The sequence below is a fragment of the Acomys russatus genome, chromosome 13 (genome assembly GCF_903995435.1).
Source record: "Acomys russatus chromosome 13, mAcoRus1.1, whole genome shotgun sequence".
Classification (NCBI taxonomy): domain Eukaryota; kingdom Metazoa; phylum Chordata; class Mammalia; order Rodentia; family Muridae; genus Acomys; species Acomys russatus.
This window is the reverse complement of record NC_067149.1, coordinates 55655064-55799242: the sequence shown is the minus strand read 5'-3', so window position 1 is coordinate 55799242 and position 144179 is coordinate 55655064. Positions and strand designations below refer to the sequence as shown.

The 144179-nt window shown below is 42.3% G+C and overlaps 4 protein-coding genes, 1 non-coding gene and 1 pseudogene across 6 annotated transcripts; all 6 read left to right on the top strand.

Annotated features, from left to right (window-relative positions):
• Positions 1-11888: 11888 nt before the first annotated feature.
• On the top strand, positions 11889-35578 carry Ybx3 (Y-box binding protein 3). 2 transcript variants are annotated; one of them, XM_051155460.1, is made up of 10 exons: positions 11889-12257; positions 15547-15610; positions 16532-16565; positions 19000-19089; positions 20483-20605; positions 23745-23951; positions 29838-29929; positions 31863-32034; positions 32521-32619; positions 35019-35578. In XM_051155460.1, the coding sequence occupies exons 1-9, from the start codon at positions 12020-12022 to the stop codon at positions 32584-32586; spliced, it is 1086 nt and encodes a 361-aa protein (XP_051011417.1). In that variant the 5' UTR covers positions 11889-12019; the 3' UTR covers positions 32587-32619; positions 35019-35578. The 2 variants fall into 2 exon arrangements, with proteins under 2 accessions (XP_051011417.1, XP_051011418.1); XM_051155461.1 differs by lacking the exon at positions 23745-23951 and having other exon boundaries at positions 11893-12257.
• On the top strand, positions 19549-19682 carry LOC127197838 (small nucleolar RNA SNORA70). The gene has a single exon (XR_007831789.1). It is a non-coding gene; the product is annotated as a small nucleolar RNA SNORA70 (small nucleolar RNA).
• Positions 35579-74796: 39218 nt separating the features above from the next.
• Positions 74797-89705, top strand: Styk1 (serine/threonine/tyrosine kinase 1). The gene is made up of 9 exons (XM_051154611.1): positions 74797-74942; positions 75285-75419; positions 77701-77967; positions 78852-79033; positions 82064-82147; positions 84106-84320; positions 87544-87584; positions 88165-88261; positions 89198-89705. Exons 1-9 carry the CDS (start codon positions 74879-74881, stop codon positions 89400-89402), a joined length of 1290 nt encoding a protein of 429 aa, XP_051010568.1. The 5' UTR covers positions 74797-74878; the 3' UTR covers positions 89403-89705.
• A 7591-nt stretch (positions 89706-97296) lies between these two features.
• Positions 97297-106229, top strand: Magohb (mago homolog B, exon junction complex subunit). Its single transcript, XM_051155459.1, has 5 exons — positions 97297-97455; positions 100905-100963; positions 102211-102321; positions 104845-104927; positions 105883-106229. The coding sequence occupies exons 1-5, from the start codon at positions 97362-97364 to the stop codon at positions 105980-105982; spliced, it is 447 nt and encodes a 148-aa protein (XP_051011416.1). The 5' UTR covers positions 97297-97361; the 3' UTR covers positions 105983-106229.
• A 3344-nt stretch (positions 106230-109573) lies between these two features.
• LOC127197709 (alpha-enolase-like) lies at positions 109574-111660 on the top strand (annotated as a pseudogene).
• Positions 111661-111770: 110 nt separating this feature from the next.
• Positions 111771-139127, top strand: LOC127197708 (killer cell lectin-like receptor 3). Its single transcript, XM_051155676.1, has 5 exons — positions 111771-111810; positions 113759-113876; positions 116073-116199; positions 130400-130503; positions 137955-139127. The coding sequence occupies exons 1-5, from the start codon at positions 111771-111773 to the stop codon at positions 138133-138135; spliced, it is 570 nt and encodes a 189-aa protein (XP_051011633.1). The 3' UTR covers positions 138136-139127.
• The last annotated feature ends 5052 nt before the right edge of the window (positions 139128-144179 follow it).

Here is a 144179-nt window from a genome sequence, read left to right as displayed (position 1 = left end):
TTGGGGCCTGCCTCTGACACGTTTCTTGTTCTTACTGAGCACTAGGCTGGCAAGTTCAATTCAGCTGTTCCGGTCAAACTCTTCTCTCAGCTGATTTATTTAATCTGCTCTCCCTCTCCCTCTCTCTCCCCCCCCCCCCCCCAGCCGCCACCCACCTACCTGGTCTGGAATTGTTCTGCTTGGCCTCAAACTAAACTACTCAGGAATCTACTATAATCTTCTCACTTCTTCTCATTTTTCAGCTTACTCCATCTTCAACTGAGTTCTCTCTCTCAGCATCCCATGTCTACATTACTGTCCTGGCAAAACTGCCTCCTCTCTCTGAAAAACTGCCTAAGTAGCTTCCCTTTCCTCTCTCTCCTCATGAGAGTTGGGAATATGCTATTCTGTCAAACCCTCTCTGTTTCATCACCTTTTCTGCCACTCAATCAGACATCACTTTCAAATGTGGTGCTTCCTTCTACAAACTAACTTTACCTTTGTTTGGGATTAAAGGCATGTACCACCACATCTGGAGCTAAGCTTTTCTTTACCTGATACTTGCTCTATACCAGGCTGTATTCTAGCAAGATCACACGGACCTAGAAGGTCTTGCCAGCTGAATCACATAGACCGACAAGGTCTTTGGATGTGATCTCTTGCCAGAACAGCCATGTTCTGAATTAACATTTTAATATACAATCACTCAATATGTCATCCCCCCAAGACAAAGCAGTGCATCCACTTGATTCTTTCAACTTTTTTTTTAATGGACTAATTTACTTAACTGATGTCTTCTTGCTTGGTATTTCTAATTTCTGTCTTTTGAAACAGGTTTCAAATTAATTTACTTCATTTTTTGTTTTATTGTTTTGGTTTTGGTTTGGTTTGGTTTTGCAGATGTATGCGTGAATTGCATGTTGGGACAGTTAGATGATAAAGGACTCAAGGAAGTTGGCTCTTTTCTTCTACTGTGTCGATCCTAGGATTGAACACAGGTCACCAGGCTTGGTAGCAAGTTCTTTTACCAACTGAGACATCTTGCCAGATCTTTTTTTTTTATAAAAATGTAATGACTTTTATGGTGTGTGTGTGTGTGTGTGTGTGTGTGTGTGTGTGTGTGTGTGTGTGTGTACATTGCAGGCTAGAGGTTGGTATTGGACGTCCTTAATCTCCACTTGATTTTAAGAGATGCTATTGCTAATCTTCTGACTCTAATGAGCTCCAGGGATCTATCTGCCTCTGTCTCCCTCAGCACTGGAGTCACAGATGCATTCCATGCTCAGCTTTTGCGTGGGTTCCAGACTCAGGTCCTCATGATAATGAGATTGGCAATTTACTGACTGAACCAATGCCTCCCTCCCTCGACCCCCACCATTTTATTTTTACGTAGGCCCTATGGATCTGATCTTACCTGAGCTACTTCACTGTTTCTCATCTATCTTGTAAAGGACCAGTAGTGATGGCTGCAAGAAAGCCCAGCAGAGGTAGAGGAAAAGAAAGAGGGCACGCAAGACTCTGCTAATGATATGGCGAGATTTCTGGAGATCTATACATTTGAAAAGGGTCCATATTACTCCATTTTTTTTTTTTTTAATTTGACACAAGGTATTGCTATGCTATGTGGATCTGGAGGGCCCATACTTCTTCTGTATACAAGACTATCCTTGTCGGGCGGTGGTGGTGTACACCTTTACTCCCAGCACTTGGGAGGCAGAGGCAGACAGATCACTGTGAGTTCGAGGCCAGCTTGGTCGACAAAGCAAGTCCAGGATAGTCAAGGCTACAAAGGGAAACCCTGACCTAAAAAAAAAAAAAAAAAAAAAAAAAGATTAGGCTCAAACCTGTGACCATTCTCCTGCCTCTCTGCCTGCCAATTGCTTTACTACCAAACTGAATACATATTGAGCCCCAAGTTGGCCAATACTGATAGTTTCGTGGTACAATTTTATGTGTATATTTACTTTAGTTTCAATGTTATATCTATCTTATGGACACTAGATGGTGTTTGAAGTAATTATTTCCCCTGACAATTTTATGAGAAATCAATATGCTTCAATTTCCTCTCCAAAATTTTACAGCTATTCAATTGGAGTTAACCTACATAGGATGATAATGCTTCTTCCAGAAGCCATAGGTTATCAAATAAAAACTGCCAGGTGTGGGATACCTCCCTTCAAATTGTTGGTCAAGAATAATCCAGAGACACTCCCCCTCAAAGAATACTACAGCATAGCACCGTTGCCTTTGATTGACTGCCTTCCAGAACGTGACTGTATGCTCCTATTGCAGAAGACGCCACAAACTTTGGTCACAGACATGGTAAGCAAAGCTGGTACTGACCTGGAAGTTGTCTTCCTGCTGGCTAGTTTTCACAGTGCTACAAGATGTTATGCCCACATCTGGGAAGGAAATACATCAAGGGTTTTAGTCCCTCACCTCATCGTGAACTCTACAAGCTATAGTCATAGCCAGTCTGGTAAAATATACCTTTTGGTGCAGTAGAGTAGCTAGTGGCATACCTGTTATGTGGGTTTCTGACTGGATTTAAAACCCACTTCACAGGAGAAAGCTCATGCTTGCCACGATAAACTTGCCCCAAGCGCTTGGCTAAGTAGATCATATGCCCTAGAAAGAAAGTGTTATTGTGCTAAATGGATATAGTAACAAGCTGCCTTCTATATACTTTATACCTTTAGATTGGTGCATCCCATCAGAGAAGTTTCTTATTACAGTAGATGGAAGTTGACAGAGACACACAGTAAGTCAGGGTGCAAGAAATTAGTTAATATGGAATACTTGAGCCCAAATCGTTTATCCTCAAGGTTCAGAGAGAATTAAAGAAGAAAGTGGTGGTGGTGGTGGTGTGGATTGTAAGAGGCAGAAGTCAAGGAGTATTGCATGAAACAGTGCCTTCTGGACAGGTCAGGACCATCACGTCCATGAACTCACATCAGCAACTGTGGCTGTTCGATATCAAGCCGGTCAGACAACATTCCAGCATGGATGGGGGACAGGCTCACTCACAGGAGGCCTCACCCTTAGCTGATAGCTATTGGCAGTTGGTGGCTGCTGGGGAGGGAGAGTCAGTTTTGTTCATGGGTGTGGCTCCTTGTAGGTTGGCCATGGGCCAGTGGATGGCCCTACACACCCATGTGCAAACCAGCAGCTCTGGTTGGACTTAGCAGGATATAAAGAAAAAGGAGGAGGAGGAGGAAGAGAAAGACAAGGAGGAGAAAGAAGAGGAAGAGGAGAATATAAAGTGAAAAGATGGGGGTGGCATCTATGTTAGAAGAGGGAGAGGGAAGGGAGTATGATCTAAGTGCATTGTGTACATGTATGAAATTCTCAATAAATAAATCAATCTACATTTCACAAAATAGGGATGGGGAGATGGCTCAGTGAGTGAAGTACCTGATGTGCAAGCCAGACAGGACAGCGATGTGGTGAAAGTCGGCCACCTCAGAGCCAGGAGTGGTGGCAAAGTTTAATTGGCTGAAGTCCCACAGGCCAGCCAATTTAGCCAAAATGGTAAGCCCTGGGTTTCTGTTCCAAAGTACAAAGTGGATAATGATGGAGGAAGACACTGTATGACATTTCTGTCCTTCACAGGGGACATTGGTCCTCCACATGCACTTGCAGGGGTAAAAGGAGCTGTACACACACACACACACACACACACACACACACACACACACACACACTCATGCACACACTAAAAAGAGAAGAATTACAATTAAAGGCTGGACATAGCTCAGTGTTTGAGTGATTACCTGTACCCACCAAGTCCTGGGTTCACTCCTCAGAACCATAAAAAAGCAGAAGAGCAAGGATGGGGTCTCATCAGTTCCAGCTCTTGGGAAACTGGGGATTGCAGAATGTTGATTTGTCAACCTGGGAGACACAGGCTAGCCTAAGCTATAGTATTAGACTTTCTAAGGAGATGAGGAAGAGGAACAGGAGGAGGAGGAAGAACAAACATCCAACTAAAACAGTTGTCTTCAAGAATAAGCTCTAAGAGACTGCTGCAGTAAGTAGTTAAGCATGCTAAAGAGAATCAGGGCAGAGGAACATTCAATTAGACATTCTTTTTCTCTTTTTTTTCTTTCTTTCTTTCTTTCTTTCTTTTTTTTTTTCCATTGTCTTTTTTTGAGACAGGGTCTCATGTCCTTGAATTGGCTGTGGAATTGAGTATCAACTTTAACTTATCATCTGTTGCCCTCCATTCCTAAACACTGGATTTACAGTCACGCACCACTAGGCCTGTTCCTCAAAAGGAACACTGTAAGGAGAAAAATAAAGAGGAGGAGGAAGAGGTGTAGTAGGAAGAAGAGGAGGAGGGAAGGAAGGAAGAAAAAGGGAATAAAAACAAGAAGAAAAGGATGAGAAAGAAACTATTAGTCTTCTGAAAGTGAGATTGTGTTTCCCAGAATTATCATGTGTAACAAAAATTGTAAGACATTACATCCTTCTAGACAGAAGTTGATGTTAGGTATACCGTAAAGCTTTCATGAAATTTAATTCCCAAAGAAATAGGGACACGAAGGTATGAAGTATGAATCCATGAAGTAACAAAGACAATTAAACAATAAGCAAAGCAGATTTAAGTAGGTTTTGTTTTTTTTTTTTAAAGGAAGAATGAAATATATATGAAAAGACAGAAGAGAGCTTTTTCAGGAAAGGGATATATTTTATTCCTTGTTTTGGAGTGTTCCAAGATGCTCTAAGGGAAAATCACACGCAGCTGTTTAGTTTCCTCTCCAGAGGTTCTAATTGGAACAATCTGTCCTTCAGTAGCCAGCAGGCTTTAGGCCTCTGCAAAGATGGTGCTTGCAGGTTCTCTGCATTTGGAGGAAAGGGCACCAGCCTGAGAGGAAGGAAACTCTCTCCCACAAAAGCTTAGGGGCAGATGCCTTCGCCTGCTGAACCATCTTCCAAACCTCCTATGTTTACTTTTATTCTTCCTTAATGCAGATTTGGGGGTCATTAAATATATTTTATAGGCTTAATCACAAGGGATAAGGCAAAGGAAAGTATTCAAAATAAAGCAACTACCAAGAGCATAGGCGCGGGTTTCTCAGAAGAGTCCCAGAAACTAATACACATCCAACAGTAGGCCCAGGATCCTCCAGGAAGATTTACTCTTTTTTTTTTTTTTTTTTTTTTTTTTGTGACCTACAAAAATTTAAAGCAGGGTGTGGTGGCTCACGGCTGTAAATTTAGCACTTTGGAGGTTGAGGCAAAGGATCATTATTAATCTAAGTTTGAGGCCAGACTGGCTACATAGTGAGCTCTATACCAGCTTAGGTTATAGAACAAAACTCTGTCACCCCAAACCAAACAAACTGTGGGATTTAGATACACACTGTGGTGGTTTATGTATGAATGGCCCCCATAGGCTTATATTTTTAAATGCTTAGTCACCAAGGAGTGAAACTGTTGGAAAAAATTAGAACGATTGGGAGAGGTGTGGCCTTGTTGGAGGAAGTGTGTCACTGGAGGTGAGCTTCGAGGTTTCAAAAGCCATGCCAGACCCTGTCTTTCTCCCTTTGCCTGTGGATTAGGATGTAGCTGCCTGCTGACAAATGCTTTCTCTTATAACAGTTGCCTTGTTCATAGTGTCTCTTCACAGCAATTGAAGAGTGACTAAGACCCACATACATACACACATATATACATAATATATATGTATGTGTTGTATACAAATATTGTTTTGTACATAATATACTTATATACATATGTATGAGCTGGGAGCTCATATGTCAAATAGCAAGCAAAAGCAGAGGGCACATTGGGAATGGCCAGAGTCTTTTTCAACCTCAAAGCTCACCTTGAATGACACACTTCTTCCATCAAAGTCACCCCTAAGATACCTCAAACAGCACTACCAACTGGGGATCAAGTTAAATGCCAGAACAGGGCGGGGGACAGTCTCACCATAGAACCATAATTAAAATAGAATTATTTATTGATGGTACATGCTCAAGTGTGGAGGTCAGAGAATAATTGATGAGGGTAGGTTCTCTCATTCCACCATGTCTTCCTCAGAATTAAACTTAAGTCAACAGTGTGTACAGAGGAAATTTTATTCAGAACATGGCTGTTCTGGCAAGATATCATATCCAAAAATCTTCTAGGTCTGTGTTATCTGGCTGGAATACAGACACACCTTTAATCCCAGGACACAGAGGCTAGCAGATCTCAGAGTTCAAGGCCACCCTGATACAGAGCAAGTTTCAGGTAAAGAAAAGCTTAGATCCAGGTGTGGTGGCACACGCCTTTCATCCCAGCATTAAGGAGACAGAGGCATGAAGATCTCTGAGATCCAGTCAGCTCTGTTTAGTCAGTTCAGTTGGGTCAATGAGTTGAGAGGCAGTTTAGTGGAGTTTAGTTCTTGGCAGTTCATTATGTGGAATTCAGAGGCAGATTGAAGAAAGAACAAGCCAGACATTGGTGAAGACAGAATGAGCCTGTTGTAACTTGCTTGAAATTGTAGCTCCTCTGTTAACACCTGCTTTCATGTTTGGCATAACAGGAACCATTTTGCTTAAAGCCTCCATTTTGATCATAAGGTGAAATTACGTTTGGATTCTCAGGCTCTATGTACCTGGGAGCTTGAATAGCCTTTTACTTACAATTCAATACTTATTAAATGTTCTGCTTGAATTAATGATATATGTTCTACTTAAACAAAACCAAAATACCCTGCTATGTTCCTTTCTCATTGGATGATGGGGAACTGGAAAGTCCCCAAACCTATCTTAGCCAAATAGCTTAAAATGATTTGTCTAGCTACCTGGATACAATGTATTTGAAACAAAATTGATTCTTCTTGTGTTTAGCTAGTAAAAATGATATAATGCTGCCCTCTTCTTGCTTCCCACTTGGTTACCTGGTTGTTACCTGGTTATGGTTTTTCTTATAAAAGGCTACCTTAGGGCTGGAGAGATGGCTCAGAGGTTAACAGCACTGATTGCTCTTCCAGAGGTCCTGAGTTCAATTCCCAGCAACCACATGGTGGCTCACAACCATCTGTAATGTAATCTGATGCCCTCTTCTGGCCTGCGGGTGTACATGCAGGTACAACACTGTATACATAATAAATAAATAAATTTAAAAAATAAATAAAAGGCTGCCTTAGAAACAGACTGATGTCACAGTTAGGATCCTGAATCCTTTTTGTGGATTGCAACCAGCCTTGCCCTGAGATGTTTCGTTCAATAAACCATCAATATCTCACTGAGATTGGTAGTTCCTGGGGCAATTCTTGTACTATAACAAGTCAGAGAATGAGAAGGAGCCAGATGATTAGGACAGATTGCTAGAGTTAGTTTGAGGCCAAGCAGAGCCATTCAGTCAGAAGCTGAGAGAAGCCAGATGGAATCAGTCAGCTTTGGAGAGGAGTTTGAGCCACAACAGCTGAGTTGAACCAACCACCCAGAATTCAGAAAAAACTATAAAGACTGTGTTTATTTGGCAGTAGGTCTCAGAGGCTGAAAACATTCTAGGACTAGACAAGGTGTATGGAAGCTAGAAGCTTCCAGGACTAGGCCTAGGTTTGCAGGCACAGGCAGTAAGCCTCTGAGACAATTACTTCAGGCAAATAACAGTTACTTTTACAAGTGTGCTACAAACACCTTTACCAGCTGAGCCATCTTTCCGGCACTTTACTTAATTTTAAGAAAGATCTCTAAATGTATTGGCTTTAAGTATCATCAAACCTGGGTATATCTGTGAAGGGCTAAGAGCTTTCCAGAGACAGCATGACCCCAGAGGGACTTGAAAGGCTGACACCTTTGGGAGTACGGCTCTGACTTGACTCTCTCCCTCAGCTTTTGCAACCCTCATGGATGTTCTGACTTCCTTCTTCCTGGGAATAGAGCAGAGTGGCATTTGTTCTCAGGACCAAGATAAGATGGACATCCAGAGCTTCCAAATGACTGCTGCCTCCATTTAGATTTTTGTATCCACTTTATCTCAGATTTAAGAAATAACAATCATGTGCTTATAAGAGAAATAACAAATGAGAGGCGTGATGACTCATCGCACAGTCTCAGCACTTGTGAGCCTGAGACAGCAGGACTGTCATGAGTTCCAGGCCAGCCTGTACCACACGGGGAGACTCTGTCTCAAAAAACGAACCTAGAAACGTCCGGAAAAGATAAGGAAAACCACTTAAATGTCACATAAAGAACTCAGAGGAAGCAGTCTCAAGCAACATCTGTTCTTTATGGTGCCACATTTTGTAGAAGACTGCTTAGCAAATGTGTGAGTGCAGGAGTGAACGAGGGCATAGGGGAGTGGGTGTCCATAAGCATTTGTATCTAAGATGGCTCCAAGTGAATATTATTAAAACGGCATAGGTCATATTTGTTCTCACTCACTCTCTGTAGACTTATCTAGCTCAGGATTAAGAACTCTCAGCTTTTGTTTTGTTTTGATGAAAATGATGAGCAGTGGAGGTGTATTCCAGCACACTTTCCAGAAAGTTCCAGTAAGAACATCTACAATTCCTTTGGGGCCCTCCAGAGATTAGGAGTTATTCTCCAACAGTGCATTTGTTTTTCTTTTTGCTAGATGTGGCACGTCTGCTATTACCAACCTCAAGAGGTGGAAGAGGAAGTTGAAGGAGGGGGCTGGGGTGGGTAATGGTGATAATATATTGTATACATATATGACCTTGCCAAAAAATAAATAAAAGATATTCTAAAAAATAAAAGAGAAGTAGAGACAGGAGTTCAAGGTCAGCCTCAGGCTCAAAAGACAAACTCACAAAACATCTTGATGGGGCTGGAGAGAAGGCTTATTCACTAAGGGTACTTGCTTCTCTTGCAGATGACTGAGATTTGAGTCCCAGAATCCACATGGCAGCTCACTAACTGCCTCTTTGTCTCCAGTTATAGGCGATCTTGTGCTTTTCTTCTGGCTTCTGTGGGCACCAGACACATATGTTGTACATATGAAGGCAAATACTTGTGCACATAAAGTAACATACACTTTTGAAGCCTTGATATTGAATCAGTTTGAAAAGTTCAACTCTTCTCTTTTTTTTTTTTTTTTTTTTTTTTTGGTAACACAATTCTGACTGATAAACAGCAATGGTAATCATCCTGTTAGGGTAAGAAAAGTAATGGACGGGGCTGGAGAGATGGCTCGGAGGTTAAGAGCACTGCCTACTTTTCCAAAGGTCCTGAATTCAATTCCCAGCAACCACATGGTGGCTCACAACCATCTGTAATGAGATCTGGTAACCTCTTCTGGCATGTAGGCATACATGCAGGCAAAATGTTGTATACAAATTAACAAATAAATCTTAATAAAAAAAGAAAGAAAGAAAAGAAAAGCAATGGCCAACCTTCACCATTATAAAGCACAACTTACCATTTAACTATAAAACCATAAATAATCCATTCTGAGAAAAAAGTAACAACAGGTGGAACAAAATGCGAGGCTTTCCAATGCAACACCAATATTTTAAAAACAGTAAATTCTTAAATGTTATTCATATTTTCATTTCCTTTCAACACAGAGCATTGAGTGATACTATTTAAAAACTGAGGATTTAATTCTAAGATAATTAATCTTTTTAATTTTAAGGATTCTTTGTTTATTTTGAGCTATATTTTTTTGTTTGGTTTCCTTATGTAGCTCAGGCTAGCCTTGAATTTATGATCTCCCTTCCTCCTCCCAAATATTGGGATTATAACCCTGTCCAGAATTTGTATTTATTTACTTTTTAACATTTTCCGTGTGTGTGTGTGTGTGTGTGTGTGTGTGTGTGTGAGAGAGAGAGAGAGAGAGAGAGAGAGAGAGAGAGAGAGAGAGAGAGAGAGAGAGAGATGCTGCCCCAGCACAGGTGTGGAAAGTCACACAGCTTTCTGTAGTCAGTTCTTCCCTTCCCCTTGTGGCGTCTGGGAACTGAACTTAGGCCACGAGGTGGGGCAAGAAGGACCTTTACCTGCTGAGCTATCTCACTTGCCCAACAATTACTTTTTAAGAAAATTTTTGTCATGGTGTATATCGACAGTGACTACATGGATAAGCACATGAGTTTGGAATAATCTAGTTTTGGCTGTTTTCATTTTGCAAACATTTATTGTGTGCAAGCAGTAGGATCTGACTTGTTATAACCAGTGGAAAAGCAAAAACTTGCACTTGAGAGCTACTATATTGATGGCAGATGTTGACTTGACCAACAAATTCCAGGGTGGGAAAGGAGGGTAAATACTTGGGGAAAGCGGGCATTTTAAAAGAAAACTTTCACTGGACTAGACACTGAAAACATGTGTAATAACTTATTCATGTGTCACAGCACCTTTGGGAAACTCTCATAAAGGACTTTGAAACAGTGAGTACCTGCCCAGTAGGAATTTGGTTGCTAAAGAGAGGCACTATTTTGTGCTATAGCGACCAAATGGCCATGTATTTTATTCCAGAGAGTCCTTGGTACAGATCTAAACCCTTTCTTTGGTCAAGTGTTCTGGTCAACTATCCAGGATCATTCTGTAAAGGATAATATGGGCTCCTCGGCTAGGAGTATTTGTGAATAATCTGCTTCTTGTATTTCTCATCCTAGAGACCAGGAGGACTCATGTTTTCTTTTCCTTAAAAATTGTTTTTTTAAGCTGGGCACTAGAGGTGGGAAGCAGAGGTAGAAGGTTCTCTCAGAGGTTAGGCTAGCCTACAGAGGGCTAACACAAAGACACCCAGGGTTAGCACAAAGAAACTTGGTTTCAAACAATTATTGTTATTATTGTTGTTGTTTTACATTTATGGGCCTGGATGGGGCATACGGTTGCCACGGCACATGTATGGAAATCAGGACAACTTGAGGGAGTTGGTTTTCTCCATCCACCAGCTAGGTCCTGGGACATGAAACTCAGGTGGTCAGGCTTGGAAGCAAGCCTTTACCTGCTGAGCCATCTTGCAGGACCTACTCTCAGTTGCTCAAGCTCTCAACAGTTTAGACCTAATTACAGCCAGTTGGAGCAAAAGTCATGTTGTGGATTTATTCCACTCTTTCAAAGTAGGTTATTAAACATGTATTAACAGCATATTATCGGTTGCTTCTAACTGGTGCAAATCCTGCATTTGCAGTAATTCTGTAAAGTCTAGATTTTATGGGATCTTAAGATTTTACAATAGTGCCTCCCCCCCCCCCCGCCCAACACACACACACACACACACACACACACACACCTTGTTTGTTTGCTTTGTTTTATTTTTGGGAATTGCTCTCGTGTGCACAGGCTCGCGCAGCTGTTTGGAGAGGGCTTCTTGCAGCCCTCAAAACTTCTTTTGCCGGTCATGACCATGCCTAGACCCAGGGTTCTGTGTCTACTTAGGTAAGCACTGGATCTCCTGAGCTACATCTCCAATTCTTTGCTTGTTTCTGTGTTACTACTTAGGAGGAGGGGTAGTAGAGGCACAGTCTCATTAGCCCAGGCTAGGCTCGAATTCACAGAGACATTCCCGCCTCTGGTATTACCAGAACCAGTCAGCCACTGCTCCGGGATTATCTAGCAGCACCTGGAATAGTTTCTGGCGTCTGCTGGGTACGCAAAAGCGAAGGGTTTTTTGAAGGCGGTGGGTGGGTGCTCCACTTCTAGGTCCAAGAAGCAGGCTCAGGTAAAAGACTTTTTGAGAGGGGGTTCGGGGTGGTGGTGACCCGCCTCTGCTTTACCGCAACCCCTACCGGCGCCCGCATCCCCGGACCTACCAGCTCTGGGAGCCCTGTGGCTTTCCGTGGGCGCCTTTAAATGCTAATGAGCAGCCGAGGCAGCTTTCCCCACCCTCTCTTTCCCCGCCCCGCGCCCGCCTGCCCGCCCGCCGCCCGCGAGCACTTGCGCGGGGCCATCTTCGGGGCCGGGAGACCCAGCGAGACCGCGAGCGCGCGCGTCCCCCGCCCTCGAGCCGCCGCCCGCCGCCGCGCCGCGCGATCCGCACCGGCCTCCCCGAGAGCGAGCCGGCCTCCGCGACAGCCACCGCGTTAACCGCCGCCAACCGCCATCGAGGTGCCCGGAGAGAGCGGAGAGGCGGCATGAGCGAGGCGGGCGAGGCCACCACCGGCGGCACCACGCTCCCGCAGGCCGCGGCCGACGCGCCCGCCGCGGCGCCCCCGGACCCCGCGCCCAAGAGCCCGGCGGCCGGCGGCGCGCCCCAGGCCTCGGCGCCCGCCGCGCTGCTCGCGGGGAGCCCCGGCGGAGACGCGGCCCCCGGGCCCGCTCCGGCCTCGTCAGCCCCCACGGGCAGCGAGGACGCGGAGAAGAAAGTTCTCGGTGAGTCCCCGGGTGCAACCCCGGATAGGCGACGGGCGAGGATGGACGTGGATGCGGGGCGGACCGGGACACGTGGGCCAGGACTTGGAGTCTGTGCTGTGGGTCTGGATAGCAGCGGGTTTCCTGGGGAGGGACGCTCCGGGGAGGCACGGGAAGGGTGAGTTGGGAAGACTATTTATTTTTTTAATTTTTTTCCTGGTCTGGGAGGGTCAGGTGTCTGTCCCTGACGCCCTTCCCTCGTGGGCTTGGGACAGCCGCCATGCTCCTGCGGGCCACATGCCGGCACAGGGATGTTGCAACGCCCCGGGAAACTTGGGGCGGGCGCCCTTCTCCACAGATGCAAAGAGCCTTCCAGTGCCCACCAATTGCTGCAAATTTCCCTCTGCCTGCACTGTGGGAACGCACGTGGTGTGGCAGCTGGCGGCGGGAGGGGGGCGGGGGGGAATTGGTCGGAAGTGGAGTAGAACATGTGTCCAAAACATGGTTGGTTACCTTGGGACTTGTAACTGGAAGGAGAACGTGAAGGTGGGGACTGGAGATTTTAGGGCTCAGAAGGTTTGCAACTGTGGCCGATGGTTTTTGTAGCAGATTTCTCTGTCCTCATCTTCCTTAAGGAACGCCCGGTGTGAGGCCTTCCACAGGCTTGCCTAGCAGGTGGGTGGTGGATAAGCTCTCCCGAAGGGTGTGTGTGTGTGCGTGCATGTGGTTCGCTCTCCGAAACAGGAAAGTTAACAGATGGTGTAGGATGCTTCCGAAATGTTCAGTGTTTCTGGGTGGGGCCGGTTGGACTCGCCTGCTCTGCAAGCTTCTTTCTCATTTAGCAAGAAAGCTGAAAGAATAAGTTGAAAGAAATATAACACCATTTGGTGTTTCCTTCCCTGCCCCCCCCCCCAGACAATCCTCCCGTTCTTGTTTTCCCAAGGCTTTAAAAACGCGGTGCCTGCCAAATTAAGCCCTTCTCTGCCGTGACTCCTATCCCTACCCGCACTAAGAAGTTCTTTAAAGGTCTTGTGAGTGTGATGCATTGTGGCACTTTGCACCAGATGTTGCTTGGACCACTTCCACACAAAATGAAAGATAGAGCCCCGTGTTGCTAGCCAAAGCAGGTTCTTAATGATAGCTTACTGAGGGCAGATGGAATCCTACAGGTTTTTACTTGAACCATGTACCTCTGAGATAAGAAAAGTAGATAATATCTTTGGAGATGGGGGGATGCGGAAAAATGAAGGTTAATTTCTGCAGTCTCCAACGGTTAGTTGTGTTTCTGCCAGATAGATGCCCGGTGATGAATCTGATGTCTTCCATCCTGCCACTCAAAAGTCTAGCCTCTCAAAATGAAGGGCAAGCCTTCCCACCTGACATTTCAGCACAGTTTGTCTTTGTCCCATGTGGTCTGCCATCTCCGGTTGCCAGGCAGACACATGGACACCCAGAATGTTCTGGATCCAGTGCTGACTGAAATGGATATCTTTGGATGCTCTCGTTCTGGTTTTTGCAGAGGGGCCTTTACTTTGGTTTATGCCGCGTAGTCCTTGAGGGAAACCAGTTTTCCTGAGTAAAAACAACTGGATAGGTGTACTCTACCAACTCCTTGTGTCCTTGAATATGTTTATCGTATTAAAATTGTGAACAAATTTGTCTGGCTATATGAAGTTGTTGGAAATATTTGTACAAAAAGCACATTTAAACAACTTTAGGAAGAAACGTCTTTAGCATTGAAACCAGACTTGAATCCTTCTTGTCTTTCCCCTTGTGTTGTTACCGTTGCCTTTTCCCCTCCTTTGTGTATTTGTTTTGGTCTTGGGCTTTTATTTCTCAAGGCTGGCTTCATGGAGTAGCAGTAGCCCAGCCTGGCTGGCCTCACGGTGTAGTTAAAGGGGGATTTTTAACTGCTTTTATCCTGCCTCAGCTTCCCAAGGGCTGGGGTCACAGGTGCACAGCAGGGCACTCAGCTTGCTCCATCAGTTTCCTTCAGAACTGCCCTGTGTGTGTCTGCAGGTACACAATTTCTGAAAGAAACAAAGTTCTCATGTGGAATCCTGACACAGAGGCCACATTGTTTATCCGCATCTGGCCTCTTCCCTATGTTGACATTTGAAACATAATTTTTTTTTCTCATTTGCTCCACAGCGCAAATTAGATTGGTTTTATGCTAAAGACTGAATAGCTTTTCAAAGAAAGCTCAGTGGCGCCTGCAAACCTGTCCTTGGGCCACACTCAGAACTGCAGCATCTCCTCACTGAGAGGCAGCTTGGTTCTAGTCTCAGTCCCTCCAGAGCTTTTAGTGTGGCCTTGCCAGGCTTTCTATTTTCACTGAGGCTTGAGGACTATTTTGTGCATTCCCTGGGCTTAGAGCTACCCATTTAGTTTAAGATTAATGTGTATCTACAAAATGTAGATTCTTAATGAATTTGCAAGTCAGGCATTGTAGAGCGCTAATCCCGCACGGCAGAGAGCATAGACGGTATCAGTTGACTCTAGAGTGTCAGGGTCCCCACACTTGGGCCTGCTGTGTCATGTCTCAGTGGTAAGTACAGAACTGGGGTGAGACCGATTCAGTTCTGTTACTGCTCTGGACTTGTGACCAGCCTTCATTTTGCCACCAGACAAGCTTCTTTGTATCTTTGTAGGTTGATTACTAAGAAGGAGCTATGCGTTGCTTATTAAAGTTTGCCAAACAATACTTGTATGAAGATGATGAGATGGGCCAGCTGTCTGTACTTTTTGTGGCTTTTTTTTTTTTGCACATAGGAAATGTCTGGGTGAATAGCTGAAATGTGCTGTATGTTTCTTTTCATCTTTTTTCCTAGTTTTTGGTTTGGTTCTGAGGCTCACACCTGTTGCCCCTTGAATGAATGCTGAATGCTGTACCACTGAGCCAAGTCCCCAGGCCTGGGCTCACGTTGGCTTCATACTCCTGATCTTACTGTTTTCGCCTCCTAGGTTTGAGTGCTCAGTTTATAGCCATACCCAGCTGCCTCTCCCTTGGAACTGAGTCTTTTCCAGCAGTTTTTTTCAACCACCTTCTTCAGTTCTAATTACTACAAGAATTGTTCAGGCTCGTGGCCACCCCTTGGCCCTTGGTAAAAAGTCTGCATGAACGAAAAATTCAGGCTGGAAAAAGCACCTTTATCACAGCTCCCCGTTCTTCCACAACTTTTTGGAATTAAGCCTTTAATGGTTTACTCAAGGGTATTTAGGCTTTGTGTAATGGTATCAGGACTCTAGTGATAGGAGTTTTATCTCTTTGTAGGTCAAGTGCTAACGTATCTGCTTAATCCCGTTTTAGCCACCAAAGTCCTTGGCACTGTCAAATGGTTCAACGTCAGAAATGGATATGGATTTATAAACCGGTATGTGTCTGCTTGTCTTGTACCTACTTTGTAGCAGTGGCAGTTACAAACAAACCCATTGTCCCACTTTGGTAATTGGCTGTATACAGTTTGAGATTTCTAAGCTATTGGCCATGGACACATTTCTAGAACATTCATATACTCTCGTGTTTAGAACAGAGAGATTAAAACTACAATCAGGAATGGGACGAACCTCGTATCGTTCATATCCATAATTTCACAGATAGAGAAAAGAGAGCCTGGTTAAGCAACTTTCCTTAAGGTCACACACACTAGTGAGTAACTGAGCTGGGGCTGTAAGCCCAGCCCTGGTCTGGTCCAAGTCCTGTGAGGAAACCAATGTTTAAACCATGGTGACTTGTGACCACATGGGAATGGAGGTAACCACAGGCTGCTTGGAGATACGGGGATATATTTTACAGAGCGTTGTCAGTTTTCCTTTTTCCTTCCTTTTTAAAACCAATTCCTCCAGTTTCCTTCTTATCTGTCTGGGTGGGGTAAAGTTAGGGTGGGGTGGTGGGAGGGCTGTTTTAAGTTTCAGTGTAAGGAGAGCCCAGTTCACAGCTGTGCCCTGTCCTTTTGACTGTCTTGCTTTTGCTGGGAGGAAAATTTAGAGCTCTGATTACATAGCATGTGATTGAGAAAGACATGAGAGCAAAGGGGTGTTTCTGTGTGTGTGGAATCCAATGCTTGGATCTCTGCATTGCAATGTGGAGCAGTGGAGGGGCATCTGGGAGAGATGAGGGCTATGGGAATTGATTCTAGGCATGTTTTGAAAAGACAAACTATTTAAAAAGGTTGTGTTTTTTAGATCTTGCTCTGCTTATAATACGTTTGTTCTTTGAAGCTTCTCTGAATGTTCAGACCCTTTAATTGGAGGTTTGTCTTTTTTTTTTTTTTTTTTTTCCTGCCTCCCAACAGAAATGACACCAAAGAAGATGTGTTTGTACACCAGGTAAGAGGGAGTCTAGCAGTGCTAGTTAACATTGAATGCCTGTGTCCTGCCAGTGATTGTAGTATCCTGAACTCCTTTGGTGTATTTTGGAATGAGAGCTCAGTTCAGTATTAAGAGTGAGTGGCAGATAAACTTTCCTGTCCCGTCATATAAACTTTTCAAGCATTCAGTTGTATCTTTCAAGTTTGAATGAATTCATATTCAGTTAAACCACTTTCTGGTTTTTACAGCCCGAGAGTCCTTAGCAAAAAAACAAAAACAAAAACTACTTCCATGCCAACTTCTTACTGGCCTGGGGGTGTGGGTCTCCTTGGTGCTTTACAAAAGCCAGCCTGGCTTTTGCCTGGCCTCTTGTTGGGTAAAACTTTGATTTGTGAATAGCACCCAGAAGAGGAGTATTAGATGTGTATCTCAGACATGAGAAATCTTCCCTTCCTTAGACGACAGTCCTCCCATTCACAGAGACATGTCTAGCACGTAAATGCAACCCCTGCCAGCTCCCTTCTGTTTAAAAAAAATAGAGCAAACGGGTGTCGTGGAATTCTCTGTCACATGTCTAAGTCCTCAGATGCTCTTTATTATTACCCTAGCTTGTTTGCTTTATAAAGTAGGTTAAGAGAAGCCACACCCATTTTTGCTGTTCCTTTGCTATATTCAATCTGAAAGAGACATGCCATTTTCAGTGTCTGGATGACAAGAAAGCATGGCAGTGGCACACTGACCTGCACTTGCTATACTTGTTCCCTTGTGTTTGGGTTTCTTTGTGTTGGGCTGGAGGTTGGCAATTGGAGATAGCCACATCTAAAACCCTCTAGCTGTATTTTCCATCCTTGACATGTCTGCCCTGTGGAATACATTTTTGTTGTCCTTTGGAAACTGGAGTAGATTTGTTGAGATACAATGACTTGTAAAGTCCTAGAAGATTGAAAAGGAATCTCATAACATGTGGAAGTTACTGGCCTTTGGGAGAAGCACTCACTGAGCTCAGTAACTGCCGGGAGGGAGAGAGGGGTTTCCCTGCCGCTGGTGGCCAGCCTCCTAGCCTGTGTGTGAGCTCATGACCCGATTCCAGCCCTATGAGTTGTGTGGTGAGTCACTTCAGTGTGTTGAGGCCTGCCCAGTTTAACAGGAAAAAGGGACGGAGCCAGCAGGGAGGGGCTGGTTTTTGTAATGGCTAAGCATTCGTGCTGTGTGCACATACATCCTGCCCTGAGCTGCCGCCTCCTCCTGGAGTGGGTGAGGTCTCTGCCCTATTGGCTCACTTTTTCCCCCTCTTCTCTCCCTCCTACTCAGAGTAGAGGAAGGCTGGATTACACTGTCTAATCGCTTTATAAAATAAGGCTGACCTAGTTCTGTAGACATTCCCAGCCCTTTAACTGTTTAGAGATGCCAGGCAGGGAAGTGGGAAGTTGTATAGGATTCTTCTCCCTGGATTTGAAAGAGAAAGGGCCTTTTCTTAAGCAGATAATGTAGGTACAGATGCCAGATGTCCGAGTGGTGCCTGCCGCCGCAGCTCCCTAAGGATTGCTAGTGTACTGGTGCGCAAGGCGGGGATGCTGTGAACTCATAAATACAGTGTAGGACTAGAAGTCCTCTACCTCCTCCATTTGAGACTCTTAGCTTTGTTACCTCAGGTAAGTCACTACCTCATGTCTCCTCATCCATAAAGTGTGATAGCTGAGGAGATTTGTATGTCATCTTCCCTGAAGTTATCTTGTTTATTATATTATCATAGTATTTTTAGTCATAAACATTTACCTCATTGATACTTTATCCCTTTTTTATTACTCTTACTTGTTCATTTATCTGTGTGAGGCAAGTTTTCACTCTGCCTACACTGGTCTTGACCTTCCTGTTGCCCAGGTTGGTCTCTAGATCCTAATGCCCCTCCTGCCTCATCTTCCCAAGTGTTGGTAATTTCAAGCATGAGGTACCCAGCCCATCTTTCTGTATTTATTTCTGAGAAAGACTCGAGTGCTGACCTTGTGATCCTCCTGCTTCTGCCTCCCAGGCAAGCACCACTATACCCAGGCTCACATACATTTTTTAAAAATTCTTTTTTATTTATGTGGGGGTGGAGGTGGTTGTGTGCACCTGAGTATAGTACCTGTGGACACCAGAATGGGGCATCAGATCCTCTGCAGTTGCAGGCAGTTATCCTCCACATAATGTGGGTGTCGGAGCCCAACTCAAGTCTTTGCAAGAGCAGTGTGTGCTCACAACTGCTGAGCCATCACTTCAGCCTGCCCAGCTCCTTGTAAAACAAGAAAGCTTTTGAGGTCAGAAGTTTCTCTTGCATACAAAACCTCTGTACCCAAACTGCTTGTATGTCTATAAAGTAAAAACATATATAAAATTTGATCTAAGGTGAAATGGATGAACATATTTCAGTATTGGAATACATCTCCAATAGAGTTTTCTGTTTCCTCGACAGACTGCCATCAAGAAGAATAATCCACGCAAGTATCTGCGCAGTGTGGGGGATGGAGAGACTGTAGAGTTTGACGTGGTTGAAGGAGAAAAGGTGAGAAGCTGATTGTCTAAGAGTGTGCCAGCACATAGCTTTCTGTAATATTTAAAATTTTTATGATAGGAAGTGGAAGCAGAAATATTTTTACCGGACGCCATTATAAATATTCAGTATGCTATATATTTTGGTTTCTTGTTTAATGAAGGAAATCTAGAATGAAGGTGAGTTTTTCAAAGTCTAAGAGATATTTTATTTTGGACGCCAATTGTCCTGGCCCAGGCATGGAGCCCAGTTAGTTGAGTGCTTGCTTACTATGTGTGAAACCCATGGTGCGCTTTAATCCCCAGCACCACAGAAACCAGGCATAGCGCACCTGCCTTCTATCCCAGCACTAGGAAGAAGCCTAAGGGAGGAGGAGTATTCCAAGTTTGAGCCCAGCCTAGACTGCATAGTAAAGCTCTGTCTCAAAAGTACATCCCTCCTGTGGCCCTGCTTTAAAAAAAAAAAAAATGACTGCAGCTAATTAAGCCGACCAGGTTCCTCTCTTGGTGGATCCTGGTGTGCAGTGTCTGCAGACAGCAGCTTCCTGGGTAGTGTATGCAGCCTGTTCCTTGTATAGGCTGCTCTAAGGGACCTAGGAGACAGTGCTTTCCAGTAGGTGTTCTGGTCTCTGATCTCACACTGGCCAGGAGTTAGGCTCCAGACAGGTAGTCAGGGTGACTTGGGGACACACGGGGCCTTGATGGCCAGATTCACACTGGCCACATCACGAGTAAGTCTACATCTAGCTGCACAGTAACAAAAAAGTGATTGATGTCCCAGCAGACCAGGCTCGACTTGCCTGGCCCCTAGAATGTCCTGTATCTCAAAGAAGTGGGGCTTTTCCGTCCAGGTTTGTTGCAGGTGAATTTGGTGGTGGCTGGGGATGTAGTCAGAGTTAGAAGGCTTGCTGCCTAGCACACTTGAGGCCTTAGCTTCAGCCCCTAGCACTTAGGGGTAGAAAAAAGAACTCTTAAGATGGTGTCAAAACATAACAGGAAAAAGGATTCTATGGAGACAATTCCTAAGTCTTTTCCTCCCTGTTTGTGCTAAGCTCACTAAGCAGTAACTCAGAGCTGGTCAGAGCAGATGGAGCTGACCAGGGTCAGGATTCCAGTGGTACCTTGGCGTACCACAAGTTTTAGCATGTGCCAAGAGATTTCATAGTATTTTGAACCTCTTCCGTTGAAATGTTTTGTATTCGCTCATTCCTGTTGTTTGGGGTATACACTGCTCCTAAACTTGGCTGGCCAGTTAAGGGGGTGGTGCTTTTCAAGTCAGGTTTGTAGTTCTAGAGGTCAGGCAACCTAATTAGGATGGTGAACACTGTTTTTGAGATCACAGTAACTGACTGTTACTGGAGGAGGATAGTTTCTTTTAAATTTGGAGACTCTGTTTTCTTCCTTAGGGTGCTGAAGCAGCAAATGTGACTGGTCCAGATGGAGTTCCTGTAGAAGGGAGTCGCTATGCTGCTGATCGGCGCCGGTACAGACGCGGCTACTATGGCAGACGCCGTGGACCTCCCCGCAATGTATGTTGTCTCTGTCCCTAACCATTGCCTGCAAATGTTCTCATATTTAAAACAGAATGAATGTAGGAGCAGAGAAATACCATATTTGAAGGTGCCGTGTCTTGGAGATATGTGGCACATATCATTTTTTTGAAGGGGAATTTTTTTATGCCCAGAATTTATTCACTGGTCCCATTGGAAAGTTGCCAGTCAGAAGTTGTATCATTTAGGGTTGAATTGGCAGCAAGTAACAGACATTCGCTGAGCTCATAACCAGGTGACTAAGATGTCAACTTGTCCAAAGGCTTTCTCTTCCTTTGGCCAGATACTCATGGTATTCACCAAGATTGGAGTTCCCATCACAGCTGTGCAGTCTGTTTCTTGTAAGTCTGCAATTGGTAGGCAAGAAAGTGGGGATATCTTTGGAGTCCTGGTCACATGGCCTCAGAAGTGTTGAGAGACTTGCCTTGGCTAAGGGCCTACTTTGCTCTTATTTCAAAGTAAAGAAGTGGTGAGGAGTTACAGATTATTTGCTCTTTGGATAATCTCAGTCCAGGTGAAAGCATTTTCAGGTAAATCTGACTAGACTACTCATAGACTTAGTTTAAAGGAATATTTTCAAGGTAAACATTATGAAGTGAGTTGTGTCATGAGGATCTTGCTAGATTTGAATTAAGAAGGTATGATAATAAAAGAGTCTATATCGTTGATGTTTGTGGAAGTAGAACTTGGTGCCAACATCGCAGACTTAACAGTCAGGGAACCCTGAACACAGTAGGGAAGTTACCTGTGTCATACAAAGAGAAACAAAATATCTTCAGGTTAGCTAGTAATGGTGGCTCATGTCTTTAATCCCAGTACTTGGGAGGCTGAGGAAGACAGATAGATCTCTGAGTTCCAGGCCAGCCAGAGCTACAAAGAAGAAGCAGAAACAAAACAAAGCAAAACAAAAAACCAAAAAAGTATTTTCCTAAGTGTTCCTGCCTTTCAAACTGTCATTTACTTCTGTTCCATGTTGATTTTATTGCATTCCTTACATCTCATCTGTTTATATTTTTCTTATTCATTTAATTACTATATTTGATTTTTTAAAAAATAACTTATGAGGGCTGGGGAAAAGGCTCAGTCAGTCAGTAAAGTGCCTGCCATACAAGCATGAATCTAGCACCCACTGGGTGCTGTGGCAGGAGCCACAGAGACAAGTGGATCGGTGTAGCTCAGCCAGCCAGCCTAGCCGAGTTGATGAGCTCCATGTTCAGTGTGAGACCCTGTTTCAAGAAAATCCAATGGAGAGTGAGTGAGAAAGACACCAAGGTCACCTTCCAGCCTGCACACGCATGCGCACACAAATGGGAACACATACACGAACCACTTCGTCTTCTGAGAGGCAGGACTGAGCAGCTTGCTTCGAGGTGGTTATCTCAAGGTCGTTCATGTCCGAGTAGGTCAGTTCAGAAGTAAAAAGTGGTTGACCTCTTCAGTAGAAAGTTTTCTTGGAGATTTTTTTTCCTCCAAGAGCTGGAAAAGATGCCTAGTTTATCACTGTGGAGGTCTTCCTTCCATTGTCCTGCCATTGTGATTGTTTCATAAAGGTCTTTATGAAAGATTTAGCTGCATGATCTTAAGAGATAATGCCTTCAGAAATTTATGTGGTGAATATTTCCTATGTAAAATATATCTTTACATAACTGTGAATCATTTATTCATACAGGTTTTATAAAGAGTAGAATGAGCCAGGCCTGGTGGCGCAGGCCTGTAATCCCAGCTACTCGGGAGGCTGAGGCAGGAGGATCGCAAGTGCAAGCCCTGTTTGGGCTACAGAGTGAGTTCAAGGCCAGCTTGAGTAACTTAGTGAGACGCAGTCTCAAAATGGAAATTAAAAAAGAGGTCTGGGATAAGGCTCAGTGGCAGAGTGCTTACATATCATGGATGGGGCCCTTGGATTAAGCTTCAGTTCCTCAGAGAACAGTGTGTTGTTGACTTAGGAAGTTAGACAAACCAGCTCTGTGGGGAGCTTAGTTGAGCATGTGGGTTTGGTGTGGAGGCTTTGAAGCTTAAGTAACCCATCCTCTAAGAGAGACTGGTCACTAGCTAATTAATTAGTTTTCAATTCATGTTTTAAAAAATTACAGGTATTTCTTGTAAGACTGGCTTTGTGATTTCATACTCTTTAAAGTGAAATTTGGGTTAATAAATTCTTCGGGGATGTTTGTTGGTTTAAAATAAAAAAGATAGGAAAAACGAGTCAGTAAGAAATCCTCTTTTAAGTTCTATATTTAGAAATTGTTAGTGGGATTTACTGCTATTGAAATATAATTAATATTTCTAGTTGTTAAAAAGGAAGGATGCCATAGCTCTTATCCCTCACATGTTTTGATTTTTGAACTACTTTTAGGCCTAGATGGTGTTAAGGATCTCAGTCACTGATGGTATGATACTGCTGTTATATTAAAAATTAAAATTAATTTAAAATAAGTCATTGCATACTGACTAAATGTTTCAATTAAAAATCTTGTGCAAATTGAGAGGGAAGACTGGCATTGTACTATGCCATTGTATGTCTCTGATGTATAGTTTAATAGAAGATAAGCTGATTCTTCGGTTTGTTTTGTGTTTGGTCCTCTGAGGGCCAGCATGTGGTTGTGTCATAGAAGATCCACCATATGCTGGTGAGAGAGGAGCATCTTAGTGGAATTGTGGGAATGCTTTGCCTTTGTTGCCTCAGGAGAGCCAAGTACTGCCTAGGTCAAATCTACTGATGACATCAGAAAGGTTTTTTTTGTTTGTTTTGTTTCATTTTTCTTTTCTTGACAGTTCTTGACTCCCCCCCCCCGCCCCCCCCCCTGGGTAAATTTGGGAGACACATTGAAAGGAGCCAAACAGTGTAACACTGCTGTTGTAATTCAGCGCTGTTAGAGTTGGTAATAGATTGATTGCTTTTGCTTTTCTGCTGCTCGGAATGATATCTGCATAGATCCATGTAGTTTGTCCCAGGCCATCACTTGACCACCTGGGCTGTGTGCGTTGTATCTGCACAGCAAATGAAGGGCCACTGCTCTGGGAGTTGGGGTGTTTCCTGGTGATAGCCATCCTAAGTGGTATTCTTTGGATCTTGCCTCGCTGTAACTTCTTCTGAAACTCTGTTTCTTTGCTTCGCTAGTACGCTGGGGAGGAGGAGGAGGAAGGGAGCGGCAGCAGTGAAGGATTTGAGCCCCCTGCCACAGATGGGCAGTTCTCTGGGGCCAGGAATCAGCTGCGCCGCCCCCAGTATCGCCCTCCATACCGGCAGCGGCGTTTCCCGCCTTACCACGTGGGACAGACCTTTGACCGTCGCTCACGGGTCTTTCCCCATCCCAACAGAATGCAGGTAAAATGCACCTGAGACTCCTCCTCAGCAGTCCTCACCCTTCATCCTTCTCTGCCTCCTCCTTCTCCTCCTCCTCCTCCAACTCCAGCTACCGGAAGTAACACATTGCTTGCAGCTTCCCATGCTACCAAAGCTGAGGCAAGGCCCACTGGCTATTGAGAGCACTCCTAAACACATTTTTGGGAGTACATCATGAGCTATGTATGCATCATATGGGACAGTGGGTAGGGTGTCTGGTTTGTAGATGTGTAACGCAAAGAAATCAGGCATGGTGATGCGTGCTGAGGCAGGAGGAGTCTGAGTTCAGGGCTAGCCTGAGCTATGTACTGAGACAGAGAAGTGAGAACTTGGACTCTGACCATAAAAAGGCCTAAATTTTCATCCTGCTTCTGCTACTGGTTATTTCACAATTTGAGGAAATCAAGTTTTAGATGAAGTTGTTCATCTGTGAAATGGAGGCATTGAATACAATGTACAGTGGAAAATATAAAATACCAAATTAAATGAGAGTGTTTTTCTTGGAAGCTAACAATAGAGATTGTTGAGTGTTGAAAAATGGATGGAGCTTTGTTGAGTCCATTAATAAGTATTACCCCAGTGTTTTAATTCCTAGGGAGCTTGGGAAGCTGGGATGGGCCCTTATTTATCACTAGCCACAGCTCTTCCCTCCTCGGTGTCCTTGGGCTTCACCAGCCCTCACCCCCCTCCACCCCTGCCCCCCCGCCTCCCGAAATGTTTTGACTGAACATTGTGTTCAGTATCTTTGCTGCCCTCCTCCATTGCCATCATGCATGACTGGTGTTTCTACAAGGCTTCTTGTTTCCCCTTCCAACAGCTGCCCCTGACACATGTGCTAAAAATAACAAGTCGTATCAGATATACGGAGATGCTGGGTACATGAGGCATAGTAAGGCATCTTGGGGGCAACACTGAGGCTTCTAGGAAATGAAAGCAAGAGCAGTCAGCTGGCTTGCGTGGCTTCCTGGGGTCATCCTACATTGGCATATATAAGGCATACTTCTGAAACCATTGTGGGGTTTTTGTTTTGTTTTTGCTTTGTTTGTTTTGTTTTTTTTAGCATGTCTGTAGACGATGTAGTTCACACTAAAGATGGGAGTAAAATGATTCCTTAGTGTCATAGAAAGAATACCACGTGACCTGACACTGACTGGCCAGCAGCTTGCTTACTCTTGGCACCACATAACTGCATGTGGCTGGAATGCACGCTGACATAGCTGTTCCGTCTTAGAAAGAAGCCATGTTAAAGATCCGCGGCCACTCCTGCGTTAGAATCGTTCACGCGTACTGCTGCATAGTGTTGGTGCACAGTGACTAAGTCTCCTCAGCAGCTCAAATAGAATACTTGGTAACATTTTTTACATGTAACTAGGCATCTTCCAGATCATCATTGTAAATTATTTTTAAAAGTGAAGGTCAATCTCTAAGATAGTAAAAAACTATTAAGTTTAGACAGAAAAGCCTTTGGCACCTACTGCAGAGCGAAATCTCCTGGAGCGGGGGGGGGGGGGGGGGGGGGGGGGGGGCAGCGTGGGAATGACACGGAGCACGCAGGCCAGTGGTGTTTGCATGACACTTAAGGGCGTTATCAATAGCCAAAAGGCCTCCGTTTCCAAGTATGGTCATGTGAATTTAAAAGTTAGAGCCCCTGAAGTTTCTTTTTTTTTTTTTTTTTTTTGAGATAGGGTTTCTCTGTGTAACAAAGCCCTGGCTGTCCTGGACTTGCTTTGTTGAGCCTTGAACCCACAGAGATCCGCCTGCCCCTACCTCCCAAGTGCAGGAATTAAAGACGTGTGCCAGCAAGCACACCCAACCCTCTGAAGCTTCTTAAGGGAGTAATTGGTGAGCGGAGGAAGCAGCACTGTGCCACCATACCAGGTGGCAAATGTTTGAAATCAGTCCTAATGTTGTCTTGTCTTTGGACTCTGAAAAATTAGCAGTGTGGCTTTCGTAGTTTTGTTGGTTTTCTTATAGATAAAGAGATTTGGTTGTTTTAAAAATGAGTAACTTGGGTGGCTGGGGCAATGGTTCTCAAAGCACTCGCCTTGCAAGCCGGAGGACCTGAGCTCAGATCCCCAGGAAGTGTGTAAAGCTGTGCAGAGCGCTGTGCATTCGCAGTTCCAGCTCCTACAGCTAGGTTGGAGACAGACACAGGAGAATCTCCAAGAGCTTAGGGGCCAGCTAGCCCGACCACCATAGTAGCCAGCAACAAAAGCCCCTGGTTCAAACTTGATGGAATGCAAGGACCCATGCCCCCGACCGTCCTCTATCCTTCATAGGGCTGCTGTTGTATTTATATGCCCAGACTACCACACCGACACATACAAGCCAGGCTCGGTGTTCCACACCTTTAATCCCAGCTTCTGAATTTGAGGCCAGCCTGGTTTTCAGAGTGAGTTCCAAGACAGCCAAGGTTACACAAATAATCTTGTGGTATAAAAAATAAAGAGGAAAGAAGGAAACCAAACACAAAGATAACGAATCAGTGACTTTTCTGCCTGTCTTATTTGGTGGTGGTGTGCTCAGGGCAGTAAACACAGGTTCATATAGTTGGCATGGAGAGTGCAGGGGAGGGAGGGATGGAGTGAGAGCTTGGAGAAACAGGGCACTGCTGCTGAAGTGCAGTGAGGACCTTTGTCTTGCTGTAAATGCCATGTAGTTAGGAAGCATTATGAAGTTACCTACGTTGGATGAGCAGACTGTAGGGCACAATCGACGAGGACAGTGACGGTGAAGAGATGTTTAAATGTGGTAGCAGGGGGAAGAGACTGTCTCTTAGTTGATGGTCCTGGTGGTTGATCGTGAGTGGGTTAGATTTTCTGAGGCCAGTGCATCTATAAAGGAGTTCAAAGAAATGTGAGATCATAGCAGGGTATTTATTTGACTCAGTTTTTACGATGCTGAGCTGCTCCTGGCTTTCCCTGCCTCATATTTAACCTATGAACAGGGCTGGAGAGATGGCTCGGAGGTTAAGAGCACTGTCTGCTCTTCCAAAGGTCGTGAATTCAATTCCCAGCAACCACATGGTGGCTCCCAACCGTCTATAATGTGATCCAGTGCTCTCTTCTGGCATGCAGGTGTACATGCAGGCAGAATATTGTATATGTAATAAAGAAATCTTTAAAAAAAAATGTGAAGAACTTACTACTGAGCTGTGTGGTGAGGCACATCAAGATAGGCAGGCACCTGGAACGTGCCTGTCTGCTTGTTTGTGTTCTGTGCGTGTGCCACTTAAAGGCCCCAGCAGTGCTGCACACTAGTCCCTAGTTGTTGGCTTCTGAGTGCAGTTCTTTGACAGAAGCCCTTTTCTAGAAACGTGCTTTCGGAGCCGAGTCAGAGAAAATACTGGTACAAGCTTTCAACATCTTGTGCCAAAAAGGCAGGAAGTACTCTAAAGAGTGTTGGAGACTTGTCAAGAAGCTGTGAGCCAGCATGCAGACTTCCTACTGGCCAAAGATGAATGGAATAGATGAGTAAAATCAAAACCTGTGAGTTATAGGGTTGTAAGTAAATACATTAACATAGGAAACATTTGAGGAATAGGACATTTATAGGACTTCCTTGCAGAGCAGTAACTGGAGACCTCAAAGGTGCAAGTCCTAGTGTTACCACCTAAGAGGGTGAGAAAATTAGACTATTCTGCTGCTTTGTGGCTTTCCTAACAGAGGTGCATGAATTAAATGTAATGAAACCCAAATTTAGGTCTCCAGAGCCAGGAATGATGGAACATCTTAGTCTAACAGAAATAGAAATAAACTTGATTTCTACGTAGATCTTGATGTAAGGGACAGTGACGTGTGGTGAACCTGTGACGCCATCTGAGGTGCACTCGGTCCATTTGTCATTGTTTTAGAAGGAGAGATGTAGCTGTGGTTTCAGGAGGCTTACATGCCTTAGTCATTGATAGAGTGGCAGTGAATAGGGTTGGTTGAGAACAGGCACGTGCTCAGGTGTGAACATGAAGCCCTCCCTCATGCAAGGTGAAATAGAGGTGACTTATAAGGCGGCAGCTGGTGGGCACACTGGCGAGTGATGGAAATGCTCATGTTCCTGTCTTCCTAAGGAAGTGAGAGGCAGTACGTGGCGCTGAGGAGAAGCGAGGAGAAGCAGGGTCTCATTATGTAGCCTAGATTGAGCTTGGACTCATGGTGATCCTCCTGCTTCAGTCCTGTCTGTGCTGAGGTTCAGGCTTGCACCACCATGCCAGGCTGGGGTGGGTTGTTGTTTGTGAATGTGAGTGTGAATATATGTGTGTGGGTGTAGAGATCAAGGACATGCGTCTTCCTCTATCTATACACCATTGTCGTCGTCGTCGTCACCATCATCATTTCTACTGATATTATAGCGGGGAATGTGCTTTTGCCTGAGTGTATGGTCTATATTATTATTGTCATATTAATTATTGTATTACTATTACTGTTAGCATCATTCCTACTGCTGTTGTTGGTGTGGGGCAGTGGGAGGGTCTGTTGCCTGAGTGTATGTCTGTTCTCTCTTATCATCATCATCATTATTTCTACTGCTGTTGTCGGGGGCGGGGATGTTCTTTTGCCTGAATGTATGACTGTTCTATATTATTATTACTATTATCCTCATCATTATTTCTACGGCTATTGTGTGTGAGGGGGTCTTTCACTTGAGTGTATGACTGTCTTATATGCATGTCTGGTGCCCTTGGAAGCCAGAACAGGACATTAACTTCCTCTAGAACTACAGTTAGAAATGGTTGTGGTCTACAGATTTGAACCCAGGTACTCTGGAGGAGTAGCCAGTGCTCTTAACCTCTAAGCCATCTCTCTGGCCCTCTCTACCTTATTTTTGAGATAGGATCTCTCCCTGAAACTGGTTAACCAGTGAGATCTAGGGATCTGCCTGTCTCTGCTTCCCAATTATGGGATTGCAGGTACATACCTGGCTTTTTACTTTAGTACTAGAGATCCAGATTCAAGGCAAGCACTTTGCTGACTGAGTGGTCTCTTTGTCATGTGGCCCTGGGTGCAAACCCAGGTCAGCATCTTAGAGGCAGGTAGGTAGGAACCTTTATCTACTCAGCTCTGTGTCCAGCCTAGGAAGTTTTAAACTGAGGGTGGCAGCTACATGTCTGTAATTCTCGCACTTGGTAAACTGAGGCAGCAGGCGCATGCATTTAAGGCTAGCCAGGGCTGCATGCATACCTTGTGTTAACCTCCCCCGAGCCCCCCCAAAAATCCAACCCATATTATACTTTAAAATTTTATACTTGACAGAGCAGATGAAAAAAGCTACAAGGAAGAGCTATAGGTAAAAGTATGCTTACGATTTGTCAGTACTGTGAACCCAGTCCTTAACTCCTCCCAGGCAAGCAATGCTCCCAGTTACCTCTGGCTATGTACCCACGGACATAACCTTGTGACAACAATGGTATGGATGAGAAATAACTGTATGTTAATTAGTTAGTATACCTGAGTTGAATTCAGCAGTTGAATATGGCCCATTGCTCAGAAATACAATGTTTCCTTTTCGTATAAATAAGTTGTTTGTTTTAGGTGCTGGGAACCATTTCTTTGCACATACATAAGTGAACTGTACTGAGCTCCTAAAATATTCTCTTTTCAGTACTGAAAGAGTCAGATTTTGTTGTGGGGAAAGCTACATGTTCTATGCTAAGGAAAGAGAAAGGCTATTACAGTAAGAATGTTTTCCTTCCTTTTTCTGTCATTCATAAAAATAACCGGTGAGTAACAGGCTGCTGTTACTGGAGCCTCAGGCTGGGTAACAAAGCCCTTGACTCAGATTTGGTTTTTAAAGCTAGTTTTCTGCACAGGTCTGTGTGCTTTGACCCTCCTTGCCTGTGCCCTGGCTCATTTCCAGCTGTTGTTGCCTTTCTAGGCTGGTGAGATTGGAGAGATGAAGGATGGCGTCCCCGAGGGAGCACAGCTCCAGGTTCATCGGAATCCGACTTACCGCCCGAGGTTCCGCAGGTAGGGCTGCTTGCCACTGATTTCTGTGAGGGACGGTGGAGTGGGTAAGGGCACTGTGGGTCTGCTTCATGCTCGTGTTATTGTTGGAAGATATGGTAGCATTGACGAGGAGCCTGAAAGTTAGTTTGTTTGTGGTGGGGATGGAGCCCAGGGCTTCACACGTGTTAAGATACTCTTTCTTGCCGGGCGTGGTGGCGCACGCCTTTAATCCCAGCACTCGGGAGGCAGAGGCAGGTGGATCGCTGTGAGTTCGAGGCCAGCCCTGGTCTGCAAAGTGAGTCCAGGATGGCCAAGGCTACACAGAGAGACCCTGTCTCGAAACCCCCCCCCCCCCCCAAAAAAAAAAAAAAAGATACTCTTTCTCCCTCTAACTGGGGCGGCTGCTCACGGCCTGCAACTTGAAGTCACATAAATTACATTGTACTTCTTTTGTTTTGACACCAGGTCTTATTGTAAAGCCAAGTCTTGCTTCATATTTATTATGTCTCTAATTTGACCTCCTCATTGCCTCACCTCTTGGCCTCCCAAGTCTGGAATTAAGGGTATTTCACACTATGTCTAGCTTAAGCCTAATTTTCAATAAAATAAACAAAATAAGCATTAACTGATGGGCAGCCTAATGTGCCAGAAATGGAGGGAAATTGAGATATTAAACATTGTAGTTACTGAGGTAGTCTACTAGGGCTGTTGAAATCTGGCTGTGGGGCATACAGCCCATGAGGAATTGAAGACTTAATAGCTCTATGTCCTTTGACGTGTTTCTAGACTCTGTTATGGTAACCAGATCTGTACATTAGACATTGTTAAAGGTTATTCAAAGCTGAATGCAGGGGCAGGTGGGTCTCTGAGTTCCAGGCTAGCCAGGGCCAAACAGGAAGACTTGTCTCAAAAAACAAAAATAGGTGGATTGTTTGAGTGGTAAGAGTTTAAATGAACAGATAACCCTTGATGGTTACCATGATGCCCTCGGTACATCCTGGCTGTCAGAATCACTGGCATTCTTGTCAGGGAAGGGTGGGCCATTTTAATGTGCTATGCCTCATTTCGATTAGACTCTCTGAACCTTAGGTCCTTTGGGTGGGGGTTGGTTTAGTTTCGTCCTTAAGCATTACTTGTGTGTGTGCCTCAGCATGTATGGGGTGGTCAGAGGATGCGTCTCTCCACGGGTTCCAGCGATGGAAACTATGCCTCTGGTAATGCATTCGGAGCACAGGTGCTCTTAGCCACAGAGCCATCTCTCTGTGGAAGCTTCATAAGAGAGGCTTGTCTCAGTTCCCTCTCACCCTTGAAGTGAAGGGAACAAATGGGACCTCCTAGTCATATGTGTTGCCCCTCCCTCATCTAAAAATGTTGGTACCAGAGAACTGGTCCCACTCAGACTTTGGAACATTTGAATGTGTTTTACTGGTTGACTATGTTAGCCAATTTAGCAATAAGAATTTATTAAAACAGAAATAAAATATATTGGGAAGGGATTTGTACCACGACCTCTATGTAGTTGGTTCCAGTTTTGGCGGTAATTGTTAAAAGACTTCTTGCTAAGCAGTTTCACAGTGTTGGTCTCTTCTGGGTCATCTTTTGTGGAGGTTACGTCCTGGGCTATGCTTATTTCTCCATTTTCCTTGGGGCCTGTCAAAGTGCCTGGTAGGACCCTATGAATTTACCCTGTTGACTACAACTACATAAACAAGTGAAGGAGGAAAATAATGGAGAAATAAGGTTTTTCACCAAAGCTTCAGCTCATCTGCATCTCCTGGTCCGTGGGTGATTCGACAAGATCTCCATCACTTGACTCAACAGGAAGCCAACCCTGTGCCCCCCAATCCAGCCCACTCCATCCCACCTCCCTGCACCTCCCACCCCCCACCCACCCGCTGGCACATTGCCTTCTGCCACACTGTGTGTTCTCACGGACCTTCTGTTCCCTCTGTAGGGGACCTGCCCGCCCACGTCCTGCCCCTGCTATTGGAGAGGCTGAAGATAAAGAGAACCAGCAAGCGGCCAATGGTCCAAACCAGCCGACTGCCCGCCGTGGATTCCGACGCCCCTACAACTATAGGCGCCGTCCCCGTCCCCTGAATGCTGTTTCACAAGATGGCAAAGAGGTAAAACCTGGGATACGGCCAAATCATCCTTAGCTGTGCCACTCTTCCTGATAGCCCTAAGGATGGTCGCGCTGGGTGTGAAGCCGGACACACTCACCAAGCACAGCATTTTGCTTAGGATCCACCTGCAGAGAGTACTCTCTGCCTGTAACATGAGCTGGGCGTGTGACTTGGGCTTGTTAAACATTCTCTGGAGGAATTCCAAGAGCAGGGGTTGGGAGCTCAGGGTGAAGGACAACAGTTAATAGAGGATCCCTGGTGAGTGAGCATAGCTTGACAGCAGTTATGTGCTGTGAACTCCAGGGGAAAAGGTATTTATTGGCCAACTAGAAGCCACTTAGTTTCTGACTTAGGCATAAAAAAAAAAATGAAAAGCTGCATTGTCATTTTTCTTTCTAGGTGAGGAAATTCACTTTTGAGACATTTTACCATTAAATGCTGCTCATTCTTCTGAAGGAGTTTACTTGTGGTTTTGCTTTGTTTCAGACCAAGGCAGGTGAAGCACCAGCTGAGAACCCCACTCCAGCCACCGAGCAGAGCAGTGCCGAGTGACCCTGGCTCCCAGGCACCTTCACCACCAGCAGGGTGAGGCTCGTCTCCTCAGTAGCACACTGTGATTCCACTGTGCCCACTCCTGGTCTCCATTACACTGGGGTGGTTATAGGGTGGGATGGAGGGCTGCTCAGCACATAGTACTCTCTAGTTGAGTGAGTTGAGGTAATACGGAGGCAGGTTAAATGGTTGCCACTATTGGTAAGATACCCTTTATTCTGATTCTTATTTGTGTGGTTGTGGGTGCGTGTACCACGTGTGGGGGTCAGAGCACAACTTTGAGAACATGCTTCTTTGGGCCATAGAATCTGGGGGTGTAACTCAGAAGGTTTGCGCAGCAAGCACACTTATCTACTGAGCCAGCTCGCCTGCGCAGTTTTTGTTTTGTTTATTTTGGCAATGCTTTTATTTTTTAAGTTAGCGTATATGTGTTTTGTCAGTATGGGGATACGTGCATGGGAGTGCCAGTGCCCACTGAGTCAGAAGAGGTTATCAGACCCTCTGGAGCTGGAATAGGCACTTAGGAACCACCCAGTGTTGGTAATGGAAACTAAAGTCCTCTGGGCGAACAGCAAACACTCTTAACCACTGAGCCTTCTCTCCCACCCTACAACCTGGTTTTTATGCATGTGTTTGCTAGTGGTGGTTTGTGGCATCGGCTTGCTTTGTAAACATGGCTAGCCTGGCTGATACTTGCCCCCTTTGAACCTGAGGCTGTCCTGTTCGGTTGCAGACAGCTTTTGTGTGTTTGTGTGGTGAGCAGAGCTTGCTTTCCATGTTATTGTGGAGACAGGGTCTCACTGAGCCCATTGGCTAGACTGGCTAGCCAGCAAGCTCCAGAGAGCCTCACTATCTCCCATGGGGCACTGCGGTTGCAAACAGGCCACTGCTACTCACTTCCTGTGAGTGCTGAGCATCTCACTTGTCCTCATCCTTGTGTGGCAGGCACTTTAACAAGCCATTTCCCTAGCAAGGACATCTGGGGAATACTAAGGCTGTTCTGGCACCTACTAGCCAATGTCAATTGTAGTTTGTTTGTTTGTTTGTTTGTTAGTTAGTTAGTAGCCAGGTGTGATGGCGTGTACTTTTATTCCCAGGAATTGGAGGACAGAGGCAGATGGATGTCTGTGAGCTCAAGACCAGCCAGGTTTAACTAGCAAGTTTCAAGAGCTATGACATAGAGAGGCCCTGTCAAGAAGAACAAAGAGACAGTCTTACTTAATGTAGCCTATGCTCTCTGAACTCAATGATCTTTTTAAGTGCTAGGATTGCAATCATGCACCACCATGCTGGGCTCAATTTGACAATTTAAAAGTTTCTGACCAGGGCGTGGTTCTAAATTTTAGGAAAGTGTTATTTGCATCATAAACTTGAGTATGTTTTGTTGTTGTTGTTGTGTTTTGTTATTTGCCTTTCTTTCAATCCAATTAGCATTACTTGCTTTGTGGGCATGCAGAGTGTGGAGTGATTAGTGAGGCCTCTGCGGCTCTGGCCTGCGTGGGGATTAGGGACTGAGCAGTTTACCTGCTGCATTGACACCCACTGCTGTTCCAGAGAGCAAACTGCTGACGGAGGATGTCATAGAGGTATTCGAAATAACAGTGAGGTATTCAAATGGGGAAGGGAGAAGAACAGCCTTTCTCTCTGTCTTACTAGATTGAGGTATAGTCAGGGAGGTGCAGCTGTCAGAGGGTCTGGCTCAGAGTTTATTCCATACATGATTTTGGTTCTGGGTTTTCTTTGGGGCAGGGCCAGGCAGACAGACCAGGACTCATTCTGTAGCTCCAGGTAGCCTACAACTCAGTGTGCAGTCTTGAACTTTGGCCTGAGTATTCAAATAGCAGGCATGTGGCACCACACCTGGCTGATTCCCACCCAGGGTTTTACCTGCCGCCCTTCTAACTGGTTCTTATGTATTTCTTGCTGCCCTTGGGCATTGTGAAACCTACTCTGCTGGTACCATTTTTGAGAGTACAGTTTAGGGTTTGTGATGAACTTTCCTATGCAGTACTGTGGGGTTGGAGGTGCTGCTCTGTAGCGCACACTGCTGGGCTGGCTGGCACACTCACTGTTCCTTGTTTCTGTAGGCAGAATGGACACAGTCCTCATTGAGAGCCTACACTAACCCCTCCGCTGTGTAGAGTTAGGCTAATAGCCAGCAAGCCCGACAGGCCCCCTGGTTCTACCTTTCACAATGCTTGGTTACAGTGGTTGTCATCATGCAAGGTTTTTTATGTGCATAATTACTAATTTTTTTCTTCCTTATGCATGTATTTTATTAAAAAGTTAGAATATTCTTCTCATAATACCTTTGTGAGATATATACTTGGTTTACAGCCTTGTAAACAATTTTGAATTGTATAAAAATAATTTTTGCCTGTTGTCCTAACTTTTAATTATTGTATACTAAATTTGATTTTAATTTCTTCCAGGTGACCTTAAGAATTAATGACCATTCAAAAACAAGGCAAAAAGCACACCCACGACCTTACCAACACCAAAGAAACATCTAAGCAATAAAACGGAAGACTAACCAAGATTTGGACATTCGAATGTTTACTGCTATTCTCTACGAAACTAACAGCTACAAAGGGAATGAGCCAGCCAGTGTCCACCAAGCTGCATCCCAGGAACCTGCACAGGCGCAGGAGAGCGGCCTCCCCAGTTTCAGCAACCACTAGCTTTATATTTTTTTCCTGGTTTTTACTGTTTTGGTAATATGAATTAAAAGAAGAAATACTAATACCACATGGGGATTGCCCCAACCAAAGAAATCTGAAATATATAGTAAATGCTCTTTTTCTTTTGTTGTTCATTTTGGATGCTGGTGCTAAACTTCCAAGTGTCATGATTTAAGAAGAAATTTTATGCCCTTATTTATTCCTAGGATGAGGGGAGAACATTTTTGCTTTCTTACCTAGCTCTCTCTGAAATGTGCAGTAACAAGTTCCTCAAAAATAAAATTTTTACCTTCAAAGGAAAAGCTATGTAACTGGTGTATGTATTTCCCTCTTTTTTCTTTTCTTCTTTTTTTATAGTGTGTATGGGTGGTTTTGCCTGTATGTATGCTGGTGTGCCACATGAAGGCCTGGTGCCTTTCGAGGCCTGAAGAAGGTGTTAAATCTTCTAGAAGTAAAGGAGTTACAGATGGCTGTGAGCTGCTATGTGAGTGCTGGGAATCACACTGACCCCTGGAAGAAAGGTCTGTGCTGCTGCTGTGTGTGTGTGTGTGTGTGTGTGTGTGTGTGTGTCTCAGTGTCTCAGATTCCTTGGAACTGGAATCGAAACAGTTGTGGGCTCTCCTGTGGGTCCTGGGAATTGAACAGCTGAGCTATCTGTTTAGCCTCTCAGCCTGTACTCTTACCACCATCTCCTGAGCCTCATATTTTCCTGTCTGCTGTGTATTTTTCCTACATCTTTCAGGTCAATGGTTAATGTTAAGTGTTGAGCCAAACACATATGAGTTAGTGTTTTGTATGTTTTTTCATGAGTTTGAGATCATAGGCATTGGGTGGGTATCTTTGAAATGTGCACTTCAGAGATAAGTTCATTTCTGGTAGGGAGTGGGTAGGCATGAGGTGGTGTGAGCTGAATTTCAGGCCAGCAGCTAGATGGCCTTAAGGTAAACAGTTCTATATCCACTGGTAGTTTGCTATAGACTTAATGACATACTCTTTATGCCTGAGGCTTTTGACACCAAACTGCTATGTCCTATGTGTGTGCACCTGTCTCTGGCTGTTGACTCAGCCCCTGAATGCCTATAGCCTTCAACTAAAGCAGAATAGTGCCTCGCCTGCTGTCTTGTCATATACACCTAGGTTGCCCTCAGACAAGGTAAATGCCCTGTAAATACTTCTCTGGCTGCATTTACATTGTTTGAGTGATAGTGACAAGAAGAGGTCCCCTCTGAATATTTTTCTTTTGGGGTGGGGCCTGTATCTGATTTTCATACAGAAAGTTTTCTTTTTACATGGACTCTTAAATCTTAAAGATCATTACTATGCCCAGTGCATAAGTAGGGTGAGTAATGGGATTAAGAGGCAGTAAAGTGGACCAAAGTGCCCGTAAGAGATGGGAGGTAGACACAACAACACAACAGATGCCAGCAAGGGGAAAAACAATTTGCATGTTTTAGGAGAACAAACATGCATATAAAAATACACATATATAACACTGTCCAAAGAGTTACCAGTTTTGGTGGGTAGAGAAATAAAAAGAAGCTGTCTCAGATGGATGTTTTCCATGGGTTGAGTGACATAGATAGCCCATTCTGGTTAATTATGCTATCCACAGCACTCTGTAGGACAGTGTCAGCCAGACAAGGAGACACTGCAGCCCTTTGCTTTTCTCACATCCCTAGAGTACTTCAAGATTAGGAGATGGTGGTCGTGATGGATCAAAAGACAGCAGGGTCTCTACACAGTGCTTTACACTGAGCTCCACTGTTCGACTCCCCTACTTGCCAGCGGAGAAGTATCTGCTTTCTGTGTGCCACCTCAGCAACTTTTCCACACATCCAAGTAGATAGTTTGGTCAATAACGTGGTGTGGACAAAGATAGCATGGCCCCGCTGGCTTAGACAGGGCTAGCTGCTGACTAGGATTGATGAGCTGTTCCTGAAACAATTGCTTCTCTGGGCTTAATAAAACGAATGATTTTATTTAGTCAGGACGATGACTGAGTAGGGTGTGGAGTGGAGTATGGCTAGAACATAGTAAAACTGCAGTTCTGTTTTTAATAAGTATATTTTACATTCTCCCTTCTTCCAACTCCTGATCCCTTTTCTCTTGAATACATTTTTTTTTTCCTTGTGTGTATGTGTGATATTTTGAGTTTCATGTGGGTAGTAGGGCTGGTCTCAGGAACACTGGCAAATTGACAGTAGGTTTTATATGACTGAGGACTGTATCCTCAGCACATTAACTGGCCTTCCGCCAATCACTATAAAAAATAACTTATTAATGTATATTTGTAAGCTTGCATGTGAGTGCTGACACATAACAGTTAAGAGGATCACTCTCCTTCTTTGAGGATGCAGGTTTAGGATTTTGTGGCCAGCACCCTTAAACACCTTTAAACCATGTCATGATCCCTTCTTGTTGTTGTTAAAAACAGAAGCAAAAAAAAAAACAAAACAAACAAGCCTCTGTGTGTGTGTGTACATGCCACAGTGTATGTGGAGATCAGAGAACAAGTACAGTTGATTCTGCCCTTCCACCATGTGGTTTGAGGGATTGAACTATCAGGCTTTGCAGGAAGACCCCTAAAAAGTGCATGTGCGCTCTCTCTCTCTCTCTCTCTCTCTCTCTCTCTCTCTCTCTCTCTCTCTCTCTCTCTCTCTCTCCTCTCTCTCTCTCTCTCTCTCTCTCTCTCTCTCTCTCTCTCTCTCTCTCTCTCTCTCTCGTTGCCCCCTCCCAAATTCGTGATCTCTTAGTTATTACTGCAGATGTGTGTGCATACAACTTCTCAGGTCTATTCAGCATTGCTCATGCGCACATGTGTCCAGGCCTGACCTTTTTGGATTGGACATCTAAACTGATTTTCCTATTCTCACACCCCAGCAGCCACTGACAGTCTGTTGGATTGAGACCATGCGCAGTTTTCCCTGTTCCCACTGGCCTGTCCGCTAGTTTTGTCATTGTGTGGGTCTTGTTCCGGCAGCCGTGGTGTACAGGTCCAGGTTCCATGCCACATCTCGGGGCACTAAGTGGACAGCCTGGGCCTCTGGCTTTTACAGTCTTTCAGACCCTTGTGCAGTTTCCCCTGGGGCTTTAGGTGTAGGAGTTGTATCGCATATGTATCAGCTGAGCTTGGGCATCCCAGTCACGTGTTCTTTTCACTTTAGCCAGTTGTCTGTCTCTCTAATAGTTTCCATGTGCTGCAGAAGGAAGCTTTGATGAGGTGTGAGTGTCAGTCGGCCGTCCTGTCTTTCTATAATGTGACCAAACCTACTAAATTACTGGAGGGAAGACTCTTCAAAGAAAAACAGCAAAATCCAAACAACAAACCTAGCCTGTCAGGAAACCCTGCTGCTAAGGTCACAGTCTGCCATGACTAAAGTTCAGAGAACCCCCTTTGTGAATGAGGCTTCTTCTTCTTCTTGGCCCAGAGAGCCTGGATCCCCAACACCCTCTACCTGAGAAATGTCATATAGTCCTTGGGGAAATTACAGGTCCAACTCCCCCGACCCCTCCCTGCCTCAAGAACCTGTTCAGCAAGCACCTGGGATTCCTGGAATGCTTCTCCATGTAAGTGAGGCATCTCAGTACTTTCACCCTGCAGCCTGCCATCTATACCCACCCTGGATATCCCAAGCCCCGCTCCCAAAAGTTCTATAGAACCCTTCACGCCAAACCAAATGGAACTGTCTCCCTGAAGCTAATCTTCACACATCATTTCCCTTCGTGCTCATGGGCCACCAGTTCCTCAATACTGCTCCCTTGTCCCTGGAGGACCAGTGGCCAGCAAGGCAAGAGCCACAGCCGCCCTCAGTGAGAGTATGGGCCAGGCTTCTACTTCCCCACTATACTCTGTCAAGGTTTTTTATTATGTGTGTGTTTGCTTACCCCCCAATTAAAAACTCCCCCACCCCCCACCCCCGCAGAAGAGTTCATCTGAGCCCCAGCTTGTGAGAATGGAAGAATCTTAGCTCCTTGTCTGCTTTGAAATTCACCTGTGGGCTCACTTTGGCCTAATATAAGTATATCTTAAGTGGAAAGGTCAAGGAACTGGGTGGGATGGGAAGAACTGGCGATGTTAGCTCGGGTCTATAATGCCAGCGGCTGGAAGGTAGAAGTGAACTCAAGGCCAAGCTCAGCTACTAGCGAGACTGAGGCCTGTCTCAAAAAGACAAAAGCAGCCAGATCTTGAGGTAGGATGTGTGTCGAGAGGAGGAAGCTGTGTAAGGAGTGAGCGACGATAAATCAGAAGTAGATTCTCCTAGTCACCTCATGACACCTTACCCAGCTGCTGGAATTGAAAGCCAAAGTGCTAATTCTTCATCAGCAAGCAGCTGTTAAAGGCAATGTGCTCCTCACCCATTCAAGGCAAAGGCCCCTCATTTAAAAAAATGTTCTTTCGGGCTGGGGAGATGGCTCAGTGGTTAAGAGCACTGCCTGCTCTTCCAAAGGACCTGGGTTCAATTCCCAATAACAACATAGCAGCTCACGACTGTCTGTAACTCCAAAGATCTGACGCCCTTACACCAATGCACATACATTTAAATTAAATTAAAAAAAAAAATGTTCTTTGACCTACATGAACAGACCAACTCCTCCAGTGACTCATCCCTACAACCAAGACCATTGACTTTAAAAGCTATCTGTGAAAGGAGACGTAAAAACTACCATGAAGGGGATGACTGGAAGGAAATCAAAACACCAGAAGACAAAGGAAAATGGAAGAAACTGTTGCCATGGAGGGAAGTTTTAACTACTGAGCTTCTTGGGAGGAGATTTTCTTGACCACACTGAGAAGCTGAAGGTATCACCCAAAGGAATCCTTGAGGCAAACAGATACTGGCAAAGAAAGACCTCCTTGGTCTCACAGGCCTGTGGATAAGGGTGGGGCCATACCCACCTGAAGATGTATTGTCAGAAGATGGGAAGGTGGTACAACTGGGATGTGGCCAATGTAAGGTCCTAATAAACCCTGACTTCCTGAAGAAGGAATGCATGTAAACAAGAAAATAGCAACAAAGTAGTGACAATGTCTAAAAAAAAAAAAACCCAAGAACTTCTGGGCCCAAAAATACTGCCCAGAAACAGAAAGGCCTGGGAGGTTAGTGAGCACGCAAATGTTAAAGAAGGTGATGAATGCGCAAAAGGAGCTGAGAGATGATATTGTCAATCCTGAGATACACTAGAGAAAGACCACTTCCACAATTCTGAGCCAAATCTGAAGCAAGCATTAATTAAATACTGGCCAGATTGATGGACTCTGGCCAGGTCCACCCCTGGGCTCTCGGAGAAGGGCCAGGAGTCATGTTTTGCAGGGACTTAAGAAGGGAAGACCCATAACCCATTGGATTTCCCATCAGGTCCAATCTGGGCCAAGCGTGCATCCTGACGCATTTCCTGCCCACGTATCTCCAGTGTACATCCAATCAAGCACATCAGGTGTAAGCAAACCTGTTTAGGGGATTCAAAACATGCGGCCTGGTATTTTCTAAGATCTACAACTCCCAGCATTCCAAAAAGTGATCGTGTCCTTGGGTAAGTGGGGCTTTACGGGTTACCTTTGCCTCTTACAAAGAAGACTGGCTGCTCTTGCAGAGGACCCTGGTTTGAATTCCAGCATGTACATAGCAGAGCACAACTACTATCTATAACTACAGTCCCAGAGGATGTGATGCCATCATCTGGCCTTTTCTGGGACAAGGCATGCACATGGTATGAATATATATATATGTATGTATGTATGTATATATATATATATATATATATATATATATATATATATATATATATATACATACATATACAGGCAAAATGCTTATACACATGACATAAATAAATCTAAAAAAAAAAACCATTTTAAAAAAGAGAACACAGGAAAAGTGACTCAACAGGAAGATGTGTGTGTGGGTTTACATGCCAACCCAGGGGATGAAGAAATTCTTAAACAAGGACCTCCTACAGAGAAAACTGAAAATAATCCGAACCAATTCATGAAAAGAATTTCTAAATAGTTTTAAAAACACTGTTGTCAGCCTGCGTACATTTCCTGAGTAAACAAAACCTCAGCTGTTGCTAAAAGGAAACTTTTATTAAGTGGGTTTGGATGCACATGTGCTTGTGAAGGCTGGACCCCCAGGAGCTGGAGTGACGGGCAGTTGTGAGCCTGCATCAGTCATATCCCTGTACCTCACTGTAGGTGACGGTTTGTAGATGTTATTCATTCAAGCCATACTGTTTCTCTTTAGAATAAGTGTGCATTTAAGCCACGATACCATGGTGCCAGGTCCTTTATGGCAGGCACAGTATAAGATAGCCCTAAAATCAGAAGTAAAGTGTGCTCATCCGGAAGAAGAATACCTGAAGACATTTCCTAGACACATTGAAATTTTCTGGCCCTTGTGCTCCTCTTGCCTCTTCCTTCTGAGTCCAAAACTGCCTAACTTTCATTTTTAGATGAAATTATCACTCTGCTAGTACCGTGCAAACTTGGAATCATTTTTATTTTCTCCAACAAGGAGCAACTATTGAATTCCAGAATATGAGGCCAGTGGGTGTTTTCATGGATATGACAGTTGTTGGGAAGTTGTGAATTAAGTACAAGCGTCTCTGGCTGCAAAACACCTCGATTAAACATCGATTAGGGGCATGCATATGATCAAGCACATTTTTCGAAAATGTTGGATTTTTAAATTTTATTGTATTATTTATTTATTCATTTGTTTGGTTTTATTGTTTGTTTTTGCTTGTTTTGAACAGGCCTTATGTAGTCAGCCTGATCTCAAAATTCTCCCTCTCTCTCTCTCTCTCTCTCTCTCTCTCTCTGAAGGGGGATTTTTCTAAGAAAGAGTCTCTGTAGATTAAAACTCTCTATGTAGACCAGACTGGCCTTGAACCAGAGGTCCATGTGCTTCTGCCTCCCAGTGCTAGCATTAAAGGCATGCACTACTATGCCCAGCTATCCTTGAACTCCAGATCTTCCTACCTTAGCTTTCCAAGTGCTCGGGATGCAGGCACACTTCTGACTGTTGGGATTTGAGTTGTTAAAACATCACTTTTCGCTTAAGACCATTTTTTTTCCAGAACTGTTTACCAGCACAATATACTTTTCTTAGTAATTATGGCAATAAAATTAGCAAAGTGCAGGCTCGTCTTCATTCATATAAATGGAAAAGAAGACATAATTTAAGTAGGAGAGCTAGATATTTGGCACGTGATAGCAGAAAGCTTCTCTGTAGGGTGAATTAATTACCACAAACTTCTCATTCCAAGGTACAGTCTATCCTTCTAAAACGTAGTTTACCAGGATGCCACTTCTTACACGTCATTTACATAAACACAGCATTTAAAAAAACCCTTAATAACCTAAGAGTCGTTATAACTCATAAAGGAATAATCATGGAACTCAGTGCCTGTGCCCCCATGACTGCACCCTTACTGACAGGCAGCTGAGCTCCCATGCCCTCCCAGTCTTGTTCTAGCTAGGCCACATGACTTGGGAAGGAAGAAGTATATAGCAGAAACAGCATATTTGAAACTAGGTCTTTGCATGTTGTGCCTTGCAGTTGTGGTGGAGTGTTTCACATCAGTTTATCTGACCCAGCCTTTTGGCTTTTCGTTTTGTTTTGTTCAGGTGCGCTTAGGCAGTTTTTTTTTCCAGCCCGTGATGATGTTGTAAGCAGCATTTACTTACACACCATTAGCAGCAGGGATGTGTGTGTGTACTCCTTGTCTGAAGCTAAATGGCTCCCTGGTGGGCCTGTGTAGTGGCTGGATGCCAGCTAAGACAGAATCCACATTTTAAAGGTGACAGAGCCACAGCATGAAGAAACCCTCATTCTCAATAACCACTGGGAATAACACAGAAGTCTCTCAATCTTCCAGAAATTGTGACCTGCCTAGAGCTTTTCAGAGAGAGGTGTTTTAGCCTTTTAACCCCTGTCTCAAGTCCGTCATGGGATGTTGATGGTCCAGACTTAGGAGGCCATACATTCTGTGAGCTTTAGAGTAAAAGATATTACACAAAACTGCCGCTGAGCTTCTGATCTGGCTGCCCCCAGCTCCCAAGTGATGGCATTGCAGCCGTGTGTCATCTCCCATCCCATCCACACATGCACCCCCAACTTCCCTCGTTATTTACATCTTTGTACTTGACTCATTTCTAAGTTTTAAGTTAATTACTTGAGATATCGCTGATTCCTTTCTCATGCAAATATCCACAGATGTAAACTTTTCTTTTAGAATTTATTTATTTATTTATTTATTTTGCTTGTATCCTACAGATCTGGTAAATTGTGTGTTCATTTTTGTTTGCTTCTAAAGTTTTTAAATTTTCATTCTCAATAGTTGGTTTTTTTTTGTTGTTTTTTTTTGTTTTTTCCCCATGACCTATTCGTCATTTAAGAATGTGGTGTTTGGGGCTGGAGAGATGGCTCAGAGGTTAAGAGCACTGTCTACTCTTCCAGAGGTCCTGAGTTCAATTCCCAGCAACCACATGGTGGTTCACAGCTATCCATAATGTGATCTGGTGCCCCCTTCTGGCCTGCAGGTGTACATGCAGGCATAACACTGTATACATAATAATAAATAAATCTTAAAAAAAAAAAAAGAATGTGGTGTTCAGTCCATACATATTTGTAAGGCTGTTGTTCTTTTGCTTCTTGTTGACATTTTTTATGTTTGTCTGCTATGATTTGATAAGGTACATGAGTTATTTTGATCATTTTTTTTGTATTGATTTTTTTTATTAATTTATTCTTGTTACATCTCAATGTTTATCCCATCCCTTGTATCCTCCCATTCCTCCCTCCCCGCCCCGCCCCCCGCCATTTTTTAAAAATAATTTACAAACATTTTAATGTCATTAATTTTTTCTTTTTTTAAAGATTTATTTATTTATTACATATACAGTGTTCTGCCTACATATACACCTGCAAGCCAGAATAGGACATTAGATCACATTATAGATGGTTTTGAGCCCACCCAGCCTACCTCAAAGAGGATGATAAGCATCACAGAACCTCCTTATAGAGATGGCTTCAAATGTGGCAAACAAGCCACTGGGAAAAATGTGCTTATTTCTACCACAGATAGAATTCTGTCTAAAAGGGGCAAGCTTGGACGCAGGCAGAGCTGATGGCCAAACTCTTTCAAGACAGGGTAAGCAAGTCCTCAACGGTTCCTGCCTCACAAATATGTCTGTCAGATATATTGGGCCACAAAACTGAAGAAGATGCTCCAACATTATAGAGAGTTTTGGGTGACTATTCAGGAAGAAAACTGTCTCTGTCATCTTCTCATTTGGAAAGCTGCTAACATGCACTCCCGGCATACTCAGGTAATCAAGTTTATTCCTTCTCAAGTCTCTGATGGAGTTGAAGGCCAGGTAGCTTAGTTTTACAATGAACCTTAGTTGTTTATGGGTTAAGATGTTCTTAGGTCTAGATAAATGTTTTAAGTTGATAATGACAAGATGTGATGGAGATTGATCTACATTCAGAATTTTAGATGCATCAAGATAGGAAAGATGTTTTCTTCAAAGCTGTCAAATACAAATGGCCAAAACACTAAGAATATAACATTTATATAATTCTGATTGTGTTGTGGTTATTCTTGCTATAGGTAGTTTATTGTATATATGTGTAATAATATAAATGTATATGTAAAAAAATAAAAATAAATAAATAAGATGGTTGTGAGCCACCATGTGGTTGCTGAGAATTGAACTCAGGACCACCGGGAGAGCAGTCAATGCTCTTAACCTTTGAGCCATCTCTCTAGTCCCTGTTATTTTCTTATTTGTGTAACTGTGTGTGTGTGAGAGAGAGTGTGTGTTTGTATATGTGTGTGTGTGTGTATGTATGTGTGTGTGCCTGTGCAGGGTATGCATGCAAAGGTCAGAGGACAACTTATGGGAGTTGTTTCTCTCCTTCAGTGTGGGAGCTGAGACTGAACTCAGGTCATTGGTTTTGGCAGCAAACATCTTTACCTACAGAACAATTTCAATCTTTTGTTTTTGTTAAGTCATGTTTTGTTTTTTCTCTCTTAGCAATTCATAACAATCAAAGAAAGGTCAAACATAGATATGGCAGGTGTGGTTGTGCACTCCTGTGACACCAATACTCAGGATGCTGAGGCAGGAGAGTCACAAGAATAGTCCAGTGTGAGTTCCCCATAATTTCAAGGGCACCGATAATGAGACTTTGTCACCACATGGAGAAAAATCATCTGGTCGGTCTTTGGAGGAGGCAGCCTTGTCCAGACAGGAACTAGCTGGACATCAGTAAAAAGGTTAAGAAAACTTTGAATGAAAACCGGAATCCAGGGGGGAACAATAGTAGTCCTTGCCAGAAGGCAAGACAGGGCAACTGGGACTTACAAAGAACAGGTGCAGCAGCAGACTTTTGCTTTCTTCGGGCTAGCATAAAACCTGTTTTCTGCCTCGGACCTTGTGACCCTCCACCTCCTCAGCCCTATACAAGAATAAATAAACACATTTCATTTTTGTTGATCTAATCTTGCAGTCAATTAAAGGCTGTTCTGTGTAACCCAAGCCTCGGGATAGGTCTATGAGACAGGAGATCACAACTGAGCAGATGTACTACCGTGAACTTAACTTTCTAGCTCTTTTTTATTTTATTTATTTATTTATTTATTTTTGGTGTCAGGCCAGGAAGGCACATCAGCTATTTTAATTTCTGTCACCCGGGCCAGGTTAGAGCCCCAAACTGTTCATCGGGTCCATTCTCAACTAACCAGTATAAGCATTTTGAGTGTTGTTTGCTGAAATGTCTGTCTTGAAATCATTACGCGGCCTCATCTCTCCTTCCGCCCAATTCTCTAATTCATGGCTCACCCAGCAACTTTCTCCCCAAAGGGAACTAGGCCTCGGGGTGTAGTTCATTGGTAAAGAACTTCCTAGTATGTGTGAGGCCCTGGGTTCATAGCACTGAAAAAAAAATGTGAAAGGACTCTACCTGTTATTGCCTGGCTAGCTTTGATGGTGGAAGGGTCGTGGAGTAAGCCGTCTGGTGGCAGGTCCTCAGCGCTGAGAAAGCCCAGAGTTGGATGTTCACCCAGCAGAGATGTTCTACCGTGGACAGTGGCCACAGTAGGCAGGAGTTTGGACCAAACCAATGAGTGTGTGGGATGTCTTAGATGTTGGAAAGGCAAGGAAACCCATCTTTCCTAAGGTTCCGCAGAAAGGAATACACACAGCCAGTCATTTTAGTGCAAGGAGCCCTTTGTTGGACTTCTGGCGTGCAGAGCTATGAGATAATGACTGTGTTAGGCAAGCAACTGCATTCGTGTAATTTGTTAAATCAGCAAAGAAAAGTAACATAGAACCTGAGCTAGCACAGAATATAAAGCTAACATAACTCATATATGGGTGTTTACTCATGATCAACACTCTCTGTGCTGTACCAACACGGTGTCACTTTATGAACAACAGCTCACACATACTTTCCTGCCTTTAGTTGATTGCAAATACTTTTTCCTCCTTCGTTTTGTTTTTCTTATAACACCTTCCCTCCACGTCCTCAGGAATCCTTGGTGTGGTAACGGGCCTCATAAACCACCTGCCTAAATTCTACTCCTACGTGGGTCCTGTGGTTTCCCTCGCTTTCCTTACATTTCTTGGATGCCTACCGTTCCTCAGTACCCGAGGAGTCCTGTGTAAGGTGCCAGGCACCACTGCAGGGATTCCAGATCTGACCATGGAGCTCCTCTGGTGTTTTTTTTTTTTTGCCAGGGAAGGTTTTGAACAGCTTGGGCATGGTTAGGTGTTGCTACCTCTCTTGGGGTCTCTGTGCTTTCAGATAAAGTAAGAAGAATCATTTGCCTCATTTTATGTTTAAATGTCTTTGAAACAGTTTCAAAGCAGTGTGACCCTGGATTTACTTTTTTTTTTGGGTGGGGGGGGGGGGAGAGCTAAAAATGAATTTAAAAAATGAAATAACTCTACCAGGTGAATTGTAATGCCCACACACACTAAGGTTCAATTGTCGGTCAAGAAGGCTTAGAGGAGTGTAGGATATCTCCACTTTCACACACGCTTTCCCCTAAGGAGGAAGGAGTCCAGTACATAATGAATTTCTAAAACTTCATACTAAATATATGATGCCCTATTTCTAAGGACTTCCTTTTGCATTTATTACTCTCAGGTTTCTTCGTGTCGTGGTGATGGTCCTTATTGTAACATCTGGCAAAGTCTCCATGTAGGTGTTGTGCCTGGGGTCTCCCTGACAATTACAAGTTCCCGGGGAAACCGCTGATACAGGATCTGTCGGGTGGTGGCGCTGTTGGCATTCATCGTGACTCTGTGTCTCCCTGAACTGACTTCTCCCTTTGCACTCAGAGTTCACCACGCAATAGAAAATGAGGGCGTCGCTCGGGTAACAAGTCCAAGTTTTACAGTTTCGGGCCGAGGTTTCCTGCTGGCTGCTGTGTGGTGAGTTCCGGAAACCTCAGGGCCCGCAGACTTCCCTTTGTGGGGCGCCTGCCCAGGCTTCATCCTCTGCGGGCAGCCACGCCCCACTCGGGGAAGGAAATTGAAGCTGGAAAGCCTTTCCTAGAGGCTGGCACACACCTTGCTGTGCCTCACCTGTTCCTTCCAGTCCCCTGACTGGCCAGCTCCATCTGAAACCCGAGTGACCGGAGGAGGAGGGGGACAAGGTAGCAGCTGGCTTCTAGGGTCAGGGTGAGGAAGAGGTACAAGGGTTGCATCTCATCTGGGGTGGGTTTGAAATTTGGGGAGAAGAGTCGTGAAGGAGGGAAGCTAATGGTGCAATGGCTAGGCTGGCTGTAGGAGAACCGATGTAGTTACAAGGTGTGTTGATCAGTATTTCTCTGGAGCAAGTGTCTTGTTTGCTTTTGTCTGTTGGATTTCTATGACAAGAAAAAAAAGTTCAGTTTTGGCAAAGAGAACAGTAAGATGAAATTCTCAGGGAGGAGTCAGCCAGAACCTAGAGGGTATAGAATGGGGGTACAGGAATTACTTATCCAGGGGCCCATAGCCCTTCAGATAAATACTTGGAGTTCAGCATGCACAGCCTTGGGATTTGGCATTGCAGGTGCAGTTACTGCACAAGGCTATGGGCACTTTAAATGAAATAATATTTGTATTATCTCGTATTTCAAAGGTCCATGGCCCCTTTGTTGGGTCAAACCTGTTTCTTCCTTAATCTGTTACCTTTAAAATCAGTCTCTCAATCTCGTTACTCTCTCTTCTCTTCCCCCCCCCATTCTCTCTCTCTCTCTCTCTCTCTCTCTCTCTCTCTCTCTCTCTCTCTCTCTCTCTCTCTCTCCCCCTCCCTCCCTCCCTCCCTCTCGGTCTCATTTGTGTTGCTTCCTTCCCTAACGTGCCTTTTACCCATGTGAGTTTCTTCTGTATGTGAGACCACGCCTTTCCCCCTCTACTTAGTAAGTCACCAATGGATGTAGGAAAGAAGCAAGGTGCTGCTGGTAGACAGCAGCGGACTTTGCTAACCGCCTCCATCAGCATCTCCACTCACAGGCACCTAGAGACTGATCCTTTCACTGAGAAATCACGAAGTATTAGTGTCACTTCATTATCACACTTTTCTCCCATGCCTTCATTATTGCCCCAGACGGATAGGGATCAGGATTTAAGAAACAAAAACTCTAGTTTCAGGCTGTAGAAGTTACAAGTGCAAAGTCCATATGTCTACAGGACTGTGGCTTCCGAGCACCGTGGGAAGGATCTATTCTGAGCCTCTCTCTGGGGCTGGTAGATGGCTGTCTTCATAGTATGACGCCCCTCACCCCAGTGTTTGCCCACCTCTGTGTTTTTCATTTTATAAGCACGTCAGTCATATAGGCTAAGGCTAATCCTGCTTATCTCATCTTTTAAAACATTCTTTTTTTTATTGAAAAATAAAATCATTCATATTACATCTCAATTGCTATCCCATCCCGTGCCTCCTCCCATTCCTCCCTCCCTCCCGCTTTCACCCCATTCCCCTTCCCTATGACTGTGACTGATGGGGACCTCCTCCCCTTGAATAGGATGCTAGGGTATCAAGTCTCTTCTTGGCAGTCTGCTATCCTTTCTCCAAATGCCATTGGGCCTCCCCATCAAGGGGACATGGCCAAATATGGGGGCACCGAGTTCATGTTAAAGTCAGTCCCCAGTCTCCACTTAACTGTGGAGAATGTCCGGTCCCTTGGCTATGTCTGGGTAGGAGTTTGATGATGACTGCATGTATTGTCCTTGGTTGGTGCCTTAGATAGAGCAAACCCTTGGGCCCAGATCTGCCCATCATAGTGTTCTTCTTGTAGGTTTCTAGGACCCTCTGGATCCATCTATTTCCCTATCTCCTATATTTCTCTCATCTTATGATGTCTTCACCTCTATCCCACTTTACTGGTAAGTGAAGACTTTCAAGAGACATACCCCTTGGGCTAGTGTCCAGTTATAAGTGAGTATATACTATTTGAGTCTTTCTGCTTCTGGGTTTACTCACTCATTATGATCATTTCTAGTTCCATCCATTTGTCCACAAATTTCAGAAATTCCTTGTTTTTAGTAGCTGAGTAGTATTCCATAGTGTAAATGTACCACAGTTTCTGTATCCATTCTTCTACTGAGGGACATTTAGGCTGTTTCCATGTTCTGGCTATTATGAATAAGGCTGCTATGAACATGGTTGAACATATGTCCCTGTTGTGTGCTAGAGCATCTTCTGGGTATATTCCAAGGAGTGGAATAGCTGGGTCTCGAGGAAGCCCTATTCCCAGTTTTCTGAGATAGCGCCAGACAGATTTCCAAAGTGGCTGTACTAGTTTGCATTCCCACCAGAAATGAAGAGGTGTTCCTCTCTCTCCACATCCTCACCAGCATGAGGTGTCGCTTGAATTTTTGGTCTTAGCCATTCTGATGGGTGTAAGATGGAATCTCAGAGTTGTTTTGATTTGCATTTCTCTGATGACTAAAGACGTTGAGCATTTCTTTTAAAGAATTCTTTCCCCATATAATGTCAAATTGGGGGTAGGAGGTGCCACCATGTCAACATGTGAATGGCCTCACAACTCAACCCGTGACAAGAGTTTAGCATTTACCTGGCTGCTCAAATACGGTCCATCGTGAGTGCACTCAGAGAGTCAGGATATCTTAAGCACTGCTCAGCTGTGCGCTGCTGACTCTTCTTCTCACCTGCCCCACCGCTGGCTGTTGCCTCAACAACAGTGGGCTCTGAAGCTGGGATCCTACAATTCTGTTTTGTTTTAGCATGAGATCTCACCTGTGCTGTGGCTGCTGTAACCAATGACCACACACACAAACACACACACACACATATAGACACACACATGCATGCACACACACGCACACACAGACACACATGCATACACAGACACACACATATAGACACACATGCACATGCGCGCACACACACACGCATTATGAAACAAAACTGGTAGCATAAAACACACAGTCAAACATGAGTAGGATGGTTTTCTCTCTTTCCCTGGAGACTCTAAAGGAAAATAAATTCCCTGTAGAGCTTCTAACACATTTCTGCGTTCATGCCCCTTTGCCCCTTTGTCCACTTTCAAAGCCCTCGCCACCTGGGCTTAGTTTCTTCAGTTCTTCACACTGCTGCTTCCCTCTCTTCCTGACCATTCAAGCATCTTCGTGACACACGAGGCCTGTTCTTCAGGGTAATCTCCCTCTTTCAAAGTCAGTTGATTAACTCCATCTGCAATGTTAGTTCTCACTTTCTATTTTAATACTAACAAAAACAACACATTAATAGGTTCCAGAGATTTAGGGCCATGGGCACTGTAAGAAAAGGGAAGCACTTTTCTCAGGCCTGTACCAAATATTTTTCTGATTCTTTGCTGAATTTATTATCATCTCCCCCCCCCCCCTATTCCCCGCCCTGTCTTTTTTTCTCATTGCTGGAGAGATGGAAATCAGCACCCTGTCACTATATTCTCGGCCTTTTTTCTTTTTCTTTTCTTTCTTTCTTTTTTTTTAACAGATTTTGTTTCATTAATTTTTATATTGTGTTTGTGTCTGCATATGTAATTAATGTATACAAACACAGACATAACACAGTTACATCCACAAACACCTACACCATAGTGTGGGCATGTGTCCATGAGTGCAGCCAAGAGGCACTGGATCCTCCGGAGATGGAGCACGGGCAGCTGTGCGCCACTGGAGTTGGGTGTGGGAATTGAACTTGAGTCCTCTCCAAAAGCAGTAATTCTCTTAACCACTGAGCCATCTCTCCAGCCCATCTTAGCCCTCTTTTGTTTTCTACTTTTCAGCAGGGTTTTGGTTGTTCAACCTGGCCTTGAACTGGCTCGATAGCCCAGTCAGGTCTTTGAACCTTCTATTTTCCTGCCTCAACTTTCACAGTAATTATTAGTATCCATTTTTTACTACGAGATGAGTGTTTGCTTGCGGTATATACCAAGGATGTTTAAATCCCCTTTATGGGGGGTGGGGATCAGCTTGTCAAATACAGACTGAAAAAATGTGTGATCAGTGGGCAGCAATTGGTAATGTGATACATTCTGTACAACACCGTTTAAAGGAATTCCTTGGGATGGTAAAATGGCTCAGTAGGTAAGATGCTTGTCACACAGGCTGTCAACCCAATATGAGCCCCCAAACCCATGTAACAGTGGGAAAAGAGAACCAAGTCCTCTGACCTCCACACAATGAGCTGTGGCATGTCCATGTATACATGCACAGATACAAACACAGGCACACACGTACGCACAGGTGCACATGCACGCACACACACACAAATTATAAATAAAACAAAATAAGTGAAGAACGCAGTCCTTTCATGATTGGTATTCCAATTTGATTCCATATGCTCAAGCAGTTTGTGTAGTTATTTCTTTATAAGGATTACTTGCAGCCAGAAATACTTTTGTAGATGAATTTACTTACTCAGCAAGCCTCTGTTCTGAGGAGTTAGCAATGAAAAGGATTACCACAGCACCTACGTCTTTGTGCTCATGGAAGTTTCTTCTGTTCCTCTTGTCTGTCCTTATCAGTGCAGGTCAGTCAGTCTGGGTCCCCGCATGCTCTCTGTGTCTTGCACGCTCTCAGTGTCTACGTCTGTGCTGATGCAGGCCCCAGAGAGTCTGACTGTGGTGCCCTGAAGGAAAATGGCTGTCTGAAGGGAGGGAACAGGTAATAACAATAGAAAACTCAGAATGAAGTGTGGAATAGGGAGTGTGGATGCTGACTGTTGTCTACTGGTTAGATCATGTCCTGGACAGTTTCCAAATGGGGAAAATGAGCAAAGAAATGAATTTCCTGAAGGAAAAACTGCAAGGTGCTGAGAGTGCTTAAAGTCCTGTTTTGGGTCTGGGTCCTGAATTATTTTTTTATTATTATTATTATTATTATTATTATTATTATTATTATTATTATTATTATTATTGTTGTTGTTGTTGTTGTGATTTGTGCTTTTTGTTGTTATTAGCTTTTTCTTTTTCTTTTCTTTTCTTTCTTTCTTTTTTTTTTTTTTTTTTTTTTTTTTTTGAGGTAAGGTGTCTCTGGCTGTTCTCAAATTTACTGTGCAGCCGAAGATGACCTTGAACTTCTGGCCTCCTTCCTTTACCTCCCTAAGTGCTAGAATGCCAATGTGATATGAACCACCCTGCCTGACTCTGAGATTTATTTAAAGTCTGTGACCAAACAACAAAGCACTTAGCTCTCTGTCTTTGATTGCTTTGTTATCTTTTTTCTTTATAGAAATGAAAGGTCGATGTGGGCAGGGAAGTGGCTAGGGATACTCCATGTTCAGAGATTGGATGGAGCCTTTTATTCTTGAACTTATAAGACTTTCTTTGAGTTCTCTACCTGAAATAATGATGAGAGGACAGGTTACTATATAGTTGGGGACAGTTGCTTTTGGATAATGAAAGAAGTTGGAGGAAATCAGGGCCACGTGTCTGTCTTGCCATTGCCTCTTTCCTGGCTGTGCTGATACCTGTATCAACTCATGACAGATGGCCTCCTGTGGTAGTTCCCGCCCATTGTTCCAACTGAGTTACGTGCTATGGCTAAAAACTCAACAAAAAGCAAATTAGGAGAAGAAGGATTTGGTAGGTTCAGGATTTGAGGGTGCAGTCTATCAAGGTGCAGCACAGCATGGCTATGGGAGCAACTTGTGGTTCTGACAGCAAAAGTGGAAGGATTTTCACTGAAATCAGGAACCAAAATAGGGAATGTGCCCCCACCCCCAACCCCCATCTGTCTCACGTAGCTCAGCCTGGCTTTGAACCCAGGCAGCCCTTGAATTCCTTGATGCTGGGATTACAGGATGTGCCATGATACTTGGCTTGGCTTCATCCTATTTATTCAGTCTGGGATGGAGTCCTAAGACTGTGCCTCCCACACTTACGGTGCATCTTCTCTCTCCAGTCAAACTTTTCTGGAAACAACCTCAAGGACACTGCGTGAGTTGTCTCCTGGGTGAGAGTCATAGATGAAGACACCAGCTGACTGCAGCATGTGCATCAGACACATCCACATAAGTGTGAGCAACATACACCACACCACACACACACTATACACACCACACACACACACTCACACACACACACACACACACACACACACACACACACATGCTTAGGATCCGGCTCTGTGAGCTTGGTTGGGTTGGCTATTTTGACTCCTGCTGACCCTCACTGAAATGCCCAATGGGTCTTTGTTTTTGTTCGTCTTGGTCCTGAGTTTAGCGCCACTTAGTGGTGTTTAGTGGTCAGGTACTGGGCACAGCAGCAGGATTTGTTGGTAGGAGAAGCAGAAGTGGGGTACTTTGGGACTCTCGGGGCACTGCAAAGGCTAAGGGGAGGCTGAAAATCTTAACTTGGACACTGTGGTCGTGTGAATGCAATTGCCCCCCCCCCCAGGCCTCTAGGGAGTGGCACCATTAGGAGTGGCCTTGTGGGAGGAAGTGTGCCACTGTGGAGGTGGGCTTTGAGGCCTCATATATGCTTAAGCCACTCCCAGTGACACACTCTCCTGCTGCCTGTGGACCAAGATGTAAAACTTTCATCTTTTTCTCCAGCTCCATGTCTGCTTAGATGCTGCCATCCTCCCCACTGTGATGATAACAGACTGAATGTCTGAAACTATGAGCCAGCCCCAATTACATGCTTTTGTTTGTAAAAGTAGCCTTCTCATAGCAAGAGAAACCGTAACTATGACAGGCCTTGTGTCTTCTATCTGATTTATAGTCACATTCCACAAATCCAGTCAGTGTGGCTGGAACCTGCGTGGGCCTAGCTGGCCTCTTACCTTTTGAATTTCCCACCAGGCCTCAATGTCTGACCCCTTCAATGTTCCCTGGGGCTGACATCTTGGTATGAACAAGCATGAGTTCTGGTAGAAGAAAGGAGAGGAGTGCTAGAATATTCTTGTAGTCTTAGCAATAAGAACACTGGCAAGTGGTAAATCCCATGTGTGTGCAGGGGTGGGTTCAGAAGCCTGCTTGTCCCAAGTCTTGGTGGCTGCAGAAGACACTGTGACAGTATATGGGCATGGCGAATTCCAAGCCCCAGGATCTCCCATCTCATTCTCAACTATATAAAACTCAGCTAAATGAAAAACAAACAAACAAAACAAAAAACAGAAACAACCCCCCCCAAAAAAAAAACAAAATAAAAAACCCCAAAATGACTAAATATCATCAAGTTTCTGAGTGGTGAAAAGTTGTCCTGGGAGGAGCATTAGGTGGGGACTTGAAACACCCAATGCCAGCCTTACTATCAGTGCCAGTTAGCTGCTGGGTAGACATTAGTAGTTCAGATTGCTTTCAAAGGGTCCATTTTTCCATTAGTTGTAATTTGTGCACATTAATGATACAGGGTAATGGATCCCATGGTGACACTTCCACACCACCCTGCCTTACTCTTTCTCCCACTATCTTCGTCCTCATCTCAAACAATTTCCTTCAGAGACTTCTTGTTGTTTCACAGCTAGAACTCTGTGGCCTTTGTGCTGCATGTGCTGTATTTCCTAGTGTGCTCGTGAGGGGATCAATACATGAATGAGCCAGGCCCAAATGGTGTATACCTTTAATCCCATTACTTGAGAGGCAAAGAAAGGTGGATCTCTGTGACCGGCCTGGTCTACATAGCAAGCTCCAGGACAAGAAATGCTACATAGTGTGACCCTCTCTCAAAACTAAATAAATGAATAAACGAAGAAAGACAGGAAAAAAAGGATGGAGGGTAAGGAGGAAGGGAGGGAGTAAGATGGCTTAGCAAGTACTATCTGAATTCTATCCCCAGACGGAAATAACCCACTGGCCTCCACATGTACAGTGGCACAAGCTCATGCCCATGTGCAACTAATACTCTCTCTCTCTCTCTCTCTCTCTCTCTCTCTCATACACACACACACACACACACACACACACACACACACACACACACTGGCAGGGAACATGGCATGGAACGTAGAGGTAGTCAGTATATTATCAGTGTGCTATCAGAATGGCTTTCTGATGGATGCTGAGGGTGGGCCCACTGTGTTTGCATCACTCCTTGAAATCCAGGTTGCTCCTCCTGACCCTATGTAACCTCAGTTTCACCCTTTCCTCACTCATAATCCAGACTCAGGATGTCCTAATAATCCTCCCAGGATCAAGAAGTTGCAGGTCATTGGATGAGATCTCTGCTTTTTTTTTTCCCTCCTGACCTCTGGCAATGCATTTTTATTTTATTTACTTATTTTGTTGGTTTGGTTTGGTTTGGCTTTTAAAGACAGGGTTTCTCTGTATTGCTTTGGCTGTTCTGGATTCACTTTATAGACCAGGCTGGCCTTGAACTCACAGAGACCCACCTGCCTCTGCTTCCCCCAGTACTGAGATCACTAGCATGTGCCACCACAACCAGTTTAGTTTTTTTTTTTTTTTTTTTTTTTTTTTTTTGATGCGCTTTGGTGTTTTGCATGCAGTTATGTCTGTGTGAGAATGTTGGATCCTGGAACTAGAATAATGTGAGCTGCCATGTTGGTGCTAAGAATTGAACCCAGATCCTTTAGAAAAGCAACCAGTGCGCTTAACCGCCGAGCCATCTCTCTAGCCCCAAGCAAGGCATTTAAAACTTAAAACTTACACTGTAGTTTCCACGCAAATTAGTACAACAGCAATGAGGTGTTCTGACATGATTTTCTACTATAAGAATGAAGGAAAACTTGAAGAGTACCCTGACAATTTAATATCGCGTGAGAGAAATGTAGATAACCCAGATACTATTTGTAATGATCGGTGCCCAACTTTCATCGTCACACTGATCCTTCTCCTTTCTTTGACCAAAATGAAAATAGGTAATTTTTAATCTTCCGGATTGCTAACAAGTAAAGAATGGAGGCAGCCTAACCTGAAAGTGAAAGCTGGAGTGTAAATGATCTACAGCTGGTAGGTCAGTAGATACCAGACGGTATCTGCAGGGCCCTAACTGCAGGTATTCAGATAGTGTGACATAAATTCCTTACAAAAGGAAAGGTCTTTGATGGTTGGGATAGAATTGAAGATAATGCACTTTGAGTATCTTCATGTGTGAGTGAATGGTTTAGCAGCAATGTGGGGGCTACAGCTTTGTGGGCCTGAGTGAAGATGTAGCTCAGTGTTGGAGGGACTTGCTTGACATAGAGAAGGCCTGAGGCTTGATTGTTTTTTTTTTTAGCGTGGACAAAAAACTGACCTGAAAACCTAACAGAATGGTGGGGCAGTATAACAGAGATCTTCTGAGAAATATCTGAGTCACAAGGAAGCCGAGGATTCTGCTGGAGGATGGATTGATGGAAGTCAAGGTGGAGATAGAAGCTGGGAACATGGATTGTGTGGATGCCTTTTTGGCCATGAATGGAAGCAAGATCATCGCAGGGCTGTCAGCATAAGTGACCTTGGTTCAAATACCAACAGAGCTATAGATAGCATATTTGTTTCTATTTGTCCAGCCGTGGCAGAGTGACTTGTGGCCCCATTTCACACTACAGTGCTTGACACAGATAGCATTCTGGCCAGTATCTAGGAGGCCCTGATGGTCAGATGTTTATGCATGGATTCTCCATGAGACAGAACTTCTGTGGTCTCAGCAGATCGCATGTGAATTAATTTATTCATCTTTAGGTTTACATGCAAAGCAATAGTTTTCATTATGGCTTTTTCATACATATGTGTCATTATAATTTTTCTCATTTATTCCCCTCTTAGTTAGGGTTTATTTTTTGCAATTACACTTTAATGTACTTATTATGTGGCTTGGATGTATGTGTGTGGGCATAAATGCTACAGCACATATAGAACAGAGGTCAAAGGAGGACTTGTTGGTTTTAGTTCTTTCCTTCCGAAGTACAGGTCCTGGGGATTGAACTCATTTCCTCAGGCATGGCAGTAAGTACCTTTGCAGGCGGAGCCATCTCAATGGCCCTTAGTTACTGTTTCTACTACTGTGATAAACACCATGGCCAAAAAGCAACCTAGGGAAAAAAGAGTTTAATTCAGCTTATACTTACACTTCATAGTCCATCACTCAAGGAAGTCGGGGCAGGGACTAAAGGTAGGAACCTGGAGGCAGGAGCTGAAACAGAAGCCCAGGAGGAACCCTGCTCCCTGAGTTGCTTTTCATGGCTTACAAGACCTGCATTTGTATAGCACCCAGCCAGAACCATTAGCCTGGGCATGGCACCATCCACAGAGAACTGAGGATCAGTTCTACATCAATCATCAATCAAGAAAATGTACCACAGGCTTGCTCACAGGCCAATCTGGTTAGGACACTTTTCTATTGAGATTCTCTTTTCTAAGATGACTCTACATTGTGTCAATTGATAAACCAGACAGCATACCCTCCATCTGTGTTCTCCCTTAATCCAAGCTTGCTAGCCTTCTAGGTTTTTCCTTCCATCCTGAAACAGTCACTGTTCGGCCTATCATAGGCACTCCATTATCCTGTTTCCCCTCTCTTTCCCTCTCTTCGTGATTCCCCTTCTAGCTCCGTGAACCTCCACTCTCACTTTTTAACTTAGGTTCTGCATATAAGAGAAAATATGTAGTGCTTGGGTTTCTAAGTGTGACTTACTTCCTTAAACAATTATGTCCAGCTCCATACGTTTTAATGGCACTCTCATTTTTTAAAATAAAATTGCCTGTATGTGTGTATCACATATTCTTTAGCCATTCCTGTATTGATGGGTATCATTCCCTGGCTACAGAGAGTAGCTGTAAATGTGCGTGAGTAAGCGTTGTCTATATGAATCCTTAGGGTATATTACCCAAGAACAGTATAGCTGGTTTGTGTGGCATTTCCATTTTGGTTTTGAGAAATTGTCACATTGATTTCCATAGTGTTTGCAGAAGCTCACCTTGCTTGAGGACATCCTCATTAAAATTTGTTGTCATTTGTTTTCTGGATTCTTACTAGGGTGAGATGGAAACTCTTAGTGTCTTGCATGCATTTACTTGACATGCTTATTGGCCATTTGTGTTTTTTCTTTTAAGAAGTGTCACTTGAGTCCATTAGCATATTTGTTAACTGGATTATTGATTGTTGTGATTGTTGTGTGCATTTAATTTTTGCAGTTTATACATCCTAGATATTAATCTCCTGTTGGATGTGTAGTTAGGAAATATTTTTTTTCTCATTTTGTAAGTTACCTCTTCATCCTGTTATTAAGAAGGTTCTTAATTTCATTGTAATCAACTCATCAGTAAGATGCTTTCCCCCACGGACACGAATAAAGCTTGTATCACCAGCGCCCACAGAAATGCCAGGTAGATGTAGTGGCCCATCTATAATTGGAGCTCTTGAGAGGCAGAGACTGGAGCAAAGCTGCTGGCTAGACTAGCCAAATATCTGGGCTTTGGGTTTAAGTGAGAGATCCTGATTTAGTACAGGTGATTGAAGAAGACAAGCAGTTTCCGCTTCTGGCATCCACAGATATGCATTCATACATACACATGTGTACACTCGCACACACACACACACATAAACCTGCATGCATGTCCATGCACATCAGATAGTGTTTTGTAGGGATAATGTACACATTATCCAGGGGAAATATGAACAAATGTCTTCTCACCGTAGATAGTGAACTGACAACAGATCAATGTAAGGATATCATCACACTTCTGTTTTGTCATCCAGTGAATTTTATCAAGGTTACTTACAGGAATATGAGTGAGGGGTTACTTACAAAAGCAGAAATAGCTCAAAGACTGCTGCACCACCAAAGCCCACCTCAGTGTGGGTGGCAGTTCACAAAAGCTAGAGATCTGAATCACACTCCACAGCCTGTAGACAGCTCAAAAGGTTAGCGAGTGTCCTTTCTAGGCAGTTCAGTTGGCCCAAGTCTCTTAGAGGCAGCTTGGCGAGTATTACCTTCTTTTAGGAAGTCCAGCTTGTCAGAAAGTATGTCTGAGCACTCCTTACTGCTTATAGAATGTTGGGGAAGGAGCCTAATGAAGCTGGTCAGTTTCAAGAACTTCTGAAGACTCTGAGTTGCTTCTTTCCTGAGCTTAAGCAGCTTCCTTGTGGGATGGAATCCTTCACTCACCTCCCCTTTAAATAATCCTCTTTCTTAACAAGCTTCCTTCCAAGATGGAGGTTTATCTTAGAGGAATTTGCCACACACACACACACACACACACACACACACACAGACATGTGAAAAAGAAAACGAAGAAATGTAACGAAACCTTGTAAAATTAAAACTATTAAAAGTTCATGTTGGAGTTTATTTGAAAATCCTTATGTATTTTATAGCAAAACAAAATCCATTAAAAAAAATGCTGTGGTTATGACCACCTATGTTGGACACTGCCACCAGATCTTTAGGATATGATATGAGTGCTTGAAATTGGAGGAGCTTTGGGGAAAAGTTTAAGAGCTCTGTGGCATAGTCTGTTTCTTTATTTCCATACTTAAGAAGGAGAGATGAAGAAACTGACTAAGTTTGATCAGAGTGACCCAACTTATTGGCAAAAGTTCTCAGCTTCTGGGTGCCTCTGACAGATTTCCTGCTAGCGTAAACAGTAAATGAGGAACTGAACCGTGGGACCAATCCATGTCTGTCTCCTTCTAAACTGGTAGGGGAATGAATTTTTGGGTAGAGAATAAAACGTATTCAGTGTTACAGATTAGGAGGAGAAGTCTCAGTTTTATACAGAAGCAGCTCTCTGGTTTTTAAGTTTGCATTTGGAGCATGCTGAAGTAGTGAGATTTATGCCAGTGTGCATGCAGTCGTGTGTGCTAAATGCATGCTTAACTAATGAGGTTTGTTTGTTTGTTTGTTTCTTTTTTGGTTTTTTGAGACAAGGTTTCTCTGTGTAGCCTTGGCTGTCCTGAACTCACTTTGTAGACCAAGCTGGCCTCGAACTCACAGTAATCGCCTGCCTCTGCCTCCCAAGTGCTGGGATTAAAGGCGTGCACCACCACATCCGGCTAACTAAGGAGTTTTTAAAAATATTTAGGTTTGTTTCTTGCACTATAGTAGGGAAAAAACCTATTCTGTGCATGTCTTTATTCTCAACTGGAAAATGTTTGAGAAAGTTAGGAGAGAAAAGAAGCAAGGCCAGTACTCTAGACACCTTTAATCACCCTGAAACGAATGCCAACACAGTGCCTGTTCTGTGTGCAATGCAGAAAGCACTGCTCATCATCTTCAGGCCACATACAACAAAGCACTCGTGAACACAAAACAAACACTGGGAGCAGGTTATTTTCCCTTGCGAATTACATAGTATTTCTAACCCAGCCACCTGAAATTTTCATGAATGTTCTGTATGATCTTTACAATTCTTCTTTAAGAACTGTTCCCTTTCCTTGGTCCTGAGAGACATGAGGAGCACAGAGCTTTCTTTTGAGTGATAAAATTGTGTTGATACTAGACGGAATCACAAGTAGCTGCTCAAACAAAGTGAATGCACTAAATGACACTGCATTATGTACTTTAAAATGACCAGGGGCTGATGAGAAGTGAGGGGTCTTGCTTTGCAAATCTGACAAGCAGAGTTAGATCCTGGGAACTCAGTGTGGAAAGAGAAAATTGGCCCCTTCAAATTGTTTCTGGCATGTGTACAGATGGTCACACACATACACACACTCACAAAGATCAATAAATAAAATGCAAAAAAAAAAAAAAATACAGACAAGCTGGAGGCACGGCACGTAGGTTTCTGATTCAAGGCCAGCCTGGCCTACAGAATTCTGGGCCAGCCACATTTACACAGTGAGAACTTGTCTCAAAAAAAAAAAAAAAAAAAAAAGACTATGTTTATGCTAAGTAAATTTTATGTCAATAAAACATTTGAAAAGATGTAAAATATTTTGTAGGTCACTATTCGTAGTAACATTTATAATGGTGAAAACTAGAAATTATCATGGTAAATGGTATTCAAAGTCAAATATATTCATACAATTCAATGATTCAGCCTCAGAAGGGGATGGAGTATTGACTCCGGCCTAGAAAACATTACACTCGGTGAAGGAAGCCAGACAAAGAAGGCCACTACATTATTCAATTAATATGAAATTTCCAGGATAGGATGATAATCCATAGACAGAAAATGGGTAGTGAGTGCCCTGGGTTAGGGGGTGGGCACCCTGGGCAGTCACTGCTACTGATTAGGATTTCCATTAGCTATTTTATTTTATTTTATCTTAGAGACAGGATCTCACTCTGTAGCCCAGGATGGCACTACAACTCTTGATCCTTGCTCCTTCTTCTTCAGCCTCCTGTGTGCACGTCCACACCCAGCTCTTACACATGACTTATCTCCTTTGTCCCCTTCGGTCAGAAGGTCTCTGATTATGCGATGATTCACAATGCTATAGGTTAGGACTTAGTGTTGTGATTCTCCATCTCATAGATTAGGAATTAAAATGCAGAGAAGGAATAACACTTGTTAAAACTTACATAGAGCCGGGCGTGGTGGCGCACACCTTTAGTTCCAGCACTCGGGAGGCCGAGGCAGGCAGATCGCTGTGAGTTCGAGGCCAGCCTGGTCTACAAAGTGAGTCCAGGATGGCCAAGGCTACACAGAGAAACCCTGTCTCGAAAAACCAAAAACAAAACAAAACAAAACAAAACAAACAAACAAACAAAAAAAAAAACCAAAACCAAACCAAAACAAACAAACAAAAAACAACTTACATAGAAAACTAGGGAAGGCAGGAAGTAGGGAAGCAGATGTGTGTGATACTAGAATGATGGCTGGGTGCTAATACAAAACCTTGTCTAGTGAATTAGAACCTAGTGAATTTTCTCTGGATTACTTAAGGAAGTGAGAGATAAGCAGAGTTTACCAGTGGAGGGCTGATCGAACTTGACTTTCATACTATACTTACCCAGACGATTTTAAATACCTCATAATGCTTGGTTCTTTCTCATTTGCACAAAGTCTTATTCCCCTTAAAATCAACTCAAGACGCATTCTAAGGAATGACTTTCTTGCCTTCTTTCGCTTTCACGGTTTTTGAAAAGCTCAAAGAGAACCACTGGTTTGAGCTTCGGAATTATTGTCTAGAAAAGGAAGGCTGAAATTTGCTACGCCACTTTCATAAGTACATGATATTTACATCAGAAACCAGGAAGCATTTCACACAGAAGAATTAAAACTTGACGATGTGGCGGGCAAGCTGGTGTACCCATAGCGGTTCAGAGACAGAGACAGGAGGAGCAAGAGGCCAAGGCCATTCTTGGCTACAGAGCAGTGGAGGTCAGCCTGGGCTCCAAGAAAACCTGTCACGAAACAATAAACAAACACAAATCGCCAAACCAAGCCAAAACAGAAACCCTGAGATAATAGGAGCTAGACATGTTGTAGAAGAGGGCTGAGAAAATTGTACCAGATACGCGGGCAAGCTCTCCTGCAAGACACGTTAAACCTGCATGTGGGGAAATAAGCGTCCTACTTGTGGTCTTATGTTTTGATATCAGTGCTGCATAGAATGAAAGGAACAACCATTTCAAGATCTTATAATTTGCTATGTAGTAATAGCAATTATTGTAAGATAATGCGTATCCGTATAAGAATCAGTAACAGCAGCTAGCTAATACATAGTCTTTAAAAGGGGTTTGTATTATTTATTTGTTTGTTTGTTTGTTTGTTTATTCACTTTATAGCCTGATTGCAGTTCCTCTCCTTCCTTTCCTCCCAGCCCCACTCTCACACCCCCACGTGCTAAGTGTTTTGTATGTGGTGTCTCCTAAATATTACAGTGATACTTTGATAACATCGAAAACCTAGTAAGGGAACGAGAAAACCGAGCACACAGCCAGTGAGCACTAGAGACTATATTTGATTTCAGAAATGGGATGTATTTACTATACTTCTGAGACTTAACACAAAAATTAAAAGTGAACTGACGCCAATGTATGGCTGACGGATGAGCCAGATAAACGTGCTGTAAACAAGCAGCTATAAAAGACGGTAAGGAAAGGGGGCAGAGGGAGTAAGGCACACAAGTTCAACAGGGCGGCAACAGCTATCCAGCTAGCTGCTGTACTATAGTGCGGTTGCTTAGGTAACAAAGCAGCTGTATCACCACCCCCAACACCCACACCCACACCTGTGCACACACGGCTTTACACTTCTGTTTCTTAGATTATTTCCCAACTGTTCTTTCTTAACATCTAGGGAGCTTTAACCTCCTTAAGAGGAGAAGGGACTGGATTAATGTTTAGGTCGGAGCTTTGAAGGGGAGCTTATTTTCCTGAAAGCATGGCAGCGAAGCAGTAGCAGCCACAAGGAACTTCAGGTTCTGTGATTCTGTGATACCTCAGAAACACAAAGTCAGAATCCTTTGTCTGAGAAGTACTTATAGAAACGAATTTCTTGATTTGATAAGTTGTTGGTGAGTGAATGAAATCATTACTTATGTGCACTGGAGGATCTGCAGATGCTAACTACCCGATCTCTCCCTCTCCCTGTCTGTCTCTGTCTCTCTCTGTCTCTGTCTCTCTGTCACTGTCTCTGTCTCTCTCTCTCTCTCTCTCTCTCTCTCTCTCTCTCTCCCAACATGAAGAACATGAAGGTCAGAGAATAACTTGAAATCATCTATTCTTTCCTCCATGGGAAGTCACTTCAGCTTGATGGCAATCACTGGTAACTGCTGAGTTATTTTGACACCATTTATTTATTTATTTATTTATATTTTATTATCAGTTTTCTGAGACAGGGTTTCACATGTAACAGTTCTGGCTATCAGGGAACTCACTCTGTAGAGCAGGGTGGCCTCAAACTTAGAGATCTGCCTGCCTCTGCCACCCAAGTGTTGGGATCAAACGCATGCACCACCACCTCCCGGCTTATTTACTTGTTTTAAGGCAGGGTCTTATGCAACCTAGTCTGGTCTCACACTAGACATTTGAGGTCGACCCTGACCTCCTGCCTCTGCCTTTCACAAGCAGTGCCACTGTGCCCAGTTTATGTGGGAAATGCCAGGCTCAGGCATGCACTCCACTAACTAAGCTACATCTCTAAACTTCCAGCCAGCACTTTAAGAACAATTTTTATTTTTAAGGCTGTGCCAATGGCTTGGAGGTAGAGCATTTTCCTAGTCTAAATGAAGCTCTGCTTTCTATTTCTAGCAACACACACACACACACACACACACACACACACACACACACACACACACATACACAAAAGTAAAATAAAGAATCACATCATGGTTATCAGGAAGAATTCTTGCTGGAACAGCCACTTGCAACCACCATTACTGTTGATTCTCACACTCTCATCGACTCTCCGAAGGATTCTCCTTAGCATGAAGAATGAGTTCAGCTGTATAGATTAGGAAATGCAACCTTCAGTGAGTGGAGATAAGTCTACTCCAGGAATGTGATTCTTATCCTTGAGTTCTTTCTGCTATTGGGAAGAGACAATACATTAACAAGATTCTGTGGACTTGGCTGTCCTCCAGACTGGGCCGGAGAGGGCCCTTAACAAGTACCAGGAAGAGCTCATTAAACTCAGGACTGCACCCTGACTGTAGTTCAGGAGAGCAATTCGGAAGCTTCATTGAAACAGGCAAAAATAATTATATCCGATCCCATTTCAAAAAAATGCTTTTGACACAGGCATGCACTGTGTAGATCAGGCTAACCCTGAACACACAGAACTCCTCTGGCTTCTGTCTCGCAAGTTCTGGGATTTTAGGCATGTGTTTAAATGCATTTTCAAAAATTCCTAATTAAGCTTGGCATGGTGGTGCACACCTTCAATCCAGGTACTTAGGAGGCAGAGGCAGGTGCATCTCCGTGAGTCTGTGGCCAGTGCAGACTACATAAAGACTTCCAGGCCAGCCAGGGCTTCATAGTGAGATCCTCTCTCCAAGAAAAAAAATATATAATTATTAATGCATACACAAGTCATTCTTTGTCTATATTTGTTAAACATTTAGACTTAATGAACTTGCCTCCTTCCATCCTTAGCTATTTATTTATCAGTTTTCTTTTTATCATAAAATCATTGCATTTCCATGTTTAGTGATTGGCTTCTTTATTGTGGTTTCTTTCTATGGGGAACTATACTATATTTGAAGTTTCTGAAGTAATAATCACCATCCCATATAACCTATAATGTGAACTTATGGTTCTCAGAAAGATGTGTACTTTATCAATGATGTAAATTATTTCTGATCACATGGGTAACCCACTGCCTGAACTTTAGAAGTTCTCAACAGTTGCTCTTTTCAGCATCTACTGGGAAGCATTTCCACTGTTGAGTGCTGCTCTGTGGAGTCATAATCTAGAGCCCCTTACCATCCGCATCTCTGGGAACAGTGGGGAACGAGCAGCGGGGCAATATCTCCCCAAAGCTCCTGGGAGTGCAGTGATGCAGGCGGGTGTGAGGACCACTCACCTGCTAGAGCCCTGAGGGGCTAAACAAGTCAACTTTGAAAGCCCTCATAGGCCCATCCCAGGCTTCTTATTCACAATCTCTCAAGGACCTTGGGGAGATGACTGGACAGTTTTCTCACATCCTCACACCTGTTCATTCCTGGAGACACTCATCCTGGCCCTGCCTGCACTAGTCTATGCTCACATCCCTTTGGTCTGTGTCCACTAGCTGTGTGCTTGTGACGCTCCCATGTTGTTGGGTTATCGGCTATGCTGATGTAGACTCCCCTCCTCCTTCAGCCTCCCTAATGCCAGTTCCTCATTCTCCTCCTTCTCCCGCTTACTCCTTCACAAGGTCTTTGTACGTTTCCTCTTTGAGTGCAATTCATTTCCTTTATGTTTTCTAAATGTCCCAACACTCGCGTCATGCACAAATCCTTCTTTTCTTCCTCTCTTCCTTTTATTTTTCCTTCTATCTTTCCTTTCCACTTCCAAAACCTACAGTATCATCTAACAGTTCCTAGGCTGGAGAGATGGCTTAACAATTAAGAGCACTAGCTGCTCTTCCAGAGGACCTAGGTTCAATTCCTAGCACACACATGGTGGCTCACAATCATCTACATCTTCAGTTCCAAAGGACCTGAGTTCCTCTCCTGGCTTAAGTTGGCACTAGGCACACAAGTGGTGCACAAATATATGTGCAAGCAATAGATATATATGCATAAAATTAAAAATGAATGCTGTGATTAAAGGTGTGTACCACCACTGCCCGGTGAGCCTGCATTATTCTTTGTTTTTAGTTGGTCCTTTTCCCTTGCGCTTCCTACAGCTCCTGAGTGCTCCTGGTTCAATCTCCTCAACATCTCCAGTCTTTATTTTTTACTGTTAGTATTGTAACCCTAGAGCTCATTGCGATACAACTGGCTTCTCATGGCCTTTCTTACCTCTGACTTACTATTCAACCTTTACCAAAATAACATTATGTTTACCTTTTAAGTTTGAAGGAATCGCATGGTCATGAGGAAGAAGCGAGGAGGACAACCGGTAACCACCCAAGCCTGACCCTTCTGTCACTGATTCATTTCCTCCTGCTCTGTGTTTCTCCACTGCCCCCAGGACAGGGAGGTGGGTTTCCTAATTGCTGAAGGAAGAAGAAAAGGACTGTCAGGGTGGGATGCTCCTATGCCTTTAGGTGCTTCGGGAAGTCACCCACCAAACCAGAGTTCAAATTGCAAACCTCTGTTATCACAAAACCAAGTCAGGGATGCCTCCGCCTCTCCCAGCTTGTAAACAGCTCACAGCTGCCACTGACACCTCCTCAGGAGGGGACACCCTCTTTGCCCTGGCTTCCAGCTCTGCAGAAGGAAGTAATAATGCACTCCAGGGGACACACTTTCAGTCTGGCCAGATAGCTGTCACTGTTTGCATGGGATTGTGTTCTGTGTACAAAATCTTTACTGGGCCACACCCTGAGTGACACTTGACTGAGGTAAAGGCAGCTAAGTGGACTTCCTGATTGTTGGATGGACCTGAGAGAATGAGAGAGAAGGAGGGGGTGGAGAGGGAAGAAGGAAGAGAGGAAGGAGGAGGAGGAAGTGAAGGAAAGGAGGAGGGCAGTGTATGCCCTTGTGAGCACATGCATGATCTCCAGTCTTTTTTTGACTGTTGCTTGAGCCTTTCTGTTTACTTGAGGGAGAGAACAGATGAGAAGAGTGTCCAGAAACCAAAACGTTTTCCTTACTTATGGAGGAAACTGCGAGGAGATTGTGTCTGTCTATCTGTCTATTTGTCTGTTTGTCTGCATCTCTTGGTCTCTGTCTCTATCTCTCTGTTAGTTTTTGTTGTTGTTGTTGTTGTTTTCTTAGTAGAAGGTCTCATTGTGTAGCTCCGGCTGTTCTGGAACTTATTATATAGATCAAGCTCATCTGGACTCAAACTCACACAGATCCTCCTGAGTCCTGGGATTGAACGTGTGTACCAACATCCCAATCAGCTGTGAAGAGATTTAGAAAGACTCAGAATCACCTGCTTAGTGGGCAAAGGCCAGTGGGATAAATGAAAGATAGGAACCAAACCTTGAGAGCTCACTGTGGTGGGGAATGGTGTGAAGGAAGCACCTGGAAGAAAGCCTCAACAGCCGCTGCAGGTATCAGAAGGAGCTGAGGTAACAGTTGGGTGGGGGGTGGCGCTGAGGTAGCTGTTGGGGGATGACAGTTGTGTGGTCTTGTGTCTTCCCTCTTTCAGGAGCCCTTATTGTAGATGAAGGAAACCGAGGACCTTGGGAAACTGTTAGTGAGTAACCCAGAAGGAGAGTGATCAGCAAGAACATTTCAGATACATTACTTCTGAGCTTTTAAGGTTTCAAAGTAGTAGAAGGTGGGTCATGGAATTGTGAACATAAAACAAAACAAAAAAGAAAAGAAAAAAAGAATGAAAATCTGACAAGAATCAGTTACTTTGAATGTGTAGAAATGCCTCGTAGGGATGATACAACTGATGGGATAACAATCGAGTTGTAATCTGAATAAATTAATAAAATAGAAAAATGCCTTGTAGGAAATCAGATGTGCACACTGTTGTCACTCTTTGTGAACTCTGATGCTGTTGGTTCTATGAGCTTACCTCAATACTTTACAGATTATCTGACTTCAAAAGCCCTTTGCTGCTTTCCAAGGCCAACTGTCCTGAGGCACCAGATTGCAAATCAGGCCTTCTGTTCTCTGCCTTACATCACAGGTCTTCAGGTTTTTGAAAAGTTGATAACAAGCTTTCTATCAAAAAATTATCGCTCAAACAGGCTTTTTTGCAGCGTGTTGTTCAGGACCCAGATGTCTGGAAAGTGGAATGTGGAGAATGTCAGAACAATCCTAGCCTCAATTCCAGACAAGAGCAGGCCACGAGCCCCTCATCTGTCATCCCCTTACAGCACTGGATAGGGTCTGCATAAGGCTGCCTTTCTGGGTGATCTCTGCCATTGTCTTTTTGTCTTGTGTCTCCCAGGTTTGTGTCAGGAGAAAGGTTGAGCCTGAGCTTGAGAGAAGTGTCTGGGGGATTTCAAGTCCTCAACCAATGCCCTGTCCCTTTGGATAATGATCCCTTCTTGGCTAGCATGCACACTAAAAAACTGCTATTCCTGAGAACTAAGTTGTTACACTCAAAATGCAGAGGGTAGAAATAGAAGAGTATGCATGTGTGCATGCATGTGTGTGTGCACATACATAGACACATATAAAAGCACACATACATACAATAGTTTAAAGAACATTTGATTTATAAGTAAGAGATCTAGGTCTGGATATGAAACCTTGCTCTGCCATTTATTCAAGAGGCTAATTAAAGACTTCATCACTCCTAAGATGACACCACACTCTCTGCTTTTCTTTCCTCTTTGGCATGGGAGAGAATACCATGACTGGCATACTGTATTAACTCGGTATGTATGATCTGAAATGAGGAAGGATAGCTTGTTTTTTTCAGGTTGTTGGACATAAGTCATATCGAATTCTTCCAGATCTGAGCAGTTCTCACTTCTACTGCTACAGCTAATGCAATGTGTTCACGCCAGCAAGTGAGCTTTCTTGTTGGAATATCTTGGGAGGAGAAAGGAGAGAAGAGTAGTCAGTGATTCGGGAAAGAAAGTAGACCTTTGTTGCCTGGACTCCTTCCTCACTTAAAATAATCGAGTCTTCTGCCCCATAGGCCATAACCACTAATAACTTTTTTGACCCTGTTGTATTTATTGGGGGTTGTTTCACTTGGATCTCTGAAAACCATCTTGCTGGCAGATCCACAAGGGCTGTTATGCAGATGCTTGGCTTTGGAATGAAGCCGCAAGCAGACAGACTCAATACCTCAGTGAGCAGGATCAGATATCATTCCAGGGAAGTGTCCACCATGCACACAGAGGCTTTGTTCCAGCTGGGCAAGTTTGATTTCAAAGTCCTGTATGTGGCTGTGCTTTGGTGGGAAGACTTCCTTCTGGAAACTTGTGAGTAGATTGGGGATTGTGTCTTGGGGGTGACACTGTGATAACTGAATGGAAAAGTCAGGAACAAGGGTTGTGTGATTGTTGCAGATAGACCTACCTGATGCATTGACAAAGGTGCAGAAACTCCTTGTGGTTTGTCATTGTGCTGTGAATCGTTGTAGCAGTTTTAGAGTTACTATCGATAGTTAGTTAAAGTCTAATTATCACTAACTTCTATAGCCTCCAGAATGTTCTCTTGCCACTAATTATGGCTTTCCTTCACCTTTCATTCTCATCCTTTTGTGTCTCCTTTGTCACCGGGTGATGGATTCTCAATGCAAGTGGGGGAATTAAACCTTTTATTGGAAAATCAAGACACTGAAGTAGCTGAGAGGAGAGAAATCAAGGAATAACAACCCACTGGTGAAGCAATACTATTTATTGTTTCAAGTGGAACCCCGCCTGGAGAGATTTGGCAGGTCCAGATGCATGCGAACTGTAGGCAAGCTGTATGCAAACATATTTTGCCACTGTCAAATGAGAATCCAAAGAAAGAACGTCACAGCTCCAAGAGCCCCATGATTCCAATGCATGCATATTGCTATTCATGGCACTAGCTCTGGAGTAAGGTTTTACATTCTTAACTATTTTGCAGTTCATATAAAAGAAGGTGTAGCCATGCTACATTTTTTTAACAAGGTAGCAAAATTATGTAAGTATTAATATAGTGTTGTTATAAATACGGTTTAATATATTTATAATTTCAATTATATTACTAATCCCTTAATATTTCTCAGGCACTTGAGTGACCTACCTTCCCCTGTAGATAGATGGCACATGGGATCTTAGGAGTTATTAGTGATTGTGGGCTATGGGATTTGGGACTCCAACACTTAAGAATATTATGCCAGGATTTATTGGTATTATGAAATAATTTAATATTTTATCATATTTATAAGAATAAATATTGGCTATAGTATTGCTCCCGATAAGCCGGATTTTAACCCTTGAGAAGAGACATCCCAGAGATTTGGGCATTGAGGCATGCCTTTCCTCAGCCTGATACAGACCAACAGACAAAGCCATTTGCTAATGGATTAAGAATTTCAGGAGGAACATGGCATAGCAAATAATCTAACTGTTACAAGCAAACGTGAACATTTTCTGCTATATTGTCTTGAAGTAATACGGGGCAAGGTTTCCTGCATATTTTATGGCTATGTGGATAGGTCTAGTGAATATGTGTGGTGTGTGTATTTTAAAAATCCTAGACTCATTGCTTATATGACACATAACCTTTTGGTAAACTGTAACCATTGGAAAAGGCTTATTACAGTTATCTTTCTCTTTTTTTCTTTGTGTGCTTGCGTGCGCGTGCGTGCGCGTGCGTGCGTGCGTGCGTGCACACACACACGCACACGCGCACGCACACACACACACACGCACACGCGCACACACACACGCGCACGCACACTCGACTTGACATTATGCCTGTGTCGAAGTTGAGACAGCTTTTGGGAGTTCTCATTCTCACCATGTGAGTCCTCGGGATTGAACTCAGGTACTCAGGCTAGCACAGCAAGTACCTTTAGCCTTAACTTGTCTCCTCAGCCCGTGTGAGGATATTGGAAGCAGCCTCACAGAGTGCGTTTGCCTTCCCACTCTAGCTAGCATCCAGGTTATTGGCTGGCTGAGTGTTAATAATCCTAGTTTCCTTAAACTACCAGAGCCGAGAAGTCAAGCTGAGAACATAGCTCAGGAAGCATACATGAAGTCCATATGGTGTCTTAAGGTGGATTTCTGTATATCCTGGCTTGGGGAAAGAAGGATGAGTTTGGGTCACTGAGCGAAGGTATATCTGGCCATGGGCAGTTCAGCGTGGGGTCTGCGCACACAGTTTTCAGGTTACTTCCTTCAGTATGTGCTAGTGGGCGTGGTTTGGTTTCTGGGCAGAGCTCACAGTCTGAGCTGGCTGCTGACTGACTTTATTTTTCCACTTGTACTGTGTAGAGAGATTGTGTTCCTAGCACCTACTCACTAGAGAGCCAAACTCGTTCAACTGGCTGCTCCCTGAATGAAAATAATTACTTACATCTGATAAGGGCCTGAAGGGAAGCAAGAGGAAATGAGAACAAGAAATCCCAGGCCTTGAGACGGTTTCAAACGGGCTCCAAGCACCCGGCTGAGCCCAGGGTTAGTTTAAGGGCCTTCTTCGTTGCTCTCCCTGCTGGGTGCTGTTTCTCCTAATGTCACCAGGACCTTTCCTGCCCTGTGGTCTCAGAAGAGTGAGAGCTTTTTGAACAGCTTTTCTCTTTGCTGTCTGTTTGCTGCCTTCCTAAATGGCTTGGTGTATACAAACTCACCAACAAAAACATCCCTCCACCTTGCTTCTCTGCTTTTTTGGCACAGAGTCTCTTTATGTAGTCCTGACTGTCCTATAACTCTCTATGTAGAACAAGATGGCCTCAAACTCACAGAGATCCTCCTGAATCTATCTCCCGAGTGCTGGGATTGCCTGGCCAATTTCTCTCTCTTTTGTGCAATTTTTCACCATCTGCCCACTGGCCACACATGTGTCTCCACTCTGAGTTGTTTAATTGTCATCCACAATATCTGCTCATGGAACAGGGAAAAGTGAAAATGTGTTAGGCTGGAGCTGGGAGATATCTTTGCTTAAGATTTTTTGGGCAGAGTCTGTGCTTCAACAAGCAGGGCTTTGATCATTAGCAACAACACTAAAACTCAGTGTGTAACCCTAGGAGACTTAGAGTGGATAAAGGACATTTTAGGGGAATCACTGTGCTTGGGTTCAGACTAGTCAGAATTAAAGCAGTTGGCTGCAACAATGGCAGAGCCCCCACATCTCTGAGCAAGGGCATGGGGTAAGTTGCTAGACATGTGGACGGGTGAGAACTATGGTTTCTGTTCCGAAAGAAGCAGGTTGGGAGGTGTCACTTAAAAGATGTGTGGGTTATCAGGAGTTGCTGAAGGAGGCTGAATGGCAAGTGTGCGCGGTCACAGCAGCTGTGCCTGCCAGCAGTAGCACTAGGCTCACATAGTGGGGCCCTTCTGACTAGTCAGCTATGGAGAGAGAAAGGGCTCCCTGAGCCCTACCACTTACTTCAGATCTATGGTCAATTAACAGAGTTTTAGCAGAGTGGGAGGCAAAGCATCCAGTTGTCCACCTTCTGGTGATTCAGGGTCACACAGGTGGCCCTAGTTAAACCTGGTGAGGCACTAAAAACTAAAAGCAAACAAGCAGAAAACCCAATAAATTAATAAGAAAGAGTTTTGTAAGGAAGATAGGGTGCTGGCAGGGGCAGGAGGGAAATAAGAGGGTGAGTTTGTGTGTGTGTGTGTGTGTGTATGTGTGTGTGTGTGTGTGTGTGTGTGTGTGTGTGTGCATGTAGAGAATGTTATATCTGTGTATGAAATTTTCTTTTAAAAAAATACTTATTTTGGTTTTTTTGAAACAGGTTTTTCCTGTGTAGCCTTGTCTGTCCTGGACTCATTTTGTAGACCAGGCTGGCCTCGAACTCACAGAGATCTGCCTGCCTCTGGCTCCCAGAGTGCTGGTATTACAGGCATGCACCATGCCTCCTGGCTTTGTGTGAAAATTTCAAAGAACAAACTGTGTTAAGAAGAAGAAGAATCTCCAACAGCAAACAAGAAACTAGTAGCTGTAATCTATTTGGGAACTTGGTAGCTGGAGTGGGAAACATTTTTATGCTATAGCATTTTATGTTATGATTTTCTCTTTGTGTGTGAGTGCCTGCGTGCTACCACATTAGTGTGGAGGACATCCTCTGGGGTCAGGCCTTTTGTTTCAGGCTCTGCTTGTTATTTTTTCTGCAGTGTGCACTACGTTCAGAAGCCTGCAAGCTTTAGAGGCTCTCCTTTCTCTGCCTCTTATCTAGAAGTGCTGGGATTTCAGAAACAAACTGAAATATTCAGATACAAACACAGTTCCCGGGATTCAAACTCAGGTCCCAAGGCACTCACAGTTAAGCACTTTACATATTGGGTCACCTTCACAGCTCTATGTGTGAAACACATTTACATACAAGTGCATTTCCTTTCTATTTAGAGGAATGAGAAAAATAAAAAGTGACTCTTTCTGTAGTGACATTTTCTATGGTCTATGGCATCTGGTGGGTGTGGGGGAGGTCCACACAAGCTTTGAAAGTTGAGGGATTAAATAGCTTTCATTGATAAATGATGTCTACTTATTTCTTCTGAGGGTGCAGGTGTCTGTCTCAGACTAGGTAAGCAAAAGCGTGAATCATCTCTCCTGATATTTGCTAAATATTTATTCATTGTCTGAATAAGGGTAGAATGAAATATTATGCATACAAATGTGATATGTAGCTGAAAGGAATTTAACATGCTTCAGGACTCTAGCAGGGGTAGATATTTTACCAGTGGTTAGGATCATGGCTTGGGTCCCTACTTCAGCATGGTCACAGAAGTCTAGGGTGCTTTAAAATAATTTCAGTAACAATGAAATGAAGGGATCAAGGCTGGAAAACTGTGTAAGAGAGAAGGCAAAATGCCTCAGGAGAAGAATAAATGTTCTGTCAGCCTAAATTCCAGACCAAGGAGCAGAGAAAAGTGGGTGGTTCAGAAAGACACTGTGCATAGTAGCGAGAGACTCATGGTGTGTTTAAATTTCTATATGTTCTTTTTCTTTTTCTTTTTTCCTAGAATACCACTCACAATTCTTGGGAGGACCACACCGCTGTGGCTGTGTTCCTTGCATCCTTTGTGGGCCCAGCAGAGGAGGCTGGCCCTGAGGCTATGGGAGAGAAAGGTCACCTGAGCCGGGGGCTGTTGGAATGCGGTCTCAGCGACAAGCTGTGTGGTAAATACAGACACCACAACTGCCTGTGGCCTAATGTTAGAACAATGGAGACTGAGTTCTGGATGGGTCTAGAGGAGGGCTGGTTTCATTTCTAGTAGAAATAAATGTAGTGGTGAAAATGAATAGGGACTAGCAGGCATTATTTTTCACAGGTCAGAGATCAAGATAGAAAAACTGATCCTTGATGGTCTAAAACACTGTGTTGGTTTCTGGTTCAAAGTTGCTCTCCATGGGTCTCTGTTGAAGTGAATGGAGGAAAAGCAGGAGTACTGAGGCATGGTGGGTAGGGGCAACTATGGCAGGCTTCTTAGAGTTTTTTTTTCGTGTTTATGGCCTATGCAGTTGTCCGGGAACAGCAGTATGAAATAATCATTGTTCCAGCTCTTCTGGTTGGGACCTTCCTCATCCTTCTTGCAATCATCCTGTGGCTTTTTATCAGAGGACAGAGATCCCAAAGACAGCGCCCTGGACCCCGAGGTAAGGCTTAAACGCTAGGGCTAGGCATGCGTTCAGGGAAGATCAGTTTTAAGAAAACCACAGGCCAGGTTTTCAATAGGCCCAACCTATAGTAAGATCCTACAAATTATAAACCCAAGTCACTCAACATCTTTCACTCCCTACGGTTTTCTCTGTTACTTACCCTAACTCTCTGGTGATCTAGTTCCCCCTTGGCAACCAAGATAATTCATGAAGGTCTTGATTGGCCTCTCAGCTCATATGGTTTAAAACCCTCCAATAGCTTGTTGTGTTCCACAGACCAGACAATAGAAAGGTTCTTCCCGTGGCCTTGTATAACCGCTCTGGCCTGTCTCCTACATCGGGCTACCCATCTCACTTGGCTCCTTCTGCACTGCCTTCCTTGCTGCTTCTTAAACATCCTACATGCACCCGTCTCTTGGTGCCTTCATATACCTCCTTTCATCTGTCACAGTGTCGTCATGGTTTGCTCTGTAACAGCTTCCAAGCCTTTATTAAATGTTACCACATGTGAAAGGTTGTTTTTGACCCCTATAGATAAAATAGTATCTCCTTTTGCTATTTTCTCCCACAATACACTGCCTCATTCATTCTTAATATTATATGTTCTAGGATTGGAAACTAATCTTAGGCAGCTCTGAACTGTGCCTATCTTCAACTCAGACAGTGCATGGTATATGGTGATATGTACTGAAGAGATTGACTAATTAACAAATGATTTAAATCTAAGAAGGAAACTTTTTTAGCCAGTTGGAAAGGTAGCTATGGGTGAAATAGTCTCAGAAGACCTTTTGACTAATATTCATAGAAATATAGAATGATTTCACTTTTGATGGCAACCTCAAGGAAGAAAAACTATAGCTTATGGCTGAGTATATACCTATACCCCTCTTTCAATTCTGGAAGTCATGTGACTGACTTAATGTGTTGGCTCTGTTTCTTAACAATCAGACTTTATTATACAACCCAACTATCCTATACAGGAGGGAAAAAGGTTAAAGGGAAACAAGAATAAACCTTCTAGGTATCAGTTCCATGGGATGGATCCCTATGTGTCTCTAGGCCTGCACACTGATCTGCACCCTTGTGGTCTGAACTTGCAGCCTTTTCTCCTCTTCATCTGTGACTCTCTTGGGCACAATGTCCTATCTCTCCTCCAGCTCCCTCCCATCGATAAACATAATAGCTTGGCTGGAGTTCCACCCCCTATCCCCCCATCCCCCCACCCTTGTCTGTTTCCTGAATTCTGGACCGAGGATGGCTCTTCTCAGTCTATCCTTATGTCAGTCTCACTGAGGTATCTGTGCTGTTTCCAAGGGGCAAAGCCAGGGGCAAAACCCACCATCTTTCCACACATCACCCTTTCTTTTAAAAAATAATTAGCCACTTATTGTTTTTAAATTATAGGTACTATTAGTATTATCATTATGATCAGTATGCCCAGCTAGCAATCAATCAAGACACAGACACTTGTTATATTTTAAAATAGCCTTAGTTAACCTGGGGCAGGGCAGACATTAATCCTCTCAACTACTTCCTATAGTGAGGGAGGTATTTGATACCTGTCTCAATCCCATGCCCTCTGCTTCCAATAACTTCTATCAAGCTACCTCCCATCCACAATCCCAAATACTTGTTAATGTTCTTCATCTGGGCCTAATCTCCATCCACACCTGCCACGTGCTTCTCCTCCATCTAACCCATGGTGGCTTTCCTCTCCTCCTCAGTCTTTCTTCCTCTCTCCTTGTGGTGATATTTCTTCTTCTTCCCAGGATTCCTCTCTTTTTCTCTCACTTTCTCCCAGCCCCACCTATCTCCTCTGCCCTGCCCAGGTAGGATGGCTTTTTATTAATCAAAAGGTGGACCACAGAGACAGCAAGCAGTAATTAGCATCAAAAGACATTAGACCATCCCCCAACATAATAGCTATCTCTGCTGACAGTGACTACCAGATTTTGGTACTCATGGTATGGATTTCTTTTCAGAACTGTCTAGTCTCTGTCATACACTCCTAGGGAACCCTAAAGGTAATCCTGAGTATGATTAAAAAAAAAAGAAGAAAGAAAGAAGACCACTTTCAAGGGTTTCATCTTTAGTTTTTCTATAAGTAATGAAATTATTATGACCGCTGTAAAGGCTCAGTATTGGTATTCATTCATTGGGAGGCATCGGAAGATGCTTTTGTTTTCGTCAGAGAAATCTTTCTGGCCAGTTCGTTCAGTCTGTTCTATTGGTGTCCCAGGGCAGGGGACAGCTGGTGAACATTATCTCTTTGTCCTAGGCACTGCCTCTGTACCTGCATCTAGGGGCTCAAGCCAGGAGGCAACAGGGCAAGGAGCAAAAGTGCTGGTGCCACTTAAGGAGACCTCGGTGGAGAGCTTTCTACAAGCAGTCACGCCTTCCTTGGCTAAGCTGCAGGTGCCCAGGGAACAACTCTTGGACATTCTGGAGCAGATCCACAATGGCAGTTGTGGGACCCTCTATCGTACCAGGATGACCATGGGGGACCACTCTAAGCCAAAAAGTGTTGTGCTCAAGGCTTTGGAAGGTAAAGCAAGAAGATCAACGTCTCTCCCTTTTCACTTCTCTGCTGCGAGCTGGTACCTGTGAATATTAACTGAACCTGCGAACATTAAGATATGTATTAGCACATGTGCTAATAATTGTATATAAGGAGTGTTTGATGCAGAGTTATTCTTCCCGTGTCTTTAGATCTCTAGCTCACCCTTACCCACTCACCGAAGCCTATAAAGTAGATATTTCCGTAGTAGATGCTACTTGGCCTAGAATTACGAGATACTTTCTTCATTATTCTTTACTGTTTGATACCTTTTCTCTTTTAATCAATTAATTATTAGTGTCTATGTGTATGTGTGTGCATGCTACACAAATATGAGGTCAGAGGTTAACTTTCAGGTGTTGGTTCTCTCCTAATGTGACTGAAAAGTCATCAGGCTTGCATGTCACTGGACACCTGCTTTCACCATCTGAGCCATCTCTGTGGATCTTAGACACTTTCTTGATATCTTGTCTCTTTCCCTCCTTCCCCCTTCTCTCAGCATATACGCAACTAGAAGTGGATACATAGAATATAAAACAAGGAAGAGCTAAGCATAAGCAACAATGTCCATCAAAACGCCCAGACAGTGGTGGTGTATTATGAACAGAGCACTGTCCATTCAGGAAGGTGAAAACCTGTCCAGTTGTAAGAACCCTGACTCAGTTATTTCTGCTTAAGGACCAATGCCTGAGCATCATTCTCTTTGAGGTGGCTCCCCTCTGCCCCCTTTCTGACTGTACTTCTTCCAGTGTTGGTACCTTTTCCAGAAGGGGCCTTGAGTGTCACCATCTGCACATGTCTTTTGCTCCTTGCCTTCCTACATATCAGCTGTACTTAACCGTTCACTGACTCTATTCTTCTGTTTTTCATAGAACCAGCTGGACTCCAGGAGGCCCAGGAGTTCATAGGGCGAATCCAATTCTATCAGTACCTGGGGAAGCACAAGAACCTGGTACAGATGGAAGGCTGTTGCACAGAAAGGCTTCCGCTCTACATGGTGCTGGAGGATGTGGTGCCAGGGGACCTGCTCAGCTTTCTCTGGACCTGTCGCAGGGTGAGCAGTAAGGAAGTTGCATTAATACAGGAAAGCTTATGATTAGCTCTTCCCAGGCTGATTAACATCACAAGTGACAAAATATGCAGACAATATAAAGGTGAAACAAACACCACTTTCGAATGGTGCTATGACAATGTCAAGTGTGGAACAATGATCACATTGCTGGGGACTGTGTATGTCTCAGTTGGTAGAACACTTGTCTAGCTTGAAGCCCTGGGTTTGATCACCAGCACAGGATAAAGCTGAATGTGGTGGCATCTACCTATAATTCCAGCACTGGGAAAGATCCTGATTTAAAGGTCATTCTCAATTATATATCTATTATAAGGCCAACCTCAGCTCTGTGAGACCCAGACTAAAAATATTAACATTTCATATCTGTTCTGTGCACAATTAGCCACAAGTCACATGTGACTATTAAGCACCTGACATGTGGCAGGAGAAACAGAAAATGAACATTTTGTGCAATTTTACACACTTTGAGTTGAAATAGGTAAATGTGGCTGGTCACTGTCTTGTTGGGCAGTGTATGTTTAAAGACTGGTTCTTGCCTCTACCACCTAACTTTGACTTTGACAAGTTTTTTGGTTTTGTTTTTGCTATTATTTGAGACAGTTTCTCTATGTAGCCTTGGCTATTCTGGAACTTGCTATGTAGACCAGACTGGCACTGAACTCACAGATCTCTGCCTCTCAAATGCTGGGACTACAAGCACATGCCATCACGTCTGGCTTGGAAGAGTCATTCTATCCTGAGTTTTATAAATAAAGTATCATGAGCTGTCAGAGACATTATGTATGTAAAACAAACAGCAACTGTTTCTTACTAAGCAATAAAACTGGTAGCTGTTAAAATGGTAATGACATAACGATACACTACTCTCAGTAATAATGGTTATTCTGTTGTTACTGTTAAGAGTATTTTGCATTCTGTAAGAGAACTCTAGTATGCCACAGCTGACAGAAGAAAAAGTCAGCTGTAAGAGTTTGTGTGTCAAAATCTTTTTTAAAAAATGCTCAGACACCGGGTGTGGTGGCACACGTCTTTAATCCCAGGACTCGGGAGGCAGAGGCAGGTGGGTTGCTGTGAGTTCCAGGCCAGCCTGGTTTACAAAGTGAATCCAGGACAGTCAAGGCTACACAGAGAAACCCTGTTTTGAAAAACCACCACCACTACCACCACCACCAACAAAAAATGCTCAGAAGTTTCTAGATTCTAATGGACTTTCTTTTTTAAAAATGTAATAAAGGAAGAACTTATCAATTGGTTATCCATTACCAAATGGCCAGCCCTGAAAATGTACACATTCAAGTAACATATAGACCAAGCAGGTTGTATGCATATATTTATGAATATATATGTATACAAACATAAAAATGTACACATATAACAATAATTAAAGAATAACGGTAATGAACTTGAATGAGAGCAAGGGGGAGGTAAAAATGGGAAGGTTTATAAGGAGGTAAGGGGATGGGCAAATAGTGTAACTATATTATAATTACAAAAGTAACAAGCTATTAAAAAATTTAAAAATTATATCCTTAGTTCTCTAAATGGTCCTCTCTGAAGAGCTGAAGAAACTAGTGTCCCTGGTTTCTCACTTGGCTGTGAGCCGCCAGCTCAAGATTACCCAAACTCTCAGATAGGCTGATCCTCTCACAACGGGAAGTATGTGGAAAGCTGCCTGTTACTGAAGCCTTTTACCCTGTGATGGGAATAAGAGAACATTTCATTTTAAGCCTTTCAAGAGATTACTCATCTGCCCCTTGTTCTGTGTTCTCACCAACTAGCAACTTTCTGCTCTCCAGAGCCGCAGTCTTCTCTACTTCAGCTCATTTGCATCTGCTTTTTTTTTACTACATGAAACTTCATGCAGCTTATGTCCACATATGCTTCATCTTCCCATCATCCTCTACCCATGAGGTGGCTCTCTTCTTCCATCTACCGTCACATGGTCTCATAGATTTTGTACATTTCCTTTATGGCACTTACCGTTTATTATTTGTGGTTTCTTGACTTTAGTTCATACATCTGGGATTCCGTTAAGTCTCGAAAGCAGCAGCTATCCGCACAGATAAGAAATTGCATATAGTGAATTTTCTCAATTTCTTTCCTTTTCCTTTTTTTTTTTGTTTGTTATTTGAACTTTTTCTTTTTAAAAATTTATATATATTTTTTCATTTTGAATGCCAAGTTTTTAACAGGGAAATTGGCACATGTAGGTCTTCTGTATGGCTGTATGAATCATGTGCATAATTGTACACACAGCCCCAGTGTGCATTATCAGTGGAGAGCGGCATCCTGCTTGTTTTTATTGCCTGCTGTCAACAGCTTTCTGTAGCATGTCTATAATTCAGTGAATGTCATTCCACTACATATCTGAACATATCTAATATTTGTCTCTCACTTATATATTTATATCTCAGGGTGTAGAAAGGTGGCTCCACAACTACAAGTACCCCCTGATCTTGCAGAGGACCAAGGTTCAGTTCCCAATACCTTCATGGAGGCTCATATGATTTTCAACTCTAGTTCCAGGGGATCCGATGCCATTTTCTGGCCTCCAAGAAATGCATTAGCGATACATAGATACATGCAGGCAAACACTCACACACATAAAGGAAACATTTCTCTCTCTCTCTCTCTCTCCCTCCCTCTCCCTCTCTCTCTCTCTCTCTCTCTCTCTCTCTCTCTCTCTCTCTCTCTCTCTCTCTGTGTGTGTGTGTGGTGTGTAAAAGAAGGGGGAAGAAGTGGGGAAGGAGAGAGGTACATGAAAGCCAGCAGACAACTTGTTGGGGGTCAATTCTGTGCTTCCACCATGTGGATCATGGAATGAAACTCAGATCCTCAGGTTTGGGGACAAGCACCTTCACCCTCTGAGCCATCTCTCTACTCCCCATCTTATTGAATCCCTGTATTTTTATGTTGTTCTCAGCTTTAATATCAGCATTTCAGAGTTCCTCTACCACAACTTTAGAAAGGAAATATATTTAAGAGTTTTACATGTTTTTCTTTCCTCCTTAGGATGTGATGACCATGGAAGGCCTGCTGTATGATCTCACAGAAAAACAAATATATCACATTGCAAAGCAGGTGCTTTTGGCCCTGGTAAGACCCGCATAAATGGAAACTGAGGGTGGGATTTTCTTATCAGCCTAGTATTTATGCTGCATTTTCCACACTGGCAATTCAAAATGAGGAATATATTTTAAATATAGTTACATAAAATTAGGGGAAGACTATTCACTGATAGTTCTTCAGTCCCTTATTTATGAAATTTAGGTAATACAGTGGAATATCAGGCATTCCAGGCAGAAGACAGCTAATGGAGGATTGATACAATGAACTAGAAGGATTATGAAAGTTAACTTAGCTTACATTTCAAAAGCCAGTTTGGTGTTTGAACCTGTGTAGATGTAAGAGAGGGAACAAGGGAAACAAGATGAAGGAGATATGTAGAGAGAAAGTAAATAGGCATACCTGAAAAACAAGACTAACGAGCTTACATTGTATTTAGTGGGAGACTCCTTTGACGACAGGTATGATATAATATATATGTGATTTTATATGTGATATAATATATATGTATATATATTCTTGTATTTTGTTACCACAATATGTGAACTGTATCAGGGTCTAAAGGGATTCTTTTTGTGCGTGCGGTGGTAGTACTGGGAATTGAACTCATAGCCTCTTTCTAGGCAAGAGCCGCATGCTTGGCCTATCAGGTATCTAAAGGGAACTAGGAAAAACAGAGTCAAAAGGAAGTGGTGGGAGAAAAGAGAAGTAGTTCTGGTTGAAGCTCCCATGGGATGGGGAGAGAGCGCATCACACACAGCACTTACCTGTGCTTCTTGGATGGTGTGGTACCTGTGTTGCTGAACTATGGGCTCCAGCCTACCTTGCCTGTGGAATCATAAGTGCAGAGGTGTCCTACACTAACTACACGAGTGTACTGAACAAGCTGCTGCACCCATCCGGCACTGTGTCCCCTGTCATGGTGCAAGGCCATGGCTTTTGTTACCTTTAATGACCTTAAATTTAGTACATTCTTAAATTCTTCTCACTTTACTGTAATTTCCTTATTTATTCCTTTATTCTGCTCATCATATTTAATTTCTGTTTTAACATTTTCCAAGAGACAGACACTTGTAGTCATAGTCTCCTTCTTTATCAGTGACTGGGAACTATCACTTTAACCCTCTAAATTTCCTCCTTTACCTGTGTTTGGTAATTGGAGCCCCAGATCTCTGCACAGGTTCCCCATTTTCCACACAGCTTGAGTGACTTCATGTCAGGGGGAGTGACCCAGCACACGCCAACAGCCACCTTGACTTTCACTTGTTTTTCTACCGACACCAAAATCCTTTGATTCTTTATAATACACGTCACACCCTCTCCCTCCCTAGATGATGGCTCAGTAAATCTGGGCTAAAAGTCTTAAAGTTTATTTTTAGAACTTATCAGAGAACTTTGACCTGGAGCCCAGCTTAAGGATGATTAGTGGATCGGAAGGGTCTGTACCACTTCCTGAGTTAAGAGACCTGCACTGGTCACAATCACCCGATGAGTGTGAGGCCTTCTGTGATCCTTTGGATTCCCCTTAAAGATACTTGCTTAACCTCATCTAGTCAGAAGGGCAGAATGAGATGATGTGAGCCTTTGTATAAATTTATGACAAGGCATTCAGCTTTACTGCTGCCCTGCTCTGTGTTCCAGAATCTACCTGAGTACCATCTGAGGGGAAAGTACAATCAAGAGAGGCTAGGTTTGACACAAAGCATGTGATTATGCTTTCAGAGTCTAGTGCTAGGGCTGGGCATGTGGCAGAGAGCTCACCTAGCATGCAGGAAACACTGGGATTCACCCTAAGCACCAGAGTGGAAATCCTGTGTGAGTGCCATTTGGATTATTCACTGAGTATGGCTATCCTAAACACCAGCTTTGGAAGTAATGAGAGCGCTTGGAGCAGAGAAGACCCTTGTCTTCTGGAGGCCACCTAGGACTGTCTTATCTGTGAACTTTGACCTTCAGAAGGCTAATTACTTTTGCTCATCTGCTGATAGGAATTCCTGCAGGATAAGCATCTGTTTCATGGGGATGTGGCCGCCAGGAACATCTTGATCCAAAGTGACTTGACTATCAAACTCTGCCGACTGGGCCTGGCTTATGAAGTCCATGCTCATGGGGCCATCTCCTCTGCTCGCTCTAGCACCATCCCTCTCAAGTGGCTTGCTCCGGAACGGCTTCTCCTGAGACCTGCAAGCATCAGAGGAGACATGTATGTTGTTCCTGCGTTCCTGCTCTTTCAATTCTTCTCTTTGTGGCCTGGAGTTTCCTCCAGAATATTATTGAGCTTGCAGCCAACTATGTCTGCAAATGAGATCTCTACTTGAAGTCAGACATACTCTCAAGCAAAAATGTTTGTCATTTGCCCTGTCTTTTTTTTTTCTTTCAAGACAGGGTTTCCCTGTGTAATCTTGGCTGTTCTAGACTTGCTTTGTAGACCAGACTGATATTTGTCTGCCTCTGCCTCCCCAAGTACTGGGAATACAGGCGTGTGGCACCGTGCCTGTTCAATACTTTTATCTTATACGTTAGATTTACAGCTTTCACTAGAAAAAAAGGTGAAAATATTATTCAAATCAGTATTGGAGGACTTACCTGAGTAGGCTTGTTTTAATCTTTAGGGTATGGGTCCACTAAAGACCCAAGAAATGAAGACCTTGAAACAAAATATTCATACCGATTCAAGTCACTTCTTTTTAAAAATATTCACTCATTTATGTGCATATGCCTGCATGAGTTTATGTGCACAAGATCTCTTGGTAGCCAGAAAAGTGTCAAATCCCCATAACCCGAGTTATAGAAAGCTATGAGCCAACATTTATGTGCTAGCAACTGAACACAGGTCCTGTTTAGGAGTAGTAAGTGCCCTTAACCACTGTGCTATCTCTAGAGAAATTTTAATTCAGCATCATGGCTTCTCTGGCAAGGGATCGTATCGAAAGACCTTCTAAGTCTATGTGATCTACTTGAATGCAGACCCAATCTAGATTATAGCATGATCTAGCTGGAATATAGACATGATCATAATATACACGATTTAATCCCAAACAATGAAGGTAAAGGTTAGTTTAGAGAAGGAAGCAGCCAGGTTTGATAGTGACATCTAATTGAGGGGCAAAGTGATGAGTCAGAGAAAGAGTAGACAGAATGAGTCAGAGATAGGATGTGCCTAACTCAAAGGAGAATAGACGGGAAAGAGAGGCTACCTAAGAACAACAAAAGGAGAGAGAGGGACTTTGTTTTTGTTTTTGTTTGTTTGTTTTTCTAGTATAGTTTTACAGAGACAAGCTGCAGAGAGAACAATCTAGATACAGCTGAAGACAGAATAATCCAGAGAGAGAGAAAGAAGGAGCCAGAATATTAAAGAATATTGCCAGAATTAGTTTGAGGCCAGGCAGAGTAATTCAGGAAGAAGCCAAGAGAAGCCAGTTTGAGTCAGTCAGCTTGGAGAGGAGTTTGGGCCAGAACAGCTGAGTTGAACCAGCCAGCAAGAGTTCAGAAAGAGCTAGAAAGGCTTGGGAATGGGTCTCATCTCATCCCCTCATTTGAGAAAACAAACAAACATTTAAAGCTATCTCTTCACTCCCAAATCACTTGAAGTAAAAACTTTTGCATGAATATTTATCAGACTTTTGAAGGAGGAAAATCTACATTTTGTGATAGGTCTTAAACATGCAACTACAGTACATAAGCCATGATATTTCTGCCTTCACATCCCAAATGCAGTGGCTATATATATATGCCATCATGCCTAGATGCCCAGATATAAACTGTATTTCTTGTTTGAATAGCAGCTGTACTGATGACTAATGACTGCATGCCATTTTGAAATGGTTCTTAGTATAGTAAGAGACCTGAGAATATTTATGCAAAGTATGAGATTTTATTGTTTCTTTCTTCATTTTTTTGTTTGTTTTTGTTTTTTGAGACAGGGTTTCTTTGTGTAGTCTTGGCTGTCCTAAACTGTCTCTGTAGACCAAGCTGCCCTTGAACTCACAGAGATCCTTCTGTCTGCTGCGGCCTCCCGAGTGCTAGGATTAAAGGTGTCTACCACCACTGTCTGGTCCCCCCCCCCCCCGCCGTTCCTTTTGCAGTTGACTCATCTATACAATTTTATAACACTTTATGTGCCTAAGTTTTTACTTATTTAGGGTGGGGGAGGAGTCAGGGTCTTTTTACATAGCCCTTGCTATCCTGGAACTTGCTATGTAAAAATGGCTGACTTTGAGCTCACAAAAATCTGCTTGTTTCTGCATCCCATGTGCTGCAATTAAAATCATGCTCCACCATATTGAGCTAAAAAAAAAGAAAAAAGAAAAAGACAAAGTCTCCATGTGTAGCCAGATTGCCCTTAAATTGGTGATCCCCCTTCATCCATTTCTCAAGTGTTAGCATTATAAGTATGTAATACCATTCTAGCACATTTTCTTCTTAGCAACATACTCTTATAGACTAGTTTTAAAACATTTAATTTATTTTAAATATATGTTTTATGCAAATATTTTCATGGCATCTATAGCATTTATTTTTAAATCTTGAGATAGGGTTTCTCTGTGTAACCTTTGGCTGTCCTGGACTCACTTTGTAGACCAGGCTGGCCTTTAACTCACAGCAATCCACCTGCTTCTGCCTCCCAAGTGCTGGGATTACAGGCATGCGCCACCATGCCCGGTCATCTATAGCATTTAAATGATTACGCAACATAACTAGAATTACATACACAATTGTTGTAATCAGAATTGAAATTGATCCTTGGAAATCATATACTCCAGCTGTTTGAAGAAGCACACAAACTCAACACAGAAATACTCTATTTGGTGTCCTTATCACAGGAGGCAGCGGGAATTTAAACATCAGTACGATGAATCAATTAGGATGCTTTCACTGATGTGTCACTGATACCTACTTTTCAACAGAGTGTGGGCAATTTTACTTACAAAATGTCACTTACTGAATGACACTATTATCAGTGAGGTGTGCACCTCTCAAGTCATATTGATTAGCCAACTCCCTGTTCAAGTGTATAAAGTTTACTTCATTAATACTTTTCCTATGTTTGAATATATAGATCTACTAAGAAAGTATGGCTAAGTGAAGAATCTCTCTTTGTACTGAGTAAAGGCTAGAGTTTGGGCACAGAGAGAAGGAAAAGAGGAGAAAGCAAAGAAGGGCATTCTGTTTTAGTGACCGGACTTTTGATTTCACACTCACACGTATGGTACTAACAATAGCAAATATGTATTAAGAAGAGGGGACACAGACACAACCCTTAAAGGGATTCGAATCTGAAGAACATGGCCAGGAATATCCTCTAATAGCTCTGTTAAATAATTCAGCTCTCTCTGAGTCCTTCATATCCTTTCTGATGTTAAAGTAAACTCTCTTTAGTAAAGATAAAGGTAGAAATTAACTGGGCGGCTTTGTTTCTTTTACAGTTGGTCCTTTGGGATCCTGCTTTATGAGATGGTGACTCTAGGTAAGAACGACATCATGGCGAACATGCAAGCTTGCTTATGTAGAAGGGGGATGTTGTAGGCCTGAGAAAGGGTTTTCAGGACAGGATGGAAGACTGCACTGGGCTGACGTGGATAGCGAGCCTCATTTCTCTAAAGTCTACTAAAGTGAGGATCCCTTTTCTTTTCTCTCCCCCTCCAAGACCTCCTTTTATGTTCTATAGCTCTCCCCCACCCCCACTTTTATCCTCAAACCATACCAACTCTATGGGATGTTTTCAAACCCAGAGGAACAGTTCCCATAGCAACCTCATATAAACATAAAAGTATTTTCTTCCAAGTTTATTAATCCGTTCAATTTCCTGGTTTGCCCCATTTTATTACTTTCCTTAAAACTCAGATCTCCCAACATTACCTTTCTTCTCCAAAACCCCCTTTCTGCAATTTATTCCATCCTTACACAATCAACAGGAATAACTGTACACTGTATATTCCCCATGGCCATGTTTTAGAGGCTGTTGTCTCAGGTCAATGGAGATTGGTGTTACTTTCATTTCACATTTGGAAGGTCTCTTACTGCTCCCATGTTTTCCATATTGACAGGGGCACCGCCGTACCCTGAAGTACCCCCCAACAGCATCCTACAGTATCTCCAGAGAAGGAAAATCATGAAGAGACCCAGCAGCTGCACACATGCCATGTAAGAGGCCCTTAAAGGCTGGAGCTTCTGTACTTCCAAATCATAGTTTGCTCCCTATTAACCACACCCTTTTCAATGTACCTCGTCCTTATGTGCTGATGCTCAGCCATAAAACGAAGCATGAGGAGAAGCAAAACCACTGCTGCTCAACAACTCTGTCAGTCACTTTTCAAACTGTTGTGACCAGAGAGCCAACAGAAGTGGCTTCAGGGAGGAAAGGGTGACTTTGTTTCACAGTTCCGTTATGGTGGGGGAAGTCAGAGCAGAGGTGACCAGTCTGTGGCTTGCAGGAGCACATAGATAGATAGATTGTTCACATGCCTGGCGGCAGTGAACAGAGGCTGGAGTTAGGATGGCTGTAACTTTCCAAAGCAACAAGCTGGGGATCAGCACTTGAGACATGGCCTGTGGGGGACAGTTCAGGCTCAAGCCATAAATGTGTCACGTATGTATACTTACCATATATGAATACAGATACATACACATCTGCACATACAGTCCTGAGCGCACCACTGAAGACTCTATTAGGAACCTAATTTTTGCTTCCAGAAGAAGCCTTCAGACAAAGTGCCTGGCCTTAAGGAACCCAACACTCTGATGAAAAGATAATTCAAACATGAGATGATTAAAAGCTCTGCCTCTCATGCCATAGAATGGAACGGACAACAGACTCCTAGCTTTGTTAGTCAATTGTATTGTATGGTGAAAAAGGCTCTTCTGTCAAATTGTAGTCTGAAAAGATCTCCAGCATTATATTATAAAAAGAAATCACACTGATAGGATGTTGAGAGATTTGATATAAAGAGAATGGCAGAGTACCAGTCTCTGTAAATACCGTGGGAGACAGGGTAGAAGGAGCGAAGAACTGAAGGCTTTTATTTTGTTGTTGAAGGGGAGCTATGTTCCTTTCCCATTTGTCTGTTGTTCCCACCTCAGGTACAATATCATGAAGTGCTGTTGGCGCTGGAATGAGGACAGCCGTCCCTCTCTTGGAGAGCTGCGCTTGCGCCTAGAAGCTGCCTCTAGATCTGCAAATGACAAGGCTGTGTTGCAAGTGCCAGAGTTAGTAGTGCCTGAACTCTATGCAGACGTGGCTGGCATCAGTGCAGAGAGCCTTTCCTACACCTATAGTGTCCTTTGAATATGTCCCAGACAAGGGACTATATCTGCTTGGAATGAGGTCCTTCAAGAACAGAGGGAAGGGACATTCTATGGGCCACACACGGAGAAAAGGGACATGGTTCCAACATCTTTCCATATATATTTTACTAGAAATATGAAATGCTGCTGGATGAGGCTCTACCTCTACACACCATGAACTCTGGAGCTGAGCATCACCACCAATCTCAGTTTGCTTTTCATTCCTAAGGGCCTGGGTATAAGTGGTGAACAGTGGCATTCTGAAGGAGGTTTTTATCTTATTTTATTATTATTTTGTATTCAAATACTGTATAATTTTGTCTCCCTACCATCACTATTACTATGTCCTATCATAACATTCCATACATACTTAAAACCAAGTAAAGGGTGGAGGTCCATCTTTGAAAACGAAACCAGCATTTTGGACAACACATTCTTGGCAATTGAATCTGGACCTTTATCAAACACAGAAAGGAAAGTTCTCACTTTGAATTATAAGAAGGACAACCAGATATCAACTGTTACAGAAATGAAGACAGCATATTTCAAACTGTTTAAACCATTTTCTTTTTCTTTCTTTTATTTTTATTAATTTATTCAGATTACAACTCAATTGTTATCCCATCACTTGTACCTCCCATTCCTCCCTCCCTCCTGCTTTCACCCTATTCCCCTCCCCTAGGTCTATGACCCAGGGGGACCTCCTCCCCTACTCTATGTTAAACCATTTTCTTAAAGAGATTTCCTACACTGCCCGAGATCCAGCCCAAAGGAGGTTTTGAAACTCTGCCATGATTATTTGGGGGACAGGGCAAATGGGCTGGTCCCACCCATCCCAGGCTGGTTTACTATGGAAACTTTTTCTTAAATCTAAACTATTATGCAGTAAAAATAAATCAGAATGGAATGAATGAATAGAAACCCAACATAGGACTTGATGAGAATGTATATCCAAGGCTCTCTTTGCTGAACTGTGTAAGGTGGATCATGACCTCCTTCAAGGAGAGGTCTTGTCTCTTCTGTGTTGACGGTACATAAAACTTTTTCAGCCCTAGTTCCTTCATGAAAAGCTGGAGAACTAACTATAAGAAATAATACTGATTTTTTTCCCTTGAGTTTAGATAGAAGAATCTTTTTTGATTGTACCCTGAGACAGGTGGACCCTGTTTGATACTAAGTTTAATTAGAAGCAGGAGGAGTCATTTCATGATTAAGAACATTGGTCATTACATTTGCTTGGTAGTTGCTGTAATACTAAGAATAAACCTAAAGAACCAAAGTTAGAACCAGTGATGAAGTGTCTGTAAGAAACCGGAAACATGGAAACCAAGAAGACTTGGTAACCCAGGTGATCATTAAGAGATGCAGAGAAGAAGGTATCTGATGGGCATGGGTAGCAGCTTCTAATTTTCAACCATCCATTGAAACACTGTGAAACAGCTCATTAAATTAGTATTTATTGACTAGAAGTAGACTTTAATGGTGTATAGCTGCCAAAATCTCTACACTAGGGAGGGTAAGAGAAAATGAAAATTTTTATAGGAAAATTAAAAAATTTACATTGTTCAAAAACAGGCTCTTTATATGCAAAATGAGAGGACTATCTACCTCACAGTGTTGGTGTGAGGGCCAATGAGACTATGTATTTGGATAATGTGTTGCATATAATATGCTTTCAATAAATGTTAATTTCTTACTTTTCCCTCCTTTCTAACTCAGAACATTTATTTTCTTATTTTTTCTTTTTAAAAACATAACATCTACTGTGGCCAAGAAGAGAGCGCTGGCCTGTGATAATACAGGGTGGACATGTCTAAATGACAGTGTCAAGGTATGATTAATTTGTCACCAGGTTTTGCTTATTTTCCAACACTGAGATCTGAACCCAGGACCTTGCACACACAGGGAAGCTCTCTACACTGGGCTTGAGAACGTTTGTGTGAGGTTTTCGCTCATGACAATCCTCTATGATTTCAAAATACTCTATCACAGTGAGGGCAAGTCTGTTTAACAAAATGATGGGCGACTTTGTAAGAACATCCTGGTACCTTGGGAAGGACAAGGAGAGCTATTGTAGAGTAGATGATTGGCAGCTGAAAACTGACACAACTGCATCAACTAAAATGTTAATGAGGTCACAATGAGTTAAGCTAAGGATGTGTCCTGTTGCTGTGGGAATACCATAGTGAGTAGTCAGGATTTAAGTGGGCTGGAGAAAGAAGGAAGGGTGGGATCCTATTGCCTCCCATCTGTTAATTGGAGCCAATTTTACAAAGTACTTCCTTCTTTAAATATTTATTTATTTAGTTTTCAAGACAGGGTTTCTCTGTGTAGCCTTGGCTGTCCTGGACTCGCTTTGTAGACCAGGCTGGCCTTGAACTCACAGCGATCCGCCTGCCTCTGCCTCCCGAGTGCTGGGATTAAAGGTGTGCGCCACCACGCCCGGCTCCCTTATTTAAATATTTAAATAATGATAATTGTCAAAGCTTGCTGTGCCAGACAGTGGGCAATGTGTTAAAGAAAGCGGGAGCTTTGCATACAGTCAGGCAAGATGTGTTTATGTGTGGCCCTCTGCTAATGAGAACCTTGTGTTAAATGTTATGAATGAAACCTTTCGGACAGTAGAAGGGAATTCAGGGTGAAGACCTCTCTGAATATATGGCATTGAAGCTGTGACCCTAGGGAAGGGTACAAAGAACACTGCAGGCGAGGGACTCGTATGACAACTTTGACCTGAGAAGAACTGGTGTGGGGCTGGGGAGATAGTTCAGCAGGTAAAACGCTTGCTATGCAAGTTTGCAGAATGGATTTTGCATCCCCAGAACGTATGTAAGACATCCATGTGGCTGCAGCACATATCTGTATTACCAGCACACCCTTGACAAGATGGGAGGTGGAGGCAGGAATCCGCAAGAGCTTACAGCCTGGCTACCTGGCATGCTCTGGCCAACCATAAAAGACCCAAACCCAAGCAAGATGGAAGACACGGATGAACACCCAAAGTTGTCCTGTGACCTCTATATAGCATGCACTTGACAAATTTGCCATGTACTGAACACATACATACTAAAACATTAACATATAAAACCCATAATCATAACCAGAAAAAGCAAACACAGGCAAGGGACTGAATGGCTGTCTCCAGGATTGCAGCATGTGTTAAAGGCGAGGAGATACATGATGATATGGAGGAGGGTGGCTTGTTCTTTCTTTCTTGGGTATGTGCACATGGATTTAGGTGGCCATAATGTTGGATTCCTTGGAGATGTGGGTTGTCTGACGTAGGTGCTGGGAACCAAACCCAGGTCCTCTGTATGTAGCCTTAACCACTGAGCCAACTCTCCAGGTCCGTTTTAAATGAAGATAAAATTGGTTAATAAAATTATTAGTGTACATTAATAGAACTTTCTCAACCTTACTATAGTAATTTGTAAAATGTTTTACCATACTCAATGAAGTAAGAAAAACACGTAGAAACGTAGAAAACTGGAGGCTAGCCTATTATTTTATTTTAGTTTGTGCTTATTTGTTTCAACATAAATTACAAATTCTGCTATAGTTTTTAAATCATACGGTGCCCTTGTCACATACTCGAAAAGTTTCAGACCTAATAATCCAATTAACTCTATCATATATCATGGTAATTTATGTTCTTGCCCGTTAACCGGTGGTTGACAGGGGCTTGATGCTCGCACATGGTGGGCATTACTATCAAGTGGCAGAAGACATGATTAAAACCGTAAGGAAATCTAAGATGGAATAAAAGAGAAAGGTGAGTAGATGGATATGGACAGAGACAGGCGGCCACACTTCGGCTTTTCCTTCTTAAAATGTACCAGCCTCAGACTGTTCTACTAGACTACATACTGCTATTGCTACACAGATTTATTCTACTAAAGGAGACAGCTCCGAGATTTGGTTCTGTAAATGTAACACAGTCACTGCCAATGTAAACACAAGAAGGCCAGGCATTTAAGTCTAGAAGAGGTCACGTAGGGGAGTTTAAGGCCAGATGGGCTCTATGAGATCCTGCCTCAACAAAAAATCAAGGCAAACCCAAAAGTGAAAGAACTTGTCCCCGCACAACTGAAAGCTTAGTGGAAAAGCATTATCAGCAAACATTGTACATTAAGCCACCAAGCACACCTGTTGCAGCAGCTGGGAAGCTTGGTTCTTTTTTTTTTTTTTTAAAGATTATTTATTATGTATACAGTGCTCTGCCTGCATGTGTGCCTGTCCACCAGAAGAGGGTGCCAGATCTCACTATAGATGGTTGTGAACCATCATGTGGTTTCTAGGAATTAAACTCAGAACCTCTGGACGAGCAGCCAGTGCTCTTAACCTCTGAGCCATCTCTCCAGCCCCTTCTTAAGTGCTTCAGAACATTTTCACACGGTGCTGTGAAACTGACCACAGTGCTGGCAAACGCAGAAGTCGTCCTTTAGTTTCACGTAGGCAATATAAAAGCATTTATTTTCACAAGCAAACTGGCAATGTAATTAGACCCTAATTTGGAACCTACAGTAATGGTGAAAGGAAAATGTTGTTCACAGTATATTTTCACTATTTCCAGTACAATTGAGGATATCTGAAACTCTTACATCACTGTGCTAACTAAATGAGAAACACTAGCTATATGCCATATTTAAATGTTAATGTATACTAATCAAAACTAAGAATCCCGCCACCCCCAAATTAAGTTTCCCCAGACTCACTAGCCACATTTAAGAGCTCAGTAAACATAACACTTTCCCACATCCCTGGTGTCCACCACCTGAGAATGAATATAAAACATGGTGCTTTGTTGTTTTCTAATACTTGTCACAACACAAAAGGTCCCATTTTGGCACAATCTTGACTACAGTATCTACAGGTCTTCTTAGGTAGACAGGAAGATGAGTGTGGTACATGTGTGAAAAATTTGAAGGAAATGCACAGGGAACCTAAGGCCACTGAACGAGACTTTCTGTAGAATTCAGTGAGAGAGATTTTAAATATTTTCACAGATGATATAAAACGGTGCACTTACGTTTCTGTGAATTATTCTTGTAATAAGTCGGGTCCGTCTAGGTTTTAAAACTGAAAGTCTCACGTCCTAGAAAACTCAAACCTGGGCAAACCGGAATGGTGAGTAACCCCACTGGTAAGGTGCGATGATTTATGTTCCTAATGTATCTTCCTAAGTAGCAGCCTACCACCCTACGACAGGAGTGAGTAAATTTTATAACAAGTACATTAACTATTAAGATAACCAAAGAGAACATGCCTCAACTTGCCTTAACAGTTACTCCACTTCCTTGATTCCCACATTCTAGCTACTTACTGATGTCAAGTGTAGACATTTGTATTTGGCTTTCTCCAAATAAATGTATCCATACCACTTTGCCTGGCTTTACTTAGGTCATGTTTTGCCTGAAATGCTGCTTGTCTATAGTGCTGGACAGTCACAGACTTTGCTCATCAAAAGCTTTTATATGTCTTCTTCAATACTCCCCTTGATTACACATTTCTAACTCCTCCTAAAATAAAATTATTTGCCCTTTTCACACAGATATGCTTTATTGCATATGTGCTTTACTGTGCCAATTACTTCCCTGTGCTGACACTTGCCTTACCTGTTTGCTTTCTTTTTATTCTGAAGGTATAAACAGCTCTATTGCTTTATTACTAATCCCATCCATTCTGGCACATAGGAAATCCTTGTTAAAACTCATGTTGCATAGATTTCAAAGCATATCATATGCGTGTTATTTAATTTTCTCAGTTCTGTGTTTGGCAAAGCTGATCGCTGTGTATCTAGTTAGTTAATGATCAAACAGGTTGAGAGATAATGACTATTTAAAGGTTAGGTGGGGACAGTGTTGAGATTTAATGGCCTCTCTTGAGATTTCCTTTTTTTTTATTAAACATTTTTATTTTTTTACATATATATTTATTATTACATATATATACAATACACTACCTACAGCAAGAAGAACCATGACACAATAGGGATTATATAAATGTTACATTCTTTTTTGAGACAGGGTTTCTCCGCGTAGCCTTGGCTGTCCTGGACTCACTTTGTAGACCAGGCTGGCCTTGAACTGACAGCAATCCGCCTGCCTCTGCCTCCCAAGTGCTGGGATTAAAGGCGTGCGCCACCACTGCCCGGCTATAAATACGACACTCTTAGTATTTTGGCTATTTGAATTTGACAGCCTTGAAGAAAACACCTTTCCTATTTTGGTGCATCCAAAATTCTGAATGTAAATTAATCTCCATCACATCTTGTCATTATCAATTTAAAACATCTATCTAGACCTATAAAGATCTTAACCCCTAAACAACTAAGCTTCATTGTAAAGCTAAACTACCTGGTCTTCAACTCCATCAGAGACCTGAGAAGAAATCAACTTAATTACCTGAGTATGTGGGGAGTGCAGGTTAGTAGCTTTCCAAATGAGAAGATGTCAGAGACAGTTTGCTACATGAATAGCCACCCAAAACTCTCTATAATGTTGGAGCATCTTCTTCAGCCTCCTGGCCCAACAGAAGGCTATCAGTAACCAGAGACGATTACTCAGTGTTGGTAACAGAAAGGTGATCATGACTCGAGAAGTGGACTGTGTGCAACTTGACTGTCACTTTGTGCTCAAGTCAGTCCCACACTGGAGTGTTCTTTCCTCTCTAATTTAAACTGTTAAGAATTGTGGCCTAGCCACACCCCCCCCCCCAATACACAGGCTGTAGCTATTAATCCTTCCTGACACACAAGTTGTACTATGAAAAAAATCTTCCAGTATGACTGTCTGGACTTTTCAGTTTCATGTGCTATTTGAACACCAAGCTTTCCATCAGAGGGATTCATTTTACTTTGTGTCTTAGTCTAGCCAGTTAGCTATTGCATAACTGTGAAGCCTCTGCTATCCAAAGGTCTGAGGAAGACTGTGTACAGGTTGTCATTATAATGTAGCTTTACTCAGTTCACCAGTTAAAGGAAGTAGAGGCACACCCCACTTTACACTGTGCTTGGAGATCAGAGATACCACAATGAGCACAGCTTGTAAACCTTAGTTTAGAATCCAGAAAAAGCAACACCCATACCACAGGGCAACCAGAAAGAAAAAGTGTTTTACAAATGTCCCTTCCAAGCCCATTTAAACAACAACAACACAGAACGAAGAAAACAAACAACCCAGCGACTTGCTCTTTGCTAAGATAAAATGAAATCTGCAGGAAAATGGATGGATCTGGAAATTATTAAAGTGAGGTAATGCTTAACAGTTACCTTAAATAACTCATACATTCTTGTATGTGGATTTTAGCTTGTGTGTATTCATGTGCTAGTGACTGCAGGTTGTTAAAGCAGAAAGGGTAAAAGAAATGGAGTAGTAAGGGTAACTGGAAACATTTCAAAGAAAAGTGCAGCAGGGAAAGTGTGGAGGAGAAGGGTTGGAAGCAGTAGATGAGGGAGAGGTGGCTGGAGTTGGAGGTGCAACCAAACAATATATAAAGCAATAATAAAATCCGGGACTTTGTACCCACCAACGCACTCAAGGGAGCAGCCCTTATTAAACTCGGTGAGTTCCCCCCCCTTACCCCGCCCCAAGACATAAAAGGACGGGAGGGATTGTTGGTAAGAGTGGTTCAGCAGAAGAGATGATGGTAATCAGGTGGAAGTAAAAGTCATCATATACGTGTATGAAATCGTCAAACAGTTAAAAAAAATTTAAAAAGGCATATTAAAAATCTTTTCAAAGAAGAAAGCAAAGTGTTTGAGATGTTAGTTAGTACAGCGGCCCCAGGGCGAACCTCCAGTTTTCAGGAACATTCGCAGGTCCTGCGGTTTTCCCCGCTTTCTTTCCTCACTGGAGGAAGCGCGCCCGCGGTGACGCGCATTGCCTGCGCCGATGACGTCACTGTCCCGCGCCGGCGGCACGGTCGCCAGGCCGTGCAGCGAGCTTTACCGAGGGCAAAAATGGCTATGGGTAGTGATTTCTACTTGCGCTACTACGTCGGGCACAAGGGCAAGTTTGGGCACGAGTTTCTGGAGTTCGAGTTTCGGCCGGACGGTGAGCGGCGGAGGGGCCGCGAGGGAGGGCGAGCCGCCCAGGGTGTGGGTTTCTCTGTGTGTTTGTTTTTCTTTTTGTCCCGTCCCCCCCCCTCCCGCCCTTCATTTCACTTTACTTAGTTTTGAGGCGGGAGGTCTCGTCCAGACTGACCTCCTACTCAGGATCCTCCAGCCAGCCTCCAGGATGCTAGGCTGGCAGGCGTGTCACCACGCCCCAGCCTCCCAGAAGAGCTTAAAGGGTTTCATTGCAGCTTAAGAAGCGCTCGCGCTTGTAGCAGGCTTGGGGTATGTTTGTGAGAGAAAACTTGCTGTAAAGTAATGCAGAAAAGAGGACCCTGCCACGGTCAGAAAAGTTGAACATACAGGAATCGGAAACCTAGAACGGAGAGCCTAGGCTTCGGGTGTACTAACAGAATTATCAAGCGATACTCCAGCTGATGCTTGAAATCTTTGGGTGATCTTTTTGGCGTACTCATTCATTCAGTTTATGCATGAAGGCTGCTTTGTAGAAGAGGACCCACCCCCACCCCACCCCCGTGTCTGAACGCAGGGGTGTGATATGTGTTAGGCAAAGGAATACAATTCTTGACTAGCTTTACCAAGATACAGGGATGGATGATGGTTAGCGGCAAGGGGGTCAGAGCAAGCCTCCTAGAAGCTGTTTCCCTGATGCCTCCTCGGAGGTCATCCTTGTCAGATTGAAGCTGAGTCTCTCTTACCAGCCGCCAGCTGTCAGCACTTTTTGCAGTGGATGGTGAACAAAAAGTCTGTGCGTTTTACGAGAAGCAAATCGCAGCAGAAGTACCTGCTGATACTCTGGGTGAAGAGTGGAGGGGTTGTGTGGTCCCAGTTGCTGGTGGGAGCAACAACAAGAAAAGGTTTTCCCATGAAGAAGGTGTCTTGGCTCGCTTCAGAGTGCGTGTTTTTGTAAGGGACACACTTACTGTAGACCAAGGAGAACTGGAGAGAGGAACTACAAGTCTGTTCTAGATATATTATGGATGCCAATCTGAGTGGCTTCAAATTGGTTATTATGAGAAAAGAAAAAGAAGAAATGACAGGTACTACTGTCCCTCTGTCCCTCTGTCCTTCTGTCCCTCTGCACTGGGGGCCCAAAAGAACTAGCAGAATCCTAAAGTATTTCAACATCTCTAAAGAAGATGGTTTCTGCAGTATGATATCAAAGGCCGTAAGCAAAGAATGTAAGAAACCCAGGGTAAAAGTAACCAAGAGTCAGTATCTTGTTACTTCACCTGGCCTGTGAAGCCAATGCCGACATATTGCTCTGAAGAAGCAGTGTACTGAGAAAAATGAGGGAAGGCTGCAGAATAAGCTAGCCTTTGGCCTAGACAATGAAGGAAGCCAAAGAAAAATGTCCAGAAACAGATTTCCAAGAGACATATGCTGTCCTTGATTGAACTTCTACTCTTAAGTCTGAGTCCAATAAAGAATAAGTATTTTAAAAAGTAGTACATTTAATCGTTGTGAGTTTGAGGCCAGCCTGGTCTACAAAGCGAGTCCAGGATGGCCAAGATAACATAGAGAAACCCTGTCTGGGAAAAAACAAAAAACAAACAAAAGGCTTCCCCTAAATCCTTAATTCCAGCACTTGGGAGGCAGAGACAGGGAGATTTCCATGAGTTTGAGCCCAGCCTGTTTTACAGATTGAGTTCTAGGAGGGCCAGAACAGTCACACAAACCCTATCTGCAATACCCTTCTAAAACCAAAATCAAACAAAAACTAAACAACAAAGACAAAACAACCCCCTCTCAACCCCCCTCCCAAAAAAACCCAAAAACAAAAAAAACAAAACAACAACAAAAAAACCAGAACAGAAAGAAACTTTCTTGGCGTCTGGGGGAGAGAATAAGCAGAGAGGAGCAGAATGAGCAGGGATGTGTTGAGCAGGATGAACAGGGGTGTGTTGAGGACCAGGTTGAGCAGGGGTGTGTTGAGGAGCAGGATGAGCAGGGGTGTGTTGAGCAGGATGAGCAGCGGTGTGTTGAGAGGCAGGATGAGCAGGGGTGTGTTGAGCAGGATGAGCAGGGGTGTGTTGAGCAGGATGAGCAGGGGTGTGTTGGAGCCTCTTCCTGTGTAGTGTAAGGCAATTGTGTCTTTGGACAGCTCTGCTTACCTGCCCCAAGGTTTTTATTTTTGAATGTACCTTATATATTGGGCAGTACTTAATGCCAAAGCTGAAGGTGGTATTTGGGAGACAGACACTTAGCCATATGACTGGATTTTAAGTGCTATATGCATGTCTTGGACAACACTCTTTGAAAGAGGAAGTGAAAGAGGACTGTGCATTCAAAAGGTTTCAGGCAGTTAAGAAGAAGTCAAGGTAGCAGTCAGTGGTCCTACAATTATTTTGAAATGTAATAACTTTACCTTTGTTTTCCAAATATTGTTATTGTGGTTTTTGGGTTTTGTTTTTGTATTCGATTGGGTATTTTATTTCTTTTATAATTCTCTTCTCAGTCCCCTTGCCTGTGAACACCATGCAGCTTGTCCTTCTTGCCCTGAGCCACTTAATTAAGAACTCCAACACCAATGGGGGAAATTTTATCCATGGATTGGTTCTCACGTGTCTGCTACTGCATCATTCCACTTGCTTGGGAAACAGTGACTCCTAGGATCTGCAGTTGGTGGGTGGCACACCCCAGTAGGGTAACCTGTCGTTTTAGCAGATGAGAAAGATTTTACAGCTGTCTCTGGGCATTTGAATGACCAGCCATCCAGGAAAGCACACACTGGGGCCTTCAAAGGTCATGAAGCTCGGATGGAAATAAATCAGCTAGCACACTGGCAGTTCACATAGTTTGTGTGCTTCCTAGTTGTGATTTAAAAAGTGTTCCATTGTGCTAACCATATACACTATTTTGAAGGAAAACAATTAGGAGAAAGTTTTGGAATAATAGAGGAAGGGTTGATGAAGAAGAGACCTCTTGAGGCTGTGTGACCCTGAGCAAGTTGCTTAACTTGTTTTTATCTTCTGTGAATAGGTGAGAAAGTGAAGCCTGCTGTTAGAATTACTTCAGAGCTCAGATGAAATGTTCTGAGTACAGCCCTTAGCACCAACACATCACTCCTGAAGAGACTACCCGGTGCTTTATCACAGTCATTTTTAGTTCAGGGACTAGATTAAGAAAATAAACCTGTTTGTAGTACACAACTTTAATCCCTGAGTTTAGGAGACAGAGGCAGGTGGATAGATCCCTGTGTGTTCAAGTCTGCCAACCTGGAAGGAAGAAAACACACCTTAACAAACCTGACCATTTTTATGCTGAAGGTATAGAATATTTTAAAATTTGCTAGGTCACCTTTATGTTTATTGATGTTTAGAATTGATCTTATATGGCAAAAGTAGATATTCTAATAAAAGCGGGGATATGAAATTGTCTTTACCCTTAAAATTGCTTATAATGTTTTTTTCTTTTTTCTCTACACAGGAAAGCTTAGATATGCCAACAATAGCAATTATAAAAATGATGTGATGATCAGAAAAGAGGTAAGTTCTTTTCATTCATTCATTCATTTATTCGTTTATTGTTTTTTTGAGATGAGAGATTTTCTTTGTACCCTTAGCCATCCTGAAACTTGATTGACCAGGCTGGCTTTCAGCTCAAATCTACCTGCATCTGCCTCCTAAGTGCTGGGATTGAAGGCGTGAGCCACCACAGCCTGGCTTTTTTCTTTTTTCTTTTTTGAGACAGGGTCCCACTTTGTAGCTCCACTGTTCTTGAACTCCGGTGTAGACCAGACTGGCCTTGAACTCACGGAGATCCACCTGTTATTTTCCAATGCCTAATTTTTTTTTTCATTTTGTTATTTTATCTTGTCTGTGTTGACTTGACAAAAGTTATTACAAGGCTCTGTTTCAATGAAGAAACCTATTCATAGATTGAAAGGTTTCTATTTTAGTTACATATTATAGCATTAAATTTTTTTTTTAATGTGTGTGTGCACACACTCACATGTGTGTATTGGGGATGCGTTTATGTGTAGAAATCAAAGAGCTGCTGGTAGGAACTGGTTTTCTCCTACTATGTGATTTTTTTTCCTACTGTGGTGTCTAGTGGTTGAATCAGGTCTTTAGTTTTCACTGCCTTTATGCATTGAGCTACCTTGCCAGTTCTCATTTTAACATTTTTAAACAAAATAATCAACCCAAATATTTATAACCTCATATCATCTAATTCATTTTGTGAAGCATAATTTTTAAAGAAAAGGCTTAGCGTATGGGCCGGGGTTAGAGTGCCAGCTAGTGTGCTTGCGTTGTGTCCTCAGTCTGTGGCCCTTGTGTTGCTCATTAACTGTAAACTCTCCGAGTGCCCCCTACTATACCTGCAAAACATGAGGCCTTAAAGCAGCTAGTGGTGAGAAGAGGTGAAAGTGTGTGCTAAAGTGGAAGAGAGTAGAGAAAAGTTATATTTTAAGATTTATTTATTATTTATACAATATTCTTTCTGCATGTATGCTGGAAGAGGGCACCAGATCTCATTATAAATGGTTGTGAGTGAATTGAACTCAGGATCTTTGGAAGAAGAGCCAGTGCTCTTAACCTCTGAGCCATCTCTCCAGCCCCCAAAACTAATATTTTGAGAAGGATGAATTTTCATTCTGTATCTTTGGAATCCAATTCAATTTTTAATTTCTATTCTGTTTGGATATTTTTGTAACTTGCTTTTGTTAGATCTTGCTGAATTATGGGAAGGCAGATGGGTGTTACAAGATTTTATTGTAATTAATTTTCAGGCCTATGTCCACAAGAGTGTAATGGAAGAACTGAAGAGAATCATTGACGACAGTGAAATTACAAAAGAAGACGATGCCTTGTGGCCTCCCCCTGACAGGGTTGGCCGGCAGGTCTGTACCAAGTGATTCTGTAAGTGGATAGGGTCAATGTTGATCATAAAATTACTGTATTTCATCTTATATATTTAGGGTGGTTTCTTACTGAAACTTTGATTAGAAATTTCATTTTCTTTTTTCTTTCTTTCTTTCTTTCTTTCTTTCTTTCTTTCTTTCTTTCTTTCTATGGAGATTTAACTCAAGGTTCATACATTCTAGGCAAGCAAATACTCCATCCAAGTTACACTTCCCAGCCCTTACTTAGCTTCATTTTCTTTGCTTCCTCCAACTAGAAAAGGAGTTAGCACATAGCTCTAAATTTAAACAGTCTTCTTTGTCTTTTTTTAAGCCTATCCAACCAAAATTAGGATATTTTGGCACTGATATGAATTATTTATTATAGATTAGCTGTTATTGTTAGTTATTTTTATTGTAAGTAGGTACAATGTTGCTGGCTGAATTTGAGAGTTAGGGTTCTTCTCATTGGGTATAGCAATTCACTTTCTCTTATTTTCTGTCTTTCAGAATTTGTATATTTAGTGTCCTGGAGAGAGACTTGATAGATTTCTTTGTTTAAATGGACTACTGTCTTTGCTTCTTATATTGTCTTCAGAATAATTGATGTTTCTCAAAGTCCTCCCAAAGAACTCAGCAGCCCCAATTTCATTCTGTATAAAGACTGTTTGGTTTTGAATTTGGTCTTTTCAACTCTTGGAGAAATGAGTACAAGGGCTGGGAGAAAGAAACATTGAATTTCACTTTTGTGTATTCCTGAGGATTATACCTTATCAGCCACTGTCTTTGACTAGACAAAAATGTAGAGAGATCAAATACATGCTAAAAGTAGCAATAATGAAACTGCTCTGTTGGCAAGACACAGTGTAGACCATGGTGCAGGGAAGCAGAGGCAGGTCTGTGTCCTGCAGGCACCTGAGCTACAGTAATACCACTGTTAGCATAGCAGTCACTGGGCATCTGTGTCCCCAAAGAACAGCCAGATATTTTAAAACTATTAAGTCTGCTCCTACAATGAGGATGTGACATCCAGATTTAACTGTGTTAATAAGTTGATATACTCCTTTAGAGGGTGGTTTGTAATATATACCAAAAATGTTGATATTTTTCATTTCTCTTTGCCTTAGTAATCTCATTTCTGAACAGCAATTCTAGAAAAATAGCTTCAGCTATATAGAAGCATTATATATAGAACTGTTTTTCATCTGGGGAGAGCCACTGCTTGTATTGTGCATTGGTGATGTGTTCTCCATGAGGAAGTAGCAGGCATGCTCCAGAAACTGCTGCTGGATAATTAAACCAATAATTTTGTGATTATTAGGCAATCTTAGCTAATTCTCCATTTGCTGTATCTCATGAAATGGATAGTTAGGCCTTTTGATAAATAGCTAGGACTGTCTTTATTAGCATCTGCTTGATAATTTTTTTTTTAAAGATTTATTTATTAATTATTATGTATACAGTGCTCTGCTTGCATGTACTCCTGCAAGCCAGAAGAGGGCGCCATATCACATATAGATGGTTGTGAGCCACCATGTGGTTGCTGGGAATTGAACTCAGGACCTTTAGAAGAGCAGGCGGCGCTCTTAACCACTGAGCCATCTCTCCAGCCCATCTGCTTGATATATTTAGTATAAAAATTCATTAAACATACAGCCCCTTTAATTAGCTTTAGATGTCTAGATAAACAATACAGATAAAATTTGGATGATGATAATGGTCCTGGATCAACTACTTTACACTGTATTGTTTTATAAGTTCTAGTTTTTACTGGGTTTCAGAGAGTATTATCTGTTATGGTGAGCCAGTGTTTTTCCTCATTGTTGATGTCAGGGTATATGCTGTGCCCTATGAGTTTAGGGTTGTACATGTGTGAAATAACGCCAATGAAAACTATAACCTTGTAAAGGTATTTTGGGGACTGCAGAGAGTGGAGAGTCCCAGCAGTCAGGCCTGATACATAGCAGGTGCCAAAGCTATAGCTATTGTTAATGTTGCATATTTGCAGAAATTTACAAAAAGGGAAAATGCATTTCATGATATTTTAAATGAGCTTTATTTATATAATCATCTCTATAACATATGCGTTAATGTGACAGCTCCCATGTTCACTGACGTCATAAGCATTTCTGTATCATTTTGTTTGAGACCTTTTTTTAAACGTGGATCTGGAAAGCAGTTCTGGGTTGATCCTGAGCCTGAGGCTAGTGCTCATGAGCAGGAGATGAGGTTATGACCAGAAAATTCTCACTAGTAAATTAAGTTTCTTTTGGTTTCTGGAGAGAGTCTACTTGTGGGCTGGAACTTTCTCTGTAGTCTATGCTAGCCTTGGACTTGAGCAGTCCTCATGCCTTGCTTCTTGAGTGCTGGGGTTATAAGCATGTATAGCAAGCTTAGCTAAGAATGTATTTCTTTCCCCTTCTATCACGTTCGTGCAGGTTTGCACTTCTCTGTAGCCCGAGTGCAGGTATCTCTGGAGTAGACTTTTTTATTGATGGCATTTCTCTGCTGTTTTGTTTCTAGGAACTTGAAATTGTAATTGGGGATGAACACATTTCTTTTACCACGTCAAAAATAGGTTCTCTTATTGATGTCAATCAGTCAAAGTAAGTATATTAAAGCGTTTGGCTGAGCTGCTGTGACTCATTAGTGAGGCTCTTGTCAGAGCTGCAGGCCATTAGCCAAGGCAGTTAGGACTCAGATGCCAGTAGGACTTCTGAGTAATTAAACACATGTTACCTGGTCGGTCAGAAAAGTTAACAGAGGATTTCCCTGTCTAAAGCACTCAGTTCAGCAGTTGCAAAATAATGCCGAATTTTGGCTGTTTTCTTGTATAAAAAAAAAATCCGCTTATAATGCCACAAAATATAAAGGAAGAAAGTTTTGGATTGACCCGCAGCATTGGGCCCTTACTGTGCCATGCTTTCCCCTGGCTTCAGCACTTGAAAAGAACAGTAGGATGTGTGAGAGCTACCTCCATGTCCTTAGGTCTTCTCAGCACATCCTGAAGCTTTGCTGGCCTGAATTATTTGTCACTTTTTCATGCTCTTTTCTCTAAAAATGTCCCCATGCTGCTTCCATTGCTTCTTGTTGCCCTAAGTCATAATTTGCTTGAGTGTAAGCTGCATGAGAACCTTGCTCTGTCTTCCGAGTTAGTGTAGTGGCCAACACATAGTAGGTGCTTCAAATAAGTATTAAGGAAGGAAGGAAGGAATAGATAATGTTACTGAATATTTGTGTGAAAAAAGAACAGCTGGATGTTTAAACGTATGAATGTCTACATATGGTGGGATTGTGGCCTCTGGACTCTTCTGGGTTTATAAGTCGATGCACTTGACTTCAGACAGAGCAGTGAGAACTGGTGAACTGCACTCTTCCGTACAGGAAGAGAGAAGTGTTAATTGTTCAGTTTGTTCACTTTACTTGTCAGCAAGAGTATTCCTTTTTTAAAAAAAAAATTCTAGGCACTTAATTGGCACTAGTGCTTTGTTTTGTCTCAGAAATTCATAAGATTATGTTTCATAGGGAACAAAAGGTAACTTTACTTTTTTATAATTTTAGGGATCCCGAAGGACTTCGTGTATTTTATTATTTGGTGCAGGACTTGAAGTGTTTAGTGTTCAGTCTCATTGGATTACACTTCAAGATTAAGCCAATTTGAATTGGACACTTTTGAGATTATTTATATATTTAATTGAAGGAAGAGATTTTTATTCACCATTTTGGGATTTTTATAAATATGAAACTTTTGTATATAAACTCAATATGTGAAAAACAAAATAAAACAAACAGGTTTAATGGTTTTCTTCTCTTGGGTCCACGTGGGCTAGACAGCCCCTGTATGCAATTGATTCTGTAAATAAAAGCCACTTTTTTTGAAAATTTTCTCTAATAAAATGTTCCAAAGCATGGATGTAGAGTGGTGGTGTTTGTTTTTTACGGCTGAGTCAGTGACTTCCTTAAGGTTGGTAAGTTGTTCTGGTTGGTAGAACTTAGAGCAGAGACTCCTTGGCTGGAAATGCACAGCCAAATCCCAGTTAAGTAAGGTGCCACAGTCACTCTTAGGCTTCCATACTTCAAAGGACTCACCTTATGAGGTTATTAACAGAGGTTCAACATATTTTTTTTTTTTCATACTATCAGAAGTCCTTTTCGTATGCTTCACATTTCACTGTTTACCTAAGTGGTTGGAAGAGCACAGTTAGTACCCCACATCGGCTTGTCTTTAATTATGCCTTTATTCCTGTGTGCACACACGTGTAGGAGCTGAGTTGAAGCTTTACAAAGTTATGTGAGATTTTGTCTTAACCATCTATAGTGTGCATGACGTTTGCCAGACTTACTGGAAACAGGCCATGCGTGTGTTCCAGTCAAAGTCCCTTTGAACTTTCTACCATTGGTCACATTATCTCTGCTAACTCAGCTGCTGGTGTTCTCCTCCTCTGCCTCTCCTTCCCTTTTATCTCTCCTCGTCCTTCTCTTGAGCTCTCTGTATACCAGGCGGGTCTCAAACACACAGATCTGCCTGCCTCTGCCTCCTGGGTGCTAGGACTAAAGGTGTGTACCATCATACACAGCTCTCTGCTGCTTTTCTCTTACCTGGTGTGAGCTGCCTCTTACTGGCTTTAAGCTACTACTCATTAGAAAAGATTTTACGATGACAGTTTTATATGAGGAGATGTTTTTCCTGTACTTTGTCAGAGGCTCATTGGTCCCCTTTACCTCATCACTTAGTAAAGATGCCTCTTGCTTTACAATAATATCTCTTTTCTTCCAAGTGCTCATTCTGTGCTTCACCTTCCTTTTATGGGGTCCAGTGGACCTAGCAGTCTCTTCTACAGTGTATATGTTGCTAGCATTTTTTGGGTTGAAGTTTTAAAAATTGATACAATTTTTTCATTGAAAATTTTATATACATATATGAAATTATATATAAATAAATATATTTATATGTGAATATATAAAATACATATGACATTATATGTGAAATTATACACACACACATATATACATACATATATATATATATACACATACATATATATATAAATATAATTTCTTTACTCCCATCATCTTTTCTCTCCCACTCCATCACTGTTACCCGTTTCTCCATAGGTTCCTTTATAGTTTTTGGTTTTGACCTGCTGATTTTAAACAGGACTGTGTCTGCTCATAGGTTTTGAAATAGTCATGGAACCTAGTCTCTTCACCATGTACACAACAGAAACCAATGCCGTTCCTCCATCACTGTCTCTATGGAAACTTTTTAGGTACTCCAAATGTTCACATCCACACCACAGAGCTGGATTCCAACACAGAGGAGTCTCTTGTGGATGGGATACAACTGTGGTTCTAATTTTTCACTTAAAGACTTGACATTTTAACAGTGCAGTCAAAACAGGGCACAGCATGGTCGAGACTGGGGTTTTCTGCCAGGGTCCCCAGCTCTCTCTTATTAATTTGTGAATGTTTCATTTTTACTTTGCAGAGTCTGCCTCTGCTTGCAGGTGAGTGTGCAGGCAAGTATGTCACCAATGCCAAGGAATATGAAAGATAGCTGAAATTATTTTCACTATCCTGCCATTGGGCTCTTTGTTATTGCTTCAGATGTGTGAGATCTGTGCACATGGGCTATGCTTGAAATTCTTCTCTAATCCTTGAGATTATTTTAATAATCCTAGTATTAATGGATAATGATCCAGATGAAAACATCTCTTCAAGATAAGAAAAATAACTAAGGTAGAAGGGTGACTCTGGAGCTGGCCGTCGTGGCCAGACTATAATTGCAGCACTAGGAAGAAGATGCTGAAGGGTGGGGTTCAATGTTTTGGCAACATAGTCAGTTCTAGACTAGCTTAGACTATGTGAAACCCTGTCTCACAAAGAAGAATGCTTTAGGAGAGATGAGCGGAACCTACAGACTCCCCAGATGACGAGTGATGGAGTTGATTGGCTGATCAGAGTCTTCAGTGTGCGCATGGCCTGTTTTTCTGAACTGTGATATGAACATCACAGAGAACATGGACTGAAGAAGTGAAGCTTAGATATGGATCAGTACTTAACTGTTTTCTCAATTTTTTTTGTTGGCTTAATTTGCTTGTAGGGGTGTTCAGTTTGCATGTATGTGCACTCACATAGATGCGTGGTGTCTGCAGAGGCCAGAAGAGGATATTGGATCCCGTAGGACTGGAATTATCGTCATGTGGGTGCTGGGAGCCAAATTTAGGTCTGCTGAAAGAGCAGCCGGTGCTCTTAGCCACTGAGCCATCTCTCTCATCCTGTTTCTCTTATAACCTGTAAGTGAATTTTATCCCTGAGTGACACAGAGCCCAAAAATCCAGCCGCAAGCTTCTTTGTTAACTTTTGTGAGTTCCTGAAGCATCTTTCTTACTTTGTCACTCTCAGCGCTTTGGCTCAGCAAGGACTATGTGGGTACAGTGATAATACAGAATATTAGAACAGCTGTGACTGTAAATTTGGGGACACATGGGGTGGTTACGGGCACAGGAAATATCAAAATAGAGCTTTTTGGTTTTCTTAAGAGGTCTGCAGTTTATCATATTTCAGTGTTGTGAACATTCCACCCTAAGATGGGAGTATCAAGAGGTGAGACATTGGGCAGGATCACACAACCCTCCCAGTGAAGTGAGTCAACCCGTCCTTCCTTGTGGGCTGGTGCCTCTCACCTCAGCCTGGGACAGGAAGAATGGTGTGCAGCTGGGTAGTGGTGCTCTGCGGTCTAGCTGGAAGGTTTGAATGTGTGAATTGTGTCTGAACATCAAGGAATGGGCGGTTGTGGTTTCTCAAGTAAAGGCTTTTACAGCAAAGCAGCCAGGAAAATGAATATATATTCCTGTGTAGGCTTTTTTCTAACAACAACAACAACAACAAAATCCAGGAAAACAAAAACTTTCTTCAACCTTCTGATCTATTCTGTTTTATTATCTGGTTGTGAAGTTCAGTACTTCCTGTTTTGTGCTGCATTTTGGTCAAAAAACCACAGTAGGAATGCCAGTCGGTGATAACTCCCTGCAGTGTTCGAGGCAGTTGCTTATGTAGGATAACAAGCCACATGTTTTCACTTCTGTAAACAAAGGTTGGTTGCCTCACCTGTGCAGGATGTGCTTGATCACATGCTGGCAAGAGGTGATGTCAGGATGTATGCTTGCCCCTAATTGGTCAAAGCTGGGAAGTCCTTAGCTTTATCTTTACCTTTACCACAGGGATTTACTTCTATCAGCACCTGACTAACATGCCTTGTGGCCATTCTCTGGGAAGTTCAGCTATTGACATGCCAGCGTCCATCATCCTGGCCCGTGTATGATAAAGATTGCTTCAAATTTGGCTGAAAAGCCTGGTACTGGTCTTAATCTTGCTAGATGAGATTAACAGTAGATCTCTCAGTTCCCCTCTTTCACTTTGATACACCCTTCCTATCCTGTTCTTCTAAACACCTGCACTTTGTCATTTGTCTTAGAGAAGCTTCTGGAGAATAGAAGACATAAAAAAAAAAAAGTTCTTTTGAAATCTAAAAGCTTCTGTCTATATTCCTACTTGCAGTTATTCCAACCATAGGGAGTAGGTGACACATTCACTCTCTTGATGACCACACGAGAAAACAGGCTCAAAGATCTGATCTTTGCTCAAATTTATATGGTAAGGAAAAGACTGGCATTTAGGCCTGCAAATAATGTTGAATGCTGAATGCAACTTACTATCCATTTGCCAGGTGATGATTAAAAACTTTATTTGCAGAGCTGGGCTTGGTGGCTCACACCTGTAATCCCAGCACTTGGGAGACAGAGGCAAGGCAATCAACCAGGTATATGTGGTGAGCTCTATGCCAGCCTGGGCTACATAGTGAGACGCTGTCTCAAACACAACAACAAAAGCTATTTGTGTATCTTATCAAACCCTCACAGCAACCTAAAGAGAAATGCCACCTCTTCTGTTTTACTGTGGTCAAAGTGTGAGTCTGATGAGATTTACTCGAAGTCACAGGAGCCTGGGGTGGTGTTTCCACTCATGCCCCCTCCAGCTCCTAGACTTGTGCTTGGTGGCAAGCTAAAACCTAGGTCCACATTGTATTCATACTCGCTGTATTCAGTAGGCTTTATTTATAGGTCCCCCCACCATGTTCTACATGGCATACACATGTTCACACACATTTAGACACAATAATAATAATAATAAAATAAAGTCTACAAAATGAACAATGTAAGATAGGAACTAGTTATAAAAGACACAGGCAGCATAGCCTCTTGGTGAGACCATGAGTAGATTGTGAAATACTTGGGAAGCAATGGCGGTGGGAGGGAATGAAGGCAAAGAGCACTATTAATGGTTGTCTAGAAGCAAAGGAAGAGAGAAGGAGGGAGGTCACCTCTAGCTTTGCCAAGTAGGTGTCAGGGTTGTCCTTGAATTATCAGCTCGTCTTCTGTTCTCCAGCTGATCCCCCACCTCTCTGTTAACCACTGTCACTTGATTTGGAGAGCAATATAAATTTGTTTCATAAAACAAAACAAAACAGCCCAGCAGGTGGGAAAAGTTACAACCAAATGAAAGTAAAGTTTAGTGAGATTCTGGCAAGGGTTAGCTCATTCATGGTGACAAACTGTAGAAATCGAACTGTTCCTTTCCCTCTTCCCAATCTTCTTCTTCTGCCCCTAACATCCTGGAGAACAAAGATGAGCTGGAGCTCCTGAAGAACGCAGTCATGAAGGCAGGCTACCCTGAGCAGGTTGACATCAGCACGGACGTGGCTACCTCTGAGTTCTATAGGTCTGGCGAGTAAGACCCATTCTTCAAGTCTCCTGATGACGCAGCAGTTACATCACACCCAACCAGCTGGCTGACCTGTACAAGTCCTTTACCCGGGAGTATCCAGTGATGTCCATCGAAGACCCTTTGTCCAGGACAACTGGGAAGCTTGGAGGAAGTTCACAGCTAGTGCAGGCATCCAGGTGGTTGAGGATGATCTCACAGTGACCAACCCTAATCGGATTGCCAAGGTTGTGGGCTAGAAGTCCTGCAACTCTCTCTTGCTCAAAGTGAACCAGATTGTCTCTGTGCCTGAGTCTCTCCAGGTGTGTAAGCTGGCCCAGTACAATGGCTGGGGTGTCATGATGTCCCACCTGTCTGGGAGACAGAGGATACTTTCATCACTGACCTGGTGGTGGGACTCTGCACTGGGCAGATCAAGACTGATGCCACTTGCGGGTCTGAGCGCCCAGCCAAGTACAATCACATTCTTGGAATTGAGGAAGAGCTGGGCTTCAAGGCCAAGTGTTCTGGCAGGTCCTCCAGGAACCCCCTGATGAAATAAAGTGAGGGCTGGAGATCCTGTGACCACCACCAGCTTAGATCCCATCCCTGTTGTCATCCAAGCAGCTCAAGGCGGACCCTGTGCTTGTCCTTTCGACGACACTGCTTTCTTAAACTCAGAAATCATGCCTGACCACCTGGAGCCCTGCTGGAAACCTCAGCTTTGTAATCATGTGATTGGTCCGAATCATTGTTTCTGCCATTACTTCCCAGCTAGTATTTGGAGCTCTCATAACTCCAATGTATCTCTAGGGTGGCCACAGCAAGACCCCCCACCCCAGTGCTCTACAGGCAAAATAAAAGCTGTGGTAACCCTTGAAAAGATAATAAAGAGATATATAAAATTATTATTTTTTTGTGTTTGGGGTGAAGCATGTACTTGGGAAGCTAGGCTCTTCCCTGAACTGTACCCCCAATCCCAATAAAGTGTCTAATGTCTTCAGCATGGCTAGAATATGAGGCTTCACTGGCAATGTACACAGCAAGAGCTTTGAACTGAGACTTGATGCAAGAAGCAGCTTTCACCATAAATCGAATAAAAAAAAAAAAGTTTATCCTGCAGCCATTTTGAATAACCATGGCTCCGTGTTCCAACATGGGAGCAATTCCATGTTATACTTTTGAAGAACCAAGAAAGTGATAAATCCAGGCAAATTTAAAATGCAATGGTTTGTACACTAAAGGGATGGTAACAGCAAGGTGAGGGAATTTTCTATAGAGTATTAGGTAACATTCTTAGCTTTCAGGCTGGTGGAAGCTTGAATAGACTTTAAAAAGTTTTTATCTATTAGTCACAGGATATTAATTCCAACACAGATGGGCAAGGAATGGCTACTTTCGGGGCCAGAACTAACCTGTGTCAATTAGTCCCTGGACCTACAACATTCCAACTTCCCCACTTCTTTGTAGTTTAATCAGTAAATCAATCAGCTTCTTTTGAGGAATTCTCATTGACAAAGTCATGGGCAAAACTCACACAAGAAAAACTCCTCTTATCTCATTTTTAGAAAATATCAATTGTAAATATTTTGATATCCAACGGTTAGATTATAAATGCACCTGAGTTTGTGTGATAATATCAGAGTTCCTTATATGTGTATCTCCTTTGATCCCATGATTTTAGTTCTCTGGGTTGTTTTCTTTGGGATAGCTGGGATATGGAGATGCCATATTGTTGTTGTTGTTTGTTTTTGTTGTTGTTGTTGTTTTGTTTTGTTGCTTATGATTTTACTCTGTCCTTTAGTCATCTTGTCGTCTCTATTTTTGGCAGGTAACTTCCGGAGTTGGGTGGAAGGAGTCTGAGGATAGATTCACCTGTTTTCTCATGATTGCCCTAGGCCGGAAGCTCTGATGCTTCACCGGTCTGGATGGCAGGAGGCCAACCCTGTAGTTTGGGTCTCTCACAGCCAGTGATCCCCAGCTCCCCTGTACTATGGGTCCTGTAATCATCCTGGGTCTCAGAATGTGCGCTGAGTCAGGCCAAAGTGTCCACAGATTTCTGGGTGTCCTTGTGGCACCGGAGCTCTCCAGGGACTGAAGCAGGTCAGGTGGAAGGGGTCTGATGGCCACTCTACTCCCTGTTTCCCTGAGATTTCCTTAGTCCCGGAGCTTTGATGCTCTGCTGGTCTGTGGTTCCCGGTAGCGTTTCAGGACTGAGATACCTCGCAGAGTCCAGGCTAGTGTCACGGGACCCAAACTGTGCACTTAGTCCAGTTAGCGCTGAGTCCAACCAGGGTCAAGGGCCCAAACCGCACACTGAGCTTGCTGAGTTCAGCTAGAGTCTCGGGGCCTGAACTGCCCACCAAGTTCAGCTAGGTTTTCTAGGTCCAAACCACACGCCGAGCTCAGCTAGAGTCTCTGGACCCAAACTGCCTGCCAAGTTCAGCCAGGAACTCTGGGCCCAAATGGTGCACTCAATTCAGCCAGAGTCTCAGGACCGGGACTGCGTGCTGAGCTCAGCTAGGGTCTCAGAGGCTGAACACACTCCGAGTCCAGTTTGGGTCTCAGGGCACGAGCCACAAGCCAGGTTGAGCTTGGGTCACGGGGCCCAAACTGTGTGACGAGTTCAGCTGGGTCGCAGGGCCCAAATCTTGCAGAGTCCCCTCTCCCACAGCAATTCCCAGCGGTCACCACACCAATCGCTTCTGCCAGAGGGTTTCCCAGCTGCAGACCTCAGCTGCTGCTGCTGCTGCTCTGGTCCGAGAACATCCGCGCTCCTCCGGTGTGCAAGAGTACACAGGTTTTCTGTATTTTGGTCCTTTCGAACTGAGGGGTACTCCCACTGTAGTGGGGTGGGGAGCTTGGTGTTCCTGGTTAAGAATTCTGGCAATTCCCTGAATCGTTTACTGGAGCTTCTAAACATGGTCCACGCTGCTAGCCACCATCTTGGATCTCCAATCCCATGATTTTATAAATGAAATATATTAGTATATTCTAAACTATATCCCATATAGTTTAAACTAACAACAACAAAATAGTGTAAACATCTTAAATGGTTAACAGTAGGGGATTATATAATTTTTTAATTTATGTTGTATACAAGTGATTAATAATTATATGAGGCTTTAAAAATCTTAAAGGTCAATATTTACGAAATGAAGAAATGCTTATTATTTATTAGGAAAGGTCAATCAGAAACATGGCATAAATTGGTGTGGTGGTATACAGCTATCATTCCAGCCATGAAGAGACCAAATCAAGCACATTGTGAGTTTGAGGCCATCTTAAGCTACATAGTTTGGAATTTGTGTCATAACAACTCTCTCAAACAAACAACCAATAAATAAATAAGTAAATAAATAAGTTAATTAATTAATTAACAATAACCCAACCCAAACCTGAGTGTGTAGCTCAGTGGATGAGTATTTGTTGAGAATGCTTGGTTTCTTAGACTTAATATCCCATAAAAACAACAGCAATAAGACTACCACATATAGAGGGTTATCAACACTCACAGTAAACATCTATGAATAAAAAGCTGGAAGAATATATAGCAAGAGTTTCATAATGGACATATAAGTACTTTGAAGGAATTCCTAAAATGTGCTTAGCTGTTATAATCATAATTCAAAACCAAGAAATAATTTATTTTTTTCAAATAGTAACATAATAGAGCAATTCCAACAGACAATTACAAAATTAGGAGTGTTCACCTCTTTTTACTAGTGGCCTTACTAAAAACACTGCTTTCACTTCCTCTGCAGGTGTGTTATCTTCTCAGTCTTCAGATATCGATTATGGAATGATTTCAGCCTGTGAGATGATAGTTTGGTTCTTTCCTTTCTGTCAGCATCAGTTTTCATCATGCAATTTCCTCTTTTTGCTTTGGTCAAGAGGAGAGGTAGAAAATGGTGAGCGTGAGTATCACTCAAGTAGCCACCTCAGTTCTGCCTTTCCTCTTGGCACCCTGAGGGATACAGACCAGGAAAGGCCAGCTTGTCCCTTCCTGGTTGAGACACTGGCACCAGCTGCTTTTTGTTAGTATTTTTGTACCCAATGATTATATATACTCTAGTTTCTAGAGTATGGTGTGTGTTAGGAGTGGGATAGATGAGGAAGCCCTGTTGGTTTTATGGTTAACTGTGGCAGCATGTGAAAACAGGAGCTCAGCACTGGTTATTAACTTCTGTCATGTGCTAAGAAATTAAGGTAGGCTGGTCTGTGGAGTTCATTACTCTTTAACTGGGTCACGTGTGTGTGTGTGTGTGTGTGTGTGTGTGTGTGTGTGTGTGTGTATAATTCACTCTCAAAGAAGCCATAATAGGAGCCAGGTAAGATGGCTCAGTGCGTAACGTGTCTGCCACAAGCCTGACTGACAGCCTGAGTTTGATCCCTGGAACCCACATATAGGTGGAATGAGAGGACTCACTAGGTAAAATTGTCCTTTGGATACATGTGCATTGTGACACAGGCACCCCACCTCCAACAGCAATAATAATAAATAACAATTTAAAAAAGAAATTCTGCAATGGAAAGATACTTTTTTTTCAACAAATAAGGGAATTTTTTTTGAATAATTTCGTAAAACTTCATAAATTAACTGACTAGAAAAGAATAGTTTCATGTGCAGCTTCTTTTCCATGCTATCTGTTGACTGTTATCTCAATTATTAATGAAAGTGGTAAGGTCAGATTTATGTCCCTTTAAAGGTTAAGTGATGTTCCTTTGTGTGTACATGCTACATTTTCTCCACTGAGTCATCCATCATGCACACTTAAGTTTTTTTTTTCTGTATCTCTGTTATAAACAGTGCCACATAGACCATGGGTATGCAGGAGTCTCTCAGCATTCTATAATCTAAATTTCTGAGAGCTGTGGTATTTTATTTAGTTATAGATATTTAATTAACACATCACTCTAATTACAGAATACCAGAAAAGAAGAAGTTTAATGCTTCACCTTCTCTGTTGTAGGCAAATGTGTTGAAGGACATTGGATTGCTGTAGTATAAAATGTTATTATTTTATCATGGGCAAGAAACACTGGAGGGGATGCAAGCAGACCTGCCAGGATTGCTGCTTCTCCCTTTTAAAGATAGATGATCACAATGAGCTGGTACCGCAAATAGTTACATATCCCTTTATTCTCTCAGAGTCCATCTCTACCCATTGGGTCCTGAGATACTGAGCCCAGCCAGGTGTTTCTGAAAAGAGACCTTGAGGGGTTTACCTGTAATATGAGGAAAAGCCAGCAGTAAGGGTCTTCAGGATGCTCAGCATCATGACACAGGGTCTGTTAGGAGGAGACTTAGTACTAATGAGGCAGTTGGGCCTTTGCAATCTCCTCTCTTTCTCAGGAGTCTGCAAGGGAGTCCCTCAGAGATGCATGTCTTTTCCTGATGAAGCCTAGCCATTTGGTACAGCACACACAGTGAGTGACAGCTATGTGTCACTCTATGTCTCCATAAAGTGCCAACTAAACTCCAAGAAGCCACCGTCTAGAGTTTTCTCTTTGGAAGCCAGAAGTGACACTGCCAGAAGTGATGAACATTCGAATGACAACAGGCAAAGTAATCAGTCTCTGTGCCTATTAGCAAAATGGATATTATATGAGACCCATGGCTTTACCAGATAGCCCCATGGTGATTTTTCACTAAATATGTCCACAATATTTACTTCATAATATTGTTTTGTATCCTAAAAAGATATCTATCCTTGGTGGAAATTAGGATTTAAAGGCAAACTAAGTGGCCAAAATACTGACATTGTCTGTTTACATTGATTGCTAAAGAAATCTCTTCAAATATGTAAATAATTTTTTTCTAGAAAAACGCTTTCAGGATAAGCTTGAAACCTTTGTCATTTAGAACATAATGCACATTTTATATACCAGCTTTATTCATGTTTAAGCAATCACAGCATAAAATAAAACTTAGTGCCAAGTAATGTTATAATTTTCCATTTGATACAGTTAACACAGTTAAATTTACACCTGTATTTTAAGTCTATTCAGTAACTTAACTAGACATCATGCCAATAGGATGTTGCATGTAAGACACATTAAATACTTCCAAATATTTCCCTCTCTCCTCAACTTTCTGGGTCTCAGCTACAGAACAACTTCCTCCTGGGGCATAGAGCTTAAGGCACAGCTTTTCATTTAATGACTTTGCTTAGAATATAGATGTTCACTTGTGATGAACAAATCCTGAAACCTTCTGCAGTTTTCAGGAATTTTCATTTGAATAGTCTCATAAAGTGTTATAAATTATTTAAGGAGCCAGGGATACAATGTGTATTTAGAGGCCTGAAGGAGGAATATTGTGATTTTAAAGACAGCTTTGGCTACACAATGAGACTTTCTCTAAGAAACACAGTCACAATTCATGGAGTTTTCATTTTAAACAACTTAAGAAACTGACATATGTTGTTTTTCATTTCAAAATATTTTATTGTATTTTTTGGCATATACCTTTATATTATTACACATAAGTAGAAAAATTACATACAGCAAGAAGGACAAGGAAACAGTCAGGTATCATATGAATGTTACATTCAAAATGTTTTGGCTAATTGCATTTGGCATCCTTGTAGAAAACATCTTTCCTATCTTGTTGATTCTAAAATTATGAATGAGGATCAATATCTTATCTCTGCCAACTCAAAACCTCTATCTGACACCAGCCTTGACATAAATAAGTTACTAGTGGGAAAAAGTCACTTTAGAAAATGAATGTCCTGAGACCGAGGGGCAGGAAGACAGGACATCAGAGAAGTGACATGGGAATAGCTGGAACCTTTTCTGCTTCTTCTTCTTTTTCACCAAACAGAAATTTTATCCAAGATGTGTAATTTCCTTTAGTACCAGGTTCATTCAAACATTTAATAGATTGGAGTTTCATATGACAAAAGCAAATGGATTGGTGATAGCCCATCTAAACTGTGAGTATCCAGAACTCTTCATTTGGGGGCCGGCGCACCATGCCACCAGGGAATCTGGCATGGAACTAGAGCTAGGTGGAGCAAGCCCAAACCCTGCAAATCTCAATCTTGAGATGAGAAGGAACCAGGACTGATAGCTCCCTGTCCTGAGCCTGCATGCCCTGGCGAATGTAGCCCAGACCTCCTACCTCTGCAGTTCTCAAGGTGATCATGTAGTCTGGCACCTGAGACTCCTCCCCATGCATATAAAGTATCACCAGCATCCCAGCCCTGATCTCTGATAGGGCTTACTGCTTCCTACTCCCTCAAGGTCCATACATACCTCTTATTCACTCTGAATGAATGAACACAAGCTCTTCCACCGACTATCGTCTAAGAGTTTCTGTTTCTGAGCTAAAAGGCTATAACATTTGGGGAAATGCTTCTGAGAGGGCTTTCTTCAGGCATTCGTCGTTGGACTTGGACCTTGGGACACGCCCGGCTGTCTAGGCTTTGTTTCTTCCTCCAGTGCCTGGACCGAGGAAGTAGACCAGGCTGCTATCTCCCATAAGAGCTGTCACAATTAAAACTTCTGGGAAAGAGGTCTCCTCTCAGCACTCCTCTCCAGAAGGGATCCCTTGGTCTCACTCGCTCTGGCTCTTCCTTACCTTTCCCAGCTTGATGTACAGGGCTTCCCAGATGCCCCAAGAGAGGAAGTGGAGCACAGAACCACACCTTCACACCCTAGCACTGCTGCAGAAGTTGGAGGGTTTGTATACAGTCTCCCCTCATTTCACACAGCTCTCCTCACTTTCAATGATGCTCACATGTAAGGACTAAATGCAGGAGGCAGGGTTTGAGCAAGTGTTAGACAGGGAAGAGGACCAGTCAAGATGTTGGGTGCTAGTGATGTAATACTGAACACAGGACTACGTGTTCTAAGACACGCAACACACAAACAAACCAAAAGCTTAACATGACGTGAAGTGACTGGGTCATCCTGACAGATGCAATGAGTGTGAGCACCTCAAACATTTACTTCACACTTGTTTATGAAGTCAGCTCATGTAATTGTTTTTCCTACAAACATAAGAACATGTTTGTATCTATCTATCTATCTATCTATCTATCTATCTATCTATGTACATGTTCATATCTACTTTTCATTTCAAGCTGTTGTAGTGTTTAAACTCCAAGGATTATGTTCATTTCTAGTTTCCTGGAAAACTATTCTTTGGCTTTGTTAATAGTCTTTATTTTTCTTGAAAACTTGTATTCACACTCTCAGTTACAGTTTTGTTGCCGTGAAGAGACACCGTGACCAAGAACTATTATGAAACAAACAAACATTTCCTTGGGACTGGTTTACAGTTTCAGACGTTTAGCCATTATCATCATGGTGAGAAACATGGAGACCTGCAGGAGGACATGGCGCTGGAGCAGGAGCTGAGAGTTCTACCTCTTGATCTGCAGGCAGCACAAAGAGATTGCCTGCCACATTGTACCTTGAGCATGTATGACCTTGAAGCCCCGCCTCCACAGTGACACACTTTCTCCAATAAGGCCATATCTCTTAATAGTGCCACTCCCTATGGCCAAGCACATGAATTTATGGGGGCCATACCTACTCAAACCACCGCACATCTCACATACATAGAATAAAATCAGTTATATCTCTTGGCTTTGTTTTTTAATAATTAAATTTTATTATACAATCCAACTAGTTTACATGAGCCCCACATTGGGCGCCACTTGTTGGCTCTGTTTTTTAACAATTAAACTTTATTATACAACCCAACTAGCTTACACAAAAGGGAAAAAAGGTTAAAGGAAAAAAAAAAAGAGTGAACCTTTTGATGTCCGTTCCATGGGACAGGTCCCTAGGTGTCTCTGGCCTGCATGCTGGTCTGGCCTGTTTGTTGATCCTCTTTCCAATCTATGTGCGCTCAAGCCTGGTCTAACCTTGTTGTTCCTCTGTCCTCTCTCCGCCTGTCTGTCTGTCACATATAAAGGGTGGTCTCTCTCTCCCATTAAGGGTCGATTAAAAACACAATAGTCCAGGTAGAGTCCCCAGGTCCATTTCCTAAATTCCAGGCCCAAGATGACTCTACCCAGTCTATCTCAAAGTTAATCTCAAAAAATATCCGTGGTGTGTCCAAAAACAAAATGCGCCAAAACTGTTTTTACAAAACTTACAATCTTTTCCACATATATCCATGCTCTTCTTGCCCCCTCAAACCTCCCCTGCATATGTCCTAACACGGTCTACTCTAACCCATGTCTTCAAAAATTAACTGTCCATAGATGTATGATTATAGGCCATCTACTGGAGCAAGGAAACCCACCAATGGCCACACCCTCAGTAAAAAAAAATGAATCTCCCACTTCTCACAGCTGTCACCTTATAATAGTGGTTCATTAATGTGTAGAGGGATCCTCACTGTCTATGCAGAACTTTTGGCTGGCTTGATCTGTGTAGGCCTTCTATAGGTAACTGTAGCTGCTGTTTCTGAGTAGGAAAGTCATGCCATGTCCCAAGAGAAGACAAAATTTCACAGAGCTTTTCCCTTTCTCTGACTCTTGCATTCGTTCTGCTTTCTCTTTTTGATTGATGGTGTGTGGGTGAGGGGGCTTAGGAAGCTGTCCCCTTTAGGGCTGAGCACATGTTCTCTTCTCTTCAGCACTTTGACCAGTTCTGCAGCTATGTGCTGCCCACTGCCCATGGCAAAAAGAAGCTTCTCTGACCAAGGCTGAGTGTATCCAAAATCTAGGGAATAAACATAAATATTAAGAATGCAGTTTGATCACATGACGGCTTAGCACAATGACAGTAGCAGTTTTCACCATAGGGCCTGTGTCCTCCCTAATCATAACCTTTTGATTTGGATTACAGTGCTAACCATAATTTCACTCATGTAGTAAAGGCCACAAATCCATAAGAAAGCAGCTAGTTATCCTATACCATGGTACCATTGGGCACACTTTGCCTCGCAGGTCAGTACTATGGCTGTAGGGTCCAGTCCTGGGTAGGACCATTTATATCTTTCCCCCCTGCAGCCTGCATAAGCACCTTCTGACTCTTTGAAAGCCAGCCCAGGCAAAGATGCTTCCTGATTGCTTTGTGACTGATTTCTCCATGTCCTGACATTCAAGTGTGTGGTGTCTTCAGCAGTTGGTGGTTACCATGTAGTTGTGGTTGGTAACAACAAGCCAAGGGCGTTAGCAGCAGCCTGTGCTGTGTTCTGTGGTCTCCCTGCCCACTGACTCTTTTGAAGGTACCCCCTGACTTGTCTTCTGATGTTCTGTGCTTCTAACTTTTTAAATATATAATTTTATTTAAATTATTTATAGACTATATTTTGAACAAATTCTCAGATTCCTCCCACATCCCCACTCACTCAAATTCATGTTCTTTCCTCTCACTCTCTGCCAATAACAAAAACAAAACAATGAAAATCATATAAAACAAAAAAATCCAACAAGACAAAATTAATACTCAAACCAACCAACCAAAACCATAAGTCACCAAAGAAACACCGGCTCTGCTTTGTTTAGTCCACTCTGATCTTACTAACTATTGAATTTCCTTAAGGCTTTCATATACATATTTAGTTTTGGTCTTTCCACCCCATCCTCTCCTGTCTATGTCCTTTAATCCTCAGAATTCCCACTTTTCATCTCATACTACACATGTGCCATCCCTCCTGCTTAGGGATGTTTAAAAAATACTAAGTATTGCATTTTTTCCCTCAAGGGATTCCGTGTTTATTGCTAAATAACTTTGCTAGTTAGTTATATTTTAACATGCCCTTTATTTCACCTGAAATTGTTGTAATTTTTATTGTTGTTTGTTGTTTTGTGACAGGGATTCATGTCAGCTAGGCTGGCCTTGAATTCCTGATCCTTGTGTCTCTATGTCTCAGGTTCGGGGACCACAGGCACATGTTACTCTGCCTGTCCTGTACTTTCTCTCTGGAGAGATATTACTATACTTACTTTATGTATGTTAGATGGTAATCCTAGTGTTGGAAGTTCTTTGGGTTTAATGTAGTTTTTCTGCTGGTTTTTACTCATGATGCCATTTTCTTTGTGGCATTCACTAGGTTTCTTGTTCAGCAGCTGGAGAGAATATCTGGAGCATGGTATCCACAGTGATAACTTTCTCAGGAACTTTTCATTCAGAGCCTGGGAACATTGTGGGTCTGGCTCACTTCTATTTAAAGTGGACCTGCCAGAATGGACAGCTAGGTTTCAAATATGCAGGAAAATAATTTCCTCTCTCTTCTTTAAGGGCACTGTCAAACACCCTGTTATAAAAGTAGCCAGGAAATAAACAGCCTTAACATGGTTAAATCATATTGTTTATTGTTGTTATTATTTATGGTTTTCTAAAAGAAGGATAATTTCACACAGGTTAGCTCTGCTTTATTCTGGCTCTACCTCTCAAACACTAGGCTTGCTGGAATTCATCACCATGCCAGGTCACAGAGTCAATGAATTTGTTTATAGCCTACAGGTCTATATAGAGTCAGAGATGGGAAGGTGGTAACATTTAGAGTGAGACACTGGGGTCTGAGAGGATGCCTGCATCCAGGTTAAGAGATCTTCACGGACCTTGACTATGCTGCAGAACTGTTTCCTGAGGATGATGTAATACTGAAGCCAGACCTGAGGCTTCAGTAAGGGATCCCGGGGTTCAGATGTCTTTTGTGGTGACCACAAGCATTTTATCCAGTAGGAAGTTGCAGAAGCTTGTCTGTCTGTTAACAATGTCAGCTTCTAATGAACCCGGTGAGCAGCTACGAGCCTAACTTGTGCTTCCTGTGTAGAGGCCTAGGTGGGCATCTCCATGGAGGTAAAGTTAAGAGCTCATGATCCAAAATATGTGCTTCATGGTGTCTGTGAATACTTAGTGCCTGCTGGATCCTCTTCCTCTTTGTCTATGTTCAATGTTCATGCTTTATTAACTGTACTCATAGTCATGTCTCATGGCTGGGTAATGTGTGTACTCATTCCTGCTATATCTTCTCTGTCCTGTCTATGACCCACATTCCCCTTAGTTTCATTTATTTTTATTTTCTTTTCCTTTGGTAAATCCAAATACTCTATTTCTCCTTGCCTTCAATCCAGGCCTCAAACAAGATGATCTTTGTTGAAGATTTATCCCTTTGCCATTTCTGCTTCATGGAGTTCTGTGCATTTCATTCCCTGTTTCATCTTCTTTGACACAGATTCTCATTAGGACAGCCTAGTTCGATCTCGCTGTATTGCTTAAGCCAAGCTCGAACTCCTGATCCCCCTTGCCTCTGCCTCCCAAATGCTGAGTCTACAGCTGTGCACCACTGCACCCATCTGTATATATTAGTACTTGAATTATCCTTTTCAATAAATTCATTATTCATCTTGCCCTGGTTATTAGGATGAAGGCTGGCTGCCATGTTCTGAAAATCATTTTGGAGTCTCAGCTCTATTAAAGGCTCAGTCTATGTAGTAACGTGATTCTTGCCTGTTCATAAATGTATTGAATACATTTTAATTATTAGTTAATATTTGATCAGGGTCATGCTCCATAGTCTATCCTTCCTTGATTTATAATTCTCCTAATTTAGACATCCAAATTCTGAGGTTATAGACATGCACCAACTTCCTTGATTTTTTTTAAAATTCAAGATTATAAATATTTATTCACAGGAAGGTAGTTTGGCATTAGCTTGCCATCCTGCAGAGACTGCAGTTGTGTTGGATACAGGAAGTCTTCTTTCAGTCAAGACTCATTAGGTCTGAGGAGGCAGAGGAGAGGAAATGGAGCAAAACAGCAGTCTCAACTCCTTATCTAGGACTTTACTCCAAAATACTGGGACTCAAAAATGAGTTCTCTGGAAGAGAAGCCAGTGATCTTACCTTCCTAGCCATCTCTCCAGCCCACTGTGTGAACATTGTCATCAGGACGATGAATGACACTAGAGATTGTTTGAGTATCATACTATTAGACACCCATGTCTTTACTTAAAATATGTGAGAGCTGTTATTATAAGGCTAAGGTGTAAGTGGAAACACAGATCCCTTTGATTGTTTTGATAGTTGAATTCTGAGGCTGGCTGGATAATGAAATATTTGATAATGAGATATTTGATAATCTCATCAAAACAGGAAAAATTTAGTCAAAAATAAAAGGAAGCCAGGTGGTGGTGGTGCACGCCTTTAATCCTAGCACCTGGGAGGCAGAGGCAGAGGCAGGCGGATCACTGGGAGTTTGAGGCCAGCCTGGTCTACAGAGTGAGTCCAGGACAGCCAAGGCTTTACAGAGAAACCCTTTCTCGAAAAACCAAAACCAACCAACCAACCAACCAACAAACCAACCAACAAACAAACAAAAAAACCCAGGAAAGTAAAAGGAATATATGAGCTTTGGACATGGTGGATCATACTGTAATCCCAGATCTCACAAACTGGAGGGAGAAGGATCAGGAATCTCAGGCCTGTCTCAGCTACATAGTCAATTCTGTGTCATATTGAACTATATCAAACCACATATAACAACAACAACAACAAAAAAATTAGGAGAAAGAGTGCATTGAGGAGGGTGCAAACCCTACAGAAGATGCAGTGGAGTTGGAGAGCTACTTAGAGTCTCTTCCTTGAACAATGATACCCTGACTGAACAAGGACTGAAGATGCAATGTCTTAGTCACTGATTGGCACAGTACTCTCGCCCCTTTCAGCCTATAAAGGGATTTCCTCTCTGGGTATCAAGTAGCCCAAATATCCATCTGAAATCCATCTTGGGGATCCCTTTTTAAAAAATCACTCTTTCAGAGTTCCTGAAGTGTATATCTCATTTTTAACTCCTAGTGCTTGAGTCTCAGCCGGGCTAAATGGGATGGAATATAATGCAGAGTGGTACAAGAGCTGTGGTTACAAATGGGAGGACACGCAGGGTTGTTATGGGCACAGGAAATCTCAGAATAGAGCTTTTGGGCTTTCTGTAAGAGGTGTGAAGTTCATTGTTGTGAAAGTTTGACCTTACTGAGTACTAAGTACCAAGAGGTGGGGATGCTTGCCAGAAGTGGCAGCTCCGTCCAATGAACTGATTCAGACCACCAAGCTATTCTGTGGGCTCTTAGCCATTCCTGATTGCCCCTCAGCCTAGGCAGGAAGAGCAGATTGCAGATGCAACATGATAAAGCCCCTGCTGAGGGCTGAGGGCTTGAAGGTGTGACTGCACTGATGTGCACACCTTCCGGATATTTGCCTCATCTGAAGTGAGTGGGCACATCATGTGGTTTCCCAAATAAAGATGGCTTTTGCAACAAGGCAGTCAGGAAGACCAAGATATATTTCAGTATATATTCACGTCCATGTGTATGTGGGTATTTTTTTTTTAACAAATATAAAATTATAAGATAAACTTCAATAAAATGAAAAACAATTTTTCAGGTTTCTTGCCTTTCTGTTTTGTTAGTTGGTTGTGCTGCAGTTCTATACTTACTGTTTTGTATTGCACTTTGGTCGAAGAACCACAGTGTGGGTGTCAAGGAATTTCACCTGAAGGGACTCTATCTTCTAATGTAATTGTCTTAATTTAAAGACATTTTTCTTTTCCAGAAACCTAGAGTTTTGTAACACACAGAAGATACAACTTCCAGGTCTGGCTTTATTTGGACTTCCAGTTATTGGATTGATTCTGACTCTGTCTAAAGGTGAAATATCTCCACTTTGGAATCAATTCCTGTTTGCTTTATTGTCCTCTTTGTCAATTGCACCATATGTCTTCTCCATTCTGATGTAACAGGACAAAAAAGGACAGATTTAAAATGTATGCTCACAGAACTCAAGCAAGAGGAGACAAACCAATGCAAACATATGGTCATGTACTTGCCATTTGCTCAGTTCTTATCTTGAGAATGACAGCCTCCTTTCATGGATAAGGATTAAAATAAGAAGAACAGCTCAATAGCATTAGCATTTCAGTGAGTAGTTTGATGTGAATCTCCAGATCCACAGTCATCAATGGTGTTTTTCTAGATAAACACTTTTTACTTCTGTGGATTTCCTAGGTCATGTCTCACTTACTGTCTTTACTCTGTTGTTCAAAAATACAAGCAATCCAAGTGCCATAAATTCCTTTTCTAAATATTCTAAAATATCAACAAAAAATGACTTAGGAAATAAAGAGTTTATTTGAGCTCAAAGATCAAGGTTATAGACTTTCATCATAGGGACATCACTGTAGCTGGAGTTTGAGGCAGCTTGCAACATTTCATTAGTAGCAAGAGGCAGAGAGGGATTAATGAGAGCTTATACTGAGCTTGCTCTTTCCTTCTATATAATCTGCCATTCTAGCACAGAAAAAGTGTGCCACCTTCAACAAGTGGATTTTCCCATCACAACTGACCTAGCAAAGCTAATCTCTAGATATCTACCCTAGATAATCCCTTACAGGCTTGGCCAGACACTTGTCTCTTCTTGTTCTAAAGTCCACAAGACTAACCATCACTCCCATTATGACATGGTAGGATAGAGAACCTTGATCATTGTGAATGTTGGTTCATTCCAGTTGCTATAGCAGAGCAATAGGCTGAGTAATTTATAATGAAAAGAGGCTTATTTTTGGCTCAGGCTTCTTGAGATTAGACATCTCAAGGTCAGGTGTCATCATGTAGGGTGAGACCTCACCTTTGCCCACTTATGACGCAAAGTGAAGGGAAGGAGTGAAGTTGGGCGTGTATAGGAAAGTAAGTGGAGTGGATAGACTTACCTTATGACACCTGCTCTCAGCCAGGAAGGGCATTCTATAGACAAGGCCTCACATCAAAGCTCTAGGTGGCCTGGATCTCATTCTGTGAAAGACCAAGCTTTCTTTGAACCTTTGAGTATTCTCCTTCCCTGGCTTCCTAGGATTACAGGAATGTGATGCCATGCCTGATTGATCATGAGGCTTTGTTTTAAAAAAGCCATGATCCAGATGTTGTACGGTACACATCATACACATCATGCATGCACTCTGTGTAAACTGGTGCAGTTATGAATATCTCTAACACAGCACTGAAGAGGAGGAGGCAGGAAGACAGTGAGCTTGAGTACAGCCTAAAGTGAATAGTGAGATTCAGGCTACTCTTAGTTATACAATATGGCCCTGTATGAAACAAAACCAAAATCCCCAACCAAACAAAACCCACCCACCAAACAACCAACCAACTAACTAACCAATGAACCAAACAACCAACCAACCAAATAATCAACCAACCAAGCAACCAACCAATCAACCAAACAAATAATCAACCCCTCCCAGGATGAGCAAGTAGCTCCTGGAACAGTTCTTGTGGGGCATGCAGAAGGTCGTGGGTTTGATTGCCTAGCCTCATTATTGATATCAAAACAATGAATCCACCTAACATGGAATGATGTCAACATTCATTGTAAGTGTTCTGTATGGCTTACAAAGTAGCTCAGTATATCAAGAAAACCACAATGGACAATGTTTTTGTCTTAAAGCTATTCCTAATATACATTTACATTTGATAAGCAGAAGTCAAAAACAAAAAGTGAATTTTCCTCTTAAATATTTACATAAGACAAAAGTCCTTAAATTATTAAAATTTGGAACTAGAAACCTAGTCATCCAATTTAGTCTACATACTCACATATTTATATAGAGCTGTTTCAGTCATCTGTTCTAACAGGTGACTTCTTTTAATTACAGTTACCTTTTAGCTGAAGATATTGGCAGTGTTTTTTTTTCTAAATGTGTTTTGCTCTTTTGTTTCAGTCATCAAATTATGATTATGAACGTGAATCTTCAGCATATGAAATGGGGAACCTTTCTGAAGTAGGAATGCATAGCTCAAGTTTCCTATCTGTCAGTATCAGCTCTCAATGTACAATTTCCTCTTTTCACTTTGGTCGAGAGGAGGGGCAGAACTTTAAGAGCTGGAGTATCATACAGAAGGGGTATTCTTCCGTGTTTCATCTGGGGCTCCTGAGGGGATACAGGACTGGAAAGGACAATTTGTCCCCTCATCAAAAAGGTATTTATTTTCAGCATGGTATTCACAGTCACAAAATTCAATTATTGACACCATTAATGAGGCTGAAAAGATGAAAATCTCTTGTTATGAGGAACTTTTCTTACTTTGCATTTGACTAGTTATCTTTGACACTTTATCAATCTTTATTAAATGTTTATTCAGAACTTAGTATTTAGGAAGGCCTCTTGCATATGATCTCACTGTGCTGTGTTAGTAAGAGTTGACAATATTATGCAAGGATTAATAATATCTTTAAAATTATTACATGACAAAATATGTGACATGGAGAGAAAGAGCTCTAAAAATAATCTTTAAAGCATTACAGACTCACTAACATGTTTTATGTCATTAATTTAAATTAAGTATCATGTGTAAGTGGTATTGCAAGTCTGCAATGCTTGTGGTTAAGAGGGTGAAGCAGGAGGGTTGTAAATTTAGGACCTTCTCGGCAACCTAGCCAATTCCAGGCCCACCCAAACTACACAGTGATACCTTGTCACAGAAAAAAAAGGTTGGAAACAAAGTTCATTAATAGAGTATGGCCATGCCCAGGACCTCACCAAAAAATATTGTGTTGAGGTGTTGTTGCTACACAAACTATGCACACTTTTAATCATTCAAATAGTCAAGTTTGGGCATGCGGGTGTATCCTGGAAGACATCACTAGAGTCAGGAGAACAAATTATCAACTTCATAAGCTTCCTCTTGTATCTCTTATTTTTCTTAAGGTAAGAGCATCTAACACAGACTGTAACGCAACTCTAAGTGCATAGTATAGGTGGAGAATTGGGGGCACAATGCATAGTGCAGGTCTAGAATTGCATCATCTTTGTAACTGCAGGGCTGTGGTAGAAATCTCATCTGAGTAGAATCATAAAGTATGATCCTGGGTCTGGTGTGTTTCACTTCCCATTTTCCCCTCAAATCTATCCGTGCTTCTCTGACAGACATTCCTGTAGATTCTGAGAAAGGGAGATTACACTCACCCTGCTGCCTATTTAGTAATGAATCTGCTCCTAACAGATACTGTGTCCTGACTTTGAAATACAGAGAGGAGTCTCTTGAGAGACTCTTACTACACAATTGGTCACATAGGTCAGGACTGCTCTTTTAAGGGGCTACATGGGAGAAATATTTTTATTCTGTAGCCCAGGCTGATATGAAACTCAAGCCATTCTGAAATTCACTGCTGAGTCAAGATTGGCCTCAAAGTGGATTTAAACCTTATTTTATGAAATTCTGGGATTATAGGCACAGGTATCCCTGGCTGGATTCATTTCCCTTTAAAGGATAAATAACATTCCTTTGTGTGTATGTGCTATGTTTTCTCTATTGAGTCACCTACAATGAACACTTAACATTTTCCCATATGTCTATTATAAAGGATAAATAAGGAAAGTGAATCCAGCCAGACATGATGACTTGTGCTATAAGCCCAGAATTCCTTATTTTGTGGAATTCTGGGCTTCTTCGACTAAGGGACATTTAGGTTGTTTCCAGGTTCTGACTATTACTAACAAAATCTCTTCAAACATGAAGACTTTTTTTTTTCTCGAGAAATGAATCGAGGATCACCTTGAAAGCTTTGTTACTTAGAACATGGCACAATATTTACACACCAATTTAATGCATATTTAAATAACAACATAAATTATTTTTAATGTTAAATAATAATGTAGTTTTCCATTTGATACAATAAACATACTTAAATTTAAACACATATTTTAAAATATATTCAGTAACTTAGACATCATGCCACTCAGATGTCTCATGCAAGACACTCTAAATACTTCCAAATATTTCCTCTTCTCCTCAAGTTCTGTCACCTCTGGATCTGAACTGGAGAAAGGCTTCCTCTCTGTTCATAGAGCTTACTGCATAGCTCTTTGCACAGAATCTTTATGAATTTCCTTTGAGGACAGGACATTACTTCCCATATGAGCACTTCCCATATGCGTCTGTAAGATTTGGAAATACTCATTTGAGTAATTTCATAGAATTTGTTTAATGATCCATGTATGCAGTGCACATTTATGAGCCTTAAGCAGAAAGACTGTGAGTTCAAAGCCAGCCCTGGTTACATAGTGAGACTTGGTCTAAGAAACACAGTCACAAATCATGTGATGAACCCAGTATCTCAGGACACCTGAAGTTTTTATTTTAAATAACTTATTAAGGTGACAACAGTTTTGCTATCAATATGCTACTAGTAGGAAGTCACTTCAAAAAATGAACATGGTGACACTTACAGGGGGAGGACAGGAGAGCAGAGAACTAGCACAGGAATGCTGGAAACTTTTCCTGGATGCTCTTTTTCCATCAAACAGACAGAAATTTTTATCATAAGGTATATTGTTGCTTTTGCAGAAGCTCCTTCAGTTCGGAATTTCTCCAAACAATTACTGGATTGGATTGTCATATGATATGAAAAACAGTGAGTGGACATGGACTGGCGATGACCCATCTACCCTGTGAGTTTCCACAGCCATTCACACTCTAACACTGTGGTGTGGGAATCGGTAGGTTTACGTGCAAAGGCTTTTCTCCTAGGTACATGGTTTTCCTCATTTCTTATGGAGCATCCGATAGTGTCTGAGCAAGTGTTAATCAGGGAAGATGTATGGTTGAGGAGATGACTGAAAGTGGCTTAATGCTGCACACATCTCAGGAGAGTGTGTTCTAAGATGCACAGGGCACAAGCAAATCAACAACTTAAGATGATGTAAAGTGACTGAGTTATCATGACAGATACAATGAGCAAACGTTCATTTGGTATTTTTTTTTTTTTACTGTAGTTAGCTTATATAATTGCCTAATATACAGCTACCTTATATTTAAAGGTGCTTTATCATGTAAACTCCAAATTTTATGTTCATTTATAATCTGGTAGAAAACTGCTCACTAATTATCTTTATTAATATTATTTATTTTTATTGATTATCTCATACTCATAAAATAAAATATGATCGTACGCCCTCCAAAAGCTTCTTCTGATTAGCTCTAACATGTGTCTCTGTAGCCCATGCCTTCTTAATTAACTGTCCATAGGTGCATGGCTGTAGGGCATCCACTGGAGCAAGAAAACCCACCTGTGGCTACATTCTCAAAAAAGAATGAATCTTCCTTTTCCAGTAGCTGTCACCTAACAATGGTGATTTATTTGTTGTTTTTTTTTGTTTGTTTGTTTGTTTCTCTTTCAATGGTGATTTCTTAAGATGTAAAGGCCCCTTCCATCTTTGCAGAAATCTCATGAGGTCCAGAAGGCTGCATTTCACAGAGCTTTCCCCCTTCTCTGCTTATAACATTCTTTCTATTTCCTCTTCCACGCTGTTCCCCTAGTCTGGCTAGTGGTGTGGATGGGAGGGAGTTGATGTAGTTGTCTCCATTAGGGCTGAGCACAGATTCTCTTCTCCTAAGCACTTGGACCAATTCTGACTCTCTGCACTGACTGCTGCCCACTGTAAAAAAGCAGCTTCTCTATGGAGGTTGAGAGCAGCACAGTTCTAGGCCAAAAATATGAATATTAAAAATGAAATTTGACCACCTGACCATGTAGGAAAGTGATTGTTTTACGTTCCAAATGAGGGCCGGTGAGCCCACTAATCGTGAGCTTTTGATTTGGATTAGAACAAAAACCATGGTTTCACTCAAGTCAGAAAGGCTTAAATTCCAGTAAAAAAAAAAGATGTTAGTTATCATATAAAAATGGTACCACTGGGCACATCTTGCCTAGCCGGTCAGTGCTGTGGCATGCAGGGTCCAGGGAGGGCTAGAACCATTTGTATCCTTTTCTTTCCTGCAGCCTGCAAAGCGCTTTCTGACCCTTTGAAAGCTAGTTCAAGGGAAGACGTTTCCTGATTCTTTTGAGTCTGATTTCTCTATGTCTTGATGTCAAAGTGTGTGTCATCTTCAGCAATGGGGACTTACCAAGTCATTAGCTTGGAAAACCAAGGATAGTGTCGATAGCCTGTGATGTGTTGGAGACCTCTGTGGTCTCCCTGACCTCTACATACCAGTAGAGGTATCTCTTGCCTTAAACTTTAACTTTCTTTTAATAATTCATATCTTCTGTGGTTGTAACTCTTTTTTAAAGTTAAATTTTTATTTTTTAAATTCCTTTTTTTTTCATAGAATATATTTTGATCAGATTTCCTTTCCCACTAATTATTCCTCGTTCCTCTCACCTTCCTCCTCACTCAACTTCATGTCATTTCTTTTCCCCCAAAACAAAAAGGGAAATAAAATAATCAAACAAAAACCCAATAAGACAAAAAAAATTGCCCCAGAACAAGTAAGCAAGCACACACACACACACAAAACTCTAAACCACCAAGGAATCATAGAGTCTGTTTTGTGTTGGTCAACTACAAGGTTTCTAACTGGTGGGTTTACAATATGGCTTTTACACATCCTTGGTTTTGCTTAAACCATCCTTTATTCTCTCCAGCCCTTATTTTCTGGTAGCCATCCATAATTGTCCTTTAATCCTCAGTATTCCTCTTCTGCCTTTATATCATATATTTATTATTTTTCCTGATTATTGATTTTTTTAGAAATACAAATTCAAAAAAAATCTCAAGTAATTCTGTTTGTCCTTTCATACTTTGATAGGTAGTTAAGTTTTAAGTTTCTTTTTAAAATATATTTTATTAATTTATTCACATTACATCTAAATTGTTATCCCATCCCTTGTATCCTCCCATTCCTCCCTCCCTCCCATTTTCCCTCACCTATGACTGTGACTGAGGGGGACCTCCTCCCCCTGTATATGCTCATAGGGTATCAAGTCTCTTCTTGGTAGCCTGCTATCCTTCCTCTGAGCGCCACCAGACCTCCCCATCCAGGGGACGTGGTCAAATATGGGGCACCAGAGTTTATGTGAAAGTCAGACCCCACTCTCCACTCAACTGTGGAGAATGTCTTTAAGTTCCTTTTTATATAATTTAAAAATAAATTTAATGTTTTATTATTTTGTTGTTATTTTGAGATAGGGATTCATGTCTCCCAGGCTGTCCTTGAACTCGTGACACTCATGTCTCCATCTCTCAGGTGCTGGGACTACATACAGGCATGTCTGGCCTGTCTTTTATCTTTTGAAAGATGTCAGGCATCCTAATCCTATTGTCTGTACTTTTTTTGTTTTAATGTACTATTTCTATTGTCTTTTGTTCGTTACGTCATTTTCATTGTGATATTCACTGGGTTTTTTGTTTAGCAGCTGCAGAAACTATTTGAAGCATGGCATCTCCAGTGAAAACTTTCTCAGGAACCTTTCATTCAGTGCCTTGGAACATGGCAGGCCTGGCTCAGTTCTGTTCTAAATATGGTCCTATCAGTATGGATAGCTACGCTTCAAATATGCAGGAAAATACCATATTTTCCACTGTATAGGACAACTGGGCATATAGAATGACCCCCAAGTTTTCCAGTTAAAATATAGAGTTTGGAGTATACTCACTTTATAAGACTATCCCTCTTCCAGTGCACACCCTGTGCATTTGGCATGCATCTATTTGCAGGCAGGGTATAGACAGCCAGGTGCTTTACTAAATGCCAGCAGACAGCCAGTGTCAGCCCCTTTAAGGTGAGCTCCCCGCTCAACCCAAAGATTCACAGTCCTCCAAGTTGAATGGACCGGTTCTATTGGAGAGCCAATCCAAGCTCATGCTCTCCTCCTGGGGGTACAGGAGCATGTGGGCAGCTTGCTCCTCCTTGCTTCATGTTCCCCTCACTCCCCACCCTGCAGAGCAGGGAATCTGCCATGGCACCCCCACTATATGTGCCGGACACATGTAAGCTGCAGGTAAGTACCCAACATAAAAGATGATCCCCGACTTTGGCACAGATTTTTTCAGGGTTAAAAAGTCTTCTTATAAATATGGTAACTTCCTCTTTCTCCTTTGAGCACACTCTCAAGCATGCTGTCACAGAAGTGGCCAGAGGAAAGACAGCCTGATGAGTTGTAATCATATGTTCTAATCACATATATTATTAGTGTTGCTATTAATTTTGTTTTTTTTTAATATGCAGTATCATTTCACATAGACTAGCCCTAGTCTTCCTGCATCCATCTCTCAAGCACTGGGATATTTTAGATATTTGCCATCATGACTAGCAACAGAGTTAACAAATACATTTCTAGTCTATAGCACCATACAGCGTCAGAGATAGGCAGGTGACAGCATTTGGAATAAGGTGTCAGTGGCTAAGAGGGCGTCCACATGCACATGAAGAGATCTTTGTGGACCTTGACTATGCTACAGAACTGTTCCCTGGTGATGCTGTTATTCCCAGGCCCAGATCTGAGACTTCAATAGGGAAGCCCAGTTATCAGAGGGTTTCTGTGGCCACCACAATCCTTTTCTCCAATGGGAAGAGATGCAACAATGTCAGCTTGTTTACAATGTCAGCTTCTAATGAACCCAGTGAGCATCTATGAGCCTAACTTGTATTTCTTGGGTAGAGGCCTAGGTGGGCATCACCATGGAGATAAAGTTAAGAGCTCATGAGGCAGAATATGTGCTTCATGTGTATCTGTGAATAGTTAGTGTCTGCTGGGTCCTCTTTCTCTTTGCCCATGTTCAACACTTGTACTTTATTGATTGTACTCACAGTCATATCTCATAGCTGGTGATGTGTGTACTCATTCCTCCTGTATCTCACCTCTCCTGTCTACGATCCATGGGATGGGCCACTTTGTTTCACTTATCTTCCTGTTTGTATAGCAAGTCTAAACACTTTGTTTCTCTCTGGTTTAAATCCAAGACTAAAGAAAGGTCATCTTTTGTTAAAAGTTTTTTTCCCTTTGCCATTTTAGCACCATGGAGTATTGTGGATTTTATTCTCTGTCTGTTTTTTTTTTTTTTTTTTTTGACATACATTCTCATTAGGCTATCCTGGCTTAAACTCAATGTATTTCCCAAACCTGCCTTGAACTCATCTGCCTGGATTCATTACATAGTGTTTGGATGACTATTATTCATCTTGCCCTGTCTGGTAGGCGAAAGACTGGCTGCTCTGCTCTGCTGGCCCTCAGGAATCTCAGCTCTCCTGAATCCCCAGTCTCTATAGGAACCTGCTTCCTAACTGTTCATAAGTGTATTGAGTAAGGTTTAATAAGTATTTATTATTCAATTAGGGCCTCGCTCCATAGCCTAGTCTGGCCTGGTTTATCATCCTCTTCGTTTAGCTCCCCAAATGGTGAGGTTATAGGTTTGCCTCACCCTTCCTAGAGTTGTCTATTTAGTCAACATTTTAAATTACTTTTTCTTACAAAGGTAGCTTGACACTTACTACACCATCCTGCAGAGATTGCAGTCCTGTTGCATGCTGGGAAGTCAGTTGATCACCATGTTTCAGTGAAGTCCCATCAGCCCCAAGGAGGGGGAGAAAGGCGACAACAACAACAACAACAACAGAAGTCACAAACCCTCCTCTGTGACTGTATTCCAAAATTCCTTAAAACACAACCATAGGAGACCTTGTCCTCATTGCAAAAGTATCAGAGGAAACCAACTTTAATATAAAATTATTCTTTAGCAATACTGAAAGATACTTTAACTTGCTAAGGAAAAATTAACACTGTGGAGTATGTTAGGAGTTGAATTTTGATCAAGAGACCAACTTTACTTTTCTTTTTATTTCGTTTATTATTTTTGTGTTATGTGTATACATGTGCATGTACATTACACAGTACAAGTGTATTTAGAGGAAAGTTGAAGGTGTTATTACTCTCCTAATTTGTGGGGTTTGAAGTCGGCCTGAACTTAGGTTGGCAGGTTTGGTGGAGGTGTACTCCACTGACTGAGCCATGGTACTGGCGAAAAGATCAATTTTTGTGACTTTAGAGAAAATGAAAATCTTTTATTGATATGCTTGTGATTAATTCCACATTCTGTACATTTTGGTCAATAAGCCTTGTTTTAAAATCCTTGGTCTGCATCAATATAACCTTCAAATTTAAATAACTACCTATTATATCTTTTGTTTTATAGTGGTTTAATAGTAATGGAATCACTAGAGAAGAGTTTCACAGATATAGATTACGATGGCTGTGGTAAAGCTTGCTCCTGTGTCTGTGAAAAGAGAATAGGAGAATTCCCTGACTCAGTGTGGATTGTGAAGGAAAGCTAGAAATGGAAGGGTTTGTAACTAATTAGTGACTAATTTTTAAAAGTTTGTTCACTTTACATCCTAATTGTAGGCTCTCCTCTTCTTCTTCCCTTTCCTTCCCCCTTCAATCCTTCCTCCCTTCTCCCTCCCCTAGTCCTTAGAAAGGGGGAGCCCTCCTCCCCTAACATCTGACCCCAACCTATCAAGCATTATCTGGACTGCCTGTATCTTCTTCCTCTGTAGCCTGGCAAGGCCACCCCGACAGGGGGAAGTGATCAACATGTGGGCACCAGAATCCGTGTCAGAAGTAGCCCCTACTCCCCACAAGGAGACTGTGCTGCCTATCTATTACATCTGAGCAGAAGGTCTAGGTCCTCACCAGGCATGGTCCTTGGTTGGTACATCAGTCTCTGTAGCACACCCTCCTCCACGCAGATTTTTTTTTTTTTTTTTTTTTTTTTTTGCCTCCATTGGTCTCCTTATGGAGCTCTGTCCCTTCCAGGTCTTTCTATCCCTCCAACTCTGCTATAAGACTTTCTGTGCTCCACCCTAAAATTTGACTGTGAGTCTCAGCATCTGCTCTGATCTCCTGATGGTGGGGTCTTTCAGAGGACCTATATGGTCAGCTCCTGTCCTGTTCCTTGTCTTTAATTGCTTCAGGTGTCTATTCTATTTGTCCTTATAAATGAGAATTGAACATTCTCCCTAGGGTCCTCCTTTTTTTTTAAAGCTTCTTTAGGTCTGTGTATTGTAGTGTAGTTATCCTGCATTATTTGGTTATTATCTGCTTAAAGGTGACTAGATACCATGAGTATCTTTCTGAGTCAGGTTACCTCACTCAGGATGATCTTTTCTAGTTCCATTCATTTGCCTGCAAATTTTAAGGTTTCCTTGTTTTTAACAGCTGAATAGTATTCCACTGTGTAAATGTACCACAGTTTCTTTATCCATTCTTCAGTTGAGGGACATCTAGGTTGTGTCCAGATTCTGGATATTACAATAAAATTGCTGTGAACATAGTTGAGCAAATGTCCTTGTTGTATGGTGGAACATCTTTGGGGTATATGCCCAGCAGTGGGTCTTGAGGTAGCACTATTCTTAATTTTCTGAGAAAATACCAGATTGATTTCCAAAGTGTTTGTACAAGTTTGTCCTCCCACCACCAATGGAGGAGTGTTCCCCTTTCTCCACATGCTTGTCAGCATGTGCTGCCACTTGAGTTTTTGATCTTAGCCATTCTGATGGGTGTAAGAGGGAATCTCAGAGTCATTTTGCTTTGCATTTCCCTGATGACTAGGGACGTTGAACATTTCTTTAATTGTTTCTTGGTCATTCTCTATTCCTTTATTGATAATTCTCTGTTTAGTTCTGTACCTCATTTTATAATTGAATTATTTGGTGGTGTTTAATTTCTTGAGTTCTTTATATAATTTGCATAGTTGCCTTCTTTCAGATGTAGTGTTGGTGAAGATATTTGTGACCAAATGTTTTAACCACAGGACTCAGTCCCCTGAAAATAGGGTCATGAACTACAAAGAGAAGAACTGCCCCTCTGAAATCTTACTTAACCCACCAAAAGCCATCTTTCTTTTTGGTGCAGAGAGCAACTTGTGTCTGTAGAATGAATGCCTTTGCTCCAAGACCTGAGGAATCATTCTCTTTTCCCACATGACACAGAACATGTATAGATCCCTGATAAGAAAGCATTTTAGTGATGTACTTATGATTAATAGTTCCATATTATGTATACTTTGGCCAATAGAATTTTTAAAATCATGACTTATTTCAGTGAATGTTCATAATTAAACAGTTGCCCATTATTGCTTTTACTCTTCAGAGACATGGACATAAGGCATTTCAATTTTAAGGATGGAGCATGTGTGTTTTTATCTAAAACAAGACTAGAAAATATTAGCTGTGATAGGGCCTACCACTGTATTTGTGAGAAGAGGCTGGATAAATTCCCTGATTCACTTTCCAACAGGAGTTAAAGGTAAAAATGAAATGTACAGGTTCTGGTTTATTTCCTGTGATAATTTGTGACTCCTTACAAACAAGTGTTTTCATCACAGGAGTTAGTCTGCTGTGAAAACAGAAAGAAGAGCTGGAAGAGGTTGGGAATGGCCTCTGGAATCTGACTTGACAGAGGAGAGGCCATCTTTCTTCCTCATGGGGACAGAACAGATCTTCTCTGATGCATGGACATCTTTTGCCCCAAAGCACCAAGGAATCTGCTCAGTCTGTTTGCCTAAATTTCCATAGAACTAAATAAAGGGCCCTAATAAACAGCCTGAGTATTTCACATCAATAAGATAAATCATCTTAATTGAAAAAAATTCAGAGCTAGAATATAGTTGTAGGCTTCAATTTCTCATTTGTTAGTTGATTACTATTTTGTTTTGTTTTTATTTCATGTAGAACTTCTCATTGCTACAAACATGTTTTTCTATTAAATATAATTTCAAATTTGGTGAACAGTTGCAAGGATTGTTCAAGGAACTCTTGAATATCTTTTATCCTAGACATCAGTTGTCCTTCCTACCTGTCTTTAATCCATCTATCATAAGTTGAGGCCTTATAGAAATGGTGGTAATAACTGAAGTTGGCTAGATATAGTGGCCTACATTTGTAATCTTGGCAATTAGGAGGCTAAGACAGAATTGCTGAAAAAAAAATGAACACAATGAAAGCCTATGTCATAGATCCAAATAAACCAGACAAAATCCAGGTGCAAATGTTCCTAAATATTTTCCAGGGACAACACTTTATCTTATACAACCCTACCCAAATGATCAAACTCAGCACATTTCATATTGATACAGTTATTTCTTCTAATCTGGGATGTGTGTACATAGCCACTGACTGTATAATGTCATTCTAGATATTTCCTCTACATTTAGATTCACATGCATTCAGTGCTGATGTCATTTTAGTGTCCTTTAGTCCTTAGTAGTTTTCTTTCTTTAATGGTTTGTGTTGGTTTGGTTTTGGTGGGGTTTTTTGTATGTTTGTTTGTTCTAAGACAGGGTTTCTCTATGTTATCCCAGCTATCAAAATAAAAGTTATTAACAATCAATTGTCATTAGTATCTCTAAACATTAATTGAATGAATTCAATAATAAAAGGACACAGGCTAACAGAATGGATGTGAAATCAGGATTCATCATCCTGTTGCATATAAGAAACACACCTCAGCAACAAAATAGACATTCCCTCAGATTAAAGGGCTGGAAAAAGGTTTTCTAGGCAAATGGACCCAAAGAAGCAATCTGGAGTAGCCATTCTAATATCTAATAAAATAGACTTTCAAAGAAAATTCATAAAAAATGATGGGGAAAGACACTTCATACTCATGAAAGGAAAAATCCACTAAGATGATGTCTCAGTTCTGAACATCTATGCCCCAAATGTAAGGGCACCCACATTCGTAAAAGAAACATTACAAAAGCTTAAATTGCACATTTAACCCCACACATTAATAGTGAGAGCGTTCAACACCCCACTCTCATCAGTGGAAAGGTAATGAAGACAGAAACTAAATGGAGAAATAATGAACAGAGGTTATGAACCAAAAAGACCTACCAGATATCTATGGAACATTCCATCAAAACACAAAAGAGTTTTCCTTCTTCTCAACACCTCATGGAACTTTCTCTAAAACTGACCATATACTTCACAAAGCAAGCCTCAATAGATACAAGCAAACTGAAGTAACTCCTTGTATCTTATCAGGCCACCATGAATTAAAGCTGGACTTCAACAATGACAGAAAAAACAGAAAGCCTACAAACTCATGGCAATTGAACAACTCCCTACTCACTGACCACTGGGTAAGAGAAGAAATAAAAAATTTAAAGACTTTCTACAAAGAAAATGAAAACACAGCTTACCCAAACTTATAGGATACAACAAAAACACAGTTAAGAGGAAAGTTCATAGCACTAAGTGCCTTCATTAAGAAAAGGGAATATCTGTATCCTAGCAGTTTAAAAGCACAGCTGAAAGCTCTAGAACAAAAAAGAAGCAACCACACTCAAGAGGAGTAGACATCAGGGAATAATTAAACTCAGGGTTGAAATCAATAAAGTAGAAAAAAGAGAACAATCCAAAGAATTGTCAAAGAGCTGGCTCTTTGGGAAGATTAACAAGATAGACAAACCCTTATCCATACTAACTAAGAAACAGACAGTATCCAAATGAAAAAAAAAATCAGAAATGAAAATATTAGGTTTTACTTTAAAAAGCATGCACTCTACAAAACTGGAAAAATCTAAAATATAAATGAGATGGACAAATTTCTTGATAGATATCACTTACCAACATGTAGTCAAGACCAAGTAAACAAGTTAAATAGTCCTATAACCCTTAAGGAAATAGAAGCAGTCATGTAAAAGTCACAAAAAGCCTCCCAATCAAATAAAATCCCTAGGACAGATTGTTTCATCACAGGTAGACATGCTCACCTATGTTTATAGCAGCTTTACGCATAATAGAGAGAAGATGGAAGTAGTCTCGATGTCCCTCATCTGAAGAATGGATAAATGTGTTACATTTACATAATGGAATACTATTCAGCTTTTTAAAAATTAATTTATTCTTGTTACATCTCAATGGTTATCCCATCCCTTGTATCCTCCCATTCTTCTCTCCCTCCCCTTTTCCCCTTATTCCCCTCCCCTATGACTGTTCCTGAGGGGGATTACCTCCCCCTGTATATGCTCATAGGGTATCAAGTCTCTTCTTGGTAACCTGCTGTCCTTCCTCTGAGTGCCACCAGGTCTCCCCATCCAGGGGACATGGTCAAATGTGAGGCACCAGAGTACGTGAGAAAGTCATATCCCACTCTCCACTCAACTGTGGAGAATGTTCTGCCCCTTGGCTAGATCTGGGTAGGGGTTTAAAGTTTACCACCTGTATTGTCCTTGGCTGGTGCCTTAGTTTGAGCGGGACCCCTATTCAGCTTTTAAATACAAGATATCATGAAATTTGCAGGTAAATGGATGGCACTAGAAAAGGTAACACAAACCCAGAAAATCATGCATGATATGCATTCACTCATAGGTGGATATTCGCCATAAAGCACAGGATAACCATGCTACAATCCACGGACCCAAAGATGCCAAAGAGGAGCCAAAGGGAAGATGTCCAGTGGGAGAGGATGCACTTAGTCCTGCTGTGATTTGAAGCACCAGGGTGAGTTGATACCTCTTGATGGGCTTCCTTTCTCTCAGAAAAAGGAGAGGAACAGTCGGCAGAGGGGCCAGGAAGGTGAGACTGGGTTGAGAGGATGGAGGGGGTTGGGATCAGGCTGTAAAGAGATTAAGTAAATAAGTGGAAAGAAATCAAATTTGACAGGTGGCTTACTGTGAGTTCAAGGTCAGCCTAGTCTACAAAGCTAGTCTAGGACAGACAAGTCTACACAGAGAAAACTTGTCTGGAAAACACAAGGAAACAACAACCACAAAAAATCAAATGGAGCATAAAGCAACAAAATGTACCCATTGTAAGTCACGAAAAATATGAGTTTTAGAAACATGTACAGCTCTTCAAGAACCATTGTACACTCTAGTTTTATGTCAACTTGGCAAAAGTTAAGTTGTCTGAGAGGAAGGACTCTCAATTGAGAAAGTGCCTCAATAAGATCTGGCTGTAGGCAGGTTTATAGGGAATTGTCTTAATTCGTGATTGATTGGGAGGTCCTGGCTCACTATGGATGATTCTATCCCTGGGCTGGTGATCCTGGGTCACATAAGAAAGCAGACTAAGTAAGTCATGGAAACTTCTAGTAAACAGCACTCCTCCATGGCCTCTACCCAGCTTCTTCCTCCAGGTTCCTGCAATGTTTGAGTTCCTGTTCTAAATTCCTCCAATTATAGTCCATGAGTTGGAAGGGTAAGTAAAATAATTCCTTTTCTCCCCAAGTTGCTTTAGTTATAGTGTTTCAACACAATATTAAGAACCCTAAGAGAACCATCAAACACTAAATGGGCAAACTTTTGTTCACCTAAAATTCTTTTCTGACTCTTGCACTCTCTGCTTGGGCCCCAGCAAGCCAACTCACACTACTTGCATTGAATTAGTATGGCCTAATCCAGAGTGACATATATCGTGCACAGATTTATTATGGCTGCCTATATACATCCCTGCAATTTTATTGTTATTATTATTATTATTGGCTTTTAGCTACCACAAGCTTTTCTTGAGGATCAATTGTTTATTTTTGTTATGAAGCACTTTAGTATTACACAAATATTGCATAATATTATGCCATTCACATGTAAACATATAATGTGTTTCTGAGTTTTAACAATTATGAATAAAGTTCTCAAGACAAATTGTGTTAAAGCCACTGTATGAACATATATTTATTTCATTTTAGTAAAGATTAAGCACTCTGATATCAGAATCCCTATGTTAAATGCAGTTTCATTTCAGAAGAAACGAGCATGTTTTGAATAGCTTACTTCATCTTATTTTCTCTGCAGAATGAGAGAGTTCCCTTTACCCCTCATCTTTGCTAACATTTGATATTCTCAATATATTAAAGTTTTACCATTGTACAAATTGAGGAGTTCTCATTTCTCTAAGTACTAATGATACTGACCATATTTTTCAAGTACTGATTGGTCACTCACATGTTTTCCTTAGTAAAATACGTGTTCATATATGTTCACCTCAGTAGATTTTATTTAAGAAACAAACACAGGAACCAATCATTTAAAGAACCAAGTACATCTAGAAATATAAAATTTTCATTTTAAAAACTAATGGAACTGATAACAGTTTTGTCACAAACTAGTGTGAAATCACTTCGGGACATGACCATAGAGGGACCCATGGGCATGTACAAAGGAGAGCAGAGAATTGACAGAGGAAGAGCTGGCACCTGTCATGGTTGTTCTTTTCTTATAAAACAGACAGAAATATTATGGTAAGATGTCCTGTTTCCTTTACAAAACTTCTTTCAGCCTAAACTTCAACTAAGCAGATACTGGATTGGATTAAAATACAATGGAAGAAAAGGAGGATGGCAGTGGATTGGCAAAGGTCCATGTAAACTGAGATTAATAACTATATATGACTTTAATATCTTGTAGATCAGTATTTATAAGATGCAGAATTCCATTTTCTTTATTAGATAAGATCAATAAAGAACACGGAATAAATTGGTGTGGTGGTACACAGCTGTAATCGCAGCATTGAAGAGACTGACTAAATAGGACTGTGAGTTTGAGGCCAGGCTGTGCTACATAGTAGTAAAATGTAACAATTGTCTCAAACAAACAAACTAAAATTAAAACAAGATAAAAAACAAACACTAAAGACATATTGTGTACCTCAGTGCAAGAGTATTTTCTGAGCTTGTTCAGTGTCTTGGATTTGATATCCCAGCATCATTAAAAACATCAGCAAGAAGACAGCTTTATATGGAATGACATCAACATTCACAGTAAACATTCTCTCTGAATAAAAAAGTAGAAGAGTGTACAAAAAGAGTTTCACAGTGGACCTATCAGTGCTTTGAAGACATTCCTATAACACACTTAGCTGCAATTAACATAGTTCAAAAAGAATCAATTTTAATTTTTATCAAATAGTAATGTAAGAAAAACATTTCAACAGTTCCTACCAAACCAGGAGTAGAGAAACTTCAGTCCCATCCTTTACTATTGGTGTTGCTAAGGACACAAGTTTTGCTTTCCCTGAGGGTGTGTTATCTTCTCAGTGTTGAAACACTGATTTTGGACATTTTTCTGCAGCATGTGGCATGATAACTGTGGTTCTTTGTTTTCCGTCAGCAACAGCTTTCATCATGCAATTTCTTCTTTTTGCTTTGGTTGGGGGGGGCAGCGAATAACAAGCTTGATTATCACTGGGAGGAGATTCAGTTCTGCCTTTCCTCATGGAGTCTCTGAGGGGACACAAGCAGGAAAGGCCAAGTTGTCTCCCAGTTCGGGGATCAATTCTCTCCACCAGAATCACTTCCTTGTGTCAGCACAGGTAACATCTGCTTTTGTTATTTTTCTATCACATG

Excerpts from the sequence above, each read along its gene's own strand:
- Ybx3 (XM_051155460.1), top strand. The coding sequence starts at position 12,020 with ATGAGCGAGGCGGGCGAGGCCACCACCGGCGGCACCACGCTCCCGCAG. Across the intron at positions 16,566-18,999 it reads AAGATGTGTTTGTACACCAG|ACTGCCATCAAGAAGAATAA; the intron begins GTAAGAGGGAGT and ends TTTCCTCGACAG. Across the intron at positions 29,930-31,862 it reads TACCGCCCGAGGTTCCGCAG|GGGACCTGCCCGCCCACGTC; the intron begins GTAGGGCTGCTT and ends TTCCCTCTGTAG.
- Styk1 (XM_051154611.1), top strand. The coding sequence starts at position 74,879 with ATGGGAGAGAAAGGTCACCTGAGCCGGGGGCTGTTGGAATGCGGTCTC. Across the intron at positions 74,943-75,284 it reads TCTCAGCGACAAGCTGTGTG|TTGTCCGGGAACAGCAGTAT; the intron begins GTAAATACAGAC and ends TGGCCTATGCAG. Across the intron at positions 79,034-82,063 it reads TTCTCTGGACCTGTCGCAGG|GATGTGATGACCATGGAAGG; the intron begins GTGAGCAGTAAG and ends TTTCCTCCTTAG.
- Magohb (XM_051155459.1), top strand. The coding sequence starts at position 97,362 with ATGGCTATGGGTAGTGATTTCTACTTGCGCTACTACGTCGGGCACAAG. Across the intron at positions 102,322-104,844 it reads CTGACAGGGTTGGCCGGCAG|GAACTTGAAATTGTAATTGG; the intron begins GTCTGTACCAAG and ends TTTTGTTTCTAG. Across the intron at positions 104,928-105,882 it reads ATTGATGTCAATCAGTCAAA|GGATCCCGAAGGACTTCGTG; the intron begins GTAAGTATATTA and ends TTATAATTTTAG.
- LOC127197708 (XM_051155676.1), top strand. The coding sequence starts at position 111,771 with ATGCCTGACCACCTGGAGCCCTGCTGGAAACCTCAGCTTT. Across the intron at positions 113,877-116,072 it reads CGCTCCTCCGGTGTGCAAGA|GACATTGGATTGCTGTAGTA; the intron begins GTACACAGGTTT and ends AATGTGTTGAAG. Across the intron at positions 130,504-137,954 it reads GGCGATGACCCATCTACCCT|TTGCCCATTATTGCTTTTAC; the intron begins GTGAGTTTCCAC and ends ATAATTAAACAG.